Here is a 144179-nt window from a genome sequence, read left to right as displayed (position 1 = left end):
CTTCGGCGGCACATTGGTGTACACTGCCGAAGGCGGTGGATTTGGGGAGCTTCACCCCCTTCTTGCCGCACGGGGGCTTTGTCTGCTCTTTACCAGGGGCGTGCACGCAGGGGGAGGTACACCTGTTGCCCTGTGTCCAAGCCAGAAGTTGACCCAAAATTTAAGAAATAATTTTACATGTATTTTTTTTTTTATTTTAAATATAGTTTAACCGAAAAGTAATTCAAAAAGGAACCTTCATTTAAATTATTTGAATTAGCTATTAGTAAGGGTTTAAAATGTACATTTAGAACTGAAAGGAGATGCCTGTAACTTATTAATCCGCTAGGTCACCGCGCAAGTAATGTCGGAAAAAAAGTCGCATTTGTCAACCTTCAGAAAATCATTAACAAACACAGACACCCTGACATTGGTAACGTCGCCAATCTAGCCTTAAATCGGAAGAGTTTCAGTTTTAACCGTGATTCTATTGATAAAATATATACTCCTCGTCAGGAAAATTTTTATTCGAAGTTAAGAATAATGCTTGATTTCATGTTTGAGAAGGATTCAGATGAGATAAACGATATCTATATGATTAACTTAATGGTAAAAAAAAAAATATTTTGTTTACATTATTAAGATTCTAGAATTCCATTACCAAACACTTTTCACAATCTAAATATTATATGACCAATAGTCGTGCGATTACAGCTTTTTTGGGGGACCCCTTAGAAATGAATAGAACTACGAAAAATATTTTTATATACCTTTTTGGAACTTCTTCAGAGCATTTATGTCGTGGGGTGACCCTCGTATTTGCGACGTGATAAATCCGTCACTAATGGGCTAGTTGGTACTTTGCTTAAGGACGCTCGGGCAGCAAAGATCCCGTTTTGCAAGTATCTGTGTATAAGGCCCCGTTCTATGGCTACCCGGGGCCCTAACTGTAATAAACGGTAATTTTTTCAGTAATTGAGATTTCTTGGCGGTAGGCATTTGGTCTTTTTGGCAGCCGGGACGCTACCGCGTTCCGTGATTAGATAAAGTATTGGGATACTTTCAAAAATTTACATTTGTACGGATTTCTCGAGAAATAAGAGACAACTATAGCTTTTACCCGCGGCTTCGCTCACGTTGATGTAGATTTTTTCAATCGATTCTTGTTAATGGTCAACACAGGCAGGGGTCAAATAATTACTAAAAATTGGTTTGTGACCAGTTTCGCCGAAATTTCAAATTTCCTCCCCCCCCCTTTAATACATTAAAAAGTATGATTACAACTGAAAACTGCGGGGGGGGGGGGAGTAATGAAATGTCGGCGAAACTGGGGGAAACCAAAACAATTACACAATCTAAATCAGGAAAACGTATAGAAGTAGTAAATAAGTTAGTAAGGGTAATTCTTCAAAAATCCGATTCGAGTGAGGTCAACTATTCTTAAATAAAGACAAACATTTCCCTTATAATCCCGGTCCCCGTCACGCCGGCTATCTAAATTATTGCATATGCTTCTGCTTCTTGCCAGAGAAAAGAACGGAGATCAGGTGACGCATGTCCCTCCTGAATAAGTAAGGAGAAATACGCCTAAAATGGCAATCGTCCCAAAATAGGGTCAACAGTCACTACAAATACTGCTTTTCTAATAATGTCCCTTTAGAGTGAGAGCACCAAATCTTTAAAATCTCCATCAGAAGGAAATCAACTGTTTCTAAATAACATCAACGGTCCTGTTTGAAATACCAAAAAGTTCAGAGTAAAAATATACCATTAAAATCAGAGTAAGCACAACAGTTTTTCTCTCTCTTTTTTAAAGTTTCTATTTCAATGAGGTCAATAGCACAAAAAACTTCGCATTTCAGAAAGAGAAACATTCCCTAAAGTTTCTATTAGAATGGTGATATCAGCGTTTTCAAATAACATCGATCTCTTTCTAAAAATCTCCGTCATGATTAACTCGAAAAATCTTCATCAGTAAAAGGTCAGATAGCATTAAAAAAAAACAAATTAAAAAAAAAAAAATCTGTGACCTACTTCCCCCAATTAATTCTAATTTGAATTCCGAAACTTTGAATTCAAATTATGTTTTTCGCAATCACGAGTTGCGACAAGACCCTACTGATTAGAGTTATTGTTTCTAGAAACGGCTCCCCCCCCCCCCCCAAGCATGTCCCTCCTCCTGGGTGGTTACGTGTGTATAGTTGTGTGTGTAGGCTTACGTGTGTGCACGTAGGCGTGTGTATGTGTGTAAAGGCGTGCGCACGTAGGGGAGTGTATATGAGCATGCGTGTGTAGGACATGGACGCCACCGCCCAGCAAAAGTGAATTCCGGTGGACAGTGCTCACCAGGAAACATCACAAGTTCAGTAATCATGAAAAAAGTTAAAAATGGTCGCATTCGAAAGAGTATCTTTAGAAAAAAATTTGACCCAAATATTGTGTGCCCTCGTCCTTTTGTTTTTGAGATATGGGGGGTCAAAGTCTGTCGAAATCTTACGAAAATTCGCCAAATTTAAAGACTTGGCAAGAAATGGAAAATACCACGTGATTTCATCGCCTGCGTCTAGCAAGACTCTCATTTCCATTTCTGGTCATCGATAAACGATGTTTCGAATTAACCCTTTACTTGTGTGGGTAAAATTAAAAAGTAACTATGAAGCCTGTGAAATGGAAACTAGAGAGCGTTATCCAGAGGAGCTACAACTTTATAACGAAATTGAACGTAGGATTTAACTTTGTAATCGTGATAATAATGCATTTCAGAATTTAAGTGCATTTCAAGTGTGTTTTACTTAACAAATTTAAGTTTGTACTCTTGTAATGAAATGTGTTGTAAGTAATTAATAATTATGTACGAGAATTAATATGAATAAGTAAAAAAAAACATGCTTATTAAAGCTTATATATTGAAAATAAAATGGATAGTTTTTGATGTTGAAGGAACATGATCATGGATTGTAGTATCCCAGCTCTTATTTATTTTTTCAAAAGTTATTATCATTCATGAAGTTTTATTGTCTGACCACTGCTAGCGAAAATGTTTAATTTAAAATCGAAAAAAATAATAATTAAAAAAAAGAAAACAACGATAGTAAATGTCAAAAATTTGCACAGCAAAACTAATGATGTCGGAAATTACTTCATAACAGATTCTTATCAAAAATTTTATAGTCGACGTTCATTACAACAACCCCTGTAGTTCGAAAAAGTCTGTCACTGCAACTGAAAGTCGCTATAACGTAAATGCACATCATATTGCATGTTATTTAGTCATTTTTAAAAATACTGAAGTCACTTTTACCAATTATGTTTCACGTTAAAAGGGAATTCAAATACGAGCAAAATAAAAATTAATACAGTTTTTTTTTTTATTTGAATTGTTAGAGGGTTTACACATAACTTGAAAACGATACACATAACGAAAAATACACTGGAAATAACTGACAGAAATCGTTTTTTTTTTTTTAAATTTGAGAACATGGTTTGAAATCTTTAAAAATGTCGTTTTCTTCGTATTTAGATACTGTTGAAGACTTCAGATTTACGACTTTTCAAAAAAAAAAAAAAAAGACTTTAAAGTGTGTTTACCGTTTCTCTAAGGTTATCATATTTTTTTCAAAACAGTTTCATCATCGAATAAACTCTTTCAGTGGAAATATTTCACCCGCAGAAGCATAAAAGTTTTAAACATCAGTTTTTTAACAGACAGTCTTAAGAATAACAAAAAATTCCATTGTTTTTACAATAAAATAAAGCAAATATTTCGGGCTGTGGCGTTTTCCCCTATACAGTTGCACGTTAATATCCCGGAACACAAGCCCCTAAAAATTTCAATGCCGCAGTCTGTGCCACGACACCCCGCGCCATGGTAGTCACCCCAGTAAAGAATTAAGGCGATATTTCTCACGCGCTTTGGTGGTGACCAAATATGGAAGTGAAATGTCTTGTCAGATGCAGATGTTGAATTCGCGCCGTACCTTCCATTTCTGAACAAAACTCGCTAAATTTGGCGACTTTACTAAAAATTTCGGCAATATTTAAGACATCATATTTCGATAACGTGGTCACGAGGGCACGTAGTTTTAGTGCCATAAACATGTTTTCCAATGCTCTTTCGAATGCCACCAATTTGGAATTTTTTTGAATTTCCTTGATCGTGATGTTTCCTGGTCAGGACCAGCCGCGCCGCCGCCGGTGGACGGTGGTGCTGCAGCCCTGGACCAAGCTGGAAAAGGAACCGTAACGTCAAGGACAGTCAAATGAAAGCAATAAGCAATCGTGATTGCTCAAAAAAAAAAAAAAGAAAAATATTCACCATTGTTGCCATTAAAATATGGACATTAATTCCACAAAATCCTAATTAGCATGATTAATCCTTAAAAACACACACATAAAAAAGAAAAATTACAATTAAACGTTTCATAAAAAATAATTCGCAGTCGCATGGCGAGACAAGAGATTTAAAAAAAATGGATTTGGCGGATTAATTTACTTATTAATAGTAGCTTTAATGTTATTTGAGCGTGTTGTTTTACTAATTTGGCGGATTAATTTTTTAACTTCAATACCTTATAGTGTTTAATGATATTTTTACCAAAATTAATCTGGCGGAATTTTTACATTTTAATGCAACTTTTGTAATGGCCGTAGCGCCAAGATTTTTGAGCACTCGTCACGACCACGTTATCGTAACACTGCCCATCAAATAAGTTCAAAAAATCATTTTATTTAATTTCCTTTTTAAGTTTTGCAATTGAAAGCAGCGTTAAAATGTAAAGTAATAAATCAAAATGAATTATTTATCGCAAAAGGACCACATTACCATACATTCGCCAGGGAATGGCCAAGTTTATGAAACTGCGTAAAATGTTTGCTTAATCTCTAATTCATAAGATATGATTTTTATTTCCGAACAGAAGATGGTACATTTTAAGAAAATGTTCTGCACTTATTTGGCGTTCCTGGCGAGAAATAAATCTTACTTCGACGGTAATTGGGGGGAGTGGGGCAGGCTCGATTTATTGGCTTTTTTATTTAGTTACCAGATTATTGTACATTTTATAGAAGGTTTTAAGCTTGTCTTCTTGCGACTTTTGAAATCCTTCGAAAGTTTTTTAAAATCTTTACCAAACTTTGTCTTTTTTTATTTTTTCAAAGTTTGGGAATGTATTTCGAAATTTGAGACTTTGCGAATTAAGCGCAATGATTATTTTTTGATGCATTGATGATTAGTGTCAAAACACTTTTCGAAAATCGGAAACATTTCTAAGTGTATTTGAAATCTTCCTGTTGAAGTTCAGGGTTGGCTGAGTAATACGTAAGGGCCTAGAAGTAAAATGTGTTGATATATATACGTGTATGTTTTTTTTTTAAGTGTAATATAAACGTAATCTGAAGACCTTCCCTTCTTTAAAGCGCTTAAACAATGGGCCTGTTCTGGTCTTTTAAAGAAATTTCCGTTAGTAACTGAATCTGGTGCAAGACAAACTTAGCAGCTTTTTTTTTTTTTTTTTTTGAAGGAGATTTACATTTTCCAAAACGGCTGCGATTCATTCCTAAATTATATTACATCTGTTGCATGCAAGACACTAAATTAATCCTTTTAGGGTTTAAAAAAAAATAGTTTGTACCAGATCCATGCACTTGTTTTCAGCAAATTATATCACTTTGGCGACAAAATGACTATCTGTCTTGGCGAAAACACTTTGCAATATACAGTGAAACCTGTGTAAGTTGACCACTTGCAGTTCATTACGTTGGTGGTCAACTTATAAAGGGTTTATAATGCCGTGTATTCATTTTTTGACTAATTAACACTTAGTCTTTTTGTTTAAGTCAATTTTATTGTTTAATATTACTCTGAAGCAATAATTAAAAATGTCATTCAAATATTTTTGTTATTTTTTCCTCGTTTTTTGTTATAAAAATTTCAGGTAAATTTCTCCGACTTTCTCTTTTCATTTAATTTTAATCTTTCATACTTTTTATCAATCTCAATTTCAACTAACTTTCTTTTTAACCCCCGACACACAAAGGAAGGGGTTTGACGTGTCTGTGTATCTGTGTATCTGTTTGTGGCACTCTAGCGCCTAAACGGATGGATCGATTTTGAAAAAAAAAAAAAAAAATTGTTTAATAGGAGAGTTGATCGAGAGTGTTCTTAGCAAGATTGCATCTTTGGATGACATTAATTAGCGAAGATATTAATTAAAAACCTCTAAAAGTAATTTTTGCGATTTTTGCAATGAAAACATAGTTAAATTTTTTTAAATTTAATACCAAAATAAAGAGATTTTTTTTCCGCGTCTGATAGAATATGTTTGGAACTTCCATGTTTCATAGAATTCGAATTATAACGTTTTTTTTTAAAGCAGATTTTAATAACGGCTAAGCCTTTGTTCACGCGATTGATAACTAAATTCATTGTTGGCCGACAAGGGAAAAAAACACAATGATTTAAAATTTTTATCTGATGCCAGTCTCTATTTAATAGCAAATAAAATACTTGACATTGATTTTTAATAATGTAAGGCTTTTAAAAGAATTTTCAATTTTCCCTCTTGATTCTACAGTTGCGACTTAGTCGGGGTTTTTTAAATTTTTACTTTCTTCTATATCCAATATATAGAAGAAAGTATTGGATTCGTGCAAATTTTCGAATTTCGAATTTTGACGGATTCGAACGTTTTGAGGTGTGCTGAGTCCATTTCGACCATTTTTGGAAAATGTCTGTCTGTCTGTATGTGTGTGTATGTGTGTGTGTGTGTGTGTATGTGTGTCACGTCTGTGTGTGACCAGTTTTTTGTGGCCGCTCTACAACAAAAACTACCGCATGAAATCGAACGAAATTTGGTACACATATGTGCCCCTATGTGAACGTGTGCCCATTAGTTTTTGGCGCGAATTCCTCCAAGGGGGGTGGAGCAATGGGACGTTTTTCGAGTTACGCGTGCTTGCTATTACTCAGGAAGTAACTGGCGGAATAAAAACAAAATTTGGTCCATATGTTGGTATTAACAGGAACAGGTGCTGATTCAATTTTGGTGTCAATAACTCAAACGGGGGTTGAGCTATAGAACGTTTTTTTGTCGTCAATTGTGACTGCTGTATCTCAAGAAATAATGAACGGAATGAAAGAAAAATTTATCGGCAAGTAGCCCTTAGTGGGTATAAGAACTGATTTTATTTTTGTGTCAACAGCTAAAAAGGGGGTAGCGCAATCACCCGTTCTTTTTTTCCATTTTGAGTGTCCTATCTCAAGAAGTAATGCTACGTTCTCGTTGAAATTTGGAATATATGTGAATCCATGTGTAAACAGGCTTTGGTTCAATTTTGACGCCGATCGCTCCAAGAGGTGTTGATTTTTTTTTTTTTTTTTTTGCGAATAAAAATATTTTTATTAATGCAACAATAAGAAAGATAAATCGTAATAGATTGTCGTCTGCGTATTTCTCGTGATTTTAATTCTATGGAAATGATAGGAAATATTAACTCAATGATTTAAAATTTTTAACTGTTGCCATCTTATGTTTGTTAACAAATAAAATATTTGTAATTAATTCAAGCAAGGCTTTTAAAATAACTTTCAATGTTCGCTCTTTGCTTTGCTTTTGCAATAATTCAGACATTGGGATAGTCGTCAAGTTTTTGAATGTGTAATTTTGTTTTTGTTGGGAATATTGCTTCCTCGTCAAGCATGGGGAGGGATCAGAAAAAAAAAAAAGAAAAATATAGAAGAAAGTTTCGTGATGGCCACAACATACTAGTTAATTTTATCGTTGCTTGTTCAAGCGATTTTATTAAAATCTTATAACACAAAGAGCAACAAGCTGGACTCTCCTAGTTCATAAAGGTAGTTGAAAATGAAAATGTCGTATCCCTGAATCCGTGGCATCAGAAATAAGCAACTCTTTAGCACAATTATTTTTACTATTTTGCCACAAAATATTGCAACTGGAAGAAAAGACTTTGAACTTTTCTACTGACACCTGTTATCATTGCTTTTAATTTCCTTGTCGACCAACAATGAATTCGGTTATCAATTGCGTGAATAAAGGCTTAGCAGTTATTAAAATCTGCTTTAAAAAAAGTTATAATTTGAATTCTATGAAACATGAAAGTTTCAAACACATTCTATCAGACACGGAAAAAAATTCTCTTTATTTTTGTATTATATTTTTAATTATTATTTCACTGCGAAAAACATTTTAGAGGTTTTTAATTAATATCTTCGTTAATTAATGTCATCCAAAGATGCAACCCAGCTAAAAATACTCTTGACCAATTCTCCTTTCAAACATTTTTTTTTCTTTCAAAATCGGTCCATCCGTTTAGGCGCTCGAGTGCCACAGACAGACACACAGATACACCAAACTTATAACCCCCTTCCTTTATGTGTGGGGGGTTAAAAATAAAACCCAGTGAACATTTTAGTTTCAACAGTGTTCCTAAGCAGTTTTAGCAAAGAAAAGCGGTTTGACCTTATTAGGTACATGGACCCATATAAAGAAAACTCTGAGCAAAGATTACTTCATGCAGAATTGAAGGCAAAAATGCCAAAAAGTACTATCAAACTAACACGAACTGAAAGAGTCTTTCATAGCAATAAATAAAAACTAAACCACATCACCAAAAATTACATGCTTACTTCCATGAATTCTTCTTCATGATCAATGAAGTCATGATCTAACGAATTTTTACTATGCTACATCAAAAAAAAGGGGGGGGGGGATGGCCTTGAACTTATTTAGTAAGGCCACCTAATATACATATTGGACACTTCGCGGCACGCCTCGCCTCTTCCTACAGCACACTAGGGTGCCGCGGCACCCAGTTTGAGAATCCATGGAATAGACAAAACTCAAGTACAAAATTATGAGAAATGAGAATAGTATATTTCTGATGATAAATATGTTTATTACAAATTATTTTTTTACTTTTTACATGCCAATTTTCAAAAAACGCAGCAAAACGTTCTCTGTCCCCCCCCCCCCCCCCGAATGTAAAGAGTAGACTTAAAAGGGAATTTTCAAATTTTCCCATTCTTTTCTGCCAAGAAAAAAAAGGCCTAGAGGTTTTATTCATTATATCGCTTTTTTTTTTTAATGATTAACAGCAAAATAGCCCTTTTTGATCATATTTTGACTAAAATAGTAGCCATAGTCACCTATCATTCAAAATAGTTGCTTTTTTAGTTGACCGTGGCAGCCCTGCATTGGTTCGCAAGTCCTTCTCCCTGTTCGTTTTCCACAGATGAAAAACTCCAGCTCTCAACTATTTTTCAGAATGCAGTTCTAATAAATTATAATGTTTAGACCATTTCTCTGCCCTAGCTGTCTTGCTTCTTATTGTCATACAGGGTTTGTCCGGAAAGTAATGAGCCTCATTTTTTAAAAAATACTTTTAATGATCAGATTCTTACAAATACTTAAAAATCTTCAAAGTACGACCCTTCTGCGTCGATACACTTTTGCCAGCGCGATTTCCATGAATTGAAGGCTCCCTGGAAGTTCTCGACCGATAAGCTCTTTAGAAGTGACGTGTAGTAGACTGGATGGTCTACCTTTCGGATGCGGGTATTCAGCCGTTGAAGCACTTCTTTGTAGAACTGACCCATAACAGTCTTGCCAGGTGGGACAAACTCGTGATGCACTACTCTTTTAACATTGAAGAAGACAATGAGCATTGATTTCATGCGTGACTTGCTCATTCGAGCTTTTTTCTGGCGAGGCGACGCCGTGGAGTGCCATTCCGCACTCTGTCTTTTCGTTTCTGGGTCGTACTCGAATATCCATGACTCATCTCCAGTGATGACGTTGTCCAAAAAATTAGGGTTGTCCCTACACATTTTTTTCATCTCCTTGGAGACTTCCAAGCGATGCGTTTTTTGAGCATCGGTCAAAACTTTGGGCACAAGTTTTGCGCAAATCTTTCGCATGCCCAATTCTTCCGACACAATCTCATGGACAATTGTTTTCGGCAAGTTCAACGAGTCTGACAACAAACGAACACTCATTCGGCGGTCTGAGTTCAACAATTCGCGCACACAACTCACATTGTTGTCCGTTTTCGAGGTTGAAGGGCGTCCAGACCGGGCCTCGTCGGTGACATCCTCACGACCCTCTTTGAAAGCTTTGTGCCACTTTTTTGCCTGCGAATAGGACATGCAAGCCTCCCCGTAACCCTCCTGAAGCATATCGAAGGTTTCCTTGGCAGTTTTGTTCACTTTGACACAAAATTTTATCGCGTAGCGTTGCTCAATCGTTCTTTCCATTTTTAGTATGACAAGGGCGCGAAACAGGGATCTCCTTAAAATGACGTCCTCACCGTTTCAGAGCTCGGAGGCGACTGAGGCATGGCTCGCTGGAAAGCTTAGGGTTCCCCCCACCACTTCCAAGCGATCGCGCCGCTCGGCGGTGTACGGTCGCGTCACAATAAAATAAGGCTCATTACTTTCCGGACAAACCCTGTAGGTCAACTAGGTCTGGATCATTCCTCTTTTCATTATAATTTGTTTATTTTTTCAAAACAAATACTTTCAGACTTATAAGTTTCTTTTTAATAATTAAATTATCAATGAAAAAAAAATAATTTTAAAACAAAACTTTTAAATATCTTCATAAAAAAATGTTTATTAATATTGATGATCTAAAAAGCTTCAAAAAATAACAATTCTATATAGCAACAATGCAATTGAATACATACATATTATATACAATCTCTACAATAACTCATATATGATAATCAAATCTCTTGGCATAAAAATGTAACAAAAATATAATTTCTAAAACAAAAAGATAGATTTCTTAAAGTTCTTGCCACTTAAAATAACCGATTCACAACCTCACTCACAATTGTGCTAACTTCTGCCATGCCACCATATCCAATATCACCACAAGCTAGTCTTTTGGCAACACAAGGAATCTCAGTGTACCCCAGCTCTTTCAGTAGTTTCACATGCTTGGCAGTCAGGGGATGATCCCACATGTACGTGTTCATGGCAGGACAGAAAAACAAAGGCTTCAATCGATCCCAAGCTCTTACGGTGCAAGTGAGAAGATTATCGCATAATCCGTTAGCAATTTTCCCCATGGTGTTGGCATCAAGCGGAGCTACAACTAAAGCATCTGCCCATCTTCGCAGCTGAATATGCAACACAGGATCAGACATTTGCTTCCACATTGCCCATTCATCTTCATCTGTGTAAACAGTAACATTTGTAGGCATTTCTTGCATTGGAATAAAATGGAAGGAATTTTTAGTGGCTATCACTTTTAATTCCATGTGTCTACCATCAATAGCTTGCTTTAGCAGTTGCTTCAAAAGTTCAGGTAATTTCACACTTGCCACACTACCTGTACACCCAATAAGAACATGACACTTTTTAGAAGACTCCATGGGATACAAAAATTTTCCCTGTAAAGATATAACAATGAAGATATTTTGCAATTAGAAAAATAAGTTAATTTAGAAGTTTAATATTCATTTTAAGTAAGTAAAAAAAAGCAAAAGTATCATTTTTTTTTAAGAATTACTAATTGTTTTAAAACTGAACAAATAATTGTTAAAACAATGCATAAGAATCAGATTTTTTCTTTGATCAAAAATTGCTATAGTTAAAAAAGTCTTAAGATACAATTTTATAATAAAATTTTTATGCCATTGAACAAGTTTTATTACTTTTAAAGATTCCAAACATTTCTTTTGTTTCCACGCAAACAAGTAAAGTATAAATTAAACTTACAACAAAAAGTCTAATTGTTTTGATCTTCTTTTCATTAATCAGGGTGGTGACAGGAACTGGGAAAAAAAAATTCCTGACTTTTCCCTGATAAGTTCACTGAATTTCCCTGATTTACGTTACCATGGTTTCCTTTCTTTACATTACCTGAAAACCATTGTATATTGAACAAAATGCAGAGTTTAAAATGTTTTAAGCTGTTAATTAAAAAAAAATTTTTTTTGAAAAGATGCTCCTTTTAATTTTTTTGGTAAAAATAGTACATTAAATTATCGACAGAGGAATATTGTAGGAAATCTAAAACAAATACTTTTCTTCCAGGCACCAGTTAACATAAGAATTTTAAGAAATTATTAAAACCACTCTTAAAGACATATCTAACCACAATAAAACTAAAAAATTCAAATGGAAATAATCTTGAACTTAATTTTCAAGCAGTACAATTGTTGCGGCAAGAATAACAAGTGATAATTATAGTATAGAAGTAAGGTAGTTTTACTTACGTAAATAATACTGCCGGGTGCAAATAAACAGCAGTATCTGCAGAAATTAGTTTTTGAGACATTTGAAGAAAAGTGTCAAGGATTCAGTACAAACAATAGGAAAATGTTGGAATTAGACATTTTTTTCATGCCTCTTTTTCAGAGGAAACCAAACAAGCGAGTATGTACAGTAAAGATAACATACAATAAATGAAAAAAATGAAAAATGTGCAGTTACTGCACTTCACCTGCACATGGCATAATAGACATATTTATGTAAAACAAATTGAAATCTTTAAGCAACCAGTCATATTGAGTTATTCTCTAATCAAGAACTTAGGTCCTAATGAATGAATACAGCATTTTAACTATTAAATTTTTTTTTTAAATATTTACTTACGTACACAGTGCATTCAATAGAAAAGGGGACTGATTTTAAATAAGGTACAAGACATAAGTTTTTTCTAGTTTACAAGATGATTTATTCAAAATACACACCTTGGGAGTCAATACAATGCTGGAAGCGGTCGTGAAATTTTTAGAAGCACTTTTCAAACCCATCTTTTGGAATTGCCCCCAATGTAGCCGTCGTAGCTGCCTGAATATCTGAAATTGTGGCAAAATATTTGCCTTTCATTGCCAATTTCAATTTGGGGAACAACCAGAAATCCGCTGGAGCCAAATCAGGGGAATAAGGAGGGTGATCAAGCACCACAATACTTTTTTTGGCCAAGAAGTTATGTACAACCAAGCTTTTGTGTGCTGGCGCATTGTCATGAAAAAAAAGACTATGTCCCTTGGTTTTGGTATTCAGGTCTAACTCGATGAATTCTCGCCCATAAACGCATCAAAACACTCAAGTAGTAAGCAGCATTAACTGATTCACCTTCTGGCATGAATTCCTTATGGATGATACCCTTCGAATCAAAGAAAACTGTGAGGAGAGTCTTGATTTGGCTTTTTTCCATGAGCACATTTTTTGGTTTGGCCTCTTCTGGGCTCTTCCACTCCGCGCTCTGACGTTTTGTGAGTGGTTCATACTTGAAACACCAGGTTTCATCACCAGTTACAATGTTTGCCATGAAGTTTAGATCCCTAGTGGCCGCTTGTTGCATGTCTCTGCAGTGTTCCATTCTGCAATGTTTTTGGTCGTCAGTCAATGTGTGAGGTACAAAGCGAGCACAAACTTTCCTTTTGCCTAAATTTTCCTTTAAAATTAGATGGACAGTGGATTTAGGTATGCCAGTAAGTTCTTTGATGAGTCGAGTAGAGGCACAACGATCATTTTTGTAGGATTTCGGTCACTTTTTCAATGTTCTCATCATTTCGAGCTGTTACTGAATGACCTTGTCTTGGATCATCTTCTAAGCTGTCTCTACCATCACGAAATTTTGCATACCACTTAAAAACATTCTTACAACTCAGTACTTCACTACCATAAACAGTTTTCATCAATTCAAAAGATTCTGTGTCACTTTTGCCCAATTTAAAACAAAATTGAATGTTAGCGCGCTGCTCCATTTTTTTTTTCCGACCGAGGTCAAGTGACTTCTTCTAGAATTTGCGTTATCACGTTTCAAACGATGCTGCCAACGCTTTGAAATTAATCCAGATACAGTCGACGCTCATTATAACGACCACACATTATAACGACCACACATTATAAAGACCATTCCATTATAACGACCAGTGGTAAAAGCCCAAACTATGTCCCTATGAACTTAATGTTAATTTGCTTTCGGTATAACGACCATTCTGTATCTTCTAATCCAATACAACGACCGAATTCAGCGGACACTATTTCCGGTGTTTTTTCCAATAAACAAATTTGTAGCTTGAAATGACCTTGATTATTGTTTACGGAAAGCCACATGTAGTCTTCAGTGTTCAATCCAACTTTGACAGGGGGTGGGAGTGGAGGGGGATTACTACTCAAAACAGCACAGAAAAAATAAAGGGGGAATAAAGTGAAATTTTCGGACTCCGAAGTAAAAGGGGTTCACACATTTAATGTTAGTTTGGTGTTTGATCACATGGTTTTTAAGATCTTTACAGTTTTGCATCTCTCTGAAGCAGCATGGATGAAGCCTCAGAAAAGACCATCAAGAATTGCTTTCATCATGTTGATTTTGAAAAGCAAAAGAAATTGGAATCTACTGCTGAAATGCAAAAGCAACTTGCTGAAGTCAGGCAATCCAAGATGAAAATTTCGTTGAAGAAGATGAAATGCTGTAAAATGTTTTTAAGAAAATGAAACTGGATGAAGCGTTAAACTAAAACAATTATGCTAACATCGATTCTGATTTAGAATGTGTCAAGCATCTGTCAGAAGATGAACTATTTCTCGATACTGTGCACAAAAATAAATTGATGTATCATGATCAGATGAAGAAGGAATTGAGACCAAAGTTTCTAGTGTGAAAAGTTTCGAATGTTCAAGGGACTCTTAAATGTTCTTTCAAAGGCACACTACTTATCACCTATAACTGAAATGGAAAATTGTGTTTTTCAAAAATCATGTGCATTAAAAAGGCAAACAAGTGTTTCTGATTTTATCTTCAGAAAATAAATGATTTTTAAGTATGATTTTTAAATAAATGATTTTTAAGTATGTAATCAGTTTTTTTCCCACATTTTCTACTTTAAAATCTGTCACAATATTTTTCACCCATTACTTTAAAAAAAAATGTCTATGATAAAAAATACTTTAGGAATTTAACTGGAATCTTTGAAAAAATGCAAAATTTATTGGAGCAACGTAACATGCGTGATGCATGCATATATGTTTTTTGACTTCTACCTCTTATAACGACCACTCATTATAAAGACCCTTTTCTCTAGGACGGAGATGGTCGTTATATCGAGCGTCGACTGTAATAATTGAAATGTGCGTGCATTTAATGCAATCATTCTTTCATAGCTAGCGCTAATAGTTCCGCAAATATTAAGTCAGTCACCTTTTCTATTGGACGCACTGTGTACACAACTCAATTTCAAATGATTTCATTAGTTATCGAAAAAAAATCTTAGATTACTTTAGTAACAAACAACATTGAAATGCATATATATATATATATATATATATACATATATTAATTTCAAAATGCATATGCATATGGTTTTAAAATAAAAGAGTTTTAAAGTCTGGAAAAAAAAATCCTTCGTGTAATCTGAAGTGACAACAAATAATACCATGGCAAAAAAACAAATTTGATTTTCAGTCAAAATTAAAAATGCCAAGTGATAGCTTTTAATATTTTTTCAGCACTAATTTAAAAAACAAAGTTTTTTTCTTGAACTTGTGATAACAGTATGCTAATTACTTCAAGACAATGAGTAGTGGCAAGGGCGCTAAGTCATTAATGATGGCTTCCTCTTTGCCTGTAGGTTGTTTATTTTACGTAGTTTGGAATGCGTGAAAGGAAAATTCAAGCTAAGTATAATAAACAACTTCACAGACACAGAAGCAATCTTAGGAAGCTCATACTGAGATTGAATACTCTGACCTTGAGGAAAAAAGATGCACAAATATGCGGCACTGTATAATCGCACCTCATTAATTTTACTTTTTTAAAACAAATAATTGGCAGAAAATTCGTAGGGAATCAAAGTACTTCATTTTGCAAGGAAAAAAAATTTTTTCCCTTCATTTGATCAAGTTTCCCAGAATTTGTTTTTTTTTTTTTTTTCCAAAATTCCCTGATATTTCCCTGAGTGATAAAGTTCCCTGACATTTCCCTGATCTGTTGCCACCCTGTTAATTTACATTTACTTTTAATTGGGTATTTTAGTTACTGCTTGAATCTTATGTCTTCAGAATATAATTTGTGATCTGTAGCAATACTTATAATTTTTCTATATAAAATATTCCTTTGAATTCATCGCTGCTTTTGTCAGACTTGTCACTTTTTTGTCAGAATATCAGGATTCGAAAATATCCGATGTTTTGATATAAATGGGATATTTTGACATATATATGATATTTTCAATTAGCAAAGTCTTCAAAATAGTAAATGCATCCTCAAATCACTCTTTATTTTCTAATGTTATAGTTGTAATATGTAGACTTAAAATTGATGTTTCTTTTATCATTAATATCTAATGTTTCATTTTACATTTCGATCAATTTTTGAAGATAATTTAGCATTAGCTGTTTTACCAATTCTTCTTCTGTTAGCTACTTTTAGTCATATGATTCAGAAATAAAAAAATATGCATTAGTCGGTGGACTGTTATATGACATTTTCTTTTTTTCTGAGTAATGTTTAAAAATTAGTTTGGCACTTATAATATGAATTGAAATTGGAACATTAATAATAATTTTATGAATATAAAACACAAGTAACAAAGGAATATTATATTAACTTTGTTATATTAATGATGTATTATACATCATAAAAATAAAGTACATAACTTTTTGGTTGTTTTTAATAATAAATGAACAATTTTACTATGATTAATATACTTTTTATATTGAAAATACAATAGTTGGAAAAAGTAAATATTGAAAATATCAAAACATCATTTTTTCAAAATAAATATCGACTGGTATATATCGGCGAACCTTGCAGAATATAGATTCAACCACCTTTATGACAGAATCAATAAGGTTTAGATGGAGAATAGAATTTAAATGTTATTAAAATCATTGAGATCAAAATTTCAAAAAATGCCAACCCGTATTTTTCATGCTCTATTTGAAATTTCTAACTCATAAATCTATTTTATACAAAATTTAATAAAGGAATTGTGTGAACAGTAGGAAAGCATATGAACATGACTTTTCCCCCAGTCACAATGCTATACTACAATAAAAAATACATCCACTGATTTAATTATTGGTACAGACAATGATCAGAAAACATACATTGTTCATTAAAGGTCAAGATTACTGGTGGCACAGTTGCCATGCAGCGATTAAGTAAAAATATAACTGTTGACTAAAAATAATATTCCAATTTGCTACACAGTTGCCACTCTCTAAACCAACCAGTGTTATCATGTATCTCTTCTATCTCCAGAAATTTCAACGCAACAAGATATCTTCACCATTACAGCATCTTGACGGCTCAAAAACTGAAGAACATGACAAAACGCAAGTTCAGCAATTAAGAAAACCCACTCACATGGAAGCCGATGGCAAAAAGCTTTGATTTTCGACCCCAGACAATACAACAACTGTCGACACTATTCCTTTGTCAAAGCTTCCGAAAACTAGATTTTCACTTAAAAATAAAGCAATTGATAGTTATATTGAAAAACTTAGAAGCAAGTTGGGGTAAATCTAACCTGGCAGCGCCCTAATGCTGTGATTAGTATCTATGTAGCCTTTCCAGTGCTACTAGGTTAGATTTGCCTCGACTATAGTGCTGTGAAGTTGTGTTAGTTGTTTCTAAGTCTTGAGGTTGTGGTGGGTTCATACTGGTTGGGTGGATACAGACGATCATTCTAGGGGGGGGGGGGGATTCATGCTGAAGAAAAATCTCCCCCCCCCTTCCATGAATTAATCTAAGGTTTTGGATACAAAAAATTTCTGTCACTGCTTGTAAAGTGTTTAAATACAATGTGGACGGATAACACTGTCTACGGTTTAAGGCGGATTGAGTGGTCATGAACTCTTGAGCCTTGACCCTCCACTTGTGGTGGTATGACACTGTCCAGAGCACTTGATTAAATTTATGATATCAGTAATAAAATCTTTTTTGGAGCTGAATTAATTTAAGGCTGATTTTTGTTCTTTGTTTAAAAGTTATGCATCAGTAAAATTTTGAATGAAAATATGAATAACTGTTTTAAGTAGTCAAAAAACATTCCTCTTAAAAATGAAATGATTTCAGGTTCACATGGGTAATCATTGATTATAAAATTAACATCAAATGCCATTAATCAGTTAGATTAACTTTAACTTTAACTAATAGATTTTAAAGTTTAGTAGCAATTCAAATGCTAATTTGTTTACATAAAATCTTCTTGGTTTACATAAAAAGCAGCAATAAAAAAGAAGAGTGGTAACTAATAAACTTGCTTTCACTCACCACTAGAGACAAGAAAATTTCCCCACATTGAACTTTATTACTCCCACAATTATCTCCCCCTGTTAACTTTCTTAACAGAGGAAGAAGCTAATATTAAACTAACTTCACTCCAAAAATCTAGCTTGAAGGGTCCAAAAGTCTAATACATGGTTTTGGCTCCAAAAAAAAAAAAAAAAAAATGAAATCGAAAATTTACTTGACTGTGTTGACAAAAATTCTGATTTACCAAATAATTTCCAATTATAAGCATGTATCAGGATGCAGTAAAAAACCGTTTTAGCACAATTTGTTGCCGTTATACATATGCTACGAAATAATTATAAATAATGCATAAACTTACAGAGCAACAGTCATGAGTTCCCATTTGAGACATTTTAGATGGAACTTGATAAAGTGTCAGAAAACACTATATGTTTCAGGCAGAAACCATATCCTTCAATCTTCATACTTTGTATAGCAAAAACAAATCTACAAAGGAAAAAACAAACCTTTGAGCATTTATTTGAATTGGTACAGATGTGATATACCCCCCCCCCCCCCCCCCCCCCCCCCCCCCATTTGGCGACATTCGATTTTTTTGCACAAAATTAAAATATTTTTCTCGCCAATGAGGCGATAATTTTTTATGCATGGCATCCCTGGCCAAACTAACCTGTGTTTAGCAACCCGAAGGCAATCGTACAGATCTGTTCAAACTTGTTTACTTAGGTTGTTTGGGTTTCACGCAGGAGAGATACGTGGTGTTGTTTCGTGCAATATACCTTACAGGAATGCTTATTTTGTGTTAGTTTAAATTCAGTAGTTGTGTTTTGAAGTAAAAACATTAGAAAATGCCAGTTTCTTCAAACTTGAAAGTTAATTAAAAGTTAACTCCAACGTGGTGTGTATCTGTAACGTGCCATTGTCATATGATGTATTGTTTTAGACTGAGTGTGAACATTTATACCATATAAAAAGGTAAGTTCTTTATTTTAGAATTCAAAAAAAAAACCTCTCACTTCCAAAATTCTTTGTTTTTACAAATCCTTGAGGGGTTCTTGTAGTTTTTAACTTTATTTTTACTGTATGTAAATTAATTTTACAGAAATAGTACGGTTATTTTGTTCTAAAAGTTAATTCTTATCGATGCCACAAATTATTTAGACATTAACGTGCCTCCTTTAGGTACTGAGTTTTATGTTAACAATTGAAAGTTCTTTCGGTTGTACTCTTAAAAATGCTGAATTTTATTAATAAATCTGCACAATAATGGTGCATATTTCACACTTAAAACTGTGTCATTATTGTACACTGAACGGAAGGAGCCACCCTTGGGTGTACATACACATGAATATGCATAATATACATAAATATACATAATTGTGACCATACTCCGACTGTAATGTATATTAACAGTCGGAGGGATAACGGACCGAGCGGAGCTAGGTCCTGGCGAGCCAGAGGTCTCATAGTACTTTCGTAATGAGACCGAGGCAGGGTCGGCGAGCCAAGGTCTCATTACGAAAGTACTATGAGACCGAGGGCTCGTATCCTGGAGAAATGATGAAAAAAAAATTAATGCATTAATTTCGACTTGTAATTAATACAATAATTTATTTCATTGTATTTTAATATGTTTACAAAAAACCCCGGCCCTGTACATTTTTGAAGCATATATTCGTGATGTTTTTTGTTGTGCTTTTATGTTGTTTTTATATATATTATGTTCTGAAGTGCTTTGATCATGTTTTTTTATCTGATTTTTTCCTGTTGGCGCTAAAAAAGCATCGCTAAGAACGATGTATGACATATGTCGTCATACATCGTTTTCTTGGCGACGCTTTCTTGGCGCCAACAGGAAAAAGTCGCCAAGGGTGGGGTATATCACATCAGTTCCTTTGAATTACATTAAAATGGGAATTATATACAGCAAAACTTCAAACAATCGAAGTTGCAGGGAAAGCGAAAAAAAACGAGTTATCGAAACTTTGCTTCATTGAAAACAAAACTAAATTAAAAAAAAACAGCTGAAACTCATCAAATTTATATGCGAAAAATTGATAGAATAATATATGAAGGAGATTATATATCTACTATACATAATTAACATACAATATAATTACTATATCAATTCAAGAGTTTGCATAGGTTGGAAAACAAATTAAGTTTTTAAAAATATACATTTTTCTTGGCAAAAATAAAGATATTTTATTTAAAAAATCTGTGAACAATGAGTCTAGCTTGAACATTCGGACAGGATTCTATGAAAGTGCGAAATACATCTGCCGCTCTTCTAATATCTTTGAATGGAAGCTAATTTTACATTCAATCAAGTTCTTGCTTCTCTTCAACACCAGAAACTTTTTGACGATTTTCACTTATGCATCATAAAATATCTTCATCTGTCAGGTATACTCTGTGACTTAAATTCTAGCATCAACTGTAACAAAATCCGAAAAATCTGAGTTTGTTTAAATGTTTTTTTTTCTTCTTTTTTTGTAAAAAAGAAAAGCTGCGTTCCACTTATAAATTTATGTCAGAGATTTATTAGATTCACTTGCTAGGACTCCTTTCTTCTTCTTCTCCTCTTGTTCATTCTATTTGGAGGGAAAAACAACTTTGATTTATGGAGTTACGTTAGCAAGGAAAATCTAACCACGGTCAAGAAATAAAATTCAGTTTTTTGACTAAATAAATTTCGGCTTGTCGAAAATAAATAACATTAATTCCCCATTCAGTTTGACGGAATAAAGATATACTTTTTTCTAAATGAATCATATGAACCTAAGTAATTTCAACTTCAAATATTATCAAGCATGAAAATGTTTAACAATAACATTAAGTATATTTAACAAAAATTTGCAATAAATCAGTGGCGCAGCAAAGGGGGGGGGGAATTAGGGGGGTGAAAACACCCCCCAAAGCCATTGGTTTCAACATTAATGCAAATTCTAATACAATAGTTCATGCATATGAAAGTTTTATTTTGATCAAAAACCCCCTTTCAGAAGGTATATTTGATCAAAAAATCCCCTCCAGAAGGTATCTTTGATCAACTGCCTACCCTCCAGGAGATATTTTTCATCAAAAAAAAAAACCCCTCCAAAAGGTATTTTTCATCAAAAAAACTCCCTCCAGAGTGTATTTCTAGCTGCGCTACTGCAATGGATGCATTTATATCCACAGGATTAAATCTTTTCCTATGTATGACCATAAGGGAGAGGGTTCTTTTTCTCCCTAAAACTTGTGGATAGCTTTTCCTTTTCCGGTTACTTTCGTCCTTTCCAACCTTGTTCATCAGTTTTGCTTTTTTTAGCAAAAGTATTTATTTATTTCTTCCTGACAAGCAGTGGAAATTTTTTCTTAATTCCAAGATTGGCCAAGAATTGTAAAATATCAGAACCATGAACATTAAATAGTCTAAGAAACATTACGGAATGTTTTGAAAGAAAAATTTTGCACATGTTAACTGAGAAAACTTTCAAAATGAAAAATATGCACCCAATAATAATTTCTTTTTTCGTCGAAAATTGTAATTAAAACAATAATTCCTTCCAATGTTATTTTTATTCTTTTGAACATTTAATTGGTTTTTCTGACACAAACACTGGAACAAAATTTTTTATATTTTTCCTATTTTCATTGACGTTTACAATTTATTTGTCAGCGGTTACAATGTTCATAAAAATTATCAAAGAACACAATAGAACAAATTAATGGAACTCGAAGTAATTATCAGTACACAGAATTTTAACAGATTGTTACATTTGAAAACGTTTGCATATAAAAATTAAAACTATCACAAATGCTCGCATTTTAAGTCAGCTAAAAGAAATCTACTTTGAATACAGAAAGAAAGTAAACAATTTGCTTTTGTTACTTTTTTATTTCAACATTATGTTCAATATATTTCAGAGAGATGAGTTTTAAACATCAACATAACAATAAAACTTGTCTTACTTACAAAAACTCAAAAATCCACGAAAACAAAACAATAACAAATGACCGTACGAATATTAAGAGTTGAGTTGTTTAGCTTTGGTAGGCTGCTTCCGATTGGCTGATTATTTCATCTTCCAATTTATTTTAACTAAATGGCAACATATTCATTTGTTGTCTATTCTAAATATTGAAGGCGGACATTAATTACAGCTAAATCCTGGCGATTTTTACAGGGAAATTTACGGCAACCTTGACATTTGGCGACGCAATGGTTTGACGCGCGAACAAACGGTAAATACACGAGGGGGCCTGAAGATTTAGGTGATTGTGAGGTACGTTTTAATGATTAATTTGAATTTATGTTTCACAAAAACACAAATTAACTCTTGAAAATTAGTAATGTTGCAAGTTTCATTTGTTATTTCAACGAATATTTATTCAAAAACTGCCTAATGACTTGCAAAATGGTTTCGCTCGATCTTAAATGTCATAAATGTGATTTGATGTCAATAACATGTTACAATGTATTTAATATTGAGCTATTGAGATGAAATGATTAATTTATGTATTTCTCTTTCTTCAAAGTGATCTCGTAATGGTTTGGCGCTCGTGAACATGAGAACAAAGAGGATTTTGCTTCGAATTATAAAGGAAACAAACAATGGTACAATTTTATTCATATTTTAATTAAAGCATAAGTAAACTTAGATAACGGCTTGTAAGTCAGTGTAGATTTCATATTAAATCAACTAATTTCTAAAGAAATGCATCTTAATAGTATCTTACAAAACGGTTTCGCTCAATGATGAACGTCGTTATTATGGATATGTAGTAATAAGGATTTGATTTCAATAATTTCTTGCTATGAACTTAATACTTTGCTCGTTAGACGAAATGTGATTTCTCTGTTAACTAATAACTATTTCTGCAATAGTTATTATATTTAGCTCCCTATATAGTGTATCTGTTTCATTTGAGTAAAATTGCAAAGTTACAGACAGGAGCAAAATATGGTATTTTCTAGAAGAAAAATAATTTAATCATTTTTCTTTTTCAAAATGCAGGTACCTATTGACCAAATTATGTTTTTAAACAGGAGTATATTCATCTGATGCAGATTCTTACCTTTTTGAATTATAAAACAGTTATCAAACAATCATTTTTTTTCCTTCTAGCTTCTGCTATTTAATAGAATTCTGTGTAATGGAAATCTCAAATTAAATAATTCACTCATCATCCTTTAAAAGATCTGTCAATCATGCTTTTATTGCTGAATTGCTTCATGACTTTCAGAAAAATAACATGCAGATTTGATTTTCTTGCCAGTTCCAGATATTGTCACATGCTTAAGGATAAATACTGAAATATTAAAATCAAAGTATCATGTGGGGTGCAGTAGCTGTGAGCAGCAACAAACGCTCCAGGTTAAAGTGCTTATATGTTGAGGATTTTTACTGCTTGATATTTGTTTTTATTCTTGAGATTTTTTTCTCCATTCGCAGAAAGATGTCCAATCTATTTTAATTTATTACAGTTCTACTTTTTGAAACTATTCTATATTGTTTATCTGTGTAATTATTCCTAGGCTGTTATGAAACTTGATCCTCAACTTGAATTGGTTTTGTATCATACTATAATTTGAGAATTTTCCTGTAATAAGCAGGTCGTGCATTCAATTCTTGAATAATACTTTTTATGAATTTGTCTTACTTATATTCTTGATATAATATTATGAAGCAATCATAGCTGAAGTATTCTTTTTTATAATAGATGGTCACACCTTAGTGTAATATACAACAAAAAAAGAGTTAAAGAGAATAAGCTATTGATAACAGCTAGTTTACTATTGTACCTGTTGAAGAATATTTTAATTAATAACATGTTGAGAAGCAAAATATACTAATTATTTTCTGAATAGGATGGATACCTATTTAGAACTATTGTATGCCATTCCATTAGCATTGTTATAGTGTTGCATTCAAATTTTAAATTAAGTTTTTCCTCCCCAGAGTCTAAAAACTGTTTCTGGTGTCCAGTTGCAGAGGCTGAAAATTCCTGACTGAATGGCACATAGTAGAGGGAATTGGTTTCATTTGCTGCCGTTTCCTCTGCTTATGCTTTTCGGTTTTTTTCCGAGCTTGAAGAGTAATTACTGAATCAACAGAAGTGAGGGTATGTTTGATCTTAAAATTGTTACTTTCTTATGGATGCTATTCTCTATTGTTAATCTGTGTTAATTGGAAACTTGGGTTACTCCCAGACTGTTATGAAACTTGATTCTCAACTTGAATTGGTTTTGTGCCATACTATATTTAGAGAATTTTCTTGTAATACACAGGCAATGCATTTAATTCTTGAATAATCTTTCGTATGAATGTGTCTTGCTTCTATTCTTGATATAATCTCTATTATGAAGCAATCATAGCTAAGTAAATTTTTTATATAATACATGGTTACACCTTGGTGTAATAGATGACAAAAAAAATAATAGCAAATAAGCTATTGATAACAGCTATTTTACTATTGTAACCTATTGACAAAATATTTTAATTACAAACATGTTGAGAAATAAAATATATTATTTTTCTGAACAGGATGAAAAACAGTATTGTGTCCATTAGCATTGTATAATATTGTTGCTTTTAAATTAAATTGTTTTTTCTTCCCAGAGTCCAAGAACTATTCAGGTGTCCAGTTGCAGAGGCTGGAAATTCCCGACTGAATGGCACATTGTAGAGGGAATTGGCTTCATTTGCTGCCATTAACTCTGCTTGTGCTTTTCGGTTTTTTCCGAGCCTGAAGAGTAGCTACTGAATCAACTGAAGAATGGATTCTCTCTCTCAACATTCCATAGTCCCCATACTTACTACAACATGGAGATTAACCAGTTGGATGAGGCCTTGAAGACAGTTCTGGTTTTTTGATTCAGACCAGCGAGCCCAAGCAACCCCTGATCCAGCAGTCCCAAAAGTATCAGTTTGGCATGGGAACTTGTACTTTAACCATGGATATATTTTAACAAGCCCTGGTCACCACTAACGATCACTGAGGTCTTCAATCGTCTGGAATAAATTCCGGAAAACATTTTTTTATTTGTGTTATACAATCAACTCTCAATATCTCAAATATTCCTTGAGGGGCTGTGGTAACTTCCCATAACTTGAAGTTTGAACCAGTCTGAGATTTGAATGTATTATATATTTTCACTAAACATAATGAAGTGTAACCAAAAGTGTGGGGAATTAGTGTTATTGAACGCCTTAATTTCCAATGACTAGCACAACTAAACTTTTTTTTGTATATATGTGTGTGTGTGTGTTTTTTTTTTTTTTTTTTTTTTTTATAAATAAAGGGTTTTTTTTTTCTCATATCACTTCCTTAAAAACCTCTCTCTCCTCACTTTACACAACCTTTATAGAAATGTATAAAGAAATTTTACTCCAGGTGTGGGAGCTTCTTTGAACATCCCATGCTTTGCTCAGTGAGTCATCATCACAAAGTAATCCCTATTCCTTGATACCTCATTGCTATTTTTTTCATGTCCTGATATCTTACCCAAGGGTGCCTCTAGGGTCAGGGACTCAGCTGCATTCCATGTAGTATAGTAATCAAAGCTGATGTCATTAACCCCACATAATCCCTGATCTGGGCCAAAGGGAAAACCGAAGATTTTTGTATTGCTATATGGTTATCCTAAGGCTTCATGTTAAAAGTAAAGATGCTTTTGAAAAAAATAATGGCATCAACTGCACCACCTGCTTAGCAAGATTAAATCAACTTTATTAAAAGAGTTTTGTTTATAACCATGTATCAAATTTCTGTTTCATTAATCACAAAGTAAAGATTACATATTTTGAAATGGTGCCTATATTTTTGTGTAGCTATAAATAAAATTCTTATATCCAAGTCTATGTGTCTGTATATTTAGTTTTTTCGACTAAATAGTTATATTTTTGCAAACCCTCAAACTTGCTACTTCTGTGTGATATCTTACAAGTGTGATAAAGTTACATCAATTTATAAACTTTATTTTTGCTAGAAAGGGGAGGAACCATTTTAATCAGGTGAAGTCTGGTTGCTAATGTAGCAGATAAGCATTAGTTCAGTTATGTTAGATTAAATATGAGTAGAAGAAATTGTCTCAGACATACAGTTCATCAATTGTTTGTATATTTATATATTACAGAGGATATGTTTCTCTTTTGAAAATGAACACTAATAAAAGGTATAATGAAATATTAATTAGAGAAACTAAGCATTAGTTTCTGACTAATTGATGAGTGGGAGAAATTGTCTCAGTCAGGCAATGTTCATCAAGGACATGCTTATTTATATATTAGAGAGGATATCCTTTTCCCTTTTTTAAATCAATACACGAATTGTAAATAGAGCTCGCTCATTTTCGCTTTCTCTGTTGTAATTTCTTAGTTTTCCAGATTTTGTTTATTTTCCAAACACTGGCAGGGTTTAATTTCAAATTAATACTTTTATTGATAAAGACAATGTATAGATTAAAATTAAAAATTGTTGTGTGAACATTTGTTTATCACTTCAAATTTTCTGAAAAATTGAAAAAAGTAATATATTTTTATGGCTGTGCTAACAAAGGGCGTACCACAACTATGGAACCTGGCCAAATTGAAAATATCAAAAAGAGATTAAAATTCATGATTGATATTTCTAAGTTCCACCAAAATGGAAGGGATCGGTGTAGTACATTCTGTCAAGAGGCCGCAAAATAAAGGATAAAGTATAATATAGTTAAATAGAAATGAATGAGACTAATTAGTTAACAAATATTTTATTGATTTCTTCCCCCATTTTGGGGATTTATATGTCGTGTATTTTACTCATTTTCTCCCTTATGGAGAGAAAAAAATTTAAATATAAGTTTTTTATTTATTTATTTTTTTTTCTTCTAGTGACTCAAGAATTTAAATGGAATAATCAACGTCATTTTTTTCCTGGTGCGGAGTAGAGATGCGACAATGCATTAGCATATCGGTCAGCGGCCACTTTAACAATTTTTTTCAGCCGATTTTTACCGATTAATCCGCGAAAAGATGCCACGAAGTGCCCACGGTAACATTCGTACACATATATGATCAATAAAGACTGGGATGCCTCGAAAAATTATATTTCTTCTAAGGCTGCCGCGAATTGAAAAAGTTTGGGAACACCTGCGCTATGGGATAGAATCGAAACCAAAAGTGAAACTTTTCGGGAAAACGATGGTCCGCGTTTCTATTCCCTAGTTTTGAATATATGAAAAAGAAAAAAAAGCTACATTTTAATTTAAAAATGTAGATTTCACATGTTAAGAAGCATCTGTTAAATAAGTGGAGACAAAACCAGAAAGTTAGAAAATTTGAAGAGAATGATGAAATTTTTTCAACAAACACTACCTTTATGTTGGTATGATGAATATGATTTTTGAGACTTTGATACTAATTTATATACCTGAAATTATTTTCGTTAGTAAATATTGGGCAAAATTTTGACTATATTTAAAATTAAGCTGCCCAGCCACCAGAAAAAATGTCAATGCTTTATTGAAGGTATTTAATAAACTCCCTTTGATAATAATCGAAGCTTTCTTTTTTTATTACTAATTTAAAATGGAAATATTTTCTTAGTTACTCCGTAAAATTACACATACAAATGTCTATGTATGCAGGCAGTCGAGGAGGGGGGGCGGGGGAGGGAATAACAGTTGCAATTTGGCCTTGAGCTCACAGATTGATCCTGTAAACGAGATGCCTGTTCAAAATTTTGTTTTGCGAATTTTTTTTCTTTTTTTTTAACTATGGGATTTTAGGAGTTTACTAACGAAAATTTTTTCTAGCATTTCATTTGCATTGGGGCTGCGAAAAAACAAAGAAATAAATGCACCAAAAAAAAAAAAAAAAAAACTGATCTGATTAAAACAAAAAATTTATCTTCGTACTGAAATCAGAAATTTATGTTAAACAAAGTATAGAATAAGCAAATTTGCTATCCATTGCAAATTTTATTAAGGAACGGCTCCAGATGGGGACGGGTACCCCCCCCCCCCCATTTGAGCTCAAGAAGAGCAATATGTGACACGATCCCTCCCCCCCTTTTCTGAATAACCCCCCTCCAAAAGCAGAAGTTGGATCCGCCCTTGATTTATGCATGCTCTGACTGATTCGAGCACTTTATTATGTAAGCATGTATGTAAGTTTGTAGCAATGTGTCTTTTGTCCCAAAGGCCCGCCATTTCAAATTTTCTGGAATGGAGGGAGGGGGATAATGTCCCCCCCCTCCATTCTAGAAACTTACATTATAAGTGCTCGAATCAGTCAGATTGTGCGCAATGCATTTAATTAAAAAAAAAAAAAACCACCAAATTCGTACAAAAATGCCCAATTTCAGAAACATTACAAAAAATCCAGGGGGAAAGGGCAATTGAATCCCTGATCCCCCCATATGACGGGCATGGTTGTATGTGTTGGGGGGGGGGGGGTTCATGGGACAGAACTGCGCTGCCATTAAAATTTTCTTTACAGGTATTTTGGTTTCGTTCTTGGGGGGGGGGGGGGATCTCACTCTTGAAGGAAAGGGCACCCCTGCAGATCATGGAACAAACTTTGCCGTTGATTTTTTTTTCGGGGGGTTGAGGAGTATTTAAAGGAGTCTTTTCTCTTTCATTTTATGGTGTCTCTCTTTTTTGGGGGGGGGGGGGGGGGGGTACTTTGTACAGATAGCTCCAATGAGTTATTAGAGTCCCCTGTATGAAAAGTTTATGACCCTATATGACTCTACCATAAGTGTATTAATCAACTAAACATATAACCAAATTTCACGGTGAAGTTATAATAAAACAAGTAACTGCATTTAAACTGTGTAACTGTTTGTTTGTTTGTTTCTTATTAGTGCTTGCTTTTCAAACGTGGTACAATTCGATTTTTTAAAAATAATTTTTCATATTTGCCTTTTATGTGACATTAAAAATAATTTTTAAATTAATTAAAAACGAATTGGATGAATAAAACACAATTTAGGAATGGTTCTTAAGTTCAATTATAAACTAATATATTTAAATCATTAAAAATAAAAAAATTGTTTTTGTTAAATGTTTTTTTTTTCTTAACTGTACACCATTAATGAAGTAACTTAACTTGATCCGTAACGATTGTATCAAAAGAATTGATTCATTTTGCTTATCGCCAAATAGGGCGATAAACAAAAGAATCTAGCAAACCTTTTTCAAATATGGCGGCTGGATTTAGCTGTATTTAACGGACGGTAATATTGAAGGACGATTTTGGGATATGAGACAATTATAGTTGAAACTATAACATAAGAAATAATGGGAAATATTACATCAAATCAAGATTTTTGGATTCAGCCAGATTTACCACCTCCAGAACCGGTGTTTGAACCGAAGTTTGATCCCATGCTAGGATTTCCCAATGGTCGTAAGGAAAGAAGTATGTTCAGCAGAAATTTCAAGTTCAATATAACTACTTTTGTATTGCTGCCAAGTACCATTTCCTACATGCTTCCAAATGAAATTATTGCAATCTAATATTTCAAAACTGTTCTGCCGTTTTAGATTTCACTAAAGCAATCTACCACTGAATTTTATTTTGTTTATAAGCAAGCTGAGGAAAGTTCGTTTTTCCTTTATTTTCAGGCAGTACAGTTGACTAGATATCTAGACTTCACTTAACTTTCCCCACTGTCGAAGTTTTGGGTTGTTCCAAATTGTAGTAAGCGTTGTATAGAACTTAATACTTTCGTTAACTTGAACTCTACACCGCTTTATTATCTCGAAGTTTCATGCTGTCATCTTTTAACTCATACTGTCCTAATTGTTTGATTCTTAGTATCTGAACCATCCAACTGCTTGCCCTTCAAATGCCTGAGAAAATTCTTCAGTGGTGGCGCTAGGAAATCCCCGACAGAGGGGCAAGCTTGCCCTACACGGTTTTTTTTTTTTGCAAGATTTATTTAATTTAAAATTTTAGTTTGCAAGATTCCCCCCCCCCCCCTCAGGGTTCCAATTCAGGTGATAAAGAAACTAATCATTCTTGGCATCTAACAACACGAATTCCCCACAAAACTTCAAAGCAAAAAATAAAAATTTTAAAATAGATAAAATGAAATGTGTAGGGAAAAAAATAAATTTAAAATTAAAAACATGAAACTAGGCTTTTGTGAGCAGGTTCATTGTGAGATCATTAAACTAGAGCAGTCTGAGAATCGGAATTTGACAAAAAAAAAAAAAAAACTGAATATGATGTAAAACTATTATAAATGTGTGCTATACAGAGTTAAGGCAGAGAAAGAAACTTAACAACAGGACTGTAGTTGTGAATGTAATGTTACACTTACAGAAATTAGGGGGGTCCTCCCCCGGAAAATTTTCAAAATTATTGTTCTGAAAATGCAATTTTAGGTGATCTTCGGTGATTTTATGCAGATAAGGTTTGGATACTCACCTCCAAATAATTTTAAGAAATTGAAGTCCAATAAACGAGATTTTAGTCAATCTGTAACCAGGGTTGGCAAAAACCTGGGTTTTTTTAAAAAAGCCCATGGACCCAGGGTTTTTTTGGGTTTTTTTAAATAAAACCCAAAAAAAAACCCAACTAAAGCTGGGTTTTTTAAAAGAAATGTGGGTTTTTTTGTCTTTTTTTTAGGGAAAATGTAGGGTACTTGTAGCATATTGTAGCGTAAGTATATGAACAAAGCACAAGAATTGTCTTGGGGTAAAAAAAAGCTGGAAAACTAGTTAAAATTCAGCGTTTTCTGAAGAAGAGTATGAAAGACGACGAAACCCAAGAATGGTGAAGTTTCAGATTTTTTAGTTTCCATGATTACCAACAGTTAAGGCAAAATTACTTCTTGAGTGATAAAATCTATTGTTCATTTTTAATTACTACTATTTTTTTTTTTGCATTTTACTTTATTGTACTTCATTTTTTTATGCAAAACTACTGTAGAACCTCAAGTAGTTTAAATCCCTATTTACTGAATTCCAGCTTAATCAAGACATTTCTTTGAATTTTATGTTGCCTGTTTTTCTATTTCTGTGTACAGATTAAGAAATATTAAACTTTTTTGTAAGATAATGAAAATACTGTACATCCTATTCTGTTTTCTGTCCGACCATTTGTAAAACCTGTTAATATCTAAAAAAAATATAACTTGTTAATTCAAAATTTGTGACGTGTCGGGTTGCAGAAAACAATTCACATGAAAGCCTTTTAGCTAGAGTAGTTTTCTCTGTACAATCTACAAATATTGAGAAAACCAGACGTGACAGGACTTAGTCAAGATAATTTGAGTTATTTATTGACCAGTTAAAGATAAAAGTTAAATATATATTTTTTAAATCTTTGAAGTATTTTTAATGCCGTTAAGAGTTAAGAAATACTATTAAAGTTCAAAATTCATTTTTTATGTCCATTGTCTGTGGTGAAGAACAAATAAAATAGAAGTTTAAATTGTAAAAGTATTTAAATTACTTTTTTAAAAAACTTCTCAAAAAATTTAAAAAAACCCAAAAGTGGGCTAAATAATGGGTTTTTTCAAAAAAACCCATTGGGTCCAACCCAATTGGGTCCAATCCGGCCAACCCTGTCTGTAACGGTATTTTATAGGGAGTGAGAGTCGAGATGCCCAACCAAAAAAGTTTCAAAATTAAAGTATCAAAAATGCAATTGTGGGTCATGTTTGGTAACATTAGGGTGATGAGGTTAGTGATCGATTAAGATAGCTATTCAGTGTTCCTCCCCCCTCCGTAATCAAAACTTATAAACACATAAATTTATGGGGTGGCAACTCTAGGGCTTAAAAGTATATCGGTGCTCATCCACTAGCGCAACATATTTACTGGGGAGCAGATAAACCCACATCTTAAGTAAGCAGAAGAAGAGTAACTGCTATTAAGTTAAAAAATTCAAAAGAAATTTGAGCCCAATGCTTACAGGGGTATGGCCAGAGGATATTTGGGTCTGTTAACGGACCCTTCACAAAAATCCGATCAACCAAAACGGACCTTTCACAAAATCCCGATCAAACAAAACGGACCTTTCACAAAATCTGGATCAACCAAAACGGACCTTTCACAAAATTCTGATAAACAAGACTGGATCTTTCACAAATTGTTTATTGAAAGAGCAAATCTGAAAGCAAAATAAAGCATATTAAACCAATAATTTTTGGAACCTTTTTTAAAGTCAAATTAAAGGGATATGCTTACACAAACACATTGAGAAAAAAACGGCACTCTTGTGATGCTCCTGCAAGTCTGCAAGCGATAATTTGCTACTGCCAAATAAATGAACTTAGAACTGCAAAGAGATAGTAAGAGTGGAGGAAAAATATGATCGCTTCAAATAGGGTTACCAACTTCAAAATTATCGCCATTTAGCATCTGGCGTTAAACCTTTATAATGACTTGATTAGAAAATATTCTCATTTTACAAGCTTGTCAATATTTGCGTTTTTATGGTGCTGTGCGATGTTTAACTATTATTTTGGGAGAAAATTACGTATATGGGTTTGATTTTACGATGTTAACAAGGTTGATTAACTTTAAATAAACTCTTGCCATTTTTTTCTTTAGATGTCTACATTTTGAAAAATACAATCTTTGAACATCCAATATGATAATCATATTTTGTTCTTTTTCAAGCTTATTTGAATTAAGGACAAACCTTGAATTAAGGACTTATTATTAGGATGCAAATAAATGAAAAGTCTATTTTGTTAGAACACTCATTTTAAGTTTTTAAAGCAAAATTCCAGTTTCTTTTATGAGTCAAAAATTAAAATGCTGAATCTATGGTTTAATTTTTTTTTTTGCTTCAACTGTGTCCACAGATATTAATGAAATGTTTATCATAAGACTCTAAAATGCAATTTTAAAATAATTTTATCAAAAATATTTCTTTTACAAGCCGTTTTTATACTTTTGATGCCTTCACTTCGAGAATAGCAATCTCTTTGCTTCTGCTATTAGAATCCGATTTTTTGAATTTTTTATGTCTAGTACGCGCTTTGTTAAGAGTTAAACAAATAAAATCTCTTTTTATTTTTGTTAAAATCATGGAATTTATAAGTTTTAAACAAAATGCCGTGCTTTTTAAGAGTGTCTTGGGTCAAAAAGTTAAATGCTGACCCCCCCTGTCTTTTTTTTTGATACAATTATTTTAAATGCTGTACAGAAATATTTCTAGTATAATTTAAGATAATGTAGAATTGTGGATAAATATTGCTACCTGAGACAGCGATGCCACCCCCCCCCCCCCAACGCTAAATACTAAAAAAACACCCCAGACTGATATTCTCAACATAGAAGAGAGAAACACTCAACTTTAAGTTTAAATGATGCAGTTTGTGCCCTCTCTAAGTTATAACATTTTGTTTTAACAAAAAATTTTTTTTTTGCGAAATTATTTGATTTTTCACAAAACTAATTCACTTTTCACAAAATTATTTGATTTTTTCACAAAAAACGGACCTTGTGAAAAATCCTGGACAGACCCCTGGCCTAACTTTATATTAAGATGAACCTCGAGAGTCAGAACACGTATAAAATTAAATTTATATTTTCTTTCATTATTTTATTTTTCCGAGATAACTAGGGAAAGCATGAAGTACTTTTAGAGATTAGACATTCTCATAAAACCCCTAATTGCAATAAAGCGTTTTGGAACTTCAAAAAAGCTAATTGGGAGTCATTTAAATCTTCACTAGATACTTTTCTGTCCGAATGTGAGACCTCTGGTAATCTGGACAACAAATGGAAGCACTTCAAGGAATCGGTGATTAGAGCCTAAGTGGCTAATACAGGCTAAAGTGGCTATCCCAAGAGGCAATAGGAAAAAATATAAGCCTAATTTTATCCATAACAGGGAGGCTCTTCTGCCTCTTTTACATCAGAGAAACGCACTTCAAAAAGAACTCATGTCCTCTTCATCAATTAACACTAGGTCTGATTTAAACTTGATTAATGCACAGATTAAGCAGATGTATTCAGAAATAAGGAGAGAGCGCTGGAATAACATTTGTGAAGAACTGGACTCACGTACTCCTAGCACAAAACTTTGGAAACTGGCAAAGAGCATCGACAGATTACAGCCCCAGGAGGATTGCTCAAATACTTTCAAGCATCCTGATGGCTCTTTGTGCAGCGATATGGAGGCGGCAAATTTATTAGGAGAACATTATTAGAGCGAGAGTAGACTCTCTTTTAACACAGAAGACAAATTGATTGTAAAATCTGCTAGAGCTTTTATTCACAGATGCTGCTGTAATCCCAGTGGTAATACTGTTTTTATCAAGGATTTTACAATGAAAGAGTTTGAAATTTCTTTCCAAGAAATGGATTTTAGCAAATCACCTGGCATGGACAGAATCCATGGACAAATGGTGGCCAACCTAAGTCAGCTAGGTAAAGACTTACTACTTGATATTTTTAACACCTCCTGGAACTCTGGACGACTCCCTCGGAATTGGAAAGATGCTCTCATCATTCCTATAAGAAAACTAGATAAACCAGCCAATGATCCTAATAGTTATAGACCAATCGCACTTACTAGTATCTCTTGCAAACTCATGGAGAGGATTGTCTTACATAGACTTGCCAATTATCTTGCTCATGGTAATTTTATTCCCTCTGAGCAGTACGGGTTTCGTAAAGGTCATTGCACAATGGATCAGGTCTTATTTTTTGGCCAGAATATCAGGGATGCTCATAACTTGAGTCCCACCAATCCTACAATTGCTGCCTTTCTGGATCTATCCAAGGCCTTTGATAGGGTCTGGAAGAACAAGCTTATTTGCAAACTTCATACTATTTTCAATATAAGTGGGAAGATGCTGCCTTGGCTGGCTGATTTCCTAAGAGCTAGATATATACGCGTGAAATTTAGAGACATCATTTCAAGCAAATTCAGACTAAGTCAAGGTATACCACAAGGATCTGTACTCAGCCCCACTCTGTTCTCCTTATTTATAACCGGAATCGAGATTGGGGATAATACTAAGAAATGTACAGGACTGTATGCTGATGATATAATTATCTGGAGCACCAACGGAAGTCTAACTACTGCTCAAGAGGACATCAACTCTTCTCTCGTTGAACTCGAGAAGTTTGCTATAGAGCACAAAATTATATTCAATCCTTCTAAGTCTGTTGCAAGTATATTTACCACAAATAGACATTTTTACAATTACGAGCCTGAAGTTTTTCTGCTGGGAAAACGGCTGAAATGCGAAAAGCACCCAAAATATTTGGGTTATATCCTTGATCAGGAAATTCTCAGTCATGCACATATAAATAACTTGGTCCTTAGAGGCAAACAGAGACTGAAAATTTTAAAATATATCTCTAGCAGGACCTGGGGAGCGGATGCTCATACACTTCGAAATACTTATACTGCGCTCATTCGTCCCGTTTTGGAATATGGGTTTCAGGTATATTGGGCTGCCGCTGTCAGTAACCTTGAAAAACTGGAAAGGGTTCAGCTCTCTGCTGCAAGAATCATCACTGGCCTCCGAAACAGTTGCCCTAAGGATATTGTTCTGTATGAGGCTGACCTGCAACCTCTAGGACTCCGAAGCAGATATCTCCTGGCTAAATACTTTGCTAAGCTTGTTAGTTATGGTGACCAGAACAGGACCTCCAGTTATGTACGAAACTGGAAGAATAATTAACGCCTTAAGAGACAGTCCACTTGGCTTTGCTGAAAGTGAGGGTTTCCTTTTTAATGAAGTTGAATATGTTTCACTGACTTGTGGTCTGGATGCTGCCCCATCATTACATGAATGAGTTTTCTTCAAACCTCACTTGTGCTCGTACACCAACAAGAGCTCCCAACACCCGGAGTATTTTAGACAACTTGCTTTGGAGGTTATTCACCAAACCCCGTGTGATGCATTGCAAATATATACTGACTGTAGCAGGGGTGACGGCGCTATCTCCGGTAGCGGTGTTTATATCAGAGAAGGAAACGGCATTAAGATTTGTATTAAAAACCCCGATTTTTGCTCCGTCTTCCGGGCCAAACTTCTAGCTATTGAGGAGGCTCTGAATTATTGCGTCACAGAGAGTGTCAGTACTGATATTTGGATCTTGAGTGATAGCCGAAGCTCTATTCAGCATCTGTCTGAATGGTGGAAACAAGGTGACAAAACGACTCTGAACATAATCCAACATCTAAAACACTTGAGTAAACGTCTCACCATTACTTTTCAATGGATACCATCACATGTTGATGTATTTGGAAATGAGATTGCTAATGGGCTGGCTCGTCAGGGGAGCCGAGAGATCTCTCCCCATAACGGATGCCTTTCTTTTTCAGAAATTGCAACCCGTGTTAAGCAAAGCAGCAGTTCCTCTTGGAGACAGCCCCCTATTCATGAATGGTACAAAGCATCCCGCCCTGGCGCTGCTTTACTTCGGGCAAGTAGTAGAGAACAACAAACCGTCCTAGCCCGACTGAGAAGTGGACACACTCGAGCACAGCGACATGTGGCTGGTATTAAGGTTTTTCCCTTGTGCCCAAAATGCAATTTGACTCAGGCTGCTCCCGCCCATATTTTCTCTTGCATCGGCTGTGACCTGAAACAGCTGTATTCCGACCCTTCTGCTGTTTTGGAGGGACTTTGTTTGCACGGCTTCATGGACTTGGTATGATGTTTCTGTCTGCCAAGTGGGACAAGCAACAACAACACGGTTTTCAATTAATTTCTATGGTAATAAAAGGTCTACATCAATTAGGCCTAGCTGGTGGTGGATGGAACCGGTGGGCAGCCGGACTAATCAGATAAATAATCATGATAGTTTCATAGGAGCTGCCAATATATTTCATTCCTAGATTTTTAAAAATATTATCCTGCAAATCACAGGCTATTTGGAGAAAAATGTGTGGGCCGCCGAAGCATGTTTGAAATAGAAAATAAAAGTTAAAATGTAGCAAGCAAGATTTAAATTATACAAATGAATAGTCACACCAGTAGTTCTAAGCAGGATTGCGGAGTCGGAAGAAAGATGACTGACTCCGACTTCGGGAATTTTAGAGCCTTCGACTCTGGTTCTACAAGAACTGGCAGGGTTGCAGATTTAAAGGGAAAATGATCGACTCCTGACTCCGACTTCTTTACCTCAAAATCAGTCCGACTCCAACTTCTCAGCCTTGGTTCTAAGTTTTTGCATGCACAAAACGAAAGTAATATGTGTTTTGTGTAATCAAAAAAAAAAAAAAGATACTTGATAATATGGTCAGCACCATGCTAAACATCATAAAGTAACGAAGTGAAAAATCGGGAATCTCGTTTTTCAAATTCAATGATTTGCGGCAGTGCTCAAAAAAGGGTTCAAACAATAACTTTTACACTTAGAGTTATCTACAAAAATTAAAACATTGAAAATAACTAAACGCGTCTGGTGGACAAAATTTTGTTTTGGCTCTCCTGAAAAGAGCCAATTTTCAGATTCGTTAGTTCTGCATTTTGCTGATGATATCACGCAATAAACGAACTTATTAACCCGCGAGAGCGCACGCTACTCGGACGAACATGAGAACGTGCAAGGGGTGTCCTACACCCCAGTGGAGAATTTTCATAATTTACTAAGCAAAAGTTTCTTTTTCACTGTTTTTTTTTTTTTTTTTTAATTTCTTATGACAAACATAATTATTACTTCAAACTTTGCAAATCAACCTATTTAATGAGTGATTTTTGCCAAATTAAGACAAAATATTAAAATTTATATTATATAAATACGCACTTACATTAGTTGATGCATTCGGTACACATGGCATTAGAATATTTTTTGCAAAAAAAAAATAAAGGTTTTCAATCATGATTTTGTTGGTCTTACAACCACAGAGATAACAGCATTTGTATGACACCATTTTCTTTTATTTTTGGAGTTGACTCCGTTGAAAAATTACTTCTCAAATTGTATTTTTGTTTGATGCATGACATTGCTCTATGATCCGCATGGTCCTTGATAAGTTGAACGACCAAGTCTTTAATGAATGGTCTTCTCTTTTTTGAATAATTATTTGAGAAACTTTGATTAAGAGCAGTAAAACACAGCCGTTGGTTGTAGCTATGTTTAAAAGAGACAAAGATATCAACATTGGCCTTTTTGTTTCTCCTGAAATCCATGCTGTAGAATAAGCAGCTAACCAATAAATGCCTACAGTTCATCTTTGCTGATATCATTGGCATTTCTTTATTGAGTAAAATTATATCTAATATGTTCAATAGGTATTAGTAGATTTCATTATAAGATTCTGAATGCTTTTATCGAATAAAATTGACAGTGGTTCTGAAAGTGTTGAAATATTATGGTTCGTATTTCCCAGAAGTTTCTAAATGTTTTTTCTGGTGTTCTTACGTTGGAACGATAGTTTTCTATCATCCGTTTTGTTTGACCATCTTTTCCAATGGAAAATGTTTAATTTTTACTACCAATTATTTTGTCATCCTCAGATAAATCCTCAATTTCTCTAACAGGAATATGGCGACTATAAATTAACACTATTGTCAGGCTAATCATCAGATTCATTTATCCATTGATCGTCAGTGGAAACTTCATCCTAAAGCTTTTGCAAATGTCTTATTTCCTTATCATATGTCACGTAGCGCGACATTTTCGACGAAAATCAGAGAATCACAAGGACGAGCAAGGACTGTTTTACACTCCATGTAAGGAATCCCAAGAAACCGCTGCAGGAATGCACACAGTAAACATACCCCCCCCCCCCCATTAGCAAGTTTCATCCATTTTAATATAAGGGAAATTAAAAAGTTCGAAAAATTAAATAGCATGGGGTGTCAAACACCCCCTTGCGCGTCCTCGCGGGTTAAGTATCTAAGTGATTAACGTTAATTGCACCAATTTCTCTTGTGTAAGGGTCTTTTTTTTAAAATTAACTATATACCTACCTTTTTTATTTTAAAAAGATTTTGAAGCACTTTTCATAATTCAAAAATGCATAACCATTAGATTTAAATCTGTCATACTTTCAAATTTTAAGTTTGCATTCACTTTCCAAACCAAGAGGAAAAAGTGTAAATTCTAAGTTTTACCCCAAAATTTCTCTACATGGACATTTTTTGCAAATCTATGGAGTCGGAGGGAAAATGGCCGACTCCAACTTCAAGAATTTTAGAGCATTCAACTCCGACTCCTTTACCCTAACATCAGTTTGACTCCAACTCAAACTCCCACCCCGCAATCACTGGCAGTGTTACGTTCATTGAGGGAAAATGACTCCGACTCTTGGAATTATTAACCTACAAATTCCGACTCAGACTCCTTCTCTCCAAAATCAGTCTGACTCCGACTCCGGAGCACTGCTTTTTTTACACTATTTTAGCACTTAAAAAAAAAATAGGACATAACTTGCAAAAAAAAACTTAAACAAGACTGAATCTGGTACCAGTCTGTAAGTTGGTTTGATGGATCTCGAAGGAGCAATGCTGACTTTTGAATTGGACTTAGTTCGATCAAATGACTACAGCGGTGTGGGCTAAGCGCAGCTTTTTGCAGGTTTCAATTAAAGTTAGAAACATGAGTTTTGACTACATGATAACATCTGAAAAAATGAAATTTGGAAGCAAAATGTATATTTTCAATTACTTTTAACACATGATTTATTTATTTATTTATTTAATTTTGCCTTTTCCAAAAGGTTCGCCCCTCCGCCCTCCTCCAGTCATTTTTCTCAGAAAGAACCTAAACCCGATGCATTACCAACCCAACGTTTAATAATCCAATGATTGTTTAGTTGTGCCAAAACCTGATGTTTAGTAAATCATTCTCATTTCTTCTTCATTCCCAGCAGAACTATTATGCAGCCTTCAAACAAGATCAATATAAGTTTTTGAGAAACATTTATTTAAAACGTTAAACATCTATTTGCTTTTATTACATTACTCAAAAGATTTTTTTTCTTGCGTTTAGCATTTCCCGACAAGACATCATTACACTAAAAAATTAAATCTGCTTTAGTATACTTCCTTGTATGAGGTTAAAGAATTTTTTACTCACCAATATGTTTTGTTGCAGAATAATACAACAATAATCAGATAAATTATAAATAACTATAGCTTGCTTGAGAGAAAATAAAAGATAATATTGCAGTTATTTACCCAGAAAAGTACTTTAAAACGCATCAATGAGTGTGTCTGCACACTTGACATGCTGAAGGGCTGTTTAGTGAATGTAATAAAAAAGAAAAAATCTCCAACGCATGTTTTTTTTTTCGAGTTCATATCCGAGAAGATTTTTATCATTTACGATAAACGCCAAAACAAACAGATTCCCCGACGAAACACAAAATTTTTCCCAACAGGGGGGCAATTGCCTTCCCCCTGCACCTCCCTTTAAGCCGCGTCTGAAATTCTATTTTTACCATTACGTGATCTGTGACTATTAAAGCCTGTTTTGGACCAGCAGAAAATAAATTTTAGTGATTTTTTGAAACAAGCTTTATTCTTATTTTTCTTCAATAGAGGAACTTTTCACCTTTGTTTGCAATGTTAAGGTCTTCCATGTAAGAAAAAATGAGCTACAAACTTTCTACTGTAGGACAAAATATTTTTTCCCCTCACCTTCTTTCTCCGTATCTCAAACCAACCAGGGATAAGATTTGTTGCCAAGATTATCTGATCAGTACTGTATATACTCATGTATAAGTTGGGAAGTGTAGTACAAAACATAAGGCTAAAAGTTGGCGATTGATTTGTACTCAGGGCAGAATTTCTAAAAAAATTCCAGAACCATTCTTGGAAATAAAACTCAAAAACATGAAGGGGGAGGTAGGATATGTTGGACCGCTCTCAATTATTTTAGTACTATTAATATATTTTTTTTAATTTTAAGACCAACAGATAACACCTATCGTCCTACTAATCATATAATGAAATCACATGGTACAGTTATATTGATCAAATTCTATTCCAAAAAATGTTATTTCAGTAGTCCTGAGTAATGATGGAAAACTGTAACTTTTTTTTTAATGATTTTCATCAAGATTGATGAAAAAAAAATTGAACTCCTTCCTTAAAGTAAGTTCTATTAGTTCAAAATAATAGGCAATTTTTTCATTTTTTGTCAAAAAGAAAAAAATTACGACATCACTTTTTCAGACTAAGAAGGTGGGGTAGATTGGTTCACGCTTTGTGTGGCATGTTGGACTACCCCACATAATTTAAAAATATTTTTTTTTCTCTTAAATCTCAATAATCATAACAATATTCTAAGTGTTTGTATATTATACATTCATTTCATTTCATGTTACACATGTTTTGAAATAATAATACTAATAACTTAGGGCAAAAAAAGCAAAGATAATAATTGTTTAACAAAAATTATACTACATTAATTTTACCAAAAGATTCATTTCATATCTATACTTTTTTACAATTTATATTTTCAAATATCCTTTTAAATTTTTCCAGACAATTGTTTTCTTAAGAGTAAAATATGCACTACATGCTATAATGAAGTTCCTGCATTAAATAAATTTTTTTGCTAAACAAGCATTCTACATAGAAACAAACTAAAACAAATAATTAATTAAAGGTATACTTTTACAAAAGATTATCTAATTTTATTTTTTATATTTAATTTTAAAACAAAGACATATGCTAATTTAAAGCTATCAATTTTATTCAGGGATAGAAGTGACATTTGCCAACAAAAATATAGGAAAATATAGGAATTTTCTGAAAAAAATATAGGAATTCGATGGAAAATATAGGAATTTTCTGCAAACAATATAGGAATTTTTCGAAATAATATAGGAATATTTTGAAAAAAAAAAGGATATACAGGAATTTTGATAACAAAGCTCGCCAGTATGACATTTTTTTTCAAAATGCAATACTACTATTCGATTAAAAAACATGTAATTACACTACCTGACATAAGTGCAATACATACGCATAAATAAGTCTAAAAATACACACAAAATCAATTTTACAAACAGTAAAAGAGCGTAAAACTGTAATTTGTACTAAACATATTAAGGCATACTTCTTTAAAAATAAAAAAAAAATAGACGAAACTTTTTGTAGATGAACACAAATCTTTCTTAAAATAGTTGTGTCACTAATCTAATTTTTAATGAAAGATTTTGCATGATCCGATACTGCGATGGGCAAGCTGTGCAGTAGAATGAAATTCGTGAAGTTCTGTTCTAATTTATGTTTTCACTTGACAATGCAGTAAAAGCCAAACTTAAAGTTTTATAAGTTGTTGAAACATGTGCTATGCTGAAATCAAAGTCACATGTCACAGTAATATCAGGGGTCAATCCAGGTTTCATTTTTTTTTAAGTCCCCGTTATGCGAAAAAGCAAAATATTTTTTGTGAATTTTCTTTATTTTTGTGAAAAAGAAATTATTGTGAATTTCCTTTTCTTTTCTAGAAAAAAGTGTTCAGGTAAAAATTTAAATGTATGCAAATTAAAAATTTAAATGTATATTGTTTTTTTTTTCAGAAAAATCTCTGATATGATACTTTTTGACCATTTTTCCCCCCTGAAAATCCTGACTTTTCAGTACCAAATTCGATCATAGTTGAAATCCACGATTTCCCATGACTTTGAAGGACACCCAGTAAAATATATATTTGATTTAGAAATATTTGGTCATTAAAGCAAAATAATCCAGACCTAAAAAACTTGGTGGCCACCACTGTCCCAAAGTTTTAAAGTACAAAAAGTGAGGGGGGGGGGGTTAGTTTTTACTACTTTCATAAAAAAAATTAATAAATAGAACCTTGCACTTGTTTACAAAAACATGCATTTTGGAAAATTTAAGTTAAAATAAGTTTTTAAATTACTTCAAAATAAATAAATGAGAAGTCGTTAGGAAACTGCATTTTAGTAATCAAAACCGTTTCTTTAAGTTCATACCAAAGCCTCCAAATCAATGAGGATCGAATGCAATTGTGCAGATAAAATTTCACTTTTCTAGAAACTAATGCAGGGCTCCCAACACATTTTAGTTTTAGAAAAGGGTAAAAGAGGACCAATTTCAATCAAAAAGAGGACTAAAGAGGACCAGTTAGGATTAAAAAGAGGATCTTGGGAGGACCATTCATTTAAACACAAGGAAGCATCAAAAGGCAAATTAGCTGCCTGCTGCTAAATTTCTGAAAATAATTTGTTAATTAACCATAATACTGATTTTTAATGATACAATTCCTTTATCACCTTCTGCACAACTGATCTTTTTATCCATTGAATAATATTATTTACACAAACATTTGGATGGGAGGGGGGGGGGGGAGAAACTTAGCGCAGCACTTAAGGCAGCCTCCATAGAACTAAATGGGCGTAATGATACATTTTGAATTGAACCAGGGATGCTGGTAGTCTCACTGAAGGATAGATGAAGCTGTGCTTCATCTTTCTATAGTTTAAAATTATTTTTGTGTTTTTCTGTATTGTAATGCTTCTTTAATAGCATTTATATCCCTTCTCCACCGATATGAATCCATCACACACCAAACAGATCTACTGTATTGAAAGTTTCCCTAAAAATGTCTGAAATTCTCAATCACGAAGAGAAGCAGATCACATGAGGCAGTTTTGCAATTTTCATATTCAAAGTATATTTTCAAGAATCATAAAGCTTACATTAAAAAAAATAATCCATGATTGCAGGGCCATGAGTGCTTTGAACTTTTATGGGGGGGGGACAAATTCCCCCCTTTAGCAGGCATCATGCCGCCTGCCTTGTCTAGTGGTCAGAGAAGTCTGACTGCGATAGGAAGGTCCGGGTTCGAATCCCGGCTCGGGCATGGACGTACTTTCTCTCTCCTGTCCTTGTCCCCTATAAACGGGTCCTTATGGCATGTGTGTACTGTAGAAGTCGGACTTCACACCAAATTACTCTACAGTTGGAAAAGTGAAGCAGTGCACCTCAAATTGCCAGCCTACTTGGCACACGACAACAACAGCAGCAGGCATCATGACAATGAAATGATGTACAAATTCAACTTCATATAATTACCTAATTCAACTTTGTTTCATATACAGACGCTACTTTAAAATGTTATGTGCTCAATTGTTTAAATTTAATACCCCTCCCCCTCCCACACAAAAAAACAGTAATAACCGAAAATAAGCTAATGATAATCAAAATTATGTTTGGAAAACTAAATAAGCTTGAATTAAACAACACAAAAAATATTAATTTTTTAGTTATTTAAGTAAAAATTTAATCGAGTTAATCTGACGTAGCATGTCAAAATAACTTCTAATTGCCATAAATATAAAAATATTTATAAGATGCAAAACGATTGAAAGCTCAGAGAAGCAAATTTTCACGAACCAAGTTCAATGTTGGCATGCTTCCCATAAAATAAATTTATTTATTTTCTACTAAATTAAACCTAAAACATGCTAATCTAAGTTGGAATATGGGAAAATAACATTCGATTGGGCAAAATATTTTAATATTTACATGATTCAAAAAGATTGAAATTTCAAACATTAAAAGCAATTTTCCGCGAAGTCCGAGTAAATTCAATGTTACCATGGTTTCCAAAATAATTCCTACGTTAATTATTGAAATTAAATGAAAAATAAGCTAATCTAAAGTAGTATATGTCAAAATAACTTCCAATTGTCAAAAACATCTAAATGTTTACAAGATGCAAAAGGATTGAAATTATTTTCCGCGAAGTCCGAATAAGCTCAATGTTGCTATTGTTTTCAAAATATTTCCCTCGTTAATTATTGAAATTAAACGAAAAATAAGCTAAACTAAGGTAGCATATGTCAAAATAACTTCCAATTGTGGAAAACATCAAAATATTTACAAGATGCAAAAGGATTGAAATTTCCAACGCGAGAAGCATTTTTCCGCGAAATCCGATTAAGTTCAATGTTGCCATGGCTTCCAAAATAATTCCTTCGTTAATTATTGAAATTAAACGAAAAATAAGCTAATCTATAGTAGCATATGTCAAAATAACTTCCAATTGTCAAAAACATCAAAATGTTTACAAGGTGCAAAAGGATTGAAATTATTTTCCGCGAATTCCGAATAAGCTCAATGTTGTTATGGTTTTCAAAATATTTCCTTCGTTAATTATTGAAATCAAACGAAAAATAAGCTAAACTAAGGTAGCATATGTCAAAATAACTTCCAATTGTGGAAAACATCAAAATATTTACAAGATGCAAAAGGATTGAAATTTCCAACGCGAGAAGCATTTTTCCGCGAAATCCGAGTAAGTTCAATGTTGCCTTGGCTTCCAAAATAATTCCTTCATTAATTATTGAAATTAAACGAAAAATAAGCTAATCTATAAAAACATATGTCAAAATAACTTCCAATTGTCAAAACATCAAAATGTTCACAAGATGCAAAAGGATTGAAATTTCAAACGCGAGATGCAATTTTCCGCGAAGTCCGAATAAGCTCAATGTTATTGTTATGGTTTCCAAAATATTTCCTTGGTTAACTATTGAAATTAAACGAAAAATAAGCCAATCTATAGAAACATACGTCAAAATAACTTCAAATTGCCAAAAACATCAAAATGTTCACAAGATGCAAAAGGATTGAAATTTCAAACGCGAGATGCAATTTTCTGCGAAGTCCGAATAAGCTCAATGTTATTGTTATGGTTTCCAAAATATTTCCTTCGTTAATTATTAAAATCAAACGAAAAATAAGCTAAACTAAAGTAGCATATACTAAAATAACTTCTAATTGTGGAAAACATCAACATATTTACAAGATGCAAAAGGATTGAAATTTTAAAAGCGAGAAGCATTTTTCCGCGTCCGAGCCGAGTAAGTTCAATGTTGCCATGGTTTCCAAAATAATTCCTTCATTAATTATTGAAATTAAACGAAAAATAAGCTAAGCTAAGGTAAGCACATGTCAAAATCACTTTCGATTGTAAAAAGAATCAAAATATTAACAAGATGCAAAAGGATTGAAACCTCAAACACGAAAGCAATTTTTCGCGATAAATCATATTGAAATATATATGTTCAGAAAATTGCACTAATGAAATATTTTTAAAAGAATTACAAGCACAATCCAAACAATAAATAAATTCAAGCAATAAAGAAACTTTTTATACTTTTTCAAGGTTTTCAAACACTAGAAAATGTGTGTGTGTGACCTCCCCCCCCCCTAAGAACTTTTCAAGGTTTTTCATGGGCGTACGAACTTTGTTTAACACGCGCTGCGGCGGCGTGCTTGGGAGAACAGTAACTTTTAACGAAATGAAAAACTTTTAAAATCTGATATTTAAGTAAAAACAATATAAAAGCGAACTAATCAGACCATAATGTTAAAAGTCTAAAGCGGACTTTACCATAAAACACGGACTTTGGCGGGAAAAGCGAACCATTTGGGAGCCCTGCACAGTAGGAAAGATAAAATGGCGGCTGCACGTGGATCGCGGAAAAGGCGGCAGCCAAAAGTCGAGGGGAAAAGTAAAAAAAAAAAAAAAGGAATCGGAAACTGAAAATATAGGAATTATAGGAACTTTTTCAGAAATATAGGAAAATATAGGAATATAGGAACGCTGCGATGCCTGATTTTATTGTACTTTTTCTTTGAAATATATGGTATTAGTGTAACAGGATTCTTTTCCTTTTGGAACTGTTTCATGCAATGTAATGAAGATAAAAAGAGCTTTTTCCCTCCAAGCAAATATTGATGTAACTTTGCATAAAGGTAACATATGACTTATCCTTCCCAAACTCAGTCTAATAAAATAACTACTAATGATGAATGTACTAATGATGAGTGCTTATTACTGTTTTCAATTAAAGCTGATTTATCAATTAAAATCAATTTAATATGTTATATTGATCTTGAAACTTTATATTTTTCACTCTATACACAAAAGAAAATAAAGTAGTTACAACGTTTGACAGTATATATCACTAAAATTATAACAAATATTGTTTAGTTATGCAGTCCAACGTGCCCCACCAGGCGGACCAATGTACCCCACCTGTGGGGCACGTTGGTCCACTTTACGAGGTTCCGTTAAAAAATTAATAGAAAAAAAGTTTATCAATTCAACATTTCCAAAAAAATCTGTGGTGTTGAGAAGTGTTTAGTGAAACTTATTTCAAAAAATTGAACTACACATTGAATGTTTTGATGAGATAAAAATGATAAGTAAAAAAGCAGACCATCGTGCCCCACCTCCCCTAACATCTTTCTGATTCTAGTTCTAGTCCAACCATTTTGAACAAACCACAAAGATTTAAATTAACATGGTAGCATGACAACTTCTACATGGTCTAACTAAATAATAACAGTTTAAATCTGACTATGCAAAAAGCGCGGTATTTGCAAAGTTTTCCAATAGTTGGTTGCATGGAAATTAATGCTTATTATTTATTATTTTTTTCTATGAATGTAATATGACTCAGTGCTAAATTTTATTCATAGTAATTTAAAATAAAAGCAAAAAGTAAGGAAAATCGTTACCACGAAAGCAGAAAAATAAGAATCAAAGAAATGAATCCGTTTAGTACAAGAGTAAAATTTGCTAGTTTTTGATAAGGATATTCATTAGATTTCATTTTTTTTTTCAGGCATTTATTTTCAAAAATCACGGTGAAACGTTACTGATTTTTTTTTCAGGAAGTAGGGTATTGACTAATAAGTGATTTTTTAATTGTTTTTTCATTTCCCTCCTACAAGTAGGTGGGTCAACTTTTACACGACTACCTATATACAGTATTGCTATTACAGACAGATTCCTTTGCTATTTCATGCTCTTCTGTAGTCACTTTGACTTCTCAAAGCAGTACTGGTGAATGACCCTTTTGTTTTGTTTTAGAATTAAAAAAAGGGATCGTTGAAGCAGGTTGTAATTATCTGATAAGTGAAAGTGTGCAGACCTGTGAAATTTCGTTACAGGTCTGTTAGACCAGTGACTTATGTTTTTCAATTTTCACTCCTGAAGATTAAGCATGGTAAAAATTTTAAATTCTTGAAATTTGTACAAATGATCTTAGCATTAAAGGCAAAGCATGCATTTGTTACATAACAACCAAAAAAAAAAAAAATGTTTTAAAAAATCTTTCTTCAATGTATATTCAAATAGAGTAACCATAACTGAGTTACATTTCAACAATACACTTCACATATCCATAGTTATTATTACTGAAATAATTTTATTGTTTGGTGAAAAAGCTATTGTTTAAAAGTCTTTTTATACCCATTCCACCCCAGGGGGTGGAGTCAAATGGGTAGTATCATTTTAAATTAAATTTTAAAGTGAAAACATGAATTTATTTATTATTTTTTCACACAAAGATATTAATATAAGGGTAAAAATCTATTGAACAATATAGTCTGTAATTTCACTGCAATTAAAGGTATAATGTCCACAATTATTGAGGATTTGGCTGACTTAGTTTTTTGATGATGTTTTTTCTTCAATCTCCATTTTTACATCATTGGGGAAAGTGAAAAAAATTTCCATCAAAGACTTCTTAAGAATTTTTACAACATAAGCACAAGTATCTAAAGATTCTAGAACTTGAGCAATAAAATCTATATATATAATTCTCTTACGTGCCGGCAAATGAAGGGGTGAATTTCTAAACCTCTGTTGGCAACACTTCGCCGATAAATCATGTAAACAAACTTCTACGTTGTTTTGAAATCTTGAATCACAGAATACTCAACGAACTTTTTTTTTTTTTGAGATGAGTTTGAGTCGGGCTGTGGCCCATTTCAACCTTAATCAGCAAAGAAAAGCTCAAAGAAGGAAGGAAACCGTTCTTGAATCCAATTTAAGACGAGCCATTTCCAGAGTTGTATTCTCTGATTCGCTGCCGATAATTTTTAGCGGCTGGGGAATTTTCAGTCAGCAGTTCCTTCAACAGATCAGGTGCGTCACACAATGCCGGTAACCGCACCTTTCCGTCATGGCAACATTTAGTATATTTATTTGCAGTATTACGCTCTTTCTGCCAATAAAGAGCACCACAAAATTCGCATTCTTCACACATTGCTCCACAATCATGTTCATCGGCAATGTTGTTTTGAACGCGTACGCGCTTTGAGCGTCGTCTATTCTCTGCTTCAGTACGACAGTTCAGTTCAAAATGAATAACCGAGAAAGAATTTACTTTATTCCTTTTATTCTCAGCTGAAAGGTTTCGCCAAATTTGTTTAGGGTTATAGTAGTTTTAGTATTGTGCAAGCAAAGTAGCCTTGGCGAGTTTTCGCGTTTTTAGTTAAACCATTTTTTGTTCGTGACGTGGCAAGGATTCAGAATAACAACAAGAAGGACAAACGTTTGAGAAAATATGTTTGGTGCTCTCTGAGCCTGTTTTTAGTCATGGCCAGCTCTATGTGGCATTATCAAGAACAAGATCTTTTGAAGCAGTGTCAGTTGTGGCTCCCAAACGGGACATTTTTAATTGTGTATATGAGGAAGTTTTCTCAGATTAGAATATATAAGAGTGTAAATATGTAAATATATATAAGAGTGTAAATAATGTAAATACATCCCTCGGGGGAGCCTGTAACCCCTAGAGGGCGCGTCCCCAGGTGGCGGATAGGGGAATGCCTTCATTGGTTTTCCAATGGGTGGTAGAAGGGAAATAAAATACCTTCCGCGGACCAACAGGTAGAAGTGCAATCTCTCCAAAGCAATGACAGACACTTTTGTATCTATAATGGTAAAGTTGTGCACATTGCCAAGGCAGTCATCTTACATACAGCAAAGTTAAACTGTCGAAAATCTGGCTAAAGCAGACAAATTAACATTATGAACGTAATTTTCATATTGGTTAAATGGATGGTGACCTAAATGCAATTACCAACTTTAATTTTTACGGAAAATTTTAGCTAGGCTAATGTATTGGCATACAGCGAGCGAGCGAAGCGAGCATGGATCGCGAAGCGATCCACAGGGAACTGCGTAAGCAGTTCCGGGGGTTGGCGAGCGATAGCCCCGTAGTACTTTTTAAATTTCTCAGCAATGTATTCAACTAGCACCCAATCTCCTGTCGATATTGTACATAAGCTTAGTAGAATTGAAGTTTGATCAGACTGGTTTTCAATTTATTTAGTCAGCTCTGGCTTTGTCTAGAGGTTGTAGAGCATGACTTGTATTAGGCAGTAGGCAAATATGATAATTTCATTATCGATAGCATGCTCTACAATTTCATATGTCGGATGGCTTGCATGTCTTTCCAGATGCCTTGCAAAAAGTTAGAACCATTCTTCAAAGATTGTGTCTCCCATCCAACCAGATTTAGTGCAACCCCAAGCAACTCCATAACATAAGGATTTCAGAATATAAAACTTTCGATTAAATTAACAACTTATTTCAGAGAAAATTTTTACTGAGAAATTTTTTTTAATTCCACAGTCTATGTCATTAAGCCTAATATTATACCCATTCCACCCCACTTAAAGTTTTTTTAACATATTTCTAAAAATGTATGGAATTTTTCTTTTCTGATTTTTTTTTTCAGTTGACAAAGGAGACTTCCTTAAATGAAAATAACAGTAATAGAATGCTATCTAAATTCAAACAAAATCCTGAAATCAAAGTTTCAAAGGTCTCAGTTTTGATTTTTACAATGTAACTTTCAAAAAGGCTGGCATTAAACTGACTGTTTCCATTCAGTTTTTTCTTGAGCCAAAATAAAATCAAACTATGGTAAATAACTTGAGTGTTTTTATTATTTGTTTTAAATGTTTTTTTTTTTCTGTAATTCAAAGATTAATAAACTACCCATTCTACCCCACCTGACTCCTGGAAAAATATTTAGGAAGGGGAATGTATATTTAAAATATTTATTTGTAGTATTATTTCATTCGATCCATTTTTTAAATAATTTTCTTGTACTATTAATGTTTTTATAGTTATAAAAGCAACAAAAGAAGAAATAGAATCTGGTGCTGTGCCTCCAAGTATGAGAGATTACTGTGTAGATTATTATTTGAATTTCATGGCTTGCCGTCGAGATCATTTCCCTCTGGTGTACAAATGCAAACACGAAAAGCATGCTTGGGAAAGATGCCAGCATGAAGAGTAAGTAAACATGCAACTCTTTTCAAGTGCCATAGTGAGACGCGAAGGGATGTAAGTGCCAGAATTAAAAATTTTGAGATAATCAGTCCAAATGGAAATTGAACCTCCCCTCTGTTTCAGGGCAAGATATGGTACTAGTAGCTCTGGTGGTTATTGCTATACAGCATGATTTAGAAAAAAATTTCAATGAAAGCCTACCTAGGATCTGAACTTTGATCTCTTTTACTCGAAACTTTAAAAAGTCCCCTTACATCCCTTTGCTTCTCACTGTCTCATTTGTATAATCAAAGTAACCAATGCTGAATTTGAAATTATAAAGAGAACTATGGGATTTTTTTCAATACTGTTCTTGAAAATATAGTCTGGCATGTTAATAGCAGAGTCAAAAGGACCAAATATTTTTTTTTTTTTTGTTACAGAAAGTTTAATAACACACAAAGGCGATCAACTTTTGTCACACCTATGAGTTTACTTTATTTGCATTGCAAAAGGCATTCATTTTAACCCCAAAACAAATATAATTTCCTGAAAATTTCTGCCTTTTTATTTATTTATTTTTTTAAAAACTTTTTAAGCACAAAAGTATTCATTCAATTCTTGCTGAGATGTATCTAGATTGAATGTATTTATTACATGATATTTCTATTCGTAATAAGAATAAACTAAGCAAAAAATTAGTATTAACTGTTGTTAACTGAACAAACGCCGCCCACCTTGTCTAGTGGTCAGAGGGGTCTGACTACGATAGAGAGATTCCGGGTTCAAATCCTGGCTTGCGCGTGGATGTACTTTATCTTTCCTGTCCTTGTCCTTCCTTTGTGTGAATGTCTTGTTGTGTTGTGAATGGTTGTTGGCACAAGACAACAACAACAATAACTGAACAAACTAATTTATCTTTTTTATTACTCATCCATAGTATGGGAAGAAATATGTTATTTTTGATTGCAAGTTTTTGGATTTTATGAACATTTCCCCATTTTTTCTGTCAATTATTGTAAACAACTCTAAAACATTAAGCAGATATTTTTTCATTGCATGTAAACCTAAAACATATTTATCTACAGATTCTGTAATAAAAAATTTTTGCTCGAAACACTGAGAACGGCTTTGGAATTGCAATTCTTCCAAATAGCAGCTACAAATTTAACTTAATCCTCTACAGAAAAGGCTTTTTGCTTGCCCAATTTAGCCATGGTCACTGTAAAGTTCACAGTATTATCAGCAATAGGATCGAAAAGCAGACAAAACATCTAATATACCAGACACCATTATATAGTGACACTGCAGAGCCAGAAAAGGGGTCCTTCTTTGGGGAAACAGCTGCTTTATTAAAAGAATAGTGGGTGAGGAATGTGGCCTGAACCCGAATATTCTGGTGAATTTCCTTCGCACAGAAACACATATTTGATTTGTATCAAATGCTTCACTATGCATTCAATTTTTAGTTCATTTTTGTCAAAGCATCATTTTTAATTTGATATGTTTCACCTTGTGTGTGCGTAATTTTATTTAACAGTTTTTTTTACTTTTAATAATGATTGTGATATACATTAATACAAAACAATTTTTTTTTATCCTTTCTTATCTGGTTGCATTAGATGTCGAATTTGATGACAATCGAAGATACTTTATATTTTATCACTTAATTATGTTTGCAGAAAAATTAATTTCAATGTCTGAAAGAAAATTAAAAATGTTATTGAATTACTGGTAAATCAACATTTTTTTTTAAAATTGAAATCAGCATATTTTATCTTTGTAATTCAACTAAGCATTTTTGAAATTTCATCTACATGTGATAAAAATTATGTTTTTAATCTAAACTTTATAAGCATACTTTCCAGGTCTTTTATTTTTCTTATTGTTCATTTTCAGTCATGTTCTACGAATGAAAGAATATGAACGTGAAAGAAGACTATCAGAAATAGCTGAAAAGAGAAATAGGGAGTAAATTTTAATGTATATACCACATCAATATGTTTTGAAGTTTTTGTAGCTTTAAAATACTTGTAAGTACTTTCAAATTAAAAAAAAAATCTAGAAATTGAAGGCTGATGTTTTTCTAAAATAGAATTTACAGGCATGAGAAAAACCTTTTTAACAATTCATACAGGTTGACTCTGCAGATTGTCATTATCTCCTAACATTGCTCTGGATAAAAAAATGAAACTAAGTATCTCATTAGCTAACATTATGTTGACCTTACAAAATTTAGATTATTCTTCAATACAGCAAGAGATTAAGGCTAGTATTTCTGTAAAAATTCCATAGCAGCATTCTGCTTTGAATTGATGCCATAACTCCTCCCTGAAAACATCTTTGGTTATAGAATTTCTATGCGGAGATGGTGTAAGGGACGAGTTTCGGTATCAATCCGAAGTAGAGTACTGCAAATTTTTTCTTGAAATAGGACCCTTAACCAGATTCTTATACAGAAATGAGTAGTAAAAGTAATTGTTTATTTTACATATTTTTTGAAAAAATTTTGGTCATTGGATCATTCCATACGAAATGAACAAAATTTGCAAAAAAGTGGTGGCCGCATGGTAACAGATTTTTATGAAATTTGGTATACAGGTTCCTTTTATGCCTATATAAAGATATCTAAAATATTTTTGCTTAAAATTTTTTATTTGAATAGTTACATGCGATTGAAAATTGGTCAAATTGAACAGCATTCTCGTAAATGCTAAATGTTGCACTTTTAAAAGCTTGTATCTTATAAACTATTTAATGAAAGCATAAAAGTTATATGTTGTTGCAATCTATGGAGTAGGGTAATTAATATGATATATTAAAATTTTCAAAGTTATTATAGTTAACTTTTAACCGAGCTTCAAAAACGGAAAATATTTCAATTTTCTCATAATTAAGCATTTTATTTTTTAATCTCAATCTTTAAGGAATGCACATAGGCGGATTTAGGACTGAGTTCCTGGGGGGGCAGGATTTTTTTTTTTTAGCAGCATTTTTATTGCCCCCCACTCTCATGTTTTTGTCTGTTTCCTGTGATGCATAAGTCCAAGCTTTACTTTTTTGTGTGTCGTTTTCATTGATGCGTGTTTTCATGCTGTCCTTTTTGAATTGACCTAAAGAGAGGGAGTTGGTATCAAGAGAGTGACGCAGGGCTCCAATTTTAGGGGGCCGGGGGTTTCTCCCCCCGGAGGAAATTTTGTAAAATGGTTATAAAATTCTGCATTTTGAAGGTTAATTGTATAGACATAGAAATTGATAACCAGATTATACAGTTATACATATTGTTCAAATTTTGTAAGAAAGAGCCATTTTAAGTTTGAAAGAAAAAATAAACTATAGATTTCTCATTACAGCAACTTTTTTTTAATTATAAGTAGTGAAGAAAACGAAAAGAAATAGAGGTAGTGTATATTTTTTTTTCCTGGCAAAACAGATTAACAATATGCAGTAGAAGTAATTGGAGCCCACTTTGCTTAGGATTTTCAAAGACTTATCTAATTATTTTCAAGGACTCTAGAATAAATAAAATTATTTAACGCACTTCATTTGTACTTTCCAGTCTCTGATATTTTAATACTTGAGTGTAAAGTTTTACAGTCCTGTTCTAACTTTGTGAGAAATAGCTATTTTAAATTTAAAAGAAAAAAAAAAAAACTATAGATTTCTCATTACAACAACTTCTATTCAGTTACAAGTGGAACAGAGAACAAAGAGGAATAGAAGTAGAGTGTAATTTTATTTTTGGGCTAAACAGATTGACAATATGCAGAAGTAAGATAAAAGCAAGCAACACCAAAAGAATTTCCAAAATTTTGCATTTAGGATTGAATAAATAGCAAGATATGAAACATGTGAGTCACAAAAATTAATTTCAAATAATATGTTACGAACGTGAGAACCACGATTTTTACATTTTTGATACATGTTGTGGCAAGGAGCTGAATTTGACATATTTTGGCATTCCTCCCTCTCTACCAATTATTCGAAATTTTAAAATTTAAGGTTTGTAGCCACACTTTTTCAAATATTCAAGGTTTTCAAGCACTTAAAAATGAAATTAGTTTTTTCCAAGCAATTTCCATTTTTTTAAGGAACGAATCATGAATTTTTTTTTTTTTTTTTTTGGGGGGGGGGAGTTAGGAACCCACTTCAAAGCAGGGGCCCTAAGCAATAGCTTGTTTACCTTATAGGCAAATTCGGCCCTGTTTGTAATTCACTCTTACCTGCAAATTTTTGCTTGATTTGTTTGTAATTTTTACGAAAATTCGTCAGTTTTTACGGTTAAAGGATTTTTACGATTTTACCAATCTTTGTTGGGTTTTTATAGACTTTTAAAAAATTTCAGCAAATTTTTCCAAAACTTTTGATGGCTCAATTATTTAGATTTCAATAATGACAAGGTCTGACTCAATTAGACTTAGATGATTATGACTTACCTTACTTTTTAAACAGTATTTATAAAGTAGTGAGTGCAAAAGTTCGTGCGGAGTTTGTGAAAGAAAGTCATACAGTGATTAGGAAAGCAAAACTCTTTATTCAATCAATGATATATTCTCCATCGTTGTCTATAATCTTCTTCCAACGTTCTGGCAGCACACGGATGCTCCGACCATAAAAACTGCATGGTTTAGATTCGAAGAACGAAGACACGACGTTTTGTAAGGCATTTAAAGAGTCAAGTTTTTTTCCATTTAAATGATTTTGCATTGACCTGAATAAGTGATAATCCGATGGTGCAATATCAGGAGAATACAGAAGATGAGTTAGGACATCCCATTTCAGGCTGTTCAGTTTGCGTAGCGTCTGTCTTGAAACGTGTGGTCTAGCGTTATTTGGATGAAAGACTACGCCTTTGCGATTTGACAAACTCGGACGTTTCTGTTTGACTTTTCGGTTCAGATTAGTTAATTGATGACAGTACTTGTCCGAATCAATCGTTTGACCGGCGGGGAGAAACTCAAAATAAATTATACCCTTGCAATCCCAATAAACACAGAGCATCACCTTCATCGGGTGCAAACTGGCCTTTGCCATTGCGTCACCATGTTCACCTGCCTGTTTCCATGTGCGTTTGCGCTGAACGTTATCGTACAGGACCCATTTTTCATTGCCCGTCACTAATCGATCCAAAAACGGCTCGTTTTTGAGCCGCTCGAGTAAATTTATGGCAGCAGAAATTCGCTGGATTTTGTTGCTGTCGGTCAACAAATGGGGCACCCATATATCGAGCTTTAAATCAAATCCGATTTTTTTTTCAACGCCGAAAAGCGGTTGATTGGTCAACGTTAAGTGCTGTAGCAACTTCCTCTGCTGAAATTCGCGGAGTATTCTGAACTAAAGAACACAAAACGTCGCCATCAATGTCGGAAGGTCGACCTGAGCGTGGCTGGTCTTCCAGCTTAAAATCTCCGCAACGAAATTTTGCAAACCATTTTTCCAGTTTGTTTAGCTGGTGCTTGATTTTGATAAATGTCTTGAATGTTTTTTACGGCTGTTGCAACGTTTATTCCCTTCCGAAATTCGAAAAGCATAACATGCCGTAAATGCACTTTATCAACACTCATTTTAAAAGTAATCTTTCTCGAAGCAGTTTGTATCTGCACAAATATTTTTGATTGGAAGGAAAGCTGCACACGTCACCTTTTCAACGATCTGACTTACGTAGATAGTGGTATTAATGACAACACGTTACGCCCGTTCTAACGCCATCTATTGCAACTCCGCACGAACTTTAGCACTCACCATAAGTAAAATTGTACTCTCCCTCTAAGTAAAAAGATTCATTTAATCAGAACACTCAGATAACTGAAATTTATTCAGTTTGCGGTAGTATTTATTTTCTCTCTCTCTTTTTAAGAGAGAGAGAAAATAAATACTACCGCAATAATAAATACTACCTTTAAATAACTACCTTAAAATAAATACTACCTTTTTTCCTTCTCTCTCTCTCTCTCTTTTTAAGAGAGAGAGAGAGAAGGAAAAAAAAACTATGTTTTTTGTTTTTTAGAATCTACTAAAAAATCTACTAAGAACATAAATATTATGCATAAATGTACTTGAAATGTGGAAACAAATCATAACGAGTAGATCGTTCTGTTAGCGCTAATGGGGGGGGGTTGCCCCCCCCCTTGCTTTAGGTTCTAATTTGTTAAAATAATCGTCAATTATTATAAGTGTTGCAGCTTAATGTATAGCTCGTTTAGCCTATATTTTCATTCATATACTTTTCCAAAAGGTTTTTCAGTTCAAAATAGTGAATTTTGACACATTTTCAACACTCCAGTGACAGCTGTACTATTTTTATTTAATGTTCGTCCCCCCCCCCCTTTTTCTTTTCTCTCATCAAAAAAGGACATTCGCTTTTCTCTTCATTTTCATTGAACTATTCAGAAAAGAAAAAGTCATGATTTTTTGTTTTGAGATTTTGGAAGATGTGTTGTTACTATATAAAGTCCTCCCAAAACTGGGGGGGGGCATTGCCCCCCTCTGCCCCCCATAAATCCGCTTATGGGAATGCATTAGCTTTGATGAAATTAAAACCCAATAATGTGCTAAGTATCATAAAAGAAATACCTTACTTTTGAAGTTGTATTTTAAGTCCTTAATATTCAAAATCAGTTTTAAACTTAGTGACTTTTTGTAAAATGATGATTTTCCCCTTCACATACACACAAAAATTCAAATGAGGGAAAATTCAGACAACTTTAAAATTTTACAAGAATATAGAGCTGTGTTTCTACTATTTGCTTGAAGAAACTTGAATTTGGTTTTTGATTTCTAAACGTAAAATAAAATTCAGAAAAATAGCATTTTCTTTCTGTTTTATGGGTCAATCCATACAGGTTCAACGGATGGGTGCGCTCAACCATTTTTTATTTTTTTGAAAATCATATCCCTAAAAGCTGCATATGAAAGATGTTTAAAACCACTTTTATTTTTTCTCTCAACTGGACCTTTGATTTTTTAGAGGTCATCAAAAGTGATTTTCGTAGTCAAAAATGGGACTTTTAGACCTTTTCATTTTGGCCAAAATCTATTTGAATTACATTTATGACAGTTAATTTAATGCTCTGATGTTAAAGTGCATAAGTTGATAGTCTTACATGCTGAGTTAAGTAGCTGTAAGTTAATAATTAAAATAATGGCAACAGGTTAAAGTTCAAGGCCAAATGAAAAAATTTTACTCATTTCAAAGGGGAATAACTCACGTAGGGGATGGAAACACAAAATGAAATACGGCAAAAACTAATCATCGGAACCATGCTAAAAAGAATATGTAACTGTTGCTGTGTGTTTGTGTACCCTTTATAGATTACAGCTCCTCAAACATCGGAAAAATGAAAAAATGACATTTTTACACCCCTTTAAGCCAAAAGGGGATGGGATTAAAAATAAAATTTCCTGGCCAATTGAATATTCCATTGAATTACTATACATGTTATACATATTGTTTTTTGTTTGTAAAAAAGATACAGGTCTTTGAAATTAAGCAATTTTGCTAGTCAATTCACACACAAGAATAAATAGTGTGAAAACTTCATGGCACCTTCTTAAATTACGTATATTGTGCCCTATATAATACATTATACTGAAAAAACATATCATAATTTTCAAAATAATTATTTTAATTTGATAACTTAGAAATATTTGGACCTGAATGAGTAAGACAAATAAATACCTTTGTGCTGAACAGAAAAGTAAGAAAAACAACGTTAAAAAAAGCACAAATTTGCCGATTACAGCTGTAATTGGCAAATTTATGAATGAGTAGTTTATACTGTATGGAACCTGTATGGATTGACCCTTATGTGAAATTACGAGAATTCAAAGAACTAGATAAACGACTAAATGATGCAAAAGCAAGTAAAAATGTACATTTCAGCATGAACTTCATAAACATGCTTTTGAGAAAATGAAACATGAAAGAAATGATTAGTTTTGCTAAACTTACAAAATAAAAAGAAGTAACTAATGAAATTTTACCTTAGTTCAAGTTACTCTAGTAACAAAAATACGCTGATACCAATGATTAAAATTTAGTAGCATCTAAAAGACACTTCAGTACATTATGTAAAAAAAATTGAATAAATTTAGAGCATTCCCTCATCTTCAAAAAAACATCTAAAATAGAGGAAAAAATGAAATTTTTGGAAATTTTCGATTTTTTAAAGTACCATTTCGTCATTGAAAAATTAATAAACAGTTACTAAATTAGAGCAGATAGTTAATTATAGATAGTTTTTCAATCTGAATCATTTTTACTCTTATTTTTCATTAAAAGAGCTAGAAGAGTGATTTAAAGTCTGAAGTAAATTGGCAAAATTTCAATCTTTGTTAATATCTCAGATTCAAAAAAAGATCCGAATAAATTTTACTTTGCTCTTTCCCAATAGAGATTTGTTTATAGAATGCGGAAATATTTATTTTTTAAGTGTACGTTTATAACTTATGGAATTATTGAGTCACAAACTGGCAGCAATGAACTCCGAAAATTTAAGCTTAGCGTAAGCATCAACTTCTAATTCCAATAACAAAGCAACAAACAGTTTTTAAACTTCCATACTTTGCATTCCCTCATAGATATGCATGGTTTACCTAAATAAAAATTTTCATTGAAATCTGTGACATGTCAGCCACAGCTGATTTGCTCATTTCACATGGAATGACCCCATTGTCTAACTTTTTTCTTCTAAGGATTTTGCTTTTCCCTTTTTTCGCAATCGTACATAATTAAAAACTGAGGGTATGTATCTATGTGGTCATCTATGTTCAAGTTTTCTTCTCCCGAACGCCAACAAACTGACCATCGAGCCAGGTATCCAGATGGATTCACAATCTTCCCGTCTTCATGTTTTGCTATTTAGCATAATCCTCCTATAATAATTAGTGGAGATATCAATTAAAAACTATTAATTATGACTCATAGATTTCAACATAAAATCCCTATTTTTCGAAGGCTTCCCCCAATTCAAATTATTATTCAGTGCTTCATCTCAACTTTCCGCAACAATGCTTTTATTAAAATTTATAGCGGTGAAGAAAATCATTGAGATAAAAGACATGTTGCCATTTTTTTCTCAAATATGAAAAAGTAAAATTCTTGCTTTTGTTTTAGAGGTTTTTCTTGTAACCAGGGGATTTAAAATGTTTCCTTTTTGGTTATTTTTTCTCAATCTGCCACAAAATTTTACTGATTTTTTTTTTTTTTTTTTTGCTCAAGTCTGAATGTTGAACACGCATCACTTGACGTAACTTTAATTTTCGAGGTAGACCGAACAAATCCGGACGACATAGCTAAATTGTTTTAAAATTGTTCTGAAATTATTTCAGTAAAATAATGAGGAACAGAAACTTGCTTAATGATGTTTTCAGTTACAAAATATTTGCTTTATTCATCAAGTTGGAGTACTGCATATAACTGCATATTTTTTTACGCCTTAGTCGAGTGTGCCAGGGTTTCTAACATGTTATAGTACCCGTGAGTGACTAAATGTTTCTCACAACAGTATAGTTGCATAATATGTATCTGTGACATATACTATATATCAGCGTATCTTAATTTCTTTGATAAGTGGAACCCATTTCAATGCCAACATTTTTCGCGAAACCCTTGATTTTTTCTTCAGTGGTATAGTTTGAATGTGATGTTTTAAAAATAGTTTATCTGCAATAATAGCTAGATGTATTTCAAATAACATTGTCTAGTGCAAAAGTTCCCAAAATAATTTAAAACTAGTCGTTTAAACAAAATTTTAAAGAGACTCATGGTACTTATTTCATTATTGCAGATACTCTTGATTAAAGATGAATAATAATGTCAGGTTTCGGATCAAATCTGTTAAGGAATTTATTTTGTTGTTATACAAGTTGAAGAACTTGTATCACACATATAATAGCAAATACTTAAAGTGCCAACACTGTTTTTTATGAAATTACTAGCTGCATTGCCTAGCTTTGCACGGTCTACCTCGAAAATAAAAATTATTTCAAGTGAAACAAGTCAAAGGTTCAACAATCAGGCTTCAGTTAGAGAAGAAAAGTACTGTAAAATTTCCCTTCAAAATAATCATTCTCAAAGAAAGAAAACGGTGAATCAAAAATTCCCGAACAAATTAAATGCGACTTTCCTGATTGTCTTCTGCTGGCAGTACAAAAAAAAAAAAAAGAAAGAAGATAAATCGCGAAATAATACTCAAAAGGAGATATTTTACATCAAAACAAAAACAAAATTTTATTTAGTCACAGTCGAGCAACAAAAAAAGTTGCAACCTTCTGAATGGTTTTATTGACGCTAATTTAAAATGAGATCACACAAACGATAATTTTCGGAAATGAAATTCTGTTCCATTAGGCTTACAAATGCTTTTAAATTTTTTCCCAAAGATTTATCAGCCTTTTTTTTTTTTTGAAATTTGAAGGAGTTAAATCAATTTCAGGGGTATTTTTTGGGAGCTTTCGAATGGCGTTAAATTTGAACTAATCAGATAACTATTTCAGGTAGAAAGAGCCATTTTATGCCATTTTTGGGCCCTGAAATTAAAATTTGAACGGTTCAGTTTTTTTTGGGGGGGAGGCGCACGAAAACCCCCTTACCTTCCTTCTCCGGTGCCCAGTACCTCCCTGCCAAATTTGGTCAAGGTCTGAGGTAAACTGGTTTTGTATAGGGAACATACACACACATATATATATACTGTCGGCCTCCCTGCTTAATCAAATATTGTCGGTTCCAAGAAATATTATTTGATTAAGCAGGGAAATATTTCTGGCCTTTCTAAATTGACAACATTTGTCTTAAAATGTAATAATACTAAATCAATAGTTATATAAAGGAAGTAATTAATATTATTGGTAAAAAGTTTTTTGAATTAAGTTGAATAAACAACAAAATGTTTAATAATCAGTATGCACATATGAAAATTATAAAAAGTTGAGTTATGAAATCTTTAGTTTGGCACTTTTTTTGAGTACATTATTTTTTGAAAAATAATTGTTCAAGGTTATTTTGGGAACACTTTTCTGACTCCCTTTTACCCCTCCTCTTCTACTGTGTTTTACATTTAATATTTATCAATTTACTATCTTCTAAAATGTGTATATTTCTTTGTATTATTTAATTATCAACTGCGCTATCAATTGTTTTTTTTTTTTTTTTTTGTAATTGCAAAGAAAAAAAATTTATAGACTAGTGGAATTATTTTGATGGAATATGAATTGTTTTTCTCGCCCGTTGTCGGCAAAAAATATTAGTTTATATTTTATAGTTTTTTTTTATATATGTTTATTAGTTGTTGCGTTAATTATTGTTCTTAATTTATTTCTAATTTATTCAAAAATTTTCTCAGCAAAAATATTTGCGATCAGCTGATCGATATTATTCGATTATCCGGGGAAATTAGTCGATTAAGTGGGTATCATTAACATTGTGTCTGTGGGAAATATTCGGTTCCGGGAGGTTTTATTTGTATAAGCGGGATATTTGTTTATCCGTTGCCCGATTTAGCGGGACCGACAGTATATATATATTCTGCCATGCTAAGCGCAAAAGTGGTATCTACAGCTGAGTTTAAAACGAGAAATCCCCGTTTAAAGTTATGTGTCTCAATGTATTTGATTCAGACGAAACTTTTTCAGAATTTCTTTAAAAATATTTTCCATCGACAAATGACCGCGAAACATTGCATTCGGGTAAAATATGTGACAAAGAAGCACCTGGTGACAATAACTCAATTTTGACTAAAAGTGCAGATACCACTTTTGTGCTTAGCACGGCAGTGTTAGAGATGAGTTCGGGCTCATTTTTGAGAGCCCGGGCCCGAAAATTTGTAACCGAGCCCGAGTGATATTGTCTTGGACCAAAATCCAAGGCCGCCTGAGCCTGAAGGAAACTTTCTTGTATCAGAAACCGAGCCTTCCACAATCTGACATGATCTCTCTGTTAATGAAAAATTATACGTCAAATGTTCTTCATTAACAGAAGTTTCTAAATTTTCTTAAAGTAGTCCACTTCAAATGCATTACTGTATGACATATTGCTATAATAATGGCAAAAAAAAAAAAAAACACTCTAAATAAGCGTTAATTAATTTTTTTTAGGGGGGGGGGAGGCGGTAAATTTGACATTGATTGAACTGATTTAAATGTTCCTTTCATTTTCTCACAGTAGGAAAATGTTTATTTGCTTTGAATTTGTATGGAGATTGGCGATTGAATATCTGTGCTTAATCCCGAGCCCGAAACCTATTTTCGGTTTTAGAGCCCGAGCCCGCTTCGGGCCCGGGCTGAGCCCGTCTCATCTCTAATATATATGCATACGTATAAAATATGCAAGCCAAATACCAAATATTAAACAAATAATGATGAGAAAAAGGAAAATTGCAAACAGCTATTTAATAGGAAAAGACAAATTATGAATCCAGAGCTCATCAACCATGGAGGATTCAATAAATTTGGTCAAAAGACCAAAGCTCTAGTTTAAGCTCTATTTTAATTTTAGGTTTGAGCTCTTGTTTATTGTTTATAGTTTAACATGTGGTGCGTTTGACAATGTTACTCTATATTGCATGCACTGGAGCTTAAACACTCTCTTTTAGTTCATAGTCAAATTTTTTGGTCTTTTGACCATATTTATTGAATCCTCCACAGCTGATAAGCTCTGAATTCATACTTTGTCTTTTCCTATTAAATAGCTGTTTGCAATTTTCCTTTTTCTCATCATTATTTTTTTATATAATTTGTTTAATATTTGGAATTTGGCTTGCGTATTTTATATTTACTTGGCTTTTTAGTTTTGCTGTGTTGTGCATCTATGGGCTTTTGGTGTGGCCTTTTCAATATTTTTCATTTTTCTTATACAAATTATGTATACATATATGTATATATTCTTGGTTTTATTTATATAGATTCATCTTTTAAATGCACTAGAATTCTAATGAGATTGAAATTTTAAGCAGCATTGACACTGACAAAACAATTGATAATTTTGAAATTCAATAAAGCTAAGCAAAAATTCATATAAAATAATTTAATTAAAATTATTTAATGTATGATGGTATGTAATTTTTCATTGGTGGCTCATTATTACTTTCTTACAACTTCTATTTCTAACTTAAGTTAAAGGGCCCCAAAATTTTTACTCGTTAGGGCCTCTATCTGATTTGAGTTGCCAGTGCCCTATGTCATGGTAATCTTCAACATGTGCTATGATTGGTCCTCCCTTTCTCAGCGTTTCCATTACATTATTACATACCTCAGTGTAATTTAATATACAAGTTATGATGAAACTTACACACATTGATATTAAATTAAATGAAGTACTGATAAATAGAAAGACATTTTTTTATTCATAATTTAGTACACTGAGTTTCACTCATAGTATTGTATGTACAAGAAGCGGGGATAGAAAATAAGTTATTGTACAAGCATTTTAATTTTTTTATCCTTGAGGTACTCTTCTGAAGTATACAACAATGCCCAAGACCATAGCCAGTGTTGTCATGATATACAGATCCCAATCAGGGCCTAATATTTTATTCAAATTTATGCTGGGCAGCAAAGTATCGAAGTTTAACTGAAATAAAAAATATTTTCAATCATTAATAGTCTGTTTCTTAAGCATTGTATCTTACGCATTAAACAATTTAGCAAAGGGAACATTCTTTCGATCTCAGTTGTTTTTCTTTACCAGGAAGACTTCAATAAATGTCTGAAATAGGAAGTGAAGAAGGTATACAAGGTGTCCCAGGTAAAAGTTTCAGAACTCCTAGGAAGGGTGCATCCTGGCGTCTTGAAATCATACAGCTATGCAGGGTCGAAATGCTTTCCTAAAGCAATGATGTACACAGAAGCACCATAAAAAAAAAGACTAAATGAAAAATCTTTTTAATAAGACATGTAATAAAGCAAAAAGTACATTGGTCCAAGCAACTGTACTAAGCCTTTTCGACCGGCTACAATGCACACCTCACATCTTTGGCACATAAAACTCTGAACAGTCTGAAATACCCCTGGCATATCTCAAAATTTCTCGGATTGGGAAGCATTTCGGACCCTGCATTGCTACAAGGTGTTTTTTTTTCTTTTTCAAGGTTCGATCGCGAAATGAAGACCTAAAGACAATTAAAACTTTTATTTGGAATACGTACATACACCTTCCAACTACTTCTCGACGTAGTTGCTGCTCCGATTAAGACATTTGTCGTAGTGTGGTACCATTTTTTCGATACTCTTGTCATAGAAGGCAGCCCCCTGTGCTTTCAGCCAATTCTGTAAACGCTGGTCTGCAGCTTGCCGTCAGAGCCAAATGTCCGTCTTCCCAGCCAGCGTTTCATATGACCAAAGAGATGGTAATCGGAAGGCGCCAAGTCTGGGCTGTATGGAGGATGATCAAACACTGTCCAGAGAAACTGCTGCAGGAGGATTTCAGTTAAAGCAGTAGGGTGTGGGCGCACACTGTCGTGCAGAAGGACAATGCCTGATGACAACATTCCTCTATGTTTGTATGTTTGTTCTGAATTGCCCTTCCTTCAGCATTCAGAAATAGAATTACAGCATACATTTCACACTTAGCAGGAAACGCCATTGTTCGAGGAATGTTTCCTTGTTCACTGCGTGCTATAAAAAATAATCACAGTGATCTGATGCACTGCACAATCTTACTTGAGAGACTGCGCAACAAATCTATGCACAGCGTCATCGGCTTGACTTTCTGGTTTTCACTCCGCGATTGATCGGACCTTGAAAAAAAAAAACCCTCGTATATGGTTTCGAGTTGCCAGGATGCATCCTACCCTTCTTTGGAGTTCTGAAACATTTAACTGAGACACCTTGTATATTGACCTAATTTATGTTATATACATGATGACAGTTTAAAAAATAAGTATAAAAATAATTTATAAAAAAAACCTCATATAACACAGTTTCGATACTACAAGGTGCGATTAACTGTTATGAGAGGGACACCTGTATACACACACACATAGAAGTTCAACAACGGATTCCTGGATGATAAAATTAAGAAGTAGAATAAGAATAACTCTATATCTATATATGTATGACATTTTAAACATGCTTCGTTAGAAGCTGACAACAGCTTAGTGCGGAGCTACAAATAACTTACTTCTTGTATATGTTGAATGCTATATACGACACCTAACTTAGCCAAAGCTAATGCAACAGGAACTTGAGCATCAGAACTAGTTTCTGCCGCCATGTCGTAGTAACGTTTTGCAAGGTGGACATCCTAAAAAGTTTATCATGATTTAATTTGGTTTTAGAAGATAATTTTCTACTCAAAATGTAAAAGAACACATAAAAAGTTTTAGAATACAATTTAGAAAAGAAGTTAACAAAAAAAGTTTATCTGTTCCAATTTGTGAAACCTGTAACTGACAGCTTAGATGACTTTTATGAGTAATAAATGAATATTTTCCTAAATGCCAAACATGCAATCAACACAACAAAGATTGAGTACTTGTTAAGTAAATTAGCAGTTGTACAGTAAAAAAAAAAGACTTTCACTAATTAGAAATATCTCACTGATTTAGTGGAAATGTAGCATGATTGTTATTAATTTGATGAACACTTTGCTAAAAACGGTTAGTTGAAAATCAAGTGGAGTACAAACTCCCCTTTAATTTACCTTAGAAAATCTTTGATTTTGCCAACACTTTACAAATTCTAAGAGCAACAGAAGTGAATGAAGTAGAAATGCTCATCATCGGGCTTATTAAGGACATTTCAAGCAAAGCAACAACATTTGCCTGAGTAGACAAAGGCAAAGTCTTACTAGAAAAGTGAATTAGACCAGCAGATATGATCAACCATGGCCACACCTGCTTCGCTTATGCTTATAGGCCGTGACAATCACTGAAATTCAAGGCATCAAAGTGGGTACTACAGGCAATCCTTATTTTCCATTGTTACAAGTTGGCGCGCTATTGATAACATTGATGTGCTATTGATAGCATTGATGTGATATTGATAGCGTTGCTGCATTGGGGTCATTCCATGTCAAGTGATCCAAAGTTTTTTCCCTCACCTTTTTGTATTTCTTTGAAATTTGGCTCATCAATTGTACCCTTTGAGGTAATCAAAAGTCCAAATTTTTAGATTTTTATCTCTATTATTTTTTTATTTATGACACTTTGATTTTTCGAAAAACCCTCTTTTTTTCATGGATGTTTGAACATAAAATGGATGATAACTCAGCACCAAATATAAATAGAAAGATTTGGTAAAAAGCATTTTAAAGTACATTAGTTGCTGTTTAATTGGATATGCAACATGACTAATTTCAGAAAAGTTTTAATTTTTAAAAAATGAAATTTAAATTTTAAATTTAAATTTTTCAGAAAAGGTATAATGAATTTTTTTTTAAAAATTCTCAAAAATTTGTGTGTATTTTATCTTTATTTGTGCAAAGTTTCAAGTTGGGATCTCAATGGGATCATATTTTTATGAATTTTTAAATAAAATTTGACTTATGAAATAATGGCATTTTTCAGATTCTAACTAGTTAAATATAGGGTTCTCTTACTAAGGATGGTCTAGTAAGTAGTAATTGATCATGACTATGCTTGAAATGAGCTGACATGAATTTGTAGATTGGTACCCCCCCCCCCTGCCACACAACCACTTTTTATCTTTTTTTTTTTAACTGTATTTAAAAAAAAAAAAAGCTGGCACGTAAGAGTTATAATCATAATAAACTGGGATGCACGCTGCTAAACATCAGCAGTGACTAAGGCTTATAAATGGAGGGGGGGGGGGTCATAAAAACTAAAAGTCAGAAAAACTTTAATAGACAAATAGAACCACTCATTTGCAGCTTTTTTTTCTTTCAAAAAGTGGGACGATAGGGGGAGGGGGAAGAGCAATCTGGAAAGAAGCTTAACAACATGAAAGGTTATGCTCAAACTAGCGAAATTTGTTTGATCTATAACTGCTTTTAATATGTGCATAAATAGATCTCGTTGCATTGCTCTCCTTTACAACTGAAACTAAAAAGAAAACTAGCATTAAAGAAAAGAAGACCGCCGCACTCCAAATGTTGTAGAAAGACAGTTTTATGCGGAGATACATATGATCTGATACTTAGATTGATTTTTAGTTTAGTGTGAAAAGAATGAAACAAAATGGGGGGAAACACTCCTATTTTGCTATGATCTTGGGGCTAACTATTTCTTTCCTCCCTCCAAAATTGAAAGTTGGCGCAGGGGTAGGGGATGAAATGAATCATAACTTTCCTTATCAGTGAATTAATCAAGTAAATTTTGTGAAGTTCGGATTGAAAAAGAAACACTTGGTCCGAAAAAAAAAAAAGCGTCAGGTGAGGCGTGATACTATTATAGTGTTAATCGTATGTGTGGGTGGGGTGGGGGGGGGGGGGGGGAATGTACTTCGTGTTGCTTTAAAGAAGAACATTTACCAGCTTTTTATATGCTTTCTATTCATTTTGTTTTATTTTATTAATTTATTTATTTTTTGCGTTTTGAAAATAGTTTTGAATAAAAAAAAAGTGGTGGTGCTGGGGGGGGGGGCTTTTTCTTGCTTTAAAGAAGATTATTTACCAACTTTTAATAAGTTTACCATTTATTTTGTTTTATTTATTTAATTTTCAAAATGTTTTGAAAAAAAAAATTAAAGGTGGTGGGGGAGGAGCAGTGGCGGATCCAGCCGATTGTTTTGGGAGGGGCCATCCGAAATTTTTGAACAAACTCCCCAGGACCGAATTTAGCTCCATGCCGCCCCTAGGCAAATTTGAAATCTGCCGTCCCCTCCCCCCCTAAAAGAAGCAAAATATCCTTGACTCAAAAAAATGTAAAAAAGTGTTCCCCAGATTCAAACTGTCACAGTTATGAAGAAATGATGGCGTTTCACATTCTGAGGCGCCCCGATGAAATGATCACAGTGATCTCCAGAAACAAATTTTTATTCAGCAAATTTTGCTGAAGATTCGGCAAATACCATGATTGAAAAACATTTGACTTTCAGAAGATGTGTGAAAGTAATCATTATTAAATTAGAAGAAAAAAATTGTCTCTGTGGAAAATGAAAGAATGCTAATATTTTACTTTCAAGAATAACAATTTAACTCACAAAATGTGCGTTATAATATCAAATTTGCCGCCACTAAAAAATTTGCCGCCCTAGGCAGCTGCCTACTCTGCCTATTGGGAGATTGGGCCCTGATAACTCCTCAGAAATTTTATTAAAATGAAGTTTTAAAAACTTAATTTTCGGGGTATCGAGACATTCGGTAATGGGATGGATTTAGGAATCTCCCTCAAAAATGTTTCAAAATTTAAATTTCAGAGTAATTTTTGAAAATTAGGAAACTAAAAACGCATTTTGTCTATTTTTGATGGTGTACGGAGAAAGGTCAGGTTTCGGACGTTGGCCCCAAAATACTTTTTGAAAATAAAGCTTAGAAATCAAAATATTCTATCATTATAAATTGAGAAGTTAGAAGAGGAAGGGTGCTCTTCTAACTTTCCAGCTGTCCAGCCTAAAAATGCACCTTTAGGTAATGTTTGCTTACATTAAAGGAAGTGTGAAGGTGCTTAGAATCCTTCCTTCCTGGAAATATTTTGCCTTTGAGGCTCTAAAACGATTTTCAACTATATTTATACGTATTTTAGAAAGGGATGGAAGATTCGTGAGCTCCTCCAAAAAACCTCCTTTTAAAGCTATCATCACGATATAAACTAGGAAGGAAGGGGGTCCTATCAAAACTCGTTTGTAATTGAAGTCCTAAAAAAATTCATTTAAGTTGCTTTGAAGCAAGTTAAGTGATAAGGGATGGATAAGCTAGTTTCCGCTGACATTTTTTCCACATAAAACTTAAAGTGCAATTTTTTGCTACATATCAAAGCATTTGTGCAAGGGCATGGGAAAAAGAGGGTTCTCCTCCTAGTTTTGAAATTAAAGTCATGAAAACGAAAATTTAGGCGCTCTTTGGTTTTGTGAACAATAGGATAATTGTGAGAATCGCAGCATTTACAGATCGTTCAAGTGTCTGTAGTTGGAATCAAGAAATGATGTAAAAGATGGAGAAAAATTTTGGAAATAAAAGTTTTGTTTTGAGGATAGGGATATAAGTTATCTCCCAATTAAGGTCTATACTTCTTTTTCAGTAAAATACATGTGTTAAATTTTGTTATCTTCTCATAATATTTTTTCTTTTTTTTTCCTTAAAAAAATTCCTACAATCACAAGGCTTTGGGAGGGGCAATGGCCCCCATGGCCCCCCTCTAGATCCGCCCCTGGGGAGGAAGGGGGGCTTACCAATCTACAAATTCATGTCAGCTCATTTAAAGCATAATCATGATCAATTACTACTTACTAGACCATCCCCAGTAAGAAAACCCCATATTTAACTAGTTAGAATCTGAAAAATGTCATTATTTCATAAGTCAAATTTTATTTAAAAATTCATAAAAATGTGATCCCATTGAGATCCCAACTTAAAACTTTGCACAAATAAAGATAAAATACATACAAATTTTTGAGAATTTAAAAAAAAAAAAAAATTCATTATACCTTTTCTGAGAAATTTAAATTTAAAATTTAAATTTCATTTTTTAAAAATTAAAAATTTTCTGAAATTAGTCATGTTGCATATCCAATTAAACAGCAACTAATGTACTTTAAAATGCGTTCTACCAAATCTTTCTATCTATATTTGGTGCTGAGTTATCGTCCATTTTATGTTCAAACATCCATGAAAAAAAGAGGGTTTTTCGAAAAATCAAAGTGTCATAAATAAAAAAATAATAGAGATAAAAATCTAAAAATTTGGGCTTTTGATTACCTCAAAGGGTACAATCGTTGAGCCAAATTTCAAAGAAATACAAAAGGGTGAGGGAAAAAATTTCCCAAATTTTGGATCACTTGACATGGAATGACCCATTGGCATCTGTAAATATGTGCTTGACTTATTTTTTCATTCGATTGATTTACGTCCAAGGATGCCCCAAACTAAAATTTTTAAAGTCAGAAATGTGGTATAAAACTTCAAATTTGCCGATTGAAACTCCAAATTATGCCAAATGATGATAACTTTGCCAAATTCAACTCCAATCTCCAAATGATGACTATTTTACCGAATCGTCATTTGCTGAATAAGGAAATTTTTTGGAGGTCACAGTAACCTCTCATCGAGGCACCCCTATGTACGTTATTTGACAAATACTTAGTTTTTAAAACAATAAAGTAAAGGGGAAAAAATACTGTGATCTCGACACAAAACAAAGTTTGAAACAGAAATGCATTTTTCAGGAAAATTTTTTTTAACCAACTGTTTACTTTTAAACTCGAACAACTTCCTGAATTTTTCTACTTATACTTGAACAAGTATTCCTTCAAATCTATGCATGTTCCAAATAAAAAATAAACAAACTTTGAAATGTTGCCATTGATTGGTGGATACATAGAACTAGGTTCAGCGATTCTTGCAGTCAAAATGGGCGACATTATGAAGCTCTGTATTTTTTGAGAATTTCAGGAGCAGATCATCTAAAGCTACTTGCATCGGTTTAACACAGAAAAGTCATAAATTGTCTAGGTCTGTAAAGCGTAAGCGAATCAAGTGTGGCCATGGATCAACCTAAAGTTGTTCACATTTGTTTTGAAAGGAATTGTTTGAAATTTTGGAGTTTTTTAACGATCTATGACCTACAGTTTGCATGCGATGTTCTATGAAATGCAGAAATTTCAACAAACTAGAAGCAATGTTAAATGGTGAATGAATCTGAAGCATTACTCAAAATCTCAGAAACTAATTTCTATAATTGAATTAAATTTCATAAAGGTGGTGACTTTTTTTTCTTTGCCAGACAGACAATCACTGAAAAACTGTATTCAATAACTTAGGATAATTTGTGAAATGACTGCTTTAACTGTAAAATAGAAAATTATTTTACTCTACTACAAAGAGTTACAAGGGATTTTTTTTTTTTTTTTTTTCATATGTCTAGGTTTACTTTAAGTCTACTGAAAGGATTAACTGATTTTTTAAGAGTCCCCTTAATGTCAGTAAGCTTCTGTTAGGCAGAGGCAGCACTGTAACGTTTATTAACTATTAGTTGAATACAGATTTTACTTACAGGGATCGGGCTAAGGATTTCAAATCGTTCGCCGGTAAATTCGCCAAATTTTTAAAGTGTTAGTCTTTGACTAAAACTTTTGAAATTTGGCTAACTTTTACTCATTTTGAATGTATTTTTGTCTGCAGAAATATTTAATCAGAAAGTGAAGTATAACTTAATTTTTGACAATTTTTTGAGGATAAGGGCAGGGGTATATCCAGGAATTTTTGTCCGTTTTTAGGAATTTGGTGAGAAAAAAAAATGCAAATTAAGTAGTTTTTTTCACAAATCATATGTAATTTTTCAAAGGAAAAAATGGCTAAAAACAACTTTAAGTGATATTTATCATTCTTTATAAATTTGAGAGTAGAAATAAAAGCTTTTAACGAAGTAAAGACTGCATTCGTATCTTACTCCGATGTTTCATACATCGAACACAATGAAACAAACGCGCCATTTAACAAGGCATCCGCCAACACTCTACTCGGTAGGCTCGGTAGTGATAGACATCGGTAAACGATATTTATCCGCGTTCTCATTCCTAATGTAATGTAATATAACAATTTACTTTATTCAAATTAGATTAACTTCTCAACTCTTTCGGCACGTGTAAAGTTTCAGTTTTAGGTTGGCATCCTTTGATGCCCAATCATATGCAAATGAGGCAAGTATAAATAGTGAACGATTCCAATCGTTCTCTCTCTCTTCTTTTGTGTTCGTCAGCCTCTTGTGAGTTAGGTCCGGTAGGTGTTGGGGAGTTGCGAACTCCGCCTCCACTTATGGCCAGGGTTTATTCTTATGAACTTATTTTGTTAGTTTATTTATTTTAGTTTCTATGGACCAATAAATTTTTGGTAAGATTTTAAACAAGTTTCCAATGTTCATTTCTTCACATTAACAATTGATTCTGCATCTTCCACTGTGTGGTATTATCTCTGCTTGTATAAGCATGTAACATTGTTGACTGACTTACGGAATTTAGCCAATCGGCTTTTCGTTTAAACATCGTAAGTTATCAGGTAGCCACGCTGCACACTCGATATCCAATCAGCAAGAGGCAAAAGTCATCCTTCCTCCGATCGGGTCTCGCTCCGATCCGATGACGGCAACGCTCCGATCCGATGCTAACGCACGTGCGCGCACCTCAATCTGCTCGGAGTGTTCCGAGGATAAAACAACTTTCAGTGATTGCTAAGTCTGGGAGTTTTGTGAAAGGTTCGTTTTTAGGTGTCGGAATTTTGTGAAAGGTCCGGTTTTAGGGGTCCAAATTTTGTGAACGGACTTAATTTTTATCTAGATTGACTTCTGAAGGGAGATTTTTTTCTTCTGTGTATATTTTAGAGAATTTTCTGTTCACCAATAAATTCGCCAAATTCAAATTTGTTCGCCGATTTTACGATTTTATTGTATTTGGCCCACTGGCGAATGCTTAACGCGGTCCCTGACTTATGATCAATTCTTACATAAAATTTGTCAGAACTGCCATTAGCTAATTTATCCCACTGATCAAATCACTGGAAGTTTCGATAAATGTTAACATTGAAATATGATAGCAACTCTCTGGGATAAATTAGCATGAACATATGAAAAAGGGATGCAATTCAAAAGTCGGCTTTTTTTCTTTTTCTTTTTTAAAGAGGGGGATTGCTTCAGAATTGACGGGAAACCTAGTATTGATTTCTTTCTTTCTGTCTCTCGCCTTTTTAAGGACAGTGCCATGGTCAAGAGGCACACCTCAAAATCAAAGCTTATGCTAACTTCACAGGTTTGGGGGCCATTGATATGCACTTTTGGGGGCCTCTTTGTCTATTGAACTATGTAAAACATTGATGTTGTACATAAAAATGTACGTAAAATGAAATGTTTTTTAGGGTTACAATGTTATTTATTGTGCAGTTTATTTTTTAAAGTTTATTTTACTGACTGAAAAAAATGTACTGAACTTTGTTCTTGTCAATTTAACCGTCTTGGTCATTGTCTGTTTGAAGTGTTTAAATTTGAATGAAACAATTCACACACAGAATAGTAAAAAACAGAAAATAATTATCAAAATAAAAAAGTTTTAATTTACCATGTTTTTAAAATAAACTGAAAAGTATAAAACAATTTATGTAAGCTTCATGTACATTTAAATCTTCATACAAATTCAGAATTTTATTGTCTGGAAAATTTGTGATTGTGAATTATTAATAGCTATGAAAATACTTCCAAGCTTTAAAAGGAAAAACATGGAAGGCATGTTCTACAAAACTATAAGTGCAAAGATATAATAACTATCAATGAGAAAACTTATACATAGCTTGTTCAATAAGTAATAAGACTAATTTTACTGCCGCGAAACCACTCATCAGAATGTTAATTTCTGTGGCATGAAAAATGTCTGTTGTCCATATTAACAAACACTACTGATAGTTGGCACGTACAGACTATTCCTGAGTATGACGTTATTGAATTGAAGCCTGTTGGCATACACCTACAAGATGCAGCCAGTTGTCAAAATGGAAGCCTTGTTGGAACAAAGTTATGCGATAAAAATTTTTATCTGCAAAAATCAGGATTGGAGATCTTTGATATGATACGTGAAGTTTTCAACAATGAAGCAATGTTTAAAGTCAGTATGTTTTGCTGGCATCAAGCTTTTAAGGAAGGCAGGCAAAATTCGGAAGATATTGAACGTGAGGGACAACCTTCAACGTCCACCACAGAGACAATGAATAACACTGCTGCTATAATCATCAAGGGGAATCTCAGAATTATTTTACATCAGTGAGTTCTGGCTGTTTCCTCAACTTAAGAAACCATTATGAGGCAAACATGTTGAAAGCAACAAAACATGTCTAAACTCTGCAGAGGCAGTTTTGAAAAAGCTCTCAGAAACTTAATGTTCACAAGTTTTTAAGAAATGGAGAGAACGTTTTAACAAATGCATTTAGTCCCGCAGAAGTTATCTTTACTAATAATAAAGCTGAAAGTTTCTCCGTCTGTCAGGATCTCTGTGACGCACATAGCACCTAGACCGTTCGGCCGATTTTCATGAAATTTCACACAAAGTTAGTTTGTAGCATGGAGGTGTGCACCTGGAAGCGATTTTTCGAAAATTCGATTTGGTTCTTTTTCTATTCCAGTTTTAAGAACAAAATTATCAAAAGATGGACGAGTAAATTACGAAATTATCATAACGTGGAACCGTAACATGGGCACAAGCCAATTGGCGAGAAAATTCACCATACATTATTTGTAAATATACAGGCGAACCAAAAGACCTTTTAATTTTCTATTACGGGCAAAGCCATGCGGGTACTACTAGTTCTTAAATAAACCATTTAAATTATGGTTACTTCATTAACTGTTAAACCGCTAGCAATTGCTGAAAATGTAGCATTTTTGGACATTTCTTCTATTTCCTTGCGTGCCAGTTACTGTAAATTTTCCTTATTTGATACTGAACACCAGAAATTTTCTACCTGCATAGGTACTAGTGTTTTTCTGTCAATTACAGCAAGGTTTGTTGTGCCCTTAGTTGGTTCTCTTCTCATCCTTTCAGATTATTTCACAAAATGCTGCAAATAACTATCGAACACAACATGAAGTTCATGAAAAGAGCATACAGAAATGAATCTGTGCAGAATATTGCTGGAAATTGCCATGGAAATTATGACGTTTAAAGTTGTTCTGTATTTTTTATAAATCTAGTCTTATTACTTATTGAATGGCTCTCATACATCAGTTTAGTTTTTAGAAATGGTTTTTAAAAAATTAAAGTTTTCAAAAATATTACTAAAATTAAAAATGAGTATATTTGCTATTTCCACAACATAAACAAACAAGTTACCTTTTTCATTCCTAAACCTTGCTCATGCATGTATCCTAAATTAAACATAGCTTGTGCATTGTGCTGTTGTTCAGAGGCCATTCGGTATTGTGTGGCTGCAACTTCATAATCAACATCAGTTCCATATCCATAATAGTGATAATCTCCTACTTTAACTCTAGCAACTGAATAGCCTAAATTAAAAATAATAACTATTTGATAAAGTAAAAATCAAGTTAAAATAAATAATTTGAATTCTGAAATTTTGAATTCAAATTATGTTGTTCCCAACACGAGCTGCGACAGGACCCTACTCATTGGAGTTATTGTTTCTAGAAACGGCTCCTGTACCCCCAAGTCTGCCCCTCCTCTTGGGCAGCTACGTGTATATAGATGTGTATGTGTAGGCTTGTGTTAGTGACCTGTGTGTATTCACGTTGGCGCGTGTATAATTTACATGCGTAAAGGCGCGTGTGTGTGAGTGAGAGTGTGTGTATGAGCGTGCGTGTGTGTAGGATATGGACGCCAACGTCTGGGAGACACTGCTCAGGAGCGGAGGAGTCGCGCCTGCAGAGGACGGTGGTGTTGAAAAAGGAACCAAACATCAAGAACGGTCAAATGAAAACAATTAGCAATCATGATTGCTCAATAATATTTAGTAGTAATCTAATTATTTACTTTTTAATGGATTATGATAATGCTATCTTTCAAAAAGCTTTATAATCTTGAACAATTCTCAATATATCACAAACAATCTAATAAATTCCTGAATATTTATGTTTTGGAAAGAAAATTAAAATTACGTATTTTAAATTGCCAATGATTTTTAAATTATTTTTCTTCGAATTACACTACAAATGCCTAGGAGGGAGACCAAAAAATAAAAGAGAAGGGGGAGGGGCATTTCTGTTTTCTAACTATACTTATGAGCAGGGCTACTGAGTTGAAGGGAAAATGATGAGACTCCGACTCCTGGAATTTCAACGCCTCCGATTATTTTACCCCAAATTCAGTTTGACTGAATAAGGGAATTCTAAGCAGGGTTCATTCAGCAATAGTCAAACAAATTCTGTGACATTTCCAGGTAAATCAAAGTGAAATTCCAGGTCCATGTTTTAAGTAAAACATGTGCACCAAAACATTTTATATATATTTATGCTAATTCCATATAACAGTTACACAGACATTCAGGTTGGATCCAAATGATTTTTGGCCTTTTTCCAGACTTTTCACACCAGGGGCGTAGCTAAGGGGGGGGTTTTGGGGACAAACCCCCCCCCCCCCCCGAAAAGTTAGTCTCAAAAAAAAAAAAAAAAAGAGAAAAAGAAGAGAGAAGAGAAAGAAAAAAAAAGGAAGAAAAGGAAAAAATTCCAAGCGATTATACATACATATATATGTATATATACATACATACATATATATATGTATATATATATATATACACATATATATATATATATATATATATATATATATATATATATATATATATATATACATATATATATATATATACATATATATACATATATACATATATATACATATATATACATATATATACATATATATACATATATATACATATACATATACATATATATACATATATACATATATATATATACATATATATATATACATATATATATATATATATATATATATATATATATATATATATATATAAAAGAAGTAACCCCCCCCCCCCCGAAAGTTGGGTCTAGCTACGCCACTGTTTCACACCATTTTTTTTTAAATTTGTAAAAAAGTTACCCCCCTCCCCTTTTTTTTAAAATTTATAGCAGCATCATTACTCCAGTGTTCTTTTATTTTTTTAACTAGGATCCTGCTTTTTATGAGTAAGCGAAAATGAAGTCTTGTTTTTGTATAGTTGTGAAAATGTACAATTTCAAACTTTTGCATGGCATTTACTACATTAAAAATGAGAATTGCAGAGTGAAAAAGTGACAAATTTATCATTCAATACAACTGTATGAATAACAAAACTTTTGACAATAGTGCATTAAGGGCTTCTGATTATTTTTGAAGGAGTTGTAACTTGAGAACTATAAATGAAATTAGATAAGCTCACTTAGATTTGAAATAAACTGAAAAATATTGGAGCATTGAATGCTTATTGCCAATTAATATTACAATCAACATATGTGCCTACCAGCCAGCAGGGGGGTGGGGGGGAATTCGCCGCTTTTCCACGATTTGACAAAAACTAACTTTTCACTGACTTTTTGAGGGAAATCTCTTTTCCTGACTTTTCCAGATTCTCCAGGAATGTATGAATCCTGTTTTTAACTTCTGACTCTTTTAACCCCAAATTAATCATGGCTTCAACTTAACAGTCAGTCCTGCTTATGAATAAGAGAAGAAGCTGATCCCAAGTAGCACTTTGTTTTATAAGCATTTTCAAATAGTTCACAAATGCTGTTTCATCCATTTTAAAACTTATATAAATGTGTACTTGTACCTGGGAGGATTTAATTAAAATTTTCAATGACTAAATATGCTTTGCTAAAATAGTTCAAAATTAGATGAATTTCAAAATCACACTTTGGAATTAATTTTTCAGTGAGTAATTTTTCATCATTCTCTTTTAATAAACTTCAAATCTTATTAAACATTTAGTTAAAGTATTTGTTGCATATTAAAATATCATATATTCTTCTATTGTAATAATGCATCAAATAAAAATTTCAAATATTGAACTTTGAAACATTAAAATTAAATGAACTTTTAAAACTATTTCTCTTTTGTGATTTAATTAAAAAATCAATGCAAATAAAGTCGTGAGCAAATGACTTTCTTGTTGCATGTTGAGCACTTTTAACCAGTGCTGTAGTTGGGAAAAAAATATTTGGTGGAACACACCTTTTTATACAGTGTCATGGTTGGCAAATTGTTGTTTGGCCGAAAAAAGTCAATTTTGATAACTAAAGTCCCTTCAATTCAATTACAGACATTTTCTTCAAAAAAGTTGGTTTGAAACCAATTCACATTAAGTTTGCATTATTCTTACAATAATAAGCAAATACTTTATAGCCTTGAAATAGTTATTTGCCCTTTTTTGACAATTTATACTTATAGTTGGAGCAAACCTAACATGGCAGCATTGTGAAGGCTAAGCAGATCCTAATTTTTAGCATTATGATGCTGCCAGGTTAGGTTGCCCCAACTGTAGTTTACGTTGTTGTTGTTTTTATTCCCCCACTTTGTTCATATTTTAGAACAAAGCCTTCTCGGCATTTTTCATTTATTCCCCCCCCCCTTTTTTTAATGTTTACCAGATATCTCGAAAAAAAATGTAATATTTTACAACTCCATAAAACATTTGCAGTGCTTAAACTATGAGCTAAATACTATATAATAGTAAACATTTAAGAAGATGGTGATAGAAAAATTCATATTTAACATAAGATAGACACAACAGAAATTAAATTATTACCTTGAGCAGCAGCTCTATTCCAATACATAAGTGCACGATTAAAAGTTTCATTTTTGGCAATGATATCAATGTCACCTGGTAAAGGAAGTAAAAATTGAATTTAAACGAAATACAAAGTTACATAATTAAGTTAGCAACACTTAAAATTGCACTTTACCATTTTATAAATGATTCCATTTTGCAGCTGATTTTATTATTTTAAAATTTGAGTAGTTTTCTTAGTTACAGCAGCCGTTAGATGTCATGTAAAAAACCTCAACTCCCAATCTCCCTTTACATAGATAATGTATCCAGAATTTTGGTCTCTCTAAAACAGTAACAGAAATTTTGCCTCATTTGTGGAACAGACTACTTTTAAAAAGTTCTTGGATATAAATCATTTCATTGCTGGTAAATAAAATCTGTGTATTAACAAAAATGTAATCATGACGTTAAGTTTCAAAAATTTAAGGGATAGGATAGCCAGTTACAAGAAAGTTGGTGTACCATCAGTAGGAAATAAAACTCAGGACAGCTATATAATCTAACAGGGGTCTGTCCAGGATTTTTTACAGGGTCCGTTTTTTGTGAAAAATCAAATAATTTTGTGAAAAATGAATTAACTTTGTAAAAAATCAAAAAATTTCGCAAAAAAAAAACTTTTTTTTTTGTTAAAACGAATTTTTAGAATTTAGAGATGGCACAAACTGCATCAATTAAACTTAAAGTTGAGTGTTTTCCTCTTCTACGTCGAGAAAATCATTCTGGATTTTTTTTCTGATATTTGGCGGGGGGGGGGGGGGGGGGCCATCGCTCTTTCAAGTATCAATATTTATCTACCATTCTACATTATGTTAAATTATACTAGATATATTTCTGTACAGTACTTAAAATAATTGTAACAAAAATATAAATAAATAAAATAAAATTCAGAATAGGGTTCAGCATTCAACTTTTTGACCCAAGACACTCTTAAAAAGCACAGAATTTCGTTTAAAACTTTTTATTTTAACAAAAATAAAAAGATATTTCAATTGTTTACTTCTTAACAAAGCGTAATAATCATCAAAAATTTGAAAAATCGGATTCCCATAGCGGATGCAAAGAGATCGCAATTCTCAAAGTGAAGGCATCAAAAGTATAAAAAGGGCTTGTAAAAGAAATATTTTTGATAAAATTATTTTAAAATTGCATTTTAGAGTCCTATGATAAACATATCATTAATATCTGTGGACACAGTTTCCCCAAAAAATAAAATAAAATAAACCATTTATTCAGCATTTTAATTTTTGACTCATAACAGAAAATGGAATTTTGCTTTAAAAACTTGAAATGAGAGTTCTAACAGAAATTAAGAGACTTTTCATTTATTTGAATCCTAATAAAGCAAAGTTAGCTTGAAAAAAGAAAAAAATATGATTCTCATATGGGATGTTAAGATTGCATTTTTCAAAATGTAGACATCTAAAGAAAAAAAAACGGTAATTAAAAAAGTTTATTTAAAGTTAATCATCCTTGTTAGCATCGAAAAATCAAAGCCCATATAATTTTCTCCAAAAATAACAATTAAACATCGCACAGCATCGTAAAAACGCAAATATTGACAAGCTGGCAAAATGATGAGAATATTTTCTAATCAAGTCATTATAAAGTTCAACGCCAGATGCTAAGTGGTGATAATTTTAAAGTTGGTAACCCTATCTGAAGCGATCATATTTTTTCCTCACCCTTACTATCACTTTGCAGTTCTAAGTTCATTTCGCAGATATATATTATTATTGTTTTTGTTTATTAAATCATGAGCGGAGAAAAGTGATTACCAATGCCTTTTCAGAAAAGTTTACAACAACACTGCTGCTAATTAGCTGTGATAAAACAAACAACCATTATATTTAATTGGCAGTAGCAATTATTTATCGCTTGCAGGAGCATCCCAAGAGTGCCGTTTTATTTTTTTATTTTTTTATTTATTTTTATTTTTTTTTTTCCAAAATTGGCCGATTTTGTATAAGCTGATCCCTCTAATTTGACTTTAAAAAAAGGTTCCAAAAATTATCGGTTTATACACAGAAATATGCGATATTTTGCTTTTAGATTTGCTCTTTCAATAAACAATTTGTGACAGATCCGATCTTGTTTATCAGAATTTTGTGAAGGGTCCGTTTTGTTTGATCGGGATTTTGTGAAAGGTCCGTTTTGTTTGATCGGAATTTTGTGAAAGGTCCGTTTTGGTTGATCGGATTTTTGTGAAGGGTCCGTTAACGGACCCAAATATCCTCTGGCCAGACCCCTGTCTAAGGAGGTAGTCCACAATTCCACATGATTATTGGGAACCCAAAACGTTTCTTATTATATTGAAGCTATTTTGGATATGGCGTACTTTGGCGGTGATCTAAGATGGCTGCCAGTTGATTTGCTTTGCAACAAATGTTAATGCCAGATTGAACATTATTAAAAGGGATGTTGATCATGAATAATACTATAATTGACTTCAATTGGTTTAATACTTTATGTACACATGTTAAACATAAGAAGAACAAGCTAGTATAAGCTATAATTAAACATAAAATACAACTGATTTTGTTGGATCAATATGTTCAAAGTTGAAGTGTTCCACCAATTTGTATTTTATCCAAAACATTCAAGTGGAAGTTGTCGTAGTTTACTTTAGTGCTGCAAAGTGTGGGCTACCGAAGATACACTGCTTGACAATTGCTAAGGAACAAGTGATTTACACAAATTTGTACCTCAACCACCTGGCTAATAGAAATAAATTCAAGTTCAGATGGCATGGTAGACCAAGACTCGTTATCTGTATAAAAGACTGTATAAAAGACACGCTCAAGATTCATACGAAAATTCATGCTGTTTGGTTTTTAACAAAAATCATGCTGGATGTTAAAAAAGGTTATTCTCTGAAATTTTGTTTGGTTCTTGAAATACTTAAGAGTAAAATGTCAGCAAGACATCATTTGAGTATCTACAATCGTGGACAAGGGGTTGGACGACTGGAAGCAGGTCAAAGTGTCACCACTGTTGTTACAATGGGTGTATCAAAAAGTGCCATCTCCCGATTAAAGACGGTCGCTGAAGGTGGAAATGTTTTGCAAAAGCATGCGGGGGCAGTGGTAGGAGCACCACACCTTAAAAGGATTGCTATGTAGTCTTCGTGGCAAAAAGGAACAGAAATTTCACTCCTGGAGAGATAGCTGCAAATCTAAAGACCGCTACCAGTACGCATGTTTCTGCAAGAACCATCTCACGGTGAGTAAATAATGTCGGTTTGTATGCAACAAGCCCGTATGTTGCATTCAAGTTCAACCACGCCATCTTTGAGGGAGATTACGCTGGTGTAAGGAACATATTGGTGGGATCATCAAAATTGGTCTTGAGTGATGAATCTCATTTCAGTGAAACAACTGATTCTGGTCACCAACTACTGTGGAGAGAGCGTGGAGCACGTTATGCACAAAAATTTGTTTGCGAACGTGATCGGTACGGCCCAGGTGTCATGGTGTGGGCAGGCATCATGCACAATGGCAGAACACCGCTTCACATTTTTGAACAAGAAAGTGTTACGTCGCAAATACATTGCAGAGAAGTTATGCTGGACCATGTTTGTCTTTTTAGGGGGGCGTTAGGTCCAGACTTTCTCTTTACGGACGACGATACACAGCCACACTGAAGCATTGAAGTGTCAGACACACTGCAAAGGGAAAACATTCTCCGTATGCAGTGACTTGCTTACTTTCGCAATTTAAATCCAATTGAACTTTCCTGGGAGGCTCTTGGCAGACGTGTTGCGCGAAGAACCGTCCATCCCAAAACAGAACAAGAACTCAAATCGGCATTGACAGAGGAGTGGGAAAACATCCTTCAAGCACTCCTCAATAATTAGTGGGAAGTATGGAAAACAGATGTAAATTGTGCATCAGTGTCCCTGATAATCATACATAATATTAAGGCACTCATGTGTGTGTGTGTGTCCACCATTCTGACCTAGATCATTTTTTTGTGGTTGTATGAAAATCATCTAAGTAGGATTTTTTTTTTTTCATTTTTAAGTTTTTACTTCATTGATGCAGTAATATCTGTATTATTTTGTACTTATAATAAAGGCACAATATCCTCCCTACTAACTATACATTTCGTTCTGTTTCAATAATCATTATCTATACTTAACTATTCCAAAAAACGTAATTGTTCCTTAGCAATTGTCAAGCAGTGTAGATTAAGTCAGTTTCAGAGAAAACAATATACGACATGGAAATATATACTACAGTAGAACCTCTCAATAAGGGACACTAATGGGACTGGACAACTTGTTCTTTAGATAGAGATGTCCCTTCTTCGGATGTAAATGAAATGATGCATGCTGTGTACTTAACTCACTATAATTTCATAATGAACGTCAACTAATAGCATTTAAGTTTTAATACTGGAAATGTTTTATAAAAGGTGAATAAAATTCGAAATTATTCAAACTGGCAAAAAAATAAATAAATAAATAAAATAAAATTTTATCAAACATTTTGTCACATCAAAGTTTTGTAACTGATTTTTATTAATTGCAATTTTTAATTAATGTGTTACATGGATTTGTTTGATGTCTTGCACCTTGCAAAGCAAAAGATAATGTGATCAGATTTCAAGTTTTCTATAGCAAGCTTGTCATGGGCGGCACACTATCTGTCGAGGCTTAGCTCATATTAAGATATTGATGAAAGAGAAAAATATGAATGTTGGTCTCAGTATAAATTTTAGAATACATATTTGTTTATTTGCATGTTGATGTAAAGACAAACTTTTACCAGTTACTTTTTGGACAAAAAGTAAACCTTGAATTCCAATAATTTCGATATTTCTAATGCATTTATGCATAACTTCTTTGTAATTTTTCTCTGTGACTGTCCCTTAAATAGAGTGTTCCTTAATGAGAGGTAAATGCATGGAGGTCCCTATTCAAAGGGACTGGGACCAGAAAAAGTGTCCCTTAAATAGAGGTGTCCCTTAGGGGAGGTACTACTGTATCTTCCAAATTCAAGAAATAGTCTTCATTGGGCATCATAAAAATGTATTAGATTTCAATATAATAATGCCAGTGAAAAAAAGATTTCTAGAATATAATGAAAACTCCTACAAAAATTGTACGTAAATACCTCACTTTTGAATTTTTCAATTTGATCACAGTAGTTTTGTCCCAAAATAAAATCATTCTTTCATCAAATTCTAACACAAAGCAATAAATTTATGTGCTAAAATAACTAAATCTGTTTTTGGATGATTTTGTAAAAATAGAAGAAAAAAAATAATTTTTCATCAATCCGGTAATTTCTCAACATGAGCCTAATCTAACTCATCTTTAAGAATTCACAATGGGGGAAGAACAGTAATTTATATCAAACATTAGCAGTAATCTCAGTCAAGATAAACCTTATTTTGATTTTTTTTTTCATCACTGAATTTTACTTGATGTTGCTCCCAATAGTTACAAACATCTTTCCCTAGCTCAGTTTTAACTGAGAGTTAAATTTACAAATTTATCATTAATTTCTGACAATCCTATTCAAAGCTATCGACTAAAAGCTTACAAAACAATTTTGATAAGCTTGAAAATATTACAGAAATGGTAACTGACAAATTCAAAGAAAAGGTTTAATTTAATTGCCTATGTTTAAAAAAAATTGATGATTTTAAGACTAACCACAATAACAGAGTTGGAAAATCCAAAATTAATAAGAGGTCATACTGAAAAAAAAAAAAATTACCACCAGCTTCAAAATTTTCATTGCATTCCCCTTTATTTTGCAGTACAAATGAATTCACCATAAGAAGTAAAACATTTGCTATGATGTGGATAGTAATAAATGATAAAATCAATGGGATTACAAAATAAATTTACAAAAATATTTCATCAGAGTAACAAAGGACCCTTTTTTCAAAGCTGTAAAAGTAGGAGCTTCTGGCTCATCAAAAAGCCAAGCATGGTTTTTTTGTCAACTAATTTTCATTGAATACAGCGCCAGCTCAGTCAATTCCAGCCGAAGACTGCTGTTCTTTTATGCAAATCAATTTGTTCTGCAACATTCATCCCTTTCAGCACATACACATTCTACTTCATGGTTCCATCATTAATACTCTTTCCAAAATTTACACATTCACTGACTTACTTTATCAATATTTAAAACTAAAATAGACAAAGTCGACAATTTTATTTACCTTGGGGCATATGTTTCATCTGAGGGTGGTACAAATAGTGATATATTAATAAGAATTTAAAAAGCTCCATGTACATTCGAATCTCTGTATAAAATATGGAGATCTAACAACATACATACAAAACTCAAAATACAAATTTTCAATTCAGTAGTTAGAGAAGTTCTATTCTATGGCAGCAATATATGGAAGCTAACTAGACAGCAAGAAAAGAGCTTGATGCCCTTAAAACTAAAAGCCTGAGGAAAATATTAAACATATACTGGCCAAATAAAATATTGAATCCAGACCTATATAAACATACAAATTGCAAGCTCATAACCACACTGGTAAAAATGCACAGATGGTCATGGATAGGACATGTTCTCAGAATGCAGGCAATAGACCGTACAAGAACTACTCTGACGTGGACCCCTGATGGCAAGAGGAAGCGCGGGCGTTCAAAACTAACCTGGCGTCAGATGTCCATACAAGAAAGAAATGTCTTTGGTTGGCCAAGCTGGGGGGGATTTGCCAGGGGGGCAGCATTAAACCGATTGGGATGGAATGCCACACCAGTGGCCTCATGCACCACTAGGCAATAAGAGAATCAAGTCAAGTCAATCAAGTGCTGTTCTTGGGCAAATCAGTTTGTTCTGCAACATTCATTCTTTTCAACACTTGTACATTCTACTTTATGGTTCAATCATTGAAAATCTCTCCAAAATTTACACGTTCACTAACCTACTTTATCAATACAGTCGAACCTCGTTATCACGACACCTTTGGGACTGTTAACAAAGTGTCGTCATAGCTGGAGCGAAGTCATAACCGGAATAGTTTAAAAAATTCATGATTAAACATTAGTTAACCATAAAATTAAGTTTTAATGAATAAATTAATACTGTTTATTTTTTTAAATAGACTTAACTAATGTAAATCTGAATTATTGGTGAATATAACAAAAATTATTCAAAAAAAAAAAAAAAACCTTCACTCTCACCTTCTCTTTTTAATTCTACAATACTTTCAATAAAATGTTTGATAAATTTTTGAATAACATTCGTCACACTCCTTCTTCTACAAAATTATCAGTAAGAAAGAAACCAATTCAAAACTGTTTTCACTTTTGTCCGCAATTTGATTAGATTTTGACGGCTAAGCCCCACCTTTCCTTTTCTTTCTATTTCTTGTCAAAGGCTGAAACCTGTACCTTTTAGAACTTATCTACTCGCCCCCAACCATTCTCGAGGTGTCATGCCCGGTTAAATCTCTAATCAGAGTAAGAAGTTCCTACAACAAACAGATGTCTTCATTATTTTACTGAGCATTTTTCAATTGCAAAGAAATATTTGATCCAGTCTGCGCAGCTCAAAGCATCGTCGTAATCGAAGTTGCATGAAGAAACTGTCGTAAAATCCGGAGCCACTTGACATTGAAACTATATGGCATAAGTTCGGAATTTTGAAAAAGTGACCTGACATCTGGAGTATCGTGATATCTGGGTGTCGCGATAATGAGGTTTGACTGTATTTAAAAAAAAAACATGGCTAGTTAATGTATAAAATGAATAACTTTTCATAAAAAATATGGCAATAAAAAAGTAAGAGTATTTTCCTTCAAATAAATTAGCATGTGGCTTACCTCTATCCAAAATGAATGCAGCATTGCTTTGTGCAACTTCATAGCCAAGTTCAGCCAAAACAACATATTTGGCAAGGGCTTCATTAACTCTCCCTTCTTTGAAATCAGAATAAGCTTGCATTAAATTTTCACCCCAACGACCTCTTTCAGCAACATTTTTGAATAGCTAAAATAGTGAAAGGAGCACATCTTTAAATTAAAGATGTAAATGCCAACCAAAATAAAAATACAATATTGCACTGAGCGGAAATGGCACACAATATTCGATGTACAATTAGATTTAAAATTTTGGAGAAAGATAATCTAACTTCACATAACAGATTCTAAAACGTTATAGATGTGATATTTTTTTTTTCAATTTTAAATTATTTAAAATTTTAGATTGTTTTTAAATATATTTAAAAGAAAAGAAGAATGTAAGAGCAATATAGGATAACAGCACCAGTAACAGACAAGGGTCCAGTAACAGACATTCATAAGTTTCGATTTAAATAATGAGAATTTTAGGCAGGTAAAACTGATGTTGCTGTGACCCATGAATATAGTGCAACCATCTAGTGTTATCAGAGTGAATTTTATGAGCCAATTGATATTTAAAAGGCAGTGGTGGAAGGTTATGAACAGCCACCACGAGGTCAGCTGGTGTTTTACATTCATTTGAATTTAATTAGTTTTAGTTCTAATAATAAAGAACTTCTGCAAATTTTGAAGAGAAAACGGGAATTTTGTTCATTATGCATCCTTTCCTTATCCTATCTGTTACTGGGTATCATCAGATATTTCGGAGCACGTCACTGGGGGTCGTACCTTTTTTTGAAATTGAGAAAATAGAAATAGAATTAACTAGTTCAGAGGATCCATAAGCAGCACATCGTTAGAAAAGATGAAGTTGCATGAGAGAAAAATAAGTTAAATAAAAAGTCTAAACATATTAAAAGGCTCAGAAAATTGAGTTAACCTAAGAGTGATGTTTTAAGCATATCTGTTACTGGTGCCGTTACCCTAATACTTACTTCAACTGCAGTTGTACAAGAACGAACAGTTCCAGTTCCAGTAGCATGCATCTGAGCAAGACTGTAAAATGCCAGTACATGACCTGATTGAGATGCCATGGTAAAATACTTTATTGCCATTTTATAATCCTTAGGAATTCCTAAGCCAGCTAAAAATTAACAAGGAAAAAAAAGAGGTTTAGTAACATGAAACTTCAAATTAGCAAAGTTGATTCTAGTTAGCAGACAATAACCACATCATTGGTTTGAAAAAGGGGAAAAAATAAATACGAGTATTGAATTTCAAAATGTCAAAAATTGGGGATTTTCTCATTTTTAAAATTTACACTAATGTTGCCCACATTTTTGATTTCATTATCTTTTACTCGTATCAGTGAGCGTTTCCTACCTTTTTTTACAGGACTACACAACTGTAACACTAGGAAAAAATTTTAATCTACAAAAGTACAAAAATGTTCTGAAATTCAAAAAACACTTGAAACCAGAACCAGATCAATTATTTATTCATGAATTTTAAATCTACCTAGACAACTATTTTGATACTTTCCTTCAACATATTCAAATTTTAAGTTAAAAAAAAAAAAAAAAAAAAAAAAAAAACCAAGTGGTAGGCCTTGGGAAAAAAATTGTAGTTCTTGTTAAGATTCAAAATGATTGAGCATTTCAAAACAAAGCTGTTGTAAAAAAGAAATTAAAGCAGGGGAAGGGGGGAGGTCCTTTTTTTAGTAAGTACAGTGAAATTTCGGTAACTCAACTACCCCGGTAAACTAAACATTTATTTTTCTTATGGTTGGTCCAATGTTTATTTCAATGTGCAAAAACCGCTTCAACTTGAGACACATTTTCAGAAACCTTTAAAAGTCGACATCCAATTGCTATTCTAGTCTAATTTTTGCTATCAACATTCTTTCATATTGATCCTTTCTTAGAATTTTATGCTGCGGTTTCTTGGGTAGTTAATCCTTTTCTGAAAAGCTCTTTTAGAGAATTCCATTTTTTATCCAGGGGAGTCAGCCACTGTGCTATTTGTGCAATTCTAAAAGGCTAGGCAAGGGTAGGATAAATGAGTCCTCTACAGAAAGAAAGCACCATGACCAGGTTTTTCAAACAAGTGTGAGCAGGTCTTTTTACCTTTAACAGACCTGACTTACAAGAAGTTTTTATCTCTTTTCAAAAATTATGGATTTATTCCTCATGAGGAATTCATATTATATTAATGATTTTTTATGTAATTTTCAAGAAAAGAAAATTAAAAGAGAATTCATTTACTGGAATTAATTTTTATAATGTGAATATTAAGCATTAGTAAACAAATGATACAGAAACTTTTTTGAAATATTATGGAACCTCAGTAAGTTGACGCACACTTAAGTCGACATGCTTTCAAGTTCTCTTGGAGTGTCGAGTTATAGAGGTTCCACTGTTCTTTATTTCACCACTCTCAAGATATTTTATTCATGACATAACAAATGCATAACAAAGTTGAATCGCACTTTTAAAATCTTCATTGGTAACTTCAAAAGCAGGTGGAATAAATGGGGAGTGGGAAGGATAGAAGAGTTGTAAAATATGAGCCTAATAAAGAAACCTTTTATCATTTTTTTTCAATACAGAAACTCCTTGTAATATATAGTTATACTCACCATAATACATATTTCCAAGTTGCAACTGGCCATCTACCCAGCCTTGACTAGCAGCCTGGGAAAAATACTTGAAAGCTTTTGCATAGTCCTAAGGCAAGACAAAATATTTAAAAGAATGAATAATTTTCGAAGAATCTTTAGCCAAAATGCCTAAATTAGTTTTTTGATTAATCCTTTCACATTCATAAATTCAGATTTGCTTGATTTTTTGGATGAGAAATTTTAAAAATGCATGTATTTTTGAATCTTTAATCTTTTTCTCATGCAGCTATTATTTATGGCGAAAATTACAAAAACTGAGAATAAACACACATTACTTGCTAAGAACAAATAAACCAAAAAAAAAAAAGATCAAAAATAACATGGCAAAGTAAAGTTGAAATAGTTGCCTCTTCAATTTACCGAAATACGTTAAAAAAAAAAAAAAACACATGCGAAACAATGTTTTATGATACAAATAAAATTGCAGCAAGCAGACACCTTTTTGTAAATATTGATAGTCAATTTGCCAACTAATTTCAATTTTGTGATAAGTAGCACAATCTAGTTGTTTTTTTTTTTTTTTTTTTGGTACCAGTTGTAGATCACAGGCAACATGTTATATGGTGCATAATTATGTTATAAAATCAATTCTATGAATTTGGCAGAAAATCAAATGATATGTTGCCAAATTGTTGCACTATGCTACAGAGAGTTAAAGCATAATCAAGCATTGTTGGTATATTAATAAATCTATAAATTTCTGCAAAAGATTGCTTGAAGTAAATTTTAAATTATTGTGCAAAATATTATTAAAAAATTTAAAAATACAAAACTTGCAATGTACTTTTTTGTATTAGAAGGGGAGATAGGACATATGAAACTCTTTTTGTTAAAAGAGCATAAATCTAACTTTTATCATGATGAGCCTGATACGGTTCTGTATTGTTTGAAGATAGACACATCAATTTGTGTTGAAAATGCAATTCTAACTGTATCCAGTGCAACACAATTCAAACTTAAAAGTGACCAGTAAGCAAAGAGACATCATTTTATTTGTTGGTCACTTTATCTTAAATGTTGAGAATTTTTCTTATTGGGAATGCACTGAAATTAATTGCTTAAATACAAAAACTATTTACAAAACATCAAAACAAGATTCAAATCTGATGTTTCCCTAAAGCACATTGAAGAGAATGCTACTAAAAGCTCTCTCCATTTGGTCTCAAAGGTTAAGTTGATAAAAGTATAAAAGAGAACCTTAGGAGCACTTTTTTGAAATAACTTGAGGTAGACATCCCAGCAGGTTCAATTCCCGAAGAAGTCATAAAGTCATGAGCTAGGCCTTCATATCATTTTCTTACAAAAAAAAAGTGATTGAAAAAAAAAAAACTTTAAAGATGCCTCACTTTGGAATACTAGACGATTTGTAGCACATATACAAGATTTCCTTTAAAGTAGATGCATTTTAATTTTTAATCAAAGGGAAAGGATATTACCTTGGGAACACCTTTTCCATGCAAATACATTAAACCTAAGCCACTTTGTCCGACAGGATTGTTCTGCAATGTAAATATTTGTGCTTAAAACCATTTCATGTATTAGTAATAGTATGAATTAAATGAACAATAAATACATACTTTTTCAGCAGCCATTGTGAAATATTTCAAAGCTGTTTCATTATTTTGTTTAACAACATTTCCACCTTCCAAATACATCTAAAAAATGAAAACATAGGATACATGACTCCATACATCTAATTAAAATATATAGATAATATGTGAGTCACAGAAGATATTCTAATCTTCTGTCATATCACATCATGAATCTACACATACAATAACCTTCCACACTTAAATCAAAGAAGTTGAATTGATTCTAATTAGTAATCATTCTGAACTCAACTAAACATCTTAAAACAGACATTATAATTTCAAAGGACATGCATTACATTCTTAACATACATAAATATTTAATTTTTTTACTTCATTATAAATTTGTTTACCATGTATAATTCATTAGAAAACCATTAAAAGCTTTCCACCATATTCTTACCCAACTTAGTCATCACTATTTTTTTAAGCTAATATGGTCTGTATATAACTGCTTCAGATACAACATGTTGCACTTCATATATTAATTATTAATTTTATGCAAATTAATAAGTTATTTACAAAGATTTAACTTCATAACTAACTAGAGAAATAATTTTCTCTGCGGGAAGAAATTAGAAGTTTTAAAATATCACAACTCCATTCAATTAAAATTTTTTTAAAAAAAGGACTAAGATTTAAGTTTTTTAAGAAGGAAAATTTTTTTTTTCAAACACGTTGAATTTATCGCTTACTGCATACAAAAGACTGGATGAATTAAATACTGGTGGGAAACAAAGCAAATCTTGTCGACTTACTCACAGTAAAAACAATGTGTTAAATGATAGTGAATAGAAATAACAGTTGAATCAACTTGATTTAAAAATCCAAAAAAAAAAAAAAATATTGCAGGCGTAGCAACCAAAAGCAGTAGTTGTTTAAAATCAGCAGTTTTTTTTTTTTAACTGGCTGCTCAAACTTGTCATAAAAAAAAAACACCATTTAAAAAAAAGTAGGTGCTGTTATCAATATATGTATAACATTTTAAGACATTAAAACTCTATGATGGGACACCCGTTGAAACAAATTTAAATCTTTCAACAACAGTTTTAGTAATTTAAGAACAAAAATAATCTTAAAAGTATACCTTTCCTAAGAAAGCCATTGCATTTGCATTTCCTGCATCAGCAGCTTGCATGAAATAATTCAAAGCCCTCTATGGAAAATAAGATTGAAATCAGTCTTATGCAAAAAACATTTTACAAAGTCGAGTTGAACACTATAAAAATATAGACAGCAAACTTTACTACAAAATATCTTTAAATTACTAATAATTTTTGCAAACAGACTCAAATAAACTTATTTAGATAGAAATCATACATAAATCTGTTTTTATTTTTTATTTTTTTTTATTTTCTTTATCGTTAAATTGATAATGCTGCAGCTGTACCATTAAAGGTTTTTTTACATTAAAATTTCATAAATCTTTAAAAATATGAACATTTCCCTAAACCACATACTATGTGCACTAAGAGCATTTTTTCTGCAAATATATTAAAATGAGGATATTTTACAAACCATACCGTAAAACAAATAAAAGTAGAAAATGTAATTTATTTAACAATTTTTAGAAACATAATGGAGACTTACTGCGTGGTCCTGTTCAACTCCACGACCACCTTGGTAATGTAATTGACCTAGTCCAACCTAAAGTGATGTTGAATTTAAAAAGTTCAATTGATTTTAAAACAACTATTACAAAGTATATTATTTATTTTGCATACATTCATTCATGTGGCTATCAAATTTATCAAAACAATATAAATGTTAATGGCAATTGACATTTTTATGTACAAAATTAGCTATTTTTGTGCATTAAATCGTTGTTGATTGCCATATGCTTCACTGCACCAAGGTATTTATTTATTGCTTAATCTAAATGTGTTCCTTATAATTCATTTTATGAAGTTACAGCAGTCTGCAGATTATAATATAAAACATTAATGATGCTTCCGATCAAGGTTCCAGAAAAATCAATCTTTAAAAACACTTTACTTCAAAAAAAAAAAAAGCTTACTGCATAATCTGCAGTACAAAATTTCAAACGTTAGCAGATAATTTGTGAATTATGGTCTAAAATAGGATACCTGTTGAAAATTTTATATACCAACTTAACTTTTAAGAACTGAAACAAAAACAATTTTCAGGTCTGAATCTAATGTCTTTTAAAAATAGCATTAAGTGTTTAAAGTACCAGTCTATAAAGAAAAAAGTAACAGAATTTCAAGAACAAAGGAAATTTAATCATACTGTTGACCAGGCCCAAATCCATAAATTTTAGTCCCCCCTTAAAAAAAACCAGCAGAGGCCCCTAACTGCCGACTGGAGTCAAAGGATACGGGCCCTTTAGTAGCATAGGCTCGCCCGCATTGCAGGATCTACGGGTAAGTAGATCCGGGCCTGCTGTCGCCTCAGAGAAACAGTAGAATAACTACTGTAGTTTTCAGACATAGATATCTTACTATTGCTCTGAGGCGATGATAGATGATATTAATTTCACATATTCAAAACTAGTTAAAATTAATTCACAACTTTCAAAGATAGTTGCCACAATTGTATGTGTTCAAACTGATGTTCAAGCACATAAATAACTGCATTTTTTTCAAAAATATTACTTTATATTGGTCTCAATAAAGGCATTCTACTCAATGAAAAACAAATCTTCAAGAAAAAACGACCAGGGCCCAATTTCCCAATAGGCAGAGTAGGCAACTGCCTAGGGTGGCAAAATTTTCAGGGGCAGCAAATTTCGCGTTAACCACACATTTTTAAAATTAATTCTTTATTCTTGAAAGTAAAATATTAGCAATCTTTCATTTTTCAGAAACAATTTTTTTTTGTAATTTAATAATGATTACTTTCACACCTCTTATGAAAATAAAATGTATTTCAATCATGGTAATTGATCGGCATAAAACAGTAAGTGAAGACAAAAAGCGGGTGTCGATTTCAGAAAGTGTAGTTGCGTTTGACCAGAAGTCACAACAAGATTTGAGTCTGACTAAAGTTTTTAGTGCAACACTAAAGTTTATTCAGAACTGGTTTCCAGAGTAATTGACATTTATTTCTTTTTTACATTATTAATATTTAAAAACTGTTTTCTGATAATATTAAGTCTCAGCAGCAAAAGAAAATGAGTGACAAACAAAAAAAGCTGAATAGTTTTAATAAAGGAATCATCCTAAAAAAATTAAAAATTGAAGAACAAAAAAAAAGAGAGAAATTTTTTTAACGTAGTATATTTTTTTCAAATGGGCAATTTTCAAAAGCAGAAATGAGAAGAATCTAATGAGAAGAAACGTTAGGTATCTTTAAAAAATAATTTTAAAACTTCAAAAGAAGAAAAAAGAATATGTTGGAATTGGAGACGTACCGAGTAGCACTTTGGCCGAGTACCGAGTTACCGAGTACTTGGTCGAGTTACCGAGTACCAATTTTGTTTTAAGAAGAACCATCGACACACATGTGATGAATTTTGAACTTATTGGAATAGTAGAATAAACCTCCTTGTCCATAAAATAGTTTTTAAAACTAAATTCCCGCTGAAATTTAATTACGCATTATATAAACAATTTTGTTTGTGTCAAAAATTTTACAAAAACATTATTTTTAAAATTAAAAATAAATAAACTAAAGGTATGATTAATCAAGTTGGTATTAAAACAAATTACAGTAAAATCCCTCTAATGTGGACACTAACAGGACAATTTATTTTGTTCGCAATAGAGAGATGTCCGCATAAGAGGGGTGTCCGCCTTTGAGGGGTGTTCGTTAGGAGGAGTTTCACTGTATACCAATCAATTGTAGTTCTAGTCATGCAACCAAAAGTAAATAATTTTTAAAAGTAGATAAAACAAATGTGCAGGAACACTGCAGACACGTGTTTCTGCCCCCTTCCCCTCCCCGGTTACAAGGAACGTCTTTTTCAGTGCATACATGTGAACTAAAGAATGTAAAGACATTCGACACAAAATCCAACTTTTGTCGGATGCCTTTAAATTCACGAGCTCCCATTTTGTGCATTGAAAAAGGAATTCCTTGTAAAGCCGAAACACGTGTCTGCAGTATTCCTGCACTGTGCTTTTAATGTTGTTTTATTTCCCTTTATTTTTTAAGCAAAGGTATTTTCATACTTTTTATAACTAATTTTTGTTTGTAGCAAAAATTCATTTTTAATATAAAAATTCCATATTTTCTATACTTACATTTTTTGCATAATTTTTAATAAATAAGTTTTATTAACTTTGCAGACATTAAAATAAGATTTATTCCATTGAAGCATTACAAACTTCATTATTCTCAAAATTTAAATTTGACATATAAATTTTAATTGTAAATGATTGCAGAATATAATGCTTGCTCTTTTTTTTATAAATTTTAGAACCTGTCTTGGATAATATTCAATTTTTTGCAACTACTTGTTATTGGCCGAGTATCTGATCAGAATTTGGCCGAGTACCGAGTACTTGGCAAATTGGCCGAGTACCGAGTAGCTGTCGAGTATTCGGTACGTCTCTAGTTGCAATATTATCTCCAAATTTTCCGAATCGTGAGAAAAATCTGCCGAATTAGAAAAATTTTGGGAGATTCCAGTGACCTCCCATCAGGGCATCTCTGAATGTAAAACATCATCATTTCTTCATAAGCTTAAATTTCGGGAACACTTTTTGCCTGTTTTTGAGTTTTTGCTTCTTTTAGGGGGAGGGGGCGGCAGATTTCAAATCTGCCTAGGGGTGGCATGGAGCTAAATTCGGCCCTGAAAACGACTAATGTTAAAATGAAACAAAAACTTTTCTAACTTATTCACAATTCTACCAATCTTATTCAAAAAATTTTTGTTCAATGATGCTCTTTATACTACATGCAAAATAGCTCAACAATGATAAAACATTAACCAAAAGAGACAAAACAAATGGGTTACATTGTGATCAACAAGAAAAAATTTTGAATAAGGGAATAATCTGAAATGTCACAAGCACTGAAAATATTGATGACAATGACAAAGTTTCTCTTTTTATGCTAAACTAAACTCCGGCAATTAGTCATTCAGAAGCAGAAACAATGATAACAAAGTGGATTGATTGGTGTGATAACCAAGAGCAGGCAACTGGCATGCAGATTCTATTTCTCCATAAAATAAAGAACCTTGCTGCACAAAAAGTTTGATCCACAAACAGAAAAAGATGAGGAATTAAGGACCAACTCTATCTTTAATTAATGATTTGTATCACTTAATATATTACTACACATGGCAAACATTTAACTAATTCTCCAGTTTGTGAAACATTGATTTTCTGGTCACTTCTCAACAGACATTAAGAAGCTTTAAAAGTGTTGGATGCTGCTATCAATAGTAGTTTTTTGAAATATGGGTAACACAACAGACTAGTGCGATATTCGTAGGGAGAATGGTTTTTAAGCTCTTCTATTACAATTTTACTTCCCCCAAGACTATGTTTTACAAGGCATACAAAAAACCTGCATGTTGGTACTTTACGTAAATTACAGAAGTCAACTCATCTATTGTTTATTCTGTTCATGGCCCCACTTAATTCTTACAGGCCTTGACAAGCGATGAAAGTCATGGCAACAAAGAGGGCTCTACAGGGAGCCCCTGTTTCCATTAAGTTGGCACTGATTGATGGATGCAGGGGTTCCGTCCAGCGTCTCTTGCGGTCAAAATAGGTGGCGTCCCATCAAAAATAAACAAACTTTGAAATGTTGACATTGCTTGATGGATGCATGAGCTACATTGGTTTAACACAGAAAAATCATAAATTGTCAAGGCCCGTTAAGCGTCAGCTGGTGGGGCCATGTTCTGTTCCCCAAAAGAATTAAAAACTTTCAAAGAATGTTTTACCTGAGCCTGGACATCACCTTTATCAGCTAAAAACTGGTAGTATTGAATAAGATCATCATCGAGCACTCCAGCAGCAGAACCTAGATTTTCAAGTTCATCATACAAACGAATGCGCTGAACTACGCCGCCACCATTAGTTGATAATTCTTCTTCTACTGCAGGTAAAAATAAATAAATAAATAAACTAGCAATGACTTGCCCAAGAGGCTGGGGAAATAATGTATAACTCTCTCTCCTTTAAGAAAAATATTTAAAGAATTAGTTAAAAACTCAACTTATGAGGCTATAGGCTTGCTTAATAACCTAGAACATAGTGACAATGTTTCTAACAACACTCTTTACTAGATCATTAGGGTAAAATTATGTTTCATCTAGCAATTAAATGGCATGAAATGTTAAAATAGTTTCTGTACACATTTGAAGTTTCTTAATGTGCAATACTTCTGTAGTTAAAGGGACCCTAAAAACATTGTAGAACCCAATGTGAAGTTAGTTATGAAAAATTGTACGAGGTGAGGGGTCCTTGTTCTTCCAAAACTATTTTTGTATCCACCCTGTCATTATAAGAAGTTTTAAGTCAAAAAAACTAAGATTAAAATTTAATTCAAAAGATAATTTTCAAGCTAAGTAAACTAAAAAAAATACAATAATAAAATTAGACAAATGAAAAAACCAAAAATAACTATAAATTATATTTTACCTTTATCAGCAACTTTTTTATAGTATGTTAAAGCTGATTCACAACTTTGGAGCAATCCTAAACCCGCCCAATGTCGATAAGCCTACAAAAAACAACATATTAATTAGAATTTCAAATTGTCTTCAATATTTTAAGCATATTTTCTATTTTTACAATAATTATTAAAAATTGTTTAGTGGGTGGCATGAAATACTTTTTTTTACCAGGCATTATTTTAAATCAAATTCCGGTAATATTTTTCTGCATGCCAAATGGATGGGTGTTGAATATCATTCAAATATATTTTACACAATGTGCTGAAATACTTTATAGATAAACCTAAACGATTACAGTAACTTTCAAACTTATTTTTAAAGACACTGTTTGAAATAATACTTCCTTTCATTTTCTACAAAATTAGTTAATAAAGTTTATGCTCTACTGGGCACCTTATTTCTGCCCAAATTGGTGCCTTTTTTTTTTTTGACACCCACACAGCTCAGGAAAATTTTCTTACCCAAAACCATTTTCATGAGCATGAACCCCTCCCCCTCCCCCACACCCAAAATTCTAATCTGTATCCACCATTGTCTACAGGTAGGTAAGAGCTGAAGAGTTCAAAAAAGATTCTGGCCCCAGCAAAATATATATCCAAAAGAGAGTCATCATAAAAAACACATGGTAATTCACTTGTAGGGAAACAACTGTCGATAATTTCCAGAGTTATAGCTTTCTGTTGTTCGGAGAACATGCCTTCGATATTTTCCTATTAAGTCAGGAAATATATTGAGATGAATGTAATCCAAAGGGCATAAGGGCAGAGTTGATATGATACAGTGAAATTCCATTACAAAGAACTTCAAGGGTCCACACATTTTGTTTGTTGTAATGGAATTTAATCAATGTAACATCAATTAAATTGGGACTAAAAATTCATTTCATTGAAACCGCTGTATTGGTATTAGTTGTAACGGGATTTCCCTATAGTCCATTCAAAGTTCCCAAGAACAAGTAGGTTGATGCTCACAGCTGGTCTCAGCTGGTTGATGAATCCATCCCGGGTCTTTAAGTTTCTGGCTCTGTTCAAATCATATTTTTTCTAAAAAGGGTTATCAGGCAAACTCTCAAGCTTTTTATAACACAAAATCTACATAAGAAGTTTGAATGACCAACATGTACATGTATACAACACAATGATATTTTTTTGCTTTTTGTTCTTTATCTTTACTAATACAGTAGAAGACTATTATAACGCACACCTTGGGACCAGAGTTTTTGCATTATACAGGTTTTAGTGTTATATAGGTCATTTCACAAATTTTTAAACTAATATTCAAAATATATTGATATATTAGCACTTCAGAATGAGTTTAATCTGTAGTGAGTATTAAAGCAGTAATTATATAATGAGTCATTCACAAATAAATATATGTTTCTTTATTACAAGAAAGTGAAATATCCTGCACTTTTGCTAGCTTCATGGTTTGCATAACAGCTGCATTTTCAAGAACCATCTGGTATTTTCATTTCACTGTGAATGCTAATTTTCATTTAAAAGCTTTGAATTAAGATGAAAAGATGAAAAACTGATTCAAAATTTAGTTTTAATAACAATTTTTATGTTTGCAAGGCAAAACAGAGGGATTTTTTAAACTTCAAAACTTATTGTTTACTTCTGAAAAGTTGTGCGGTTTATTGAGAATTGTGTTATACAGGTCGGCGTTATAAAGGTATTCTACTGTAGTAAAGCTGAATGTCCGCATATCTGGATCTCTGTCTGTTATGTGCATAGTGCCTAGACCATTTGGCTGATTTTCATGAATTTTGGCACAAAATTAGTTTGTAGAATAGCTTAGCAGGTGATCACCTCAAAGGGATTTTTCGAAAATTTGATTTTGTTCTTTTTCTATTCCAATTTTAAGAATATTTTACCAAGCAAATTATCAAAATATGGACGAACAAATTACCATAACTTGGAATAGCAAATTACCTTAACGAGGATGAGCAAACTACCATATGTGACCATGGGTGAGCAAATGAACATAGCAAATTGGCGAGAAATTCATCATCCATTATTTGTAAATATACAGGCAAACCAAATGATTTTTGAATTTTCTACTGCCGGCAAAGCCGTGCCTGTACCCCTAGTTTCTAAGAATAGCCAACATTGAAATTAAAAAATGTAAACTTTGAAATTTACATTTTATTTCGTTTTTATGAAAAGGGTGAAGGAGAAGAAAAATCTATTAGATTCTAAAGCTCTAAAAGTGAAATTAAGAATACACAAATCTTACCATAATCATTTGAGCCCAAGTATCTCCTCCCAAAGCAGAAAATGTGTAGTACACAATAGCCTAAAAATATATTTCGAAAATTGTACAACAAGAAATACTGATGCAATAATGGTAGCCAAGAAAAAACAAATTTGAAGGAGAAAAATAATAACAGAACTAAATGAAGTTAAAATTGGCAATCAAAATTGAAGTGGAAGTAATGTACATCACTGAAACAGACTCAAAAAACCTAACAGCTGCTTCATACTATAAATACTCTTGTATTTTAAAACTCCTAGTAAAATTTTACAGCTGATACTCATTTTATAAATTATAATAAAATGTTAACAAAAAACAAAATTATGAAACTAAATTAAATTATTTAAGCAGTAAAATTATTAGAAATTTTATTTTTATGCAAGCTTCAAAAACTGTAAGTAACTTTAAAGTTATAACACAAGAAAGCAAAATAATACAATAATGTGAAACACTGAATAAGTTAATAATTTTAATCAAAAAACATGTGAGTGTGTATAGGAGTGGAGAGGGGCTACAATTATTTTTCATTGAAATTAAAATGAAATGATAATATAGTGGCATACCTAGCACAATTGATACCCGGTGTGGTAATTTATGGTCTTTGAAAAACGACTGTCTGTGAAAGATAAGTAAAACATGATAGATTGAATATGATTTAATTTTTTGTGGAAAATATTTCAGAATTGAAGAATTTATATTTTTCATAAACCCATTTTGCTATCACCTCACAGAAGGGTGTCCAGACCCCGAAGTGGTTTTTTGGGGGGGAAAAGTAGGAAATAAGGAATCAAAAATTAAAAAAGTAGGAAAATTAGGAAAAAAATCAGTTAAAAAAGTAGGAAAAAATAGGAAGAGATAAGATTAAACAGACGTCAAAAGGAAACATTTAGCGTAAACTTTATTTCTAATGTAAAATAAACTAACAGTATTTTTGATTTAAAACTGTCCCAAAAATAAACTAACAGTACTTTTGAATTATTAAACGGATTTAATGAAAGACCGAGTCAAATAACAAAACAAAAGAAACAAACTGACAATTTTCAATATGAAAAATAAACTAGTGGAAACAAAGGTACTAAATACAAAAATATGAAAATAAAATCCAAACAAAGAAACACCTTTCAACAATACAGTAGTAAAAATTTCAAGTGTAAAAGAATAAAATGCAATATAGCAATTGCAATAATAATAATAATAATAAATAAAAAAATAATAACAATAATAATAAAACTCATATTTTGGTGCAATAAAACCATTTTTGTTAAAGATTTGTTTTGTCAAAAACGAAAACATTCCTTCGAGAGCATCCATTTATCATTTAAAAATACTAACACTTTCAGTTCCTGTTGTCATAAATTATGATGCAAAAAGCAAAGCAAATATTAAATTAGTTTTAGTAGAAAATAATCAGCAGCTGACATGCATTTTTGCAGAAGCAGGGGCAGATGTTTGAATTTGAAAAAAAAAAAAGGAAATAGACTATAAGTGCAGAACTAAAATAAATTTATTCTTAAATATGGGACATAAAATTCATAATAAAACAATTAAACTAAATAAATAAAGAAATAAGTAAACTAAAGGGTTTGTATTATGTTATATATTTTTAGCATACAAGAAAATTTTTCTTTCAGGAACGTCATTTAGGACGTTCGTCATTTAGGGGGGTCAGTGACAAAAATTTCTCCCCTCCCTGGCTTTAGAAAATTAATGCTTAACTATACAAGTTTGTGTGGTTTTTATTGTTTTCAGACAAAATTTGTATTCAGTATACATACTTCGCTAGCCATCCCCGGGGGAAAAATCAAAATCACGGGCCAGTTTTAATTTTAATCAAGCAATAAAAACGAATATTGTTTTTTTGGTTTGATGATTTTTTACCTCCTTCTTTCAAAATTTTTGTCACGGAAAAAAAAGGGAAAATCATGCATGGTAAACAATTTAATCCTCACCATACAACAAAAATATTCATCCCGAAATTGTTCACGAAATTGAGTGATGGGGAGAGGGGGGAGCAACTCCTCGATATTGATGATATATCAGGTTAAAAAATGTGGATTAAAAAGAAATACAGTACATATTTGCTTGTGGCTCTATCCCCCCTCCCCCCCCCCCCCAACTTTTAAAAATGTGAAGAAATAAAAACGGTATCTTGCATTTAAATTGATTTCCGATTTTTCTCCAAAAATCGGGAACATTTTGCCCATCTAGGTTTTGCCGAGTTTTTTTTTTTTCCAATACACTCTTTGCAAGGAAAGAAACTGAAATTTTATAAATTTTATAATCATGTTTCCTATTTAGAAAGAACAATAATCATATTTATGTATGAAAAAAGTTAGTTTCTGCAATTATTTTTGAAGTATTCCAATTTTGCGAATTTCTGTTATATGTTGCTTTTATTTTGTACTAACATCAAGAAAATATGTACTGTGTACAGATTTTACAATTTTTTGCTTCCTTACGTTCCTTTTAAGGTTTTACATTGCCTTTCTGTTTAAATAGAGTTCTATTTCCCTTGCAATCATCTATACGAAAAATTGGGGAGTAGGAAATTCGGCTTCTCCCGCACTTTTTTAACACTCGGCTGTTTACTTTAATTAAAGCTTCTAATTGAAGGGTAAGTAATATATAATTGCATCAGAATGTTCTTGATTGTTTCGTTAAAACAGTAGGACTGAAGTCGGAGCGATAAAAAGAAAAGTCGATCATAAACGGAGCAACGGTAAAAAAGTCACTTACGAAAATTTAACTTTTAAACACGCAGACGCCACGTTGCTCCTTAAAGAAATTACTGTAGTCAGTCAATGAAAATATTAGGATCCGCTTGTTTCTTTTGTTTTTCAAATTTGAAATATGCAGAAAATTATTGGTGCGGCATTGTAAAAATAATAATCAATGCACAATTAGAAGTGCTTTACTAAAGAAAGAAAAAGTAGGAAAAAAAAGGAAAAAGTAGGAAAATAAGGAGAGTGCTCTAAAAAATAGGAAAAAGTAGGAAAAATAGGAACTCTTTGGGGTCTGGGTGTCGCCCAGCACAATTGCCATGTGTAGTGATGCTACTGTGTTTGATGAATTTAGCACAATTAAAAGCATTGAGGAAAATTTCAGAATTGAAGTATTAATATTTTTTATAAACTCTAAAATCCATTTGTGTGTAACCCCCCCTGCCCCCAGAAGAATGTCTCCTTGAGCAAACACAATTAATGATGCTATTGCATTTCATAAATTGAATAATTTCATAATTTTAAATATTTGGGGGGGGGGATTCAGAATCAAGTATTATATACTTCATAAACTCATAAACCCACTTTCCGAATCATCTCATAGTACAGTGTCATCCAGCAGAAAAGCCCCCTTAGTGATGCTACAGATTGATATTAAAATTACATGTATCTCATTAATTAAATTATTGTTTTTTTGTAAATGAACTCATTTCTTGTAAATAAACCATATGACCTTGTTTAGTAATAAAATATCTCCATTGTATTGGAACATTTGAATAGACAGCTACACAAATGTTTAATTGGGGGGGGGGGATGTAATTCCTGAGAAGAGTTGAAAATTATTCAAACATGTTCCTCTAGTAAACATAAGAAATAACAACGTATACAGCAACGTAAAAATTGCAGATTACTGCATAATACATGTGTTGTTGGATGTCTTTTCATCCATAAGATCATTTATTTTGCATTGAAAAAGGGGTTCCTTGTAACCCTGAAATATGGGTTTGCAGTAATCTGCAATGTTTTTCATAATTACAAGTTGTTATTTCTTACATTTGCTTTTCATGCACAAACATGAAATTCAACTTTATGTTTTTTTAAGATACATAGAAATAAGGTAAATACTGCAACAGGATCTAAAAAAATGACTAAAACATAAATAAAAATTTTAAAACTTAACAAATGATTATAAAAGAAAAATTGAAAGAAAAAAATTAGTTATAAAATATCTTACAACAACAAAAAAAAATGTTTATGTCTTTAAACATCATTAAAGTGCACTCTCTCTCTCTCTCTCTCTTTTTTTTTCCAAAAAAAAGAGTATTTTCTTTCTTTCAATTCTGGAACTATTTTTCAATTTCATTAATTTTTGCAGGGAAAAAATGAACAAGAAACATTTACTTTTGCTAAGTTGGCAGGAACTCCTAGTCCAGCTGCATATATCAGACCCAGGTACTGAAAATTAATAGTGAAATAATATCAGCAATACATACTGAAAAAAAAAAAAATCTTAACATGCAAAAAACAAGTTCTCTAAATAAAAGTATTTTTAGATAATTATCATAATATTATTAGTTAAGTAAATCATAGGCTTGACCAGGTTCATGCATTGTAAATTAACAATTCAAATAAAATGTGCTCATGATCCCAGGCATAAGATGGTCAAAACGAAAAAAAAGAGAAAATTCATACAAATTAAAAAATGGGGCATATTGCACAGAATTTGCAAAAAACAGATCAAAGACTTGAGTCTGATATCATCTTTAAATTTTTTTTATAGGAAACTAAATTGGCAATAGAATTCCAACTGTTCTGGACTTGAAGATTGTTCGAAGAAAATAAGTTTTTTGTAGCTGGTGAAAAATAAGAAGTAATTTTCTCACTTCTTATTTTATTCATGTTTATTTAAAGCATTTGCTCAGTTTCTTCTGCATTATTTACAACAGGCAACCACAATCTTTTGGGGAAAGAGAAAACTTTATTGTTCGGTCTATTTTGGCAGAAAAAATGGGATTTCCTTTGCTTTGGCATCAAAATGAAGTATGAAATGGCATTTGCACAAAAGGCACAGATTTCTCACCACTGAATAATATTTTAATCCACAAAAACTATGCAAAGGCTCAATAATTTTTTTTTTTTTAAGCATGAAACAACATAGCCAGATTTATATCTTATTTTTAGTTGAGTGTTGAGGGGTAGTAACTTTTTTGTTCTATAAGGAAAAATAATGCTTAAACTATTTTTCCTTAAAGGAGAAGAATCATTATTCGCTTCAGCACACAAAATTTTAGAGTTCAATTAAAATAATAATAAAAATTATTTAACACCACAGAGACAATAGCAGAAAGCTCTGAACAAAAAAACTTGAATTTCTGTTAACGATGCAAAAAGATGCATTTCAACACAAAGACGGTAAAAATAGAACTGAGAGAGAAACACTCAAAAATCAAAAACTCATGATCGAAAATTAGCAGAGAAAAAAATAATACAAAAACTAGTGATTAGATGAGAGAAATACAAAAAAGGGCAAAAAGAGGTCAACTCCAAAGACAGTTTAATTTCTTCAGCTAATGTTAATTTTTTTCTTGATTTCTGTCTCAATAAATATGTATATTGAAGATCCTCTCTCAACATCAGCCATCTGTGAAATGGAGTAAGTAATTTCACATACACATAATGCAAAAGATAAAGGGGCAGGGAGGGGAATCAGCGAAAAAATCAGAAAAATTAAACATTTTGGGTAAAAGAGGAAACTGAAAAAAGTAGAAAATTGCGGATTTTGTCAACTATAACACCAGTCTAAATGACAAGATCTTATTAATAAAATTCAATGCCTTCTAACATTATCATTTTAATTACTATTACTGTAATGGATAAAAGTTAGATTTTTTTTTATTTGCACTTATTTAGGTAAACAAAAGTATATCTGATAATGAAATTTGTATGTGTGAATTAGGAAGCAATCGGGGGAAAAAATGCATGAATAAAATGCAATGGCAAGATGCTGTGAGCTTCCATTAAAAAATCTGATGTCTGCCCCACATACGTAACTTCTTTGTATGTCTATTGAATAATCAATGTCTTTTAATTACTTGAAAGAATCAGTATGCAGTTATGTATGTACATTTACAAAAGCAATACTTCTCAAATGTATTTTTTAAACACTAACCAACACCTATAAAAAATATGTACGGATAGCACTTTCAAACATCAAGAAATTTGATATTTATTCTAAAACTGCAATAATTAAAACAATATGGAATGCATAAAAGGAACAAAAATAGGATATAATAGACCCTTAGACAATATAATAGACCTTTATACAAAAACTTATTGATTAAATTCAAGAAATACGTACATACAATATTTTTTGCATACTGATGAAGAAAACATGTTAACAACATAGATCTTTAAAAGGGATAGATAGGCCTTTCCTCTACAGCGCAGCTTATTTCGCCCGGAGAAAGTGGGGTTATCATGATTCTTCCGAGAATCACGTGATAAAGGGACATCGTGTCTCCCTCTTCTCGGGCAGCAGTGATATAACGATATAACAATGTGAAGCATCGTTAAAAGTCCAGGATTGTCTGAAGATTTTCATTATACTTATGTGAGAAATCGCTATATGTGTGAATCTGAGATTTTCTAGCGAAAGAGGGTTTTATGAATTTTATTAAAAAATAAAGACATAGTGAGTAACAGAAATCTTTCTTTCTTGTGAAAGGCAAAAAAAGTCCCCATGCAGAGTTGAAATTAAGAATATTTTAAGCAATTTACTGTAGATACCGAGCATTATATTAAATTACTAAAAACACGCGATGGAAAATTAGTTATAGTATGTCCGCGAAAAACTGGATTTTTAGGTTTTTCTAATTTTTATGAAAAGTGTGCTGGGAACATATGAAAAGTATATAGGTGCCCGAATTCCAGTTCTAAACTGCGTAATGACTTATAAGCTTACTCAGGATCACCTTGAAACTTTTTTCAGTGCAATCAGGTTATGAGGGGGTATTCAACAATAATCGTTGGACAATTTCGAAGTGTGAAAAGAAGATTATTCATTCATACGGAAATTAAGAGTCCAGTTCTTCAAATTGCCTGATTTTGACAACCTTCAAATGCTAAGATTAAATTTGAAGCGTAACAAAAATGCTTTGAAAGAAAGCCTTTTCTTCCGATTCCTTTGACGACAATTTGGAAAATTAAGAAATCATCTCAATTAACATGACGCAGTTAATTAATGATGTTTCTGACTACGCTGGATTTTTTGTCCGGCAAGTGCACTGCTCTGTTGTGAACTGCGACGACTGCAACGCAGTCTTAACTACAACAACTCAAAAAATAGACCTAATAAAATTTAAGAATTTTGGGACACATTCATGTGTGATAACTTATTGCAAGATTGCAGCCACTGAAATATGTACATTTGTGAAGAACAACTGAGCGATAATTGAGCGAACAACTGAGTGAAAAAGTTTTGGGAGTAAAACACAAAAATATAATGTTACTCGTGAGACCACAAGAGTTATGAGAAAAATTCCGAATTCCGTTTTTCTAAGCTTAAATAAGCATATGTTGGAAACAGAAGCAGCAGATTTTCTCGTTAAAAAGTTTATAAAATTAATCGTTACTAAATACTTAAGCATTAGGATGTATCGCGCAGTCAATTCAAACAATGAAAATAATTCAAAGATCAATAAGTAGGAAAGTAACAAAATTAATATTGTTAAAGGACAATAATCACTAGTTTTCTTCACCCTCGAGTTTAAATTGCCAAAATTATCATATTCTGTGGACGAAAAAAAAGAAGAAAAGAAAAATTGGGGAGGGGGCGGAAGTCAAATGACCTATTATGTAGTTTATAATTGCAAATGAATTTATTTTCTGAGTACTTAAAAAAAAAAAAACACTGAAGTTGCTTAAAAATTAGGAACAAACCAAAGTTATTGGTTTGGCTAATTTAGTGTTGGTGCGAGACGCATGCGAATATTAGAATATTATTTAATTGACTTGATATTCGATACTATTTACATTTGTATTTCTAATTGGTTTATGGTTTTAGATAGGGTTTTATGTGAAATTGTTGCACTGGTTTCAAAAGTTGTGGGAAAAAGCACGCATTGAAACTATTTATCTGTATTTGAAAAATTTGATTGAAATCAAAGAAAATTTATAAGGTCAATTTTTGTTTAAGATTTTTGAAGACGTCTATTTTTACTCAGTATTTAAAGCACTTGAAAAACTGTTTAAATAGCTTGTGCGCCTGCTTCAAAAGTTATGATGGGAAAATATCTAATGAACCATTCCATGAAAAAGCTCATTTTGTCCCGCATTTCATTAAAAAGTAATAACTTAAAAAGGTAATAAAGAACATTTTTTGCAAAAGTACAACAAATACATTTGCGATATCTTAATGAAAAAAAAATTGTTACTTTTTTTTAATTATTACTTTTAGTGAAAAATATGAGGCGTTACGTGAGGGACAGAATGTTCCCTTTTTCTTTAATATTGGGTAAAATGCTTTAATTTAACCCATGCTTAAAGGGGGGTTTAACCCTTAAAGCATTTAGCCCATGGGTTAAATGCTTTAATTTCCCTTAATTGTGCAAATGATCGTGGCTCAAAGTAATTCTCTTCGATAAGGGAAACAGTTTCTTGTGAGGGGTGTCCCTTGATCACGTGATGTCCAACGGGGGATGTTGACGCGCGCTCTGAGGAGAAAAGTGGGGAGAAGGCACATCTATTCTATTTTATGATCTATGGTTAGCAAAGGCTTAAATCATAAATATCCACCAATTTTAATGTTGGTTTTGCAGGCTTTCTCTTTGTATGTTCATTCTGTTTAACAAAAATACACACTTAGTTCTATGTATATTTTTCTTGAAAGGATTTAAGCGAAAATGACATTCAAAACTTTCTAAACAAATCCATAAGCAATATTTTTAACTAACCTTTACATTAACAAATAATAAAGAGTTTTAAAAAATTCATTCAATACATACCATCTGAGCAAATGGCGAACCTTTTTCATCAGATAATTTGTCAAACCAATACTTTGCAGCAGTAAGATTTTGTGAGAAAACATCTCCAAAAAAATATGCTTGCCCCACAAGCTTTCCAGCATCTAGATGGTTTAGTTCAGCAGCTTGTTTAAAAAGGTCATAAGCTCTAAGAAAGACATAAAGCTGATAATTACAAATATAAACTATATGATAGTATTAAATTAACAATTGTAAAAATGAAAATGAAAGATAAATGTAATCCAATGTAGTTTTAAAAACTCAATTTTATATGTTCTTTTGTGCTGTTAGGAGAAAGAAAGGTACCGGGGGCTCAAGTGGAAGTTTGCAGAATTGAAGACTTAAAAAAGCAATTGTAGGCCATATTTATTGACGTTAATGTAAGGGATGGAACTTAAGAACTGTCCCTGATTAGTCTTTTTAACCCTAGCATCAATGACCAAACTTTTCCCTTATTCTCAATAACCGGGTACCCGTGTACCCATTTTGAATTTCGAAGATTTAGAGCGGGAAAATCATTTTTTTCTGTCACCTTTTCCATTTAATTGAAACGTTTTCTTCCACCCTCATCTTGGGTAATGTGTGTACCTGTTTTTACTAAAACATGAAATGACTTATTGTTTTTCCAGCATTTTATGTATATGCTTCACGTTAAATGGTCTGTTAGAAAAAAATGTGTTTATCCAGTTTTTTTCGTAATACTGGATGTATTAGGTTTTATGCTTTGGTATTTCATAGTGAATCCTTATATATTATTTCTGTAGCCTGTTTTTGGTTTCTACGCCAAATTTCCCTCAATTCTTGATCGATTTCTTTGATTTACGGCTAATTTTATAGCTTATGATGCTGGCTACTGACGAAAAATAGACCCAAGGTCTAAAAATTGTTTCTTTTAGCCGAAAAACCTGTTTTAAAGAACCAGAATAAGGTTTTCGGTCAAACTTATAACTTTAATTTGCGCTAAGACCGACAGAGCTGAGTAGCTTGATCGGCAGAGCGTTCTCTTCGTAACCAGGAGATTACGTGTTCGGACCCACGTCCGGACAATCTGCAACAAAAAAGGTAGAGAAATATCGCGCATTACATGAACACTGAATTAAATGAATAACATCTATGAGGGAATAGAATAAATGAGAAGGAAATGCTCCTTGCTGATAAGAAAAACATTCAGTGATTTTGTGCTAAATTACTTCGAAATTGCACGTGTTTTTTTTTTTTTTTTTTTTTTTTTTGAAGCTTTGGCTCGGAAAGAAAATTAAAGCATAATGTAAGAGAAAATATAAGTAACAGGTTTAAGATTTCAGACTACAATAGAATTGTTTTTCGTTCAGAAAAAAATAAAATAAATCGTATATTGAAATATATATTCTTCTAATGAGTTTTTGACTCTTTGTACAAATAAATAAAATACTACCTCAATTTGAAGGGTAAAATATATATATTTTCTTCTTTTTGCTAAAAAACAAATAGCTTATCACATTTTTACTACATTCGAAAAGCTACGCTTAAAAAAGAGCATAGTTCAATTTATTTTGTATTTTAACCGTGCTGTTAAATGATGAACACGTGCTGCCATCTAAGTTATAACGGTTTAAGCAGCCTGCGATAACAAATTGTAAAAATTTTCAAAAATAAAAACATTTTTCTTCAATATCTTATCTTATATATTAATCCCCTCTCATTTTAAAACTTATCAGGCTGTCCAATGACGAAAAAAAGACTTACGGTCGAAAATTCAAGTTTTCGAAATCGCCTCTTGCTGTTTCAAAACCTTGATGCTGCCTGTAGTTCTTATGCATTTTTTAAAGCAAAGTTCTAATGCAGTTTTCCATTTTTTACGTCGCTTTTGGCAAAAAAAAAAAAAAAGCCTTTGTGTGTGTTCATATTTTAATAAAGCTTAACAGCACTGGACTTAGTTGTTCGGTTTAATTGATAAGTTTTTTTCGGTAGAGCGTTCGGCTATAAACTATCTGAACTTCGGGCAAGCTTGGGCTGTCCGACATAATATCAAATTTATATTAGTACCAGCAAAAATACCCGGCGTTGCCTGGGTCAGTAATAATTATGAGAAACAATCGTTCTTTGCCCTTGTTTTCTGTTTTAAGCGAAAGAATTTAAAACAAACCTTTTTGACGTGATTAAAAATCGAGCTTCTTCCTTATTCATTAAACCAAAATAGCAATAAGTATAAAGAACAAAATAGTATTCAATTAGAAACGAAAGCACGACATTTAAGCATATACAAATTTGAAGAATTTTCGAAATATGAAATTAAACTTTACATGTGATTTATCTGTTAGTACTTTTTTTTAAATCGAAAACCTTCTCTGTATGGTTATTGATGTACGAACTGTTTTAAAAAAATGTAGCCGTCCGTGTTCCCCTTACACTTGCTTTAGTTATTTTGGGAAATTTCAATTTTTGTGGGCACTTGGTGCGGTTTAAAATCTTACCAAATTTGCAAGAATCATTTTGGGACACTTTCGATAATACTCCCCCTCCTTACTAATTTTTATTATAGAAATATTATTGCCAGATGCTAAGACACTTTTGGTCAAAATAAAATGGCGCTAAACGGTTTCATCCGAAATGTTTTCAAAATAAGTAGTAAAATTTGGCGATTGTTTGAAATCGTGCAAAACGAAAAATTAATGGAAGTTTCTGTGCGGTTTATGGATTTGCCTAATTTAGTTGTTGAATTATTTTATACATTTTTTTTTTAAGTATCTTTGATTGGCGATATTTTGTTTATATGGTGAAAGCTAAGAAACATTATTACGTAGTCTTTGGGCTCAAAAACAGCGACAGTGGAAAAAACTGCCAAATGCATCAGCTACTAAAATCTTTCTGAAAAAATTCTGGCGATATTTCTGCTGGTTGGTTGAATATAGTGAGCAAGTGTCCAATCAGCATAAATAATAATAATAAACCATTAATTACATAAGTTCCGTTTAAAAGTAAAATGATCAGCCAAATCCATTTATTTTTAGCCAATCTTGTGGGAAAACGTTATTTTAAGATTTGACTTGAGAAAAGCCTCAAAAAGTCATACGAAACGCAAAAATATTCAACAATACAACAATTCTTGGGAGTTGAGATGACACACTAAATAATGACTTTGGTTGATGAAAGCCTTCGAACAGGGAACAAAAAAGCTCATAACTCGTTTTTAATGCAACTTAGAACTTTTTAACAGATGCCATCTTCAGCAGAAAAATAAGCGCTTTTGATGGACACATAATTTTAATATGTACAAGTATTTTTTCACCGTCATATTGGGGCATTAATGCGAAAATTTGGACAAATTAGAATATAAAAGGAACTATCAATCGGATTTTTTTCGAACTGGTCTATAAGCCTTCCCAGTACCAAACTGAATAAACGGTGAAAGTTTCAGCCAAATCTGCCGGGTAGTTTCTGAGATCTTAGGGAACAAATTTACCAAACTCCATTTTTATATATATAGATTAAGCATTACATGTGCTCATAACATACACACGTAATAAAATAAATGCAGTGGGAATGCTACTTGGTGTTTCGACTCCTTTATGCAGGCTACAGTTATCATTCGGATAAGTTGATTGTTAATCGAACTGTGTTCTTTGACTACATCCAGACCACTCAACATAATGTAAGCATAAAAGAGTATTAGATTTACCTAAAGAAATCCTTTTTGTGCAGAAAAACATTTTTATTGTATGCTAAAATGTAGATGTTTCTAATAGCAGTGTTCGACCTTTTGTACAAATGAAAAAATACTACGCCCGATTAAAACTACGAGTTTCACTCAGTAAACCTTTAATTTTTTATTCGCGCGAATACGATATAAAGCATTAAAAGTATTATCAACTTCATTAGCAAGAAATTATTTTCTACTCCTCTGCTTTCTGCTGAAAAAAAAATACATTTTGTCTACGTTTGAAAAATTACACTTAAGAACGGACTCAGTTCAACTGGTTTTGGTTTTGAATTTTAAGTGTTCGATTAAAAGAGAAACATGTGAGGGCATTTAAGCCGTAACGGTTAAAGCAACCTTCTATGTGAAATAGTTCAATATTCAAAGATAAAAACACTTATTTTCAATCAAATTTATTACTTTTCTAGAATGTTTGTTTCAATCGCTACGTGAGATCTTCGTCATTCTTTAATCAAATTCCATGCTTTGCGAATAATTTTAAATCGTATCATGCTGGTTAATGACAAAACACAGATGCATGATCTTATTATTATTATTATTTTTTTTTTTTGTCAAAAAGCTTTTTTGCTGTTTTTTACTACGCATTCCTTCAATGAATAGCTTTCGAAAAGGAAGGCGCAATTGTTAGGTTTGTTGGGGTGTCGGGCTGTTAGTCAGAATGGCGCCAATTCGAATACGTGCCAATAAATATCTCTTTAATGTTTCTTTTTTTCCCGTCAGATGCCGACATGTGCAGGACTGTATTTGCCACAACCTGTGTTTTCACATGCACAATTATTGCTTTTTCACGAGTCGCCACTCAGCCACACTTTTAATGACATTTATGTTTGCATTGAAAATATGTACGATTAAAAGGGGAGCTATGATCAAATTATCACAACGTTGTATTTAACGAGGTTTTGTTACTGATGTCTTTAAATTACATGCCTTCTCTTCTGCGCTTACTTTTTTTTTTTCGGTTCTTCTTCATAATGTTCTTCCTTTGAAATTCTTAAAGAGCGAAATGCCTTATGAAACGATTTGAAGCACAGTGCGGAGTTCCGCACAGGTCGACTAGTTCGTAGTATTATTTTTATCGGTGATGTTTAACTTACTGCCTGCGGACCACATGGGGCCCATTAAGCTCATGCATGTGGCCCGTTGCATTGAAAAATATTATCTGTAATTTTTATCCTCACTATCATTTGCTCAACCTTTGCTGTCATGCCATCTGACATGCGTAGGTATACTCAAAAAAAAAAAAAAAAAAAGACAGATACTATATTTTAACTGCAATATTATTGTCTACATATTGAGACACGAAGTTCCTAATTTGGTATCACTGACGATGCAACAATATGTTCGTACATCAACAAAAAGAAAAAAGCCGTAATATTGTTTTCCACTTCACATCAAAACAAAAGTAACACTGGAACAACCAAAAGTCACAACTAGATTTAGTTTTATAACAAAACAAAATCTGGTGTTGACACGATTGATTAAATGTTTCGATAATTTCAAAGCATTTGATCGAATGGTGATAAACAATTGGTGTAGTGCCCTCTGAAAGATGAAATGTGCCCTCTGAAACCAAAAAATTAAATGAAGTAACTAAAAAACAAACCTTCATAAAAAAAATCGTTTGTGAGGATTATATATATATATATATATATATATATATATATATATAATAAAAGTGAAAAATATTGAAAAGACCACACCAAGAGCTCATAGATGCGCAACGCAGCAAAACTAATATATATATATATATATATATATATGTATATATATATATATATATATATATATATATATATATATATATATATATCAGGGGTCTGGCCAGAGGATATTTGGGTCCGTTAACGGACCCTTCACAAAAATCCGATCAACCAAAACGGACCTTTCACAAAATCCTGATCAAACAAAACGGACCCTTCACAAAATTCTGATAAACAAGATCGGATCTTTCAAAAATTGTTTATTGAAAGAGCAAATCTGAAAGCAAAATAACGCATATTTCTGTGTATAAACCGCATATTTCTGTGTATAAACTCATAACTTTTGGAACCTTTTTGTAAGTCAAATTAGAGGGATCACCTTATACAAAATTGGCTAATTTTGAAAAAAAAAATCGGAGCTAGCTCTTGCGATGCTCCTGCAAGGGATAAATAATTGCTACTGCCTAACAAATATAATGGTTGTTTGTTTTATCACATCTAATTAGCAGCGATGTTGTTGTAAACTTTTCTGAAAAGGCATTGGTAAGCACTTTTCTCTCCGCTCATGATTTAATAAACAATAATAATATATATCTGCGAAATGAACTTAGAACTGCAAAGGGATAGGGAGGATATGGGGGGATATGGGTGGGGAAAAAATATGATTGCTTCAGATAGGGTTACCAACTTCAAAATTATCACCACTTAGAGTCTGGCGTTGAACCTTTATAATGACTTGATTAGAAAATATTCTCATCATTTTATCAGCTTGTCAATATTTGCGTTTTTACGGTGCGGTGCTGCGATGTTTAATTGTTATTTTGGAAGAAAATTATACGGGTTTTGATTTTTCGATGCTAACAAGGATGATTAACTTTAAATAAACTCTTTTAATTACCTTTTTTTTTTCTTTAGATGTCTACATTTTGAAAAATGCAATCTTTTAACATCCGATATGAGAATCATATTTTGTTCTTTTTTCAAGCTAGCTTCGCTTTATTAGGATGCAAATAAATGAAAAGTCTCTTTATTTCTGTTAGAACTCTCTTTTCAAGTTTTTAAAGCAAAATTCCATTTTCTGTTATGAGTCAAAAATTAAAATGCTGAATAGATGGTTTATTTTATTTATTTATTTATTTTTTGCGTCAACTGTGTTCACAAATATTAATGAAATGTTTATCATAGGACTCTAAAATACAATTTTAAAATAATTCTATCAAAAATATTTCTTTTACAAGCCGTGTTTTATACTTTTGGTGCCTTCACTTTGAGAATTGCGATCTTTTTGCATCCGCTATGGGAATCCGATTTTTCGAATTTTTGATGATTATTATGCTTTGTTAAGAGGTAAACAATTAAAATATCTTTTTATTTTTGTTAAAATCACGGAATTTATAAGTTTTAAACGAAATTCTGTGGTTTTTAAGAGTGTCTTGGGTCAAAAAATTAAATACTGAACCCTATTCTGAATTTTATTTTATTTATTTATTTTTTGTTACAATTATTTTAAATACTGCACAGAAATATTTCTAGTATAATTTAACATAATGTAGAATGGTAGATAAATATTGATACTTGAGAGAGCGATGCCCCCCCCCCCCCCCGCGCCAAATATCAGAGAAACATCTCAGAATGATTTTCTCAACATAGAAGAGAAAAACACTCAACTTTAAGTTTAATTGATGCAGTTTGTGCCATCTCTAAATTCTAAAATTTTGTTTTAACAATTTTTTTTTTTTGCGAATTTATTTGATTTTTCACAAAATTAATTCATTTTTCACAAAATTCCACATTCATCCCACAAATATATATATATATATATAAATATATATATATATATATATATATATATATATATATATATATATATATATATATATATATATATATTTGTGGGATGGGGGTATTCGATTGAGTTGCTACGAATGTTCATGTTTTTGAACTATTCACTTCTCTCTATTCACTTCTCTAACCCTTCAGAATAATATTACCGGTGAATACAATGCTGTTTTTCCTATCAAATAAAAATAATTGTTACGTAACTGCTGAAAACTGAATAAAATTATGGGGCGCAATATCAAAAGGGGGGGGGGAGTGATCGCAGAAAACGGTGGTCATATTTTGATTCAAGTGCTCATTCTACATGACAGTCATGAAAAATGGCATCAGAAGCATTTTGAAGGGGTATTTTTTGATGTGCACTGTAACAGGAACCCGAGTATCTGGTTATTGAATATAGGTATAAAAATTTTAAATACTGAAAAATTCAACACGGAAGGTTTTTTGAAAACATGGTAACAACTTTCTTTAGTTCAGATTCATGTACATAACAAAAATTAAAAGCAATTTTACCGAGTTAATTAGAAAGGGTAAAAAATATGATAAATGTCGTAAAAAGGTACCGGGGTACCCGGTCATTGACGCTAGGGATAAAAAATAGGTCAAAATCAATTTTTCCACAGTTTTGGAGAAGTAACATTTTGAAGAATTTCTTATTTTCAGACAAACTAGAAAAGAGAAAGGAAGAGGATGGAATGAGAAGGAGCATTAGGAAGAAAATTAGGTGACCAATAAGCTGCAACTATTGAAAATATTTATTTCAAAGATTTCTTTTTAAGATAAATTAAGATTTCTCCTCGACGTTTTTTTTTTCTTTTTTGCTGAAAACATTTTGTTTTTATGAGGCACATTCTTTTTTTCGTTTCATTAATAAAGAATATTTTTGAACAACATTCAACTCGGCATCTTGACCTCCCCCCTCCCTTTCTGGTTGTGCCAAGGCATGGCGACCTTCTTACAGAAGTGCAATAAATTAGTTAAACGTTATCTCCCCTTCTAAAAACCATTCTGCTAACCCGAGAGCAGATCGTTATTTTGCAGCAAGTTCATTACCTTTTGTTTTAAAAGAGTTCCAAAAGGTTTTACAGACTGATCAAGTTAGACTGAGAGGTCTTGAATTGCAAGCCTTCCCTTTTGATTTTTACTTAAAGAGAGGTGCAATATTTGCCAGAATCCAGTCTTCTGGTACTATCCCTGAGGTGCACAAAGCATTGAAAATTTTTAAGATAACGCAGGCTCAGCTCCTGGGGAAGGCAACCTGTACCACCGCCTAGGGAGCTAGATTTTAAAAGTAGCAAATTTAATGATGGCGAAGTGTAAGGAGGCAAAAAAAGAAAAAGAAAAAACCCGAAAAACTCAAATTTGTTCCTTAGTTTTTCTTTGCAGCTCTAATTGCAGAAATATGTGTTAGAGTATGCTCGAGAAAAAACAAATATATATATATCTTATTAAGACGAAAGGGTGGTACTTGTCAGCATCGGCTGGGGCAGCAAAACTACTAGAGCTAGCCCCTCGAATAACATAAGGGCCGTCCGAAGAGGGGGCAAGCGAGACAATCGCCCCGGGCGCGAGGTAATAAGGGGGCCCCTCAACGTGCCCCTTGTGTATTGCAGATGCACAGTCATACACACACAAAATACAGAATCATTGCAATGAATCTCTCTTTTTCCTAGGGAACAAAAAGATTACTCTATCTCAGTATCAAAACAGTCATTTCCTTCGTATCATTGAAGCAGATACAAGTTCCGAAAATATAAATGTTTAAAATCAAACAAAACACACTTCTTCTTTATCTAGTTCCCACCAAATTGCTTGAAATTCTGCCCCTGCATGCAGTGACGTAACCAGAAAAAAGTTTTAGGAGTTACATTGAAAGAACAAAAACAAAAAAATTTTTTTTGATCTGACAGGAAAGAGAGGGGTCTGGTCAAAATTTTGAAACTTTTAGTTTTAAACAGGCAATTTTAGACTTTCTTCGCAGATGCTATGGGCATAGGTGGATTTGAAGGGGGCAAAGGGGGACATGCCCCCCCCCCCAGTCTTGGTAGGACTTTATACATAGTAACAACACACCTCCCAAATTCTTAAAAGAAAAAAAAATCATGATTTTTTTTTCTTTTTTTGAATAGTTCAGAAGTGAAAATGAAGAGAATAGTATATGTCCTTTTCTGATGGGGAGGGGGGGGGGGAGCAACTTACACTGTATTACAAGTAGTAAAGCTGTCACTTTGTTGCTGAAAACGTGCTAAAAATGACTACTTTGAACTGAAAACGATTAGGACAAGTATGTTAGTGAAAATATCAACTGATGAAGCTATGCATTCAACTGCAATACTTAAAAAAAACAGAAAATGCCAGAAAACTTTCGTCCCGGGTGCCGGCAGCTCTTCGTACGGCCCTGGATAACGTCTACCAACTTATCTGCACACTCAACAACTAAGATTTTCAAATAAGTATTATCAGGTCCTGGAGCCTTAGATGCTTTAATCTATTTCAAATAATGTAATATTTTCTCCCTAGAAAACAAAATCCTGAAGCAGTAAATTAGCTTGGGTGAGACTCATATTGACTGATAAAATACAGATTTTGTTAGAAACACTTGAAAAAAAGTAAAAAATAAATCAGCAATATCCCCATCCTTTTCGATTATGGTGTACCGTTCCCTTCTATCATAAGAAATTTGATGCTGCTAACTTATCCGCTAATTGGATAAAAATTTAATTTGGGGAGCATTATTTATAGGCAATTTGTAAAGTAACATTAATTGAAGCAGAAGTTAACCATTGAAGTTAGAAATTAAATAAAATGTCCTTAGCATACATAAGTTAATTTTCTAAGGATTTTTTCCTTTTAAGTTTTAGTATCCTCAGTACTAAAATTTGTTGAATAAAAATAGTTAAGAGCCGTAATAAAGAGTTAAGGAAATATGACACAAGGCGATTCAAATGATTATTATTAAACTCACCTTTTTTTGTCTGGTTTAGTAGAATTCAAAATCAAAACAGCAGTTTCATATAGAACATTTGCTGAAAAAGAAAAATTTGGTAAAGAAAATTTCACATGCATGAAAAACAATCTAAAATATATTCACGGGAAAGAAAAGACTATGTGTAAGCAAAGAACTGTGCCATTTGGTGACCTCAATCATGTACTTGGCTTGGACAAGAACAAATTGGAGCAAGCACACAGCGAATGCAAATTCTGTTGGTAAATATTTTTTTTTCATTCAAAAGATCCTCAAAAGTGGCATAGCAGCTTGATGATAAATTTGCAGCGTCATTTAGACAAGGTGAGGCGCAATGCTAGATCTACAAGTGCAAGAATGGACCTTGCCCCAAGAGGCAACTTTTGGAAGTATGGCAAATTCACACTCAACATAAAAATTTGAAGGAAGATGCATAAGGGTGGTAGTTTTAAGTTTTTGCTACGGACCAGAAAAATCTAAGACCTGGCACTAGTGAAAGGCATGGCTCCCATGTAGTAGAAGCTAGAGATTCCACAGTAATGGGATCTCTGCCAAAAAGGGGCCCAGGTTGAAAAAAAAAAGGTAGAACTTATCTTTGAAAACCCATTTATAAAGTCCCATTTATGAGTCAAAACTTGAAGAGTGTCAGATCTAGCAAGAGGGCCTCGAAATGCCTGTGGGGTCCTGGTGGCTTTTGTGCAACTGATTTAATACATTTCTATGACAAGATTACAATGGTTTTGTAAAACAAAAGGTATTCAGTTGTCTGTATTAGCTCAAAAAGTTTTTGAGACGGTGTCACAGGTTGCTGTTTTGAACAAATTCACTTACATAAATATCAGATATTTTCTTTTTTGTTGATAGTTATTCTAAAATTGCTTTTTAGAAATTCAATTTCATAATGTTTCCAAAGGAATGTTTCAAAACCCTCTTCTCTTAACAGCCTCGAAAACGGTCTAAAATTGTGCTTTTTGGAAGTTTAGTTTCCAAAAAATTACTGGAGGAAAGTCACTGAACCTATTCTTTTCCCTAACCAAGGGCGGCAAATAGGGGGGTCAAGAGGGGCGGTTGCACCCCCAAATTTTTTGAGAGGAATGATAAAAAATGAGCAAATACAATTGATGTAAATCGCAATTCAATGTTTAAGAAAAACAATTTTGCTGGTTCTCCATAATGGTTGCTGAAACACGACACATTGCCAGACATGAGCAAGTGTTTTCCATTTTTTAAATTATTAGAAATTCATCAAGCCTTTACCGGCCTTTTCAGAACGGAAAAACTGATGAAGAATCATGGTTAATTTTAACTAAAGACTTCATTTCCTCATATAGGCTAAATATCTTGTTCTTGTGTGCTCTGTTATGAAAGGCCCGTGCAGTGAGTGGCGTGGCTGCATGATTTTCACAAGAAAATGCCTTGGTATTTTATATTCATTGTTACGCTCATATTTTAAGTGTGTCTAATGAGTGTTCACCACTTTCTTTTGCTAGAAACACATTTCAGCTGCTCAATGCATAGTATGTTTTCATAGATACTCATTTGAAAAGAAATACATACTATTTTGAAAAAAAAAAATCTCACATCAACAAATATTTTTTGTGGAGACTCTTTAACTATGCAATCTCCCTCCATATTATGATTACTTGCTGTTAGCCAATATGTGTTTTGTTCCATACTGAGTTAATTCATATTTATGAAACTAGACCCCCCAAATGAAATGCTGAAATGCCGCCCCTGCCCCTAACACTACCTGAGATGTCTACAATTGTGCCTTTAAGACTCAAATTTTCAAAAAATACCTGGGAGAAGGCTTCTAAACTCCTCTTTTCCTAACACCATCAAAAACTGCCTAAATATGGCTTTTTCAAACTTCAATTCCAAAAAGTTTCCAAGAGGGAGATTCAAACCCTGTTCCCCTTAACGTCAGATCAAAGACAGTCTATGCTTTTGTTTTAGGATCTCAATTCGGAAAAAATTTCCTGCGCAGGATCCCTCAAGAGAGGGGCAAACGCCCCCATCACCTCCCTTATATCTCTCTTCAAGCAAAATGGCACATCACCCCAATCAGAATTTAACTGTTCATGGATTTCTCAATGACAAACTACTGCACAGGTGGATAGGTCACTGGGCAGAGCACAAAGGACTTAGCACTTCATCAGTAGTTTTTTTGCATATATTACTCCAGATATGCTGAAAAATGGAATGAGGGGGCCTCGGTAGCCATGTGGTTTTGCCAACTGCTTTGTAAACAGAGAGGCACGGGTTCGATTCCAGCCTGTAGCCCTGCGGTTCCTTCATTCCTATGTACATCTTTCAAATGTATTGTCCTAGAAATAAAATAAGGTAAAAGAGTGTGGATAATTAGAGGTAAAACTTCTCTGCTGAGAATATATATCCCAATGTGTGTTATCATAAATAAAATAAAATAAAATGGAATGAGTAATTACTTCATACTAACTCAATATGGCTCATGTTTCTGGAAGGGCTCAAATTACTTATAGCTGCATTGAATTTAAACTTTCAACAATTATTTTTGATTTTCAAACAAACAACTCTTTAAGATAAATAAATACCTTTGTGCTGAACAGTAAAGTAAGACAAAACAACGTAGAAGAAGCAATTTACAAATTTGTGCTTCTTCTACGTTGTTTTGTCTTACTTTAAACAACTCTTTGTTTTGTTTTCATTTAACAGTCCAGGTAAATTGGGATATTCACTTATATGTGCAACCTGTAGTGTAAAATATGAAAAAAAAAATGTTAAAATATTCAATAATTACCTTGTTTTTCTTCTTCAGATAGTTCCACATCTTGCTTCGGTGCTTCAGTTTTATGTAAGATTTTTTCAGAGTATTCAGTGTTTATTCTTTTAGCTTCAGTTCCAAGTGGAGGTATGAGTCTATCAGACGGAGATGTAGTGTGTAAAATTTCATTAGAATTTAAATCACTGAAACTAGGATTTGCATCCTTGCTCTGGAAATCAGAATCTACTGATTGCTGGGTTTTACCAAGTTGTTCTAAAATAGCATCTTCAAAAATTTTTTCTAACTCATTATCAGACATTTCATGAAGAACAGCAGTTTCTTCAGCAACTCCCATTTTTTTCTTCTTTTCAAAATTCCTTTGCACTACTTGGACGTATTCTTGAACATTTTTAACATCTTTAGCAATTTCTTCTGCTCTTCTTCTGAAATCATCATTCAAATACTCAATGTCGCTATTGATATTATATTCACTTGGATTCAAGTGACTAAAAAGAGGATCTGCATCTTGCTGAGAATCTGATAAAAAGTCAAATTCACTTTCTTCTGCTTCAAATTCAGTGACTTTTTTGAATTCCTTCAAAAATTCATTTTCTTGGTTAGCCTCAAAATCTTTTTGAATCACATCTTCCTTAACTGAATTGCTTTTTGTTGAGACTGAGTCATCCAACAATTTATCACTTATTTCTTTTTTATCATTAGTGGTATCTATTTTATTCTCTTTTTGACTAGAAATAGAACTTGAAGAAATGTCTTGGACATTGGGTTCAACTAAAGCATCTTTTTTTAATTTTACCGATTTTGAAGTCTTTTTATTTTTATCTTCAACTGGTTCATTACAGAAGACAGACTGACAAAGAATACTAGTTACCAGTAAAATTGTTAGTACTTGTAAATGAAATGTCCGCATATTTATAACAAATGCCTTTTAAAACTGGTCACCAAATCTAAAACAGAAATGAAAATTAAATTCAATTCAATCTAATTCATGTTTTGTAATAAAACTTTAAAAAAAAAGAAGAAGAATGTTAAATAAATCTCTAATAGTTTATAGCCTATATTATAAAAGATTTTTTTTTTTGATTCCAAAATGAAACCTTCAAAGGATTAGCTATCACACTGATAGGCATTGAATTGGATAATGCCTGCAAACAATTGGGGAGTTTATGTGGTGAGGGGTGTGATGAGACTCTGCAATACATTAATTCCCCTAGCTTATCTAAAAAAAATTTAAAGACCAATTGGCTAAAATTAGCCTGGAAAGATTCTTTGATGCAAATTTTAAATCTGATCATAATGTAATTGATTAATTACCTACGAAACTGCAAAAAAGGTCATTGCTGTTTTGGAATAATATCTGGGATTCTAAACAAAGGTTACTATAACTGAGAATGGACATTTCTCTTCTTTTTAATAAGCTAATACTAATTATTACAACTTACAAAGTGTATAAGTTTTGACAAAATCAATTCATAAATAGTTTTTAGTTAAAAATAGTTAAAATTTGTATAAAATCGATTATTTTTATTTTTTATTTCTATATATTGAATGTTCAAATCCAATGTTTTTTGTGAATGATCCATATGTTGCCTAATGTTAGGAAATGCCAAATGCTTCATTAGCATAGGAAGGGCCCCCTTCTAAGTGATGACAATGCCCCGAGCAAATATTTTCTGGTTGTGCTAACAGCTGTGATGGGAGAAGTAATAGAAAAATACAAACTTTTTTTCCTTCAAATTAGTACAGTGAGTGCCATGCATTCGAATCAGTGTTTAATTTGGCTTAATTTTTTTTCATTTATTCCCTAATATTCTGCTTATTATTTCAAAATGGCTGTTATTCGTAAAAAACAATAAACACCATTTGAAATTTGATTTTTTTTCCCTCACAGTAGCGGTAAATTGGCTTGAAATGTCTCTAAATTAGTTAATTTATACCATGCTATGGTGAAGACAGGGCTCAAAATTAAAAGTGATCCACTGGTCCTAGACCACAAAAACATCCATCGGACCAGGAGAATATAAATTTTTGTGGTCTATTGGACCAGTAAAGTTTTATTCCTATTTTCTTTAAAACAAAACTTTAACATCATTTTTTGAAACTGTGGAGAGAATGCACTTTTATTTACAATGTTTAAGTTTTCTTTTCAAGAAAAGATAAGAAAATTCTACAGCATAACCAGTGGAGTCGCCATGGGGGGGGGGGGTAGATCAACTCCGGTGTTACTTGTTTGGAAGGTGACACTCTAAGTGAAATAGCAAGTTTTGAAAAATGTAAAGCTAAAATGCATTTTTAAGACTACAAATTTCAAAATTTGGTGTCACCACAAATTACCTCCCTAGGACCGGGTGTCACCCATGCTTAGGTACGTCATTGCTATAACATATTGTTTTTGCCACTTTATTGCCTTCCTCCCAAAGCGACGATACAAATAATTTTTCTTGGCTTACTTCCTGGGCTAGTATTAATGAATAGAAATCTTCTTCTTCTCTTCTCCAGTCACTTAGAGAATTTTGTTGAAAACAGCTAATTGATTCCATTTATCATAATAACTTTGTTGCACAGATTTTGTATTTTTTCTATAATTGCTTCTTATTTAAAACCAGGACACAAGAATGGACCACTAAAATTGTGTATGGACCAGTGAAATTTTGTAGTTACTGATCTGTTGGGCTAGCGACTTATTCAATTTCTCAATTTCTACCCCTGGTGAAGAGCTTGATAAAATACTTTAAACAAAGGGATCGGATCGAAAACAAGGTAAGAAAAGGTCAACCGGCATAATTAACACAGAGTGATTTGAGATTTACAGTTAAAAAAATATGAAAAATACACATTTTAGTGCTGTAGAAGTTTTTGCAGAATTTAATGAGACATTTTACATTTAATTTTTACCCAAAATTGTTCTCCGAGTTCTCTGATTAGCTGGATTACATGGGACCTCCTCCTGCAGAAATTTTCTTGTTCATGTGAAAAACAGAAAGCTTTCGCTTTTTGTAGCAAAATCAATTAAAAATAAGCTCAAAACGTTTTGGAATAACATCTTACTTACATACGAAAACAAATTTAACATTTTTGGTTAAATTGTTGTAAAATTGTAAATAGAAGAAAAAATGAGAAATTTAATCTTAAGAACTTAGTTGGATCAGTTAATCAGGACTGTGAAGGTGTTCTTGTCTGAGAGTGCATATCAGCATCCGGGCTTGGTAGTTTGGAATTTTTTGATGAAATAATTAATCATGCTGTTCATTTAAATATTTTAAGAAACAATTTTAAACTATTAGCCCAAAATTTGGTTATCGGAAGCAACTTTGTTTTTTTTTTAAATCAAGATAAAGATAAGAAGCACATGGTTTTCAACATTTGCGTCTGGTGCCTCAAAAATTGTCCTTAAGGCTGCTCTTCAGTGAGGGAAAACATTGAAGTTAGGGTGTAAATGGCTTTCTTCCTTGAATGAAGGGCGTGAACGTGAATCAAGTGATTGACACTTCAACGGCCAATGGAGTGGACGGTAATCGATGTAAGGCAGGAACACGTGACCTGTCACAGCTTTCATTGTTCTGGAGGGAAAGGATCCCCTAAATGACCCCCGTCGTGAAGAGCAATCAAAGAAATTAGCTGGCGGCCGAAACCCCACTTTAACAGTACCGACGGGAAGGTTGAGCAGAACAGAAAATAAAGTCAGTACCAACGGATCTGCGGTAATTTTTGAAACAAAGTTTTGTTTTTTGGATATGCGTTCCCAGAATTTATATTCATGAAAAATTGATGAATGAAATGAAAATTTATCATAAATTGAACAGGAAAAATGATTGTCTTCATATTTTTTTTTTAAACGATGTTCTCAATTACCACGTCCGAATCTTATTTCGTTCATAAAGCTAATTCATTTCTTGTCTGAAGTTTAATTAAAGAATGCAATTTTTTGCGTTAGGATATGATTATATAAAAAAAAGAAAAACATAAGAGGTAAAAGCTTAGTGTAAAACTGTGGTGTAGTCCCGGAAAAAAAGGCTGAGGGGTGAGGAGGGATGATTACATATCGGTTATCGGATACTAACAGTCAAGAGGTGGAACCATGCTGATTTTATTTTTAATTATTGGGAGGACGGCAGAAATGGCGTAATCAGAAAACAATTTCTGATTAGGATATGGTTACATTTCAAAGGGGGGGGGGGGGGGAGAATCCCGCTATTTTAAGATTATATATATATATATATATATATATGGTCGAAAAAGGAATACTTCTGCAATTCGATGATGAAGGATATGCAACGCTGAACTGACATTTTTGTTAATTAATCAATTAATATTTTAGATATTTATTTATATTTTTCTGGTGATTCTTCATGCGCAGGGCTGCATTTGTTTACTATCAGTAAACAAATCATCCCGCTAAAACATAGATAATCAGCATGGTGACTAGAGCAGCATACACAAGACTAAATAATTAATATACTTCTTAAATTTGAAATTCTTTAAAAAAAAATAATAATAATAATAATATTTTACGCATCAAACGAAAAGTACAACAGGCTACAATAAAAATGTAATTGGTAAGTCTTTTATTGAAGTGTATTTTCGAAGCAGGCAGTTATATGATGTTTGAGAACATTTGAAAATACATTTCGTGGGTGGAATTACTCGAGCAACAGAGAATTACTTGCAATAATGTACTTAAATTAAAAATACAAGCTGCAGTTTACTTGCAGTACACTTGGAACAATTTACTTCGAATTATTCAAATGCAAAATGTTAGGAGGAATAGAATAACTTTTTAAAACTTTTTTGATTTTTTTTCTTCTCAGTTCTTTTTTTTCTAATGGTTTTCAATTTTTTAACCGACTTCAAAAAGGAGGCGGTTATCAGTTCATACCGTATGTATGTTTTTTTTTTGTTTGTCCACTCATAGTGTCTCATCTAGTGAACCGATTTTGATGATTCTTTTTTTAATGGATAGAGGATGGCTCAACTTAGGTCCCATTACTTTGTTTGACCATATTTGTTCTTTAGAAAAAAAGTTATGGGCGAAAAACAGTAAATTTCCCTATTAAATGATTAAAATGATATTGTAGCGAAGTTCGCACTTTTCATCCGTGGATAACGGTGGCTCAGTGGCAGAATTCTCGTCTCCCACACGAGCAACCCGGGTTCAAATCCCGACTAGGACAAAGTGAATTTTACTAAAATTTCGTTTCTACTGTTTCCCGTATTTTCTCGAATGTTCTATTAATTTCTGTATCTTTTCAAGTCTGGAAAGTTCCAGCACTTTTTCAAGTTGTATTTAAGGAGATGTAACGTTCATTCGTGGTTCTGAATAAAGATCTCGAGTTGAGACTAACGAGTATTCGCTTCATTTGGCTTTCACATTGTCTTCGCTATCTTCATCTACGCGACAGTATGAAACTCATTGTTATAAAAGTTTGGTGCCATATAACTGTAACATTAATAGTAATTGTAATGATAATTTTGAATAAAGGCATCTAAAGCAATACAGTGATATAGAGCCGCACTTCTTACTCGGTAACTTCTTACTTTTACTGAAATATATACATTTACACTAAAAAGAATGAAATAAAAAAATTTTGAGAAAAAAATAGAACCGACTTCAAAATTGCTCCAAAAAGTGAAAAATAATTTTATTCTTTAAACACCATCGATAATACTTTTAAACATAATTTTTGAAGTTGGCGCAAAAACAAAAAGTAAAATCCATTGTAACCATGCTTCGTTCATATTTTTATCAAAAAATCATCCAAACTTAGGAACGAAACATTTATATCGTTACTCAAATATGCTGTCATCAATGCGTAATGCATGTGGTAGTGAAGAAACTGGACGTGGTTAAATTTATACTTGTAGTTGAGTTATGGCTGTGAATGATTTTATCGATCGTTTTTGCGCCAACTTCAAAAATTATGTTTAAAAGTATTATCGATGGTGTTTAAAGAATAAAATTATTTTTCACTTTTTGGAGCAATTTTGAAGTCGGTTCTATTTTTTTCTCAAAATTGTTTTTTGGTTACATTAGTTATGCATTGCTTTCTGCGATTCAAAATAGTAATAATAACAATAATCAGAAATGCTTTCCTTTCTGCAGATACTATCGTGAAAAAAGCAACGGCTAAAAGCACAATTTTCAGAAAATTCATTCATGCTCGCATTTCGAAATTAAATGAAACCTCTTTATTACCGCACAAAGTTGAGAGCTTCGTGCAAACGACGTCCTAAACTTGATAGCTGCACTCAATCAAGCTTTCATTGATGTAAATTATTCCAATCAATCAAACCAGCGTTAGAAATCAGTAAAAAATCCTACTGGTCCTTCGGACCAGTCAACATGAATATGTGCTGGTCCTCAAAAAACATCACTGGTCCGTTTTAGATTTAACACTAAATATGTTTGTATCAAAAATTATTTGCACTTTAGGTTGATTGCATTTGTTCAGTTATTTTAAATGTAACTTTTTCATTTTTAGCTCATTGATTAAACATTAAATAAAACACTTAACTGTTCAAAATGGTAAACATAATATTAAATAACAATGCGAAACACATTTAAGCACATTTTTATACTGATGAGGATTTTTTAATATACTTGAATGTTTCAAAATTTAAGATTTTTGTTTGGCAAAGTTTGACAATAAACATTTAAATTTGCGAAGTATACAGTATGAAAACAAATTTCATTAAAACAACCATTAAAATAGGCTACCAAAAATTTGAATTTAATTTGATCATTTTTACTTAGTTTCAGGACGTTATTTTCCCCTCTAAGTGTGATAAATATTGAATAAAATGTAAATGTATGATTTAAACTTACGTAAAACTTTTGAAAAGAAAAATAAATTGTAAAAGAAGTCAACCAACAGTTTGACTAAACATTGGCTAGGCAAATGCTTTTGAATTTTTTATAGCAGAGTATGATAAAAAATATACAACAGTAAGTGGTCCCAGGGACCACCAATTATTTTTTTTAATGGTGGTCCCAGGAAGGTTTTAGTGGTCTGGGACCAGTGGACCAGCAGTAATTTCTAACGCTGCAAACAATCGTAACAATTACGCGGGATATTTCCGGATTCGCTTTTTCCCTACTTACGTCAATTGTTTGCTTGTAAGAACGTGAACAATGTCTTACATACATAATTTATATTCAGAAAAAATATTAGAATTGAAAATATAGTCCGACATTTGCAAATCACACACATTAGTATATTATCCTTTAAATTTAAAAAATATTTCAATTTAATATTTCTCTTTTTGTATAAAAGTATTCATGAAGCAGAATTTATAAATTGTTGAGTGTACTAACATTTATTGCTCTAATTTTTCTTTTTTTTTTTGATCTCTTCTCGACTTTCCGGGGAAATTTTAAACTGTTAGCAAAATTAGGGTAACTCAAATAACTCTAGAACGTGGAAAAGAAATCTGTCAGGCCCAATAAAGCTTTTTGAATGATGTAAAAGACAGAAACACATGTATCTATCTCTATTGATAAAGATGTTCTTAGTAACCCCGAAACAAGTGTAATTTAATTTGCACGTTTGTACATTAAAATAGTGTAATTTCTATATTAATAAATGTTAACCTTTAAAATCAACAAAAGTTGAGAGATCAGAGCATTTTTTAACATAGGAACTGCGCGACACTACTGTCGCCTAGTGAAAAAAATCTGTCGCCTAGAAGATGCGAAATCAAACCACTGGGCGACACTGGAAAATCTGAAATTGGTACACTCATTTTTGTAAACGGATTTCAAATCTTTGTAAAAATCTTAGGAAGACCCTTGCCTTTAAAAAAAAAAACCGTCGACTCGTACATGACGAAATCCTTCTTTTTCTACCCTTGGGGACCGGCCTACCACGCACTCGGCGCCTGATTAAGCAATCGATTAGCACCCCATCTCATTAGCTCTTTCATTGATGATAGCCGATAAGCATTTCACGTCTATCTGTGTACAGGGCACAGGACCCTGCAGGGACACTACTCGTTGGGACGGGACGGCAATAAAAGCAGTTTGCGGAACGAAAACAGCTGTTTTTCATTCAAAGATGCAAAGAGAGAGGTATTTTTTCGAAAGAAAAGCCGAAGGCTGAAGGGTCGGGGTTGCTTCCTGGAATTCTTTTCAGTAATTTTTGCTTTAGGGTAACAGAGGATTATACCACACCTACCACTTCCTTTTTTATGGCTTTTTGAATAAAAGGGATTCGCGCGTTGAAACTTGTAGGAACTGGCAATCTATTTATTTTTTCTCCAGTTTCGAGGCAACAGGACTGAAGAATGATGGAGTCATTTGTAACACGTTTTAGTTGTAATTAAAAATCCTTTTAAAGTTATAATGAAATTGAAACTCATTTTGATGATTCAAACAAAGGATTTTTAAGGGTAAGTTTGGTTCGTAAGAAAATTTACTTATTTCAAAAACTTTTACTTTAATTATCCATTACCGCTTTTAATTTGTAAAAATGTTTTTGAGACATCTGTTATTTATACTATCATTTCCAGGGCCCGGATTTACATTTTAGTTATGCTTATCACGCTTAATATTTAGTTATGCTTACCTATTGCTTATCACGAAAAGTTGTGTGAGTTGTCGTTCCTAAAAAAATGAAAATACTTGAAAAAAAAAATCAATTTCATTTTCAAATGCTTGAAATTTTACAAAAATGTGGCTACAAGCCTTGAATTTTAAAATTTCTAACAAATTGGAGTTGATAAGGAGTGCCAAAATATGTTAAATTCAGTATGTGCTTCAATGGAATGCCGGACATCACATAAGGTCCAGATCCAAAACGTCCATGAACATAACGTCCATTTCCAAAACATCCGAGGGACATAATGTCCGACGGACATAACGTCCAGCGGACATAACGTCCAACGGACACAATGTCCGACGGACAATAGGTCCAAAGACAGAACTTTCACATTTTTGGACCCAGCTAGGACATAACCTCCAGTTTTAGCAGTTTATTTCTTGAACTTCTCAATTAATTACATGATTTGCCACTGAACAATATGTTTCATGGAAATTATACTCTTACTGTTAGCATCGTTCATTATTCCATCAAACTCTATTCCCTTGTGTGTGTGTGTGTGTGTGTGTGCGCGCGCGCGAGGGGGGGGGGGTTGCTTTAACATTGGATTAAAGTATATTCATAAAAAGAAGTATGCTTCAATTTTATTTCTTACTAAGCGTATAAATTATGAATTGTTCAAATGGGCAGTATGTTACTCTCTTGCTACCTATTTTCTAAGTGTGTACCCTATTTCTTTTAAAGCACTTTGTAGATGGGTTGCAGAGGTGATTAAAAACTAACTGTATCGAAAGTCCATGAGAGCAAGTAACAATGCATTATACTTTCTTCTCCCTCGCTCTATCTCTCTGTCGACTGCCTCATTGATGTGTCGACCCCTAAAAAAATGTTACTGTGTACTATCTCAAATTGCAAGAGTACATAATTTAAAAAAAGTTTTGTTTGCCTATTTTTCCCCGAATATTTTCGATTCCAATCTTCCATTATATGGCTTCAAACTGCATAATTTTACTAGATTTTTTTTTTCCAAAATTCCCTCTGGGGGAACCCCCGGGACCCCTAAATTGGGATCCCTGCATCATTCTCTCAATGCTATTCCCCTTCTTAAGGGAAATCCAAAAAGGCAGGCAAATACACATTGAAAAAACACACACAAGAAAAAGAAAAAGAAAAGAAAGGAAGAAAGAAAGAAAAGAGCATAACTTTATGTGTCTCAGGGGAAAAGACAAATATAGAGCAAAAAAAAAAAAAATCCATTAATAATTTGCTTTTTTAAAAAAAAATAGCAGTCTTTGTATTTGCGTATGTTCTATTGCAGCACCTAAACTATTTATCCGACTTTCATGAATAAGTGTCAATTGATTCGTTATTATGGCTCAAGTAACGTACGCTATCAATCGACTTCAACAATAGGAGGAGTTGATTTTACCTTGCAAAACTCGAATTTAAATGATTTTTTTAGAGTGGGTTTTAAATAAATTTATTAATAACCCGACTAAGGGAACAAAGGGTAAGAAACAAGTTTGGTGTTGATTACTATTATAGTCTTATTAAGTTAAATCAATCTTTTATTGTTTAAATTTTCTATCAGCTTCATGTAATAGCAATAAATTAAGTTTACCTTTTAAGTTTTAAGTTAATGATATTCTTGTATATCAAACTAAAATGCTTACCGTAAATTACTCACGTTATTATTTTTTGTCCATCTTAGATTAAAACGGAAAATATTTAAATAAAATAAAAGAATAAAAAACTGAAAACCGACTACGGCAAAAAAAATAAATAAATAAAAAAACTAATTTGAATTTTGACATCTTGAATTCAAATCATGTTTTTCGCAATCACGAGTGTGTGTACGTGCGTGTGTGTTTGTGTGTGGGGGTATGTGTTTGTGTGTACGGGTTATGTGTATGTGTGTGTAGGCATGTGTGTTTGTGTCTGTGTGCTGGCATAAGTGTGTGGGTAGTTGTGTGTATGAATGTGTGTGTGTGGGAGGGGGTATGTGTATGTGTGTGTAGGCATATGTGTTTGTGTCTGTGTGCAGGCATGAATGTGTGGGTAGTTGTGTGTATGTGTGTGTAAGTTTTTGTGTGTGTATGTGTGGGTGTCTGTATGTATGCGTGTGTATGTGTTTGTGTATGTGTTTGTGTATGTGTGTGTAGGTGTGTGTGTGTGTGCGTGTGTGTGTAGATGTGTATGTATGCGCGTGTGTGTAGGACATGGATGCAACCTGGAAACGGCTTTCGCTATAGGAGCAGCATCGTGAGGAGCCCGTCGACGGTGATGGTGCGGAGGGTGGCGGGGGGAAAAATCAAAGGAACGTCAAAAACAGTCAAGTGAAAACAATAAGCAATCGTGATTGCTCAAAAAAAAAAAAAAAAACCTAAAAGATAAGAAACAAGGTAGGTGCTGTTTAATACCATCGTCCTATTGAGTAAAACCAGTAATTTGATAGGTTAGATATTCCTGTTTATTTAGTTCTATTGAAATCCTCTGCCACTTTCGCATTAATAACATAATTCAATTCAAATACCGTAGTCGTGCGGTATAGTAGAACTGTAGTTGAGAACGCACGACAACGGCATTTGAATTGAATTATAATGTTATTAATGCGAAAGTGGCAGAGGATTTCAATAGAACTAAATAAACAGGAGTATCTAACCTATCAAATTACTGGTTTTACTCAATAGGACGATGATATTAAACAGCACCTACCTTGTTTCTTATCTTTTAGGGGTTTTTTTTTTTTTTTTACCGTATTCGGGTTTTAGTTTTTTCATCTTTTATTTTTTAGAGCTACAATTTCCGAGGGAGTGCTCCAAACCTCTTCTCCTCTACCATTATCAAGGACAAGTAGAATGCATCTTTAAGAATGCAAATTAGAAAAATTTCTTGTGGCGGGCCCTTGAATTACTCCTCCACGTCATATCACAAAAAGAACGTATTGAACTCCATTTTTAGCACTACAATTGCAGAAGGAAATCCACCTGACAACCCCGAACCACCCTCTTCTGAACATTATTGGACATAATGTTTGCGTTTTGAACGTTTCAATTTCAAAAAACGGGCGTGGGGAGGGAGTCGCACCGGAGCGCATAATATTACGAAAGTCAGTTAGAATTACAAATAAAGAAAATTTTCCTTTGATATGGGCCCTCAAATCTCCCCTTACTCTAACATCATCAAAAAGATCGTCTAAAACTGCATTCTTAGAGCTAGAAGTTCGAAAAATAGACAGGTGAGTGACACCGAACCTCTTCAATCCTAACATTACCAAAGATCGTCTAAAATGCGTTTTCAAGACTAAAAATTTCGAAAAATTTCCGGGGGAGAAACCCCCGGACCCCCTTTACTTCGGAGTTAATACTATTCTTAAGGTTTGGTTCATATCGGCTTCCTTTTAAATCAGAAGATCTATACAGCCGCCACAGAACTAACAGTACTTCCAGAAATTCCACTTTGAGGCGACGATTATGCATACATTTGTTGAGAAAAAGGCTGTAACCTTCTCAATAATTTTTACTCTTATGATGAACTTGTGTCGCCTAGTAAAAATTCCTTAAAAAATGCTCTGTGAGAGATGTGCGCAAAGTTGCGTGAGACTAATACCAATCATTCGCCCTCGAATACCTTATTATTGCTTGGCCAAGACCAAATATATTCTTTTTTTGAGCGACCACGTTTGCTTATTGTTTTCACTTGTCCGTAATTGATGTTCTTTCGATTTTATTTTTCTATGCTTTTAATGCAAACTCGTCTGTTCCACGTGTCTTCGCGAGCATGTCTCTCCTCCTGGGCGGTGAAGTTCATGTCCCCCGCTAGCGACTTTACTTATTCCCAACCCTCTCGATTTTACACAATACTTTTCAGACAAAAACAGCATTCAGTCAACAACGTCCAGCATCCAGCCCCTGGAATTCATTTGAATGTAGACGTCTTGTATTCAAATCATGACTTTAACAAATATATGATTCGGATAGGAACCATTTGTAGAAATAAGAAACCCAACGAGTAGGGTCCTACCACAATTCGTAATTGCGAAAAACATAATTTAAATTCAAGACGTCAAAATTCAAATGAAAGCCACGGGCTGGATGCTAAATGTTTCTTTCTTTTCTGCTTGGTATTATTATTATTATTTTATTTTATTTATTTATTTATTTATTTATTTATTTTTTTTTTTTTTGATTTTTTCCCCCATTTATGAATAAGATCAAGTAATGATAATGTTTCAATGAAGTTTTAACACCATTTTAAATCGGGTGTTCCAAAATATCTTCAATTTTTAAATGTGTAAATTGTAATTAAAATATGCACTTTAAAAAGCATGAGCTTTGTGCAAGAAATAGATAAAAGTCAAAAACAATGTCTTAAAAGCACAAGATAAAGATGTAAAAGTTTAAAATGCAAACATGTTTCAGAGACAATAGCCTCCTTCCTCAGTGCAAAGCAAGCAAAAATATGCACTTGACAAGTTTATGAGCTGAACTTATAATTAATTTCTTTGAATCAAATTTTACTTTTTTACTTTTATAAGACTTAAGATGTATGTGTGATTTATGGAGTAAATATTGACTCAAATTGCTGCGTTTTAAATATAGTGAAGAAACCATTTGCATTAAATCTACAATATTTATTCATTACTAATATACATATATAAAGACATAATATGCAATAGTAAACATGAGTTACTATACCACCCCTATACATGAAGCCTTTTTATAGTGATTTCAAAACCATATAGTCGAGCTCGTTTAGCAAAATAACAGAAGAAAAGTAATTAAAAACATTAATACATTTTTGGCATTACTTACAGAAACAAAATGAGAGAAAAAAAAAAGACGTCTATTTTTTTTTTTTTTTTTTGAAAAGCAAGAAAAAGCTTGATTTTTGTCCTTCAAAAAAGAAAAAATGAGAGAGAGAGAAGTTTAATTTTTTTGGAGGGTTCATAATTACGTTGAAGCGGCTAGAAAATGCATGCGTAATAAGTAGTAAGTAAGTAAGTTATAGTGAAGTCCATTTCGAAAAAAGTGATTTCCGGAGTAGTAACGAGAAGCGATTCTTGAGTATAACTGAGAAGTGTGAAGACACTTACTGGTTATGAGTACCGGATCAACAGTCAATAATATGTAAACAATGTTAATGCACATGAAGTAGCTAATAGATAGAGTAACAAATTCATTTATGTAAATGTGAAAGCGTGAAAGGCTGAAATGAATATTCTTTGCCTTACATTTCGACACGAAATGTAACTCGATACCAAGATTTTTAATCATTTATTTTTTATTCACTTATTTTTTATTTTTTTCAACGCATTCCTATACGAACGGATTGAATTTACTTATAGACAAAAAGTTTTTCCACCCATCTAAAACAATTCTTTTGTTGAACTACAAATTATAAGTGTAGAAAATGCATTGCTTGATTGAAAACTTGTGGCTATGTATTTGTTTTTTTATCCAGGATATTAAAAAACTTTGACCTTTGACACTTTGAATTAAAATTCAACTAGAAATTTGGTTTTTCGTACTAATATTCAAGCCGTATATATTGTATTTATGGTTCAGTTCCCTTCTTGTTGTTTACCTTTTTATAGCAAAATTGAGGCTATAAACGAAATTGTTATTTTGTTCCTTAGATTTCTCTATGAACAGGTGCGACTGCACAATGCATACACACAAATATATATAGATAAAGACCGACTAAAATTGAAAAACCTTAGGTTTCAGGGAAATGTTTTAGACGTCAGACAAATTATTTGTCTGAGCTTATGAAAATTTCAGTGTAACACGACTACCGAAAGATTCTTAGAACATTGTGTATTCATCCAGTCAAAAACAAAATGGTCAGTGTTCTCCCCCTTCCCCATCAGTTCTCTAATTATCTGTAAATTTAAACCAGTGGTTCCCAATCTTTTGCACGTTGCGACCCTTTTTTGACCAAGTAAAGGACCTGTGATCCCGTAGCCTACATGTTAGTAAAGTATCGCTAGGTGTGGACCTAACCTGGCAACATTGTGAAAGCTACGTTAGATCCTAGATTACAAAACTGCTATGTTAGATTCGATCCACCCCTAACTATACTCTGGTAGGAATAATGTTTCGATCGAATAAGAAACGCTACACGACCCCATTTGGGGTCACGACCCTGGGAACCCACCCCTGCTTTAAAACAATTTTTTTATACTCATTCATGCTTTAAAGAAATGCATGTATGTATAATTTTTCTCCTTAGAAAGTTTTCAAAAGAAAAATTCAGTAAAATCCTGTTACAACGAATATCGGTATAACGAAATACCCGTTTCAACCAAATAAGTTTTCAGTCACGATTTTGAAGTTCATTGTTACTGGATTTCACTGTATTATGAATTACATGATCAATGTGTACATACCTTGTAAAGAATTTTTTTCGAGTTTGGTTCGAGAAATTATTTTTAAAAATGTTTGTTGAGCTGTGGAAAGCATTTTATGCGTTTACATTTGTAGTAACATAGTATAATATAGACAAAAATAGATTCCAAATACCTAGTAAGTATCTGGAATACGGTTTTGGAACCCCGGTTTTTTTTTTTTTTTTTTTTATAGAAATGGTCGCATTATTTCGAACAAAGTCTCAAAAGAGTGCTGGAAATATTTTGCCAGATCTTTTACGGAGCAAAATGTCGAACAGTACCTACTACCTTTTTCAACGAAATTCATTTTTTTTCGAATTTTAAACAATCAAAGAATGGATATTTCAAAAAAGCAAAAAGTACACGACACAGACAGAGGCTTGAAAAATACTCGGAAAAAAATTTACATGAAAACTTCAAAGGAATTTGTAAAACCTTCATCCAACTTTCCCCGTAGGTTAACATTAGATCCGTACGCTTTCAGACTCTCAGTGAAAAGCACCCTTAAATTTGCTTATAAAATAGCATTAATATACATATTTATCTTTCTTTGGATGCACCAGCTCCATTGTTTATGCTTTCTTGATATAGTGAAAAGTAATGGGGGTAGTGCATCCCCAGAAATAGAAATATTCATTAATGCTATATTACAAGCATACTTAAGATCATTTTAATCTTAATTATATCCGTGAATTGAGTAACACGGAAAGGTTCTTCACTGAAAGTCTGCGATGCAACTTTACGCAAAATGCGATACTTCCTTTTTTTAAAATTTACAACGTGAATCTTTTTTTTTTTTTTTCGGATATAGGGTTTATAGGTGTGAGTCCTATACTCTGGTTTTATGCCAAAAAAAATGGGAAAAAATTGTAAAACAAACCCCTAGAAAAAAGGATGGATTTTGATGATTTTAAAAATATAATAAGTGGTAATACCCCCCATGAGTTAACCAATTTCCTCCATATGTTCTTGCGTACAAATTTAGCACCTCTCTAGCCCCTCAGAAAAGTATTAATGTATAATATAGCGATCCCTTCCCCTCCAGATAAAAATAATGGCTATGAAACTGTCAAAAACTGAAAAAAATTTCGGGCGACATTTCCAAAAAAGCGGGACGTGTGAATGGAAAAAGGTGGTCATATTTGGATTCAGGAGGTCATTTAGCACAAGAATTCACAAGAATTATCTCAGAAGCACTCTTTAAAAACTATATCCTTTCTAAACACAAATCAAATCGTGAAGATGTTTCCAAGCATGTGGATTCACTTTCAAAAGCATTCATTCATTCCTTCATTGAAAAATGCCTCCGGAAAAGAGGGGAGTAGTAAATGGAAACGGTCGTTTGCGCTAATGATTGTAAATCTTATACACCTCACCCGGTTTTTCCCCTCAAGAAAGGACGGACTGGTGGGAGGCGTGGCTTAGTAGAGAAATTGAGCTTTTTCGAAAATATTTCAGATGGTTGGAACTCCGATATTTTTTTAGAAATGGTCGCATCATTTCAAACTTAGTCTCAAAAGAGAGGTGGAAATATTTTGCGTGTTGGGGCGTTCTTAAAATTTCGATATCACGATTTGCAGCTTTTTTATAGAGCGAAAGGTCCAACAGTACCTCGTTTTCGAAGAAATTCATTTTTTCTCAAATTTTAAAAAATCGAAGAATGGACGTATCAAAAAAGTAAAAACTAAAATACACAGACATAGGCTTGAAAAATACTCAGAAAAAAAATTGACCCGAAAACTTCAAAGGAATTTTGTAAAATAACATTCAACTTTCCCCGTAGGTTAGCATTGGATCCGAATCTTTCAGACTCTCAGTGAAGAGCACCCTTAAGCTGAGAAATATCTCCTCAATCACCAGATTAAAGTTTAATGTAACATATTTAGAGCAGGGTTGGCCAGATTGGACCCAATGGGTTTTTTTGAAAAAACCCATTATTTAGCCCACTTTTGGATTTTTTAAAATTTTCTAAGTTGTTTTCAAAAAAATTAATTAATTTAAATACTTTCACAATTTGAACTTCTTTTTTATTAGTTCTTCACCACAGACAGTGAACATAAAAAATGAATTTCGAACTTTAATAGTATTTCTTAACTCTTAAAAGCATTAAAAAAATACTTCAAATATTTTAAATAAATATATTTAACTTTTTTCTTTCACTGGTCTCACTAAATAACTCAAATTATCTTGATTAAGTCCTGTCACGTCCGATTTTCTCAATATTTGTAGAATGTAAAGAGGAAACTACTCTAGCTAAAAGGCTTTCATGTGAATTATTTTCTGCAAACCAACGCGTCACAAATCTCGAATAAACAAGGTATATTTTTTTTTAGAAATTAACAGATTTTACAAACGGTCGGATAGAAAACAGAATAGGATGTGCAGCATTTTTTTCATTATCTTACGAAAAAGTTTAATATTTCTTACTCCGTACATAGAAATAGAAAAAGAGGCAACATAAAATTCAAAGAAATGTCTTGATTGAGCTGGAATTCAGTAAAAAGGGATTTAAACTACTTGAGGTTCTACAGTAGTTTTGCATAACAAAATGAAATACAATAAAGTAAAATGCAAAAAAAAAAAGTAGGTAGCAATTAAAAACAAACAAACAAACAATAGATTTTATCACTCGAGAAGTAAATTTGCCTTAACTGTTGGCAATTATGGAAACTAAAAAACCTGAAACTTCACCATTCGTGGGTTTCGTCATCTTTTACACTTTTCTTCAGAAAACGCTGAATTTTCCAGCTTCTTTTTTCCCCCAAGACAATTTTTGTGCTTTGTCCATATACTTACGGTACAATATGCTACAAGTGCTCCACATTTTCCCTAAAAAAAGACAAAAAACCCACATTTCTTTTAAAATACCCAGCTTCAGTTGGGTTTTTTTGGGTTTTATTTAAAAAAACCCAAAAAAACCTGGGTCCATGGGCTTTTTAAAAAAAAACGGGTTTTTGCCAACCCTGATTTAGAGATATCTGGAGGCTAGATTACAAAAATACAGCTTTGAAACGAAAAGAGAGCTAGAAACAGTAAGACTCGAAGTGTGGTTTAACACTTACTCAGAAATTGCACAAAAAAAAGAAAGAAAAACATTGAAATCTATTCACTGACGTACAAGTGTTGTTGTGGATGTTGAATGATAATCTACTAAATAATAACTTAATAAAAAGTTAGATTACTCAATGATATATAGTCATTTTTTAAAGTAGTACAAAGACTTTTGTGAGATAAAATTTCCGGAACTTTTTGGTTTTAGATTTAAAAAAAAATAAGTTTTAATATGTCATTAAAAATGTTCATGTAGCTTTGTTAAAAATAGATCATAGATCTTATAATTAAATACCTATTCCAAAATAATTTTAACTAATGGATAGGGGCCTATTTCAGTGAAAAGTCGTAGGTGTACGAACACTTTTGGGAGCCTCTGTATGCTTGGCAGACGTCCCAGTTTTCAAACAAAATCCCAATCATGTCCCAGAAAAAGGTATATTTGATTATAAATGACCAGAAAGCAGGGCCGGATTTGTAAGTGTGGAGGCCCCAGGGCAACGAAGGAGTGGAGGCCCCTAATCAGGGTTCGAAAAGATCATCATATTTTCGAAAATATCCGATACTTTGATACATATCCGAATATTTTGATATATATGTATATATCTGATATTTTTGATCAGCACTTAAATTGTAAATACATCCTGAAGTTACTGCTATTTATTTTTTTATATTATTATTATTATTTATAGAGTAGAAAGAACGTAAAATTTGCTGACCTGTGAAAATTAGGAAATTTTTAAAAATTTTATTGTGGGGGCCCCTTTGTTGTGGAGGCCCCGGGGCAGTAGCACCGTCTGCCCTCCCCTAAATCCGGTCCTGCCAGAAAGGTCTAAAAATAATTATCTGTGAAAGATTACGCAGGATAATTACTTAATCATTTGTAACATTGACTTGTAAAATTACTTCCGGATTAGCTTGTGAGGATTTTTACAACAAGGTCCCCCCCCCCAAAAAAAAAGACTCTTTAAAGTCCTACAAAATGAAAAGGTATATCTAAATATTGTTTTTTTTTTTTTTAATTCCTCATTCAAAGTGTTTTTTCTATCTAAAATAAATTGTAAATACATATACATCTCAGAAGTGAAATGTTCGAATTTTATCTGTTTAAATCATTTTTTATTATCCCTGTTTTAGGTTCATAATTAGTAACCATTTATTCATAGAATTGAGAATATATATAGAATAGCCCTATAAAACGCTCTTAAAATCAGGCACGGGAGGTGTACCCATTTGAATATTAGCGATGCAGGGGGGAGGCATTCTGGTGCCCCAGTTGAACATTTCAGGAATCTGGGATGCCTGGATATATGGATATGAGCATGCAAGCTAGTATTTGCACAACCTTTATTATCAAGGAAGTAAAAAGTTATTGATTAGGGTATATTAATGGTTCAGAACATCAAGGCAGACCATTCGCCAATAATACAGCCCAGCATGTAAAAAAACCTAACAGAATCCTTTAACTTATCAACAGATCTAATGCACATAATTCTACAAAAATATTTTGGTATTTTTTATCTAAAGAGAAATACTAGTTTGGAATCAGTTTGGCTCCTAGCTTGCAACTATACCATGCATATGTAAATGCACTTGTAGAAGAAAAAAAAAGATTATTTTGCATGGAATGGCAAAAGCTTCAGACAATAACCCCTGGATCTGTCATCAATGCAGTAATTTAACCTACCAATATCTTAAATAAGTTTAAATAACTGTATCCCGACCTCTATGACTTTCTCTTGTTTAATTTTATACACATTAAGCTTTAAAAACCTAAACATCATAATCTAGATTAGAAAGTCCATTTCCTTATCAAGTAGTCATCTTTTAAACTTTTCGAATGAGCCAATAATTCTCTCAGGTTAAAGTCGCTAAAACTGTGCAGCATAAACTTTATGAGATCATACAAAGTTTCTGCATAAAAGGGAAAGAACTTTCTTTAGAATTATATGAAATTGCTAAAAATCTACAGTTTGATAGCTTTGTTACTTACTAAGTTGCAAACTAACTACACTTAATCACAATCTAGTGCATAAAAATCTAATTTGAGAACGATGATAAAGCACAAAATTTTGTTGAAACGTTAATATTCATTTATTCAATAACTTCCTTATCAGTCTTTATTTATTATTTAAAAAAATAGATTGGAATCAAAATAGATATCAGTGCCTGTCAGTCCGCACTTGCCTTTGGTTTCAAGAAATGATTTCACTTACTTTGCAATGTTTAAAGCCCTCAAACTCTTTCAAATTATACCGAATACAGTGATAAGTATCTTCTGCACAGAAAAAGATGAAATTTTCATGTATTTCTGCATCATGCTTTAAACTAATGACACGTTTGTTTATGCGAGTTTGTTGTTTTGCACAACATTGAAATGACGAACTTCCATGCTCGCGGAGTTTTATTTTTCTTCGTAAATTACTTGATTTCGAACGACATTAAGCAAACCGGAAAAAATGGAAATAGGAATGGACATTCTAAATAAATGGGTTTATATCCTTCATATAATAATTATTTATTCTGAATTTCACCAATTATGAAGTCAATTTAAATAGCATTTATCCATGGCCTCCCTCGATTTCACTAAAGTGTAAGCGCCACCTAGTAAGGGCCATGATTTGCTTAAAATTATGAGAATATTTGGCAACAGTATTGAGGATGATACTTTTTGTTTCGTTTTTCCTAGGGAGGCTGGTTTTTCCGAATCTGGAAACTCTCGTAATTAGGAAAAAAAAAAAAAAAAAGGAAAAGCTTGAAATAGTAGACATTTGAATTTAAAAAAGTGCAAGTTTGTGTTTGTAAGTTTCATATTTACAATTTAATGTCTCTCTCATACCCCTTCCCTCCATCCTTCAAAAAGAACCGGGGAAAGCAGCACGGATAAAAAAAACTTAAAGAAAAAAAATTTTAACTTAAGAGGGAAATTTAAATCGCATTACACGATGGTAAAAAATTTGTAATTTTCTTCGTGAAATATAAATGAGCATTTATTGGGGTTTGCATTCATGTTTTTTTTTTTTTTTTTTTTTTTTTTTTTTTTTTTTGTAAAATTAAAAACCATAATCATCGCGATTTTGTTGTTGGTGAACCTTTGACCGATAGAAAATATGCATTTATGAAATCGTTTTATAAAACGAAATAACTCCATAACTTATGAGGGAATGCAAAATTTTGGGGGAGAGGGGTCAGTGCTTAATTTGCGGTATGAAAACAAAACAAAACTGCATGAAAACAATAGGATCATATTACCTAATGACAAGAAACATTAAGCCATCATTTAAAAACAAATTTAAAAGGAAAAAGATTCTTCAGGTCGCATACAATATTATCTCCAAATTTGCAGATTAAGTAAATTTTGGTAAGGTTACAGTACACTCCAACCAGAGCGCCTCTGTTCAGTCTATGGTTCAAACACCACCTGTATTTCACTTAGGAGAAAATCACTTCAATTTTCACATAGTGCCTCAAGTACTTACACCAAAACTAGCATTATATTATTGTTACCATTACCATGCTAACAACTTAGTCTCCTAATTTTTATACTTTGTCAGCCTGGAATAATTCCAATTTAGAATATAGAAGTTGCTAGAGTAAATAATGATCATATAATTTATTTATCTTGTAATGAAATTTGAGAGTTGATCACATCAAGCATTTTTAACTGCTTCTGTAATGTGCCGTTTTCTATATGAGCATATTTTTAAAAGATCCTTCTCCTTCTCTTAATATGTAGTTTTTTTAATGACAGTTTGTATAATATTAACTATATTCACACTATAAAACATATTTAAATGACAATGTAAATGTTTTTTTCTCTCTCTAGAAGTAAAAAAAAAATGTTCCAACTTGTATTTAATTTGCTTTAACTTGTTAACATCTTGAATCTTGATCATATGTTTGAATATCTTTTTAAGCGATATTTTTTAAGCTTATTAAATTAACTTTATAAATAGAATAAAAAAAACTGACCCCCCCCCCCCCAAAAAATAGAGTTCCTAG

The 144179-nt window shown here is 32.7% G+C and overlaps 3 protein-coding genes across 3 annotated transcripts; 1 reads left to right on the top strand and 2 right to left on the bottom strand.

Moving 5' to 3' along the window:
• Nucleotides 1–10518: 10518 nt before the first annotated feature.
• On the bottom strand, nucleotides 10519–22221 carry LOC129224500 (phosphopantothenoylcysteine decarboxylase-like). The gene is made up of 3 exons (XM_054858963.1): nucleotides 22180–22221; nucleotides 18577–18704; nucleotides 10519–11394 (listed from the first exon to the last, which is right to left on the bottom strand). The coding sequence occupies exons 2-3, from the start codon at nucleotides 18607–18609 to the stop codon at nucleotides 10801–10803; spliced, it is 627 nt and encodes a 208-aa protein (XP_054714938.1). The 5' UTR covers nucleotides 18610–18704; nucleotides 22180–22221; the 3' UTR covers nucleotides 10519–10800.
• Nucleotides 22222–29407: 7186 nt separating this feature from the next.
• Nucleotides 29408–53246, top strand: LOC129224575 (NADH dehydrogenase [ubiquinone] 1 beta subcomplex subunit 7-like). The gene is made up of 3 exons (XM_054859056.1): nucleotides 29408–29611; nucleotides 51042–51210; nucleotides 53086–53246. Exons 1-3 carry the CDS (start codon nucleotides 29491–29493, stop codon nucleotides 53159–53161), a joined length of 366 nt encoding a protein of 121 aa, XP_054715031.1. The 5' UTR covers nucleotides 29408–29490; the 3' UTR covers nucleotides 53162–53246.
• Nucleotides 53247–64507: 11261 nt separating this feature from the next.
• Nucleotides 64508–142733, bottom strand: LOC129225184 (protein sel-1 homolog 1-like). Its single transcript, XM_054859749.1, has 19 exons — nucleotides 142394–142733; nucleotides 122220–123148; nucleotides 119441–119501; nucleotides 109222–109387; nucleotides 104621–104674; nucleotides 100482–100541; nucleotides 98209–98290; nucleotides 97509–97663; nucleotides 93239–93295; nucleotides 92736–92804; nucleotides 91637–91714; nucleotides 91496–91558; nucleotides 90018–90105; nucleotides 88375–88523; nucleotides 87362–87527; nucleotides 79544–79618; nucleotides 76105–76277; nucleotides 66302–66424; nucleotides 64508–64753 (listed from the first exon to the last, which is right to left on the bottom strand). Exons 2-19 carry the CDS (start codon nucleotides 123109–123111, stop codon nucleotides 64619–64621), a joined length of 2646 nt encoding a protein of 881 aa, XP_054715724.1. The 5' UTR covers nucleotides 123112–123148; nucleotides 142394–142733; the 3' UTR covers nucleotides 64508–64618.
• Nucleotides 142734–144179: the final 1446 nt, after the last annotated feature.

Source organism: Uloborus diversus, chromosome 6, assembly GCF_026930045.1.
Source record: "Uloborus diversus isolate 005 chromosome 6, Udiv.v.3.1, whole genome shotgun sequence".
NCBI classification, from domain to species: Eukaryota; Metazoa; Arthropoda; class Arachnida; order Araneae; family Uloboridae; genus Uloborus; species Uloborus diversus.
Note: the sequence above shows the minus strand (reverse complement) of the source record. Positions and strands in the feature narration are given on the sequence as shown.

Coding starts and splice junctions, on each gene's coding strand:
- LOC129224575 (XM_054859056.1), top strand. CDS start 29,491: ATGGGAAATATTACATCAAATCAAGATTTTTGGATTCAGCCAGATTTA. Junction 29,612..51,041: donor CAATGGTCGTAAGGAAAGAA/GTATGTTCAGCA, acceptor ATGTTTTTATAG/TTATAAAAGCAACAAAAGAA. Junction 51,211..53,085: donor GAAAGATGCCAGCATGAAGA/GTAAGTAAACAT, acceptor GTTCATTTTCAG/TCATGTTCTACGAATGAAAG.
- LOC129224500 (XM_054858963.1), bottom strand. CDS start 18,609: ATGTCTCAAATGGGAACTCATGACTGTTGCTCT. Junction 11,395..18,576: donor GAACTCATGACTGTTGCTCT/GTAAGTTTATGC, acceptor ATATCTTTACAG/GGAAAATTTTTGTATCCCAT.
- LOC129225184 (XM_054859749.1), bottom strand. CDS start 123,111: ATGCGGACATTTCATTTACAAGTACTAACAATTTTACTGGTAACTAGT. Junction 109,388..119,440: donor ACTAAACCAGACAAAAAAAG/GTGAGTTTAATA, acceptor TGTCTTTCTTAG/AGCTTATGACCTTTTTAAAC. Junction 91,715..92,735: donor CAATGGCTTTCTTAGGAAAG/GTATACTTTTAA, acceptor TTCATTTTTTAG/ATGTATTTGGAAGGTGGAAA.